This window comes from Callithrix jacchus, chromosome 16 (genome assembly GCF_049354715.1).
Source record: "Callithrix jacchus isolate 240 chromosome 16, calJac240_pri, whole genome shotgun sequence".
Lineage (NCBI taxonomy): Eukaryota > Metazoa > Chordata > Mammalia > Primates > Cebidae > Callithrix > Callithrix jacchus.
Window position 1 is genome coordinate 73961142 of NC_133517.1, and position 137172 is coordinate 74098313.

Genomic DNA, 137172 nt, shown 5'->3' on the forward strand with positions numbered 1-137172 from the left:
GAACATTTTCTCTATCCACACACATTCTCTCAATGCTATCAAGAGTCCTGTACCTTTAAATACCATCTATTAAAGGATGTCTCCCAATTTGATACTCCCATCCTACACCTCTCCACTGACTCTCGGACCCCTTTATCCAACTCATATGTCTGTCTATCATCTATCTATCTATCTATCTATCTATCTATCTATCTATCATCTATCTATCATCTATCTATCTATCTATCTATCTATCATCTATCTATCTATCTATCTATCTATCTATCTATCATCTATCTATCTATCGAGATGGACTCTCGTCCTGTCACCCAGGCTGGAGTGCAGTGACATGATCTCAGGCTCACTACAACCTCCGCCTCCCGAGTTCAAGCAATTCTCGTGCCTCGGCCTCCTGAGTAGCTGGGATCATAGACTCATACCACCACACCCAGCTACCAACTCCTATTTGACAGCTCCTCTTAGACACCCAACTGGCACCTCAAATTTAACATGCCCCCAGTAAAACTCCTGATCTTCCTCCCCAAAATTACTCTACCCACAATCTTCCCCAAATCAGTAAACAGCAACCAATCTTCCACACACTGTAGAAATTCATTGTCTGTCTTCTCCACAAGAATGTAACATCCGTGAGTGCAGGATTCACTGCTGAATCACCAGGGCAGTAATACAGCAACAGTCGAGGTCTTGAACTCCTGGCCTCAAGTGATCTGCCTGCCTCAGCCTCCGAAGTGCTGGGATTATGGGCATAAGCCACCACACCTGGCCCTCCAGCTCTTTTAAATAAGCATCCTCCATGAAGAATTTCTGCAAATCGTCAAAGTGTTCATTGCTACATGCTGAATGTACCCAAGCCCCTACCAGTTTGAGAGTCCTACATAAGTCATTCTCTCTTTCAAAGTCCTGATGAAAAGGGGACTCACAGAGAATCCAAACCACAGCCTGCAGGCAGCACGCTTCTATTTCACTGCTGAGCCAGTCTCTGGTCATGGCCTGTACCGCTGTCAACCACCAAAATACCAGACTGAGTCAGACCATTGCTGCCCACTTTTTCTATGGAAAATCAGAAGCAACTTACAAAGTTCCCACAGAGCCATGTGGGGTCCCTAGTGACATAGTTCTTTCTTTCATTCCCAGGAGATAGGGCTTTCGAGAGAGTAAGAGAGTAGGGGTAAGGGTGCACCACGGCACATCTCTCATTGCACCTGCCAGCAAGAAATCCTTAATGTCTAATCATCTAGTCTGGTCCTCTCAGCCAGAGTTCATCTTCACTTACATTGATTTTCTCTCAGGAACCCGTTCAAGTTTTTCTCTCCTCTAGCAAAGAGATCTTTGAGGACCTCTAGCCCACGGGACAAGCCTATTCACATCTGAACCCTAAATGGGATCACAGACCATTTGGCTTCTTTCCCACAAGTTTCCTGAAGCTCATGCAAAACAACAGGACTGGATAGAGACATCTGTGTTCAAGGTTGTGACAGGCATCGCGTCGGGGTCACTACCTGAGATGCTGATCACCACCTGTGGAGGTCTGTCTCGCAGACCTTGACTTAGTGACGTATGAATGAATGCACTCACACACACAGAATAGTGTGGAGTGGGCTAGGGATGGTCATCAACTGCTTTCCGAGGGTGATTGCGGCTAACTGACCATGACTCCTTGTTCCTCTTAGCATTTATTCAGTATAGATTTAATAACAGAGGTTCTAAGTCAACACACTTGTGGATAATTAACATGGTTAAAGAGTGGTTTTATGAATAAAGCTTTTGGTTCTGGGGCCTAGAATAAACACCATTAATGACCTCCTCCTGAGAGGACCCTCCAGCACAAAGTTTACATGAGTAAACAGCTAGAGTAGAGACAAAGGGATGTGGGGTAAACAGACTTAATTGGGGAAGCTTCTATTATCTTAATCTTTACACCTTATGACTTAATATTCTAACATAAGAACTGGCTTTCTTCAGCCCATCTCATTAAAACCTTTTGGCCTTCCAAAAGGTTAGAGACTATATATTATAACTGTTCCCTAGTATTTCCCTTAATATTTTGCCAGCCACCCTGAGTGAATCCCAACATCAGGTTTGTGAACATTCTGGAAGGGGCAATAATTCCACAAAAACTGTGGGACACTTAGTGGGCAGTCTGTGCAAGGACACAGAGGCTCTAACCTCATATGGAACACCACAAATTCTTTTTTTTTTTTGAGACGGAGTCTTGTCACCCAGGCAGGAGTGCAGTGTTGCAATCTTGGCTCACTGCAACCTCTGCCTCCCGGGTTCAAGCGATTCTCCTGCCTTGGCCTCCCGAGTAGCTGGGATTACAGTTGCCCACCACCACACCCAGCTAATTTTTGTATTTTTAGACAGTGTTTCACCATGTTGGCCAGGCTGGTCTCGAACTCCTGACCTCATGATCCACCTGTGTCTTGGCCACCCAAAGTGCTGGGATTACAGGCATGAGCCACCATGCCCAGCCAACAGTCTCTTAATAAATAGAAATCTAAGAACAAAAGGTCAGATAATCTTGCTGTAAGAAGTTGTTCATTTTTAAAGCAGAATCATGAAAACATGAGAGTTGGTACTATACACCAGTTTAATGCCAAATATCTTTTATCTGGAATATGATTAAAGCCAAATGACCAAGATGTCTTCCGGAAGGTACATGTGATAAATATGTTTTAAAGCCCTGGTTCTCACCTACAATTGAGGCATTTTTAGGTATTTCAAATCATCAAGGGTGACACAAAAACCTTCAAAACAAAACCAGTGTTAAATCAATTTTATTTAAAGCCATAAATAAATAAGCTAAATAACACTCAAGTCTGAGAGGGCTGCCCTCTTTTTAACAATATCATAGTCCAAAAAGACTAATACTTCTTGCTGATTCAGCTCACAATATCACCCCTTTCCTAACAGCACATTCAAATGTTCAAGAAAACATTTTTAGTCTGTGAGTCTCCCTAAAAAAAAAAAAAAAAAGGAAAAAAGAAAACATTTTATGGGCACCTTTTATGGGCATTTGAGATTCACAGAACAATGGACCATGGGTCTGCCCTCAAGGAGCTTACAATGTAGTTGGAGAGACACAAAACATCCAGACAGATATGAGGGGCTGGCTCAACCTCCATACCTCTATCTGAACAAAAACGATCACTGGCTTAAGTCCACATGTTTTAACAAATAAGCCACAGGAATATCTTAGCAAGTACACACTAGATATCAAGTTTCAATTTAACATGTCAAAACAAAAGTTTTTATGTTGTTCATTTATATTCGTATTCACTCAGGTTTCCACTCAATCGAACTGAAAGAGAAAGACATAATTCCAAGCCAACTCTACCCTAGTGTTTGCTGTCCTCAGTGGAGGAATAGCATGTTCGTGTCCTAGAATTTTTCCACAGTTCCATATCTTGAGGCCAACTTCAGCAGTTTTTACTGCCAAACCAATGTGTAAATTCAGAAAGTGTGTAGACAGTGCCCCACCCTACCTCGGGATCCATACTGATGAAATCATTCAGGTTCATTTTGGAATCTAGAAAAATACATGAAAAAAGACATCCACTGAAAACACAATTTTTAGTTTAACAGCAATAAAACAACACAGAAGACCAACAGTAGGTAAAATTATCCAAACGGATAAGGGCTCAATGTCACTTCTGTGGTTTTCTTGCCTCAAATGTATAACTTCAATCCAATCATGACAAAACAGACACACCCAAATTGAGAGAAACCATATATCAGAGAAGAGGGAACTATACAGAAAGTGAGAGCTCCAGAGATCAGCAGAGGGGTCCCCCTGAGTCTCTGGCTAAGTACTGATCTTCTCTTCTATGGAATGAAACTTCAAGAGGCCAGGGAAAAAAATCACTAAGAAGGAGTAGATCTAATAATACCCAGAACTTCCAGAGGGCTAGAAATAATTCATGTCACTACCAGCCAGAGTGGAGAGAACTTGTAACATTGAGCATTCAGTAGCATCTTCAGAAGGGTCATGTCAGAGTAGGGGGGTTACGTCAGCCCTCAATGAAAGGCTGCTCTGATCCAGGCATGGTGGCTCACACTGTACCTCAGCCTGGGCAAGAGAGTGAGACTCCATCTCAAAAAAAAAAAAAAGTTAATCCTGGCCAGCATGGTGGCTCATGCCTATAATCTCAGTATTTTGGGAGGCAAAGGTAGGAGGACTGCTTGAGGCCAGGAGTTCAAGACCAACCTATGCAATATACTGAGTCCCTATCTTGAAAAAAAAAAAAAAAAAAAAAAAGACTGAGTCAATTCCATAACTAAACCCAAAGGCTGCTATATTAATGCATGTATCTAAAACATGTCTTAATTTAAATTCTGTCTTCTTTTTTTTGAGACAGCTCACTGCAATCTCCACCTCCCAGATTCAAGCGATTCTCCTGCCTCAGTCGCCTGGGTAGTTGGGATTACAGGCATGCGCCACCACACCTGGCTAATTTGTGTTTGTTGTTGTTGTTGTTTGAGACGGAATCTTGCTCTGTTGCCCAGGCTGGAGTGCAGTGGCACAATCTTGGTTCACTGCAACCTCTGCCTCCCGAGTTCAAGTGATTCTCCTGCCTTAGCCTCCCAAGTAGCTGGGACTAACAGGTGCATGCTACCACGCCCAGCTATTTTTTTTTGTATTTTTTCTAGAGACGGGGTTTCACCATGTTGGTCAGTCTGGTCTTAAACTGTCCTCAGTTGATCACCCACCTCAGCCTCCCAAAATGCTGGGATTATAGGTGTGAGCCACCGCGCCCAGCCTAAAGTCTGTTTTCTTGTGTCATTTTTTTGTTTGTTTTTTAAATTCCTTATTTTTTTAATAAAACACTACTCATTCACCACAAGTAATTCACACTTACCTAACTTCTAAATACATTCCTTCAATAAATATAGCGTTTGAAGTAACGAATTTACCATATAAGAGAACATTACAATTTGATTAAATTATTACATGAGAAACCAATATGTTTACCCCATACTTCAGAGTAGAGTCTCTCTAGGTTCAATTTCATGTGCAAGAGGCTCCTGATTAACTACAGGTGAGGCCAAAAAGACTCCTCCTGTAAGAAATCCCTCCTCGAGGCTGGGCATGGTGGCTCATGCCTGTAATCTCAGCACTTTGGAGGCTGAGGCAGGCAGATCACGAGGTCAGGAGATCGAGACCAGCCTGGCCAACATGGTGAAACCTCGTCTCTACTAAAAATACAAAAATTAGCTGGGTGTGGTGGCAACTGCCTATAATCCCAGCTACTCGGTAGGCTGAGGCAGGAAAATTACTTGAACCAGAGAGTGGGAGGTTGCAGTGAGTCAAGATCGTGCCACTGCACTCCAGCCTGGCGACAGAGCAAGACTCCATCTCAAAAAAAAGACAAACCCCTCAGGGTGCCAACTGAGCTGGCAGCTTCCTAGCTGTGCACCCTTAGGCAAACATCTTAACCTTCCTGTGTTTCATTTTATTCATCTATCACATGAGAAAAATACAACTGGCCTCACTGAGTTGTGGTAAAAATTAAACTAAGATGGGCCTGGCACAGTGGCCCACCCCTGTAATCCCAGCACTTTGGGAGGCCAAGGCGGAAGGATCACCTGAGGCCAGGAGTCCAAGACCAGCCTGGCCCACATGGAAAAACCTCATCTCTACTAAAAATATAAAAAATAGCCAGGTGTGGTGGTACATGCCTGTAATCCCAGCTACTCGGGAGGCTGAGGCACAAAAATCACTTGAACTGGGGAGGTGGAGGCTGCAGTGAGCTGAAATCATGCCACTGCACTCCAGCCTGAGCAACAGAGTTTCAAAAAAAAGAAAGAAAAGTAATTGGGCCGGCAATGCTCGCTTCGACAGCACATATAGTAATTGGGCTGGCAAAAGTCCAGCACAAAATAGCATCCAATGAGTAGTAGTCATCAAAACCAAAGGAATTGCCCCAGTTGGACAAGGGCTGACAAGGGATTCACTACATGTCTACTATGCACTAGGATCTGCCTTAGGTGCTCACATCCCGAGGGTAAATGGGTAGCTGCTAAAGGCACACGGTGCCCAGACCAGGCCCTGTATAGCAGGTTGCCGGAGACGCTAAGGTAGACCCCTCAAGCCCTCTCCTAACCAGGGAGCTTCCCAAGTTCTCACACTGAGGCCGGAAAGCAGCTTTGTGTACCGAGAAGCAATTCCAATATAAATTTTTTAAATTACGAGAGTTTTTCATAGGGAGCCTCAAAAATCAGAGTTTGAACCCTCACTTAGTGTTCAGTCCCCTCAAATATGTCAAATGTATTTTTTACTTTCTTCCTTGTTAAAGTTTTTTTTTTTTTTTGAGACAAAATCCTACTCTTGTCACTCAGGCTGGAGTGCAGTGGTGCAATCTCAGCTCACTGCAACCTCCACTTCCCAGATTCAAGTGAGTCTCCTTCTCAGCCTCCCAAGTAGCTGGGACTACAGGCACAAATCACCACACCTGGCTAATTTTTGTATTTATAGTAGAGATGGGGTTTCACTATGTTGGTCAGGCCGGTCTCAAACTCCTGGCCTCAGGTGATCCACTTGCCTCAGCCTCCCAAAGTGCTGGGATTACAGGCATTAGCCACCGCACCCAGACTCTTGTTGAAATATGAACACTACTGCCTATTTTTCTGACGTGCTGCAGAGCTCACAGAGCACTTTCACACAGACTGTATTATCCATGTGTTGGGATGATCTCACCCCTAAGTGGGAATGTTGTGAATTACTTACAAATGTAAATAATGCTTCAAACTCATATGAATGCCAAACAATAGTAATAGGGTAGAGAACCCTTTATCTTCTTAAACGTCAGGAAAATGAGACAAGTGGTACAATAAAACCAGCTACGCTCACCTCTGTCTAATGCAGATTTGATTACATAGCCAAAGAAATGACATTTCACACATCATAATGATGTAATGGGGATTTCTTTGACCAGAGCATGAAACCCTACCATGGCAAGGTGCTACTATTCCTACTGTTAAATGACACAAGCATGCGAGTCTCCTGATGTCCAGCGCCCCCAGCAGTAGCTACATCCAGCAGTTTCCAGGTGCCCTGGTTCTGATCCTTAACACCCTGCCTGGTCAGGTGCGGTGGCTCCCTCCTGTAGGAGGCTGAGGTGGGTGGATCACCTGAGGTCAGGAATTCAAGACCAGCCTGACCAACATGGAGAAACTCTGTCTCTACTAAAAATACAAAATTAGCCAGGAGTGATGGTGCATGCCTGTAATCCCAGCTACTCGGGAAGCTGAGGCAGAAGAATCACTTGAACCTGGGAGGCAGAGATTGCAGTGAGCCAAGATTGTGCCCCAGCCTGGGCAACAAGAGGAAAACTCCGTTTCCAAAAAAAAAACCCTTCCTCTTCCATGAATTCTTAAGTCTTCTAGTCCTATTCTCTGTATCTCAATTTCTGTTTTTTTTTCTTAGAGACAGGGTTTCACCATATTGGTCAGACTGGTCTCGAACTCCTGACCTCAGGTGATCCACCCGCCTCAGCCTCCCAAAGTGCTGGGATTACAGGCATGAGCCACCATGCCTGGCCTATTTCTGAATTGAATACACACAAAGAAGCAGTATTCCCTATTACCTCCTTATTATTCATGAAGTTTTATTCAAAGAATGACATGACTTTTGTTCTCCATTAAGGAAAAATGCTTATGTGTACATGATCAATCAGAACCCCCCTCTGAGAAGGCATCCTGGCTCACCTCCAGTTTCAATGCAGGGATATGGTGGAGGAGGCTCTCTCCAATTCCCACTGGAGTCTTTCATGTGAGATCGGTCAGAAGCAAAGTTCTTCAAATATGAATCTGCACGGATCACTCTAAATTTCCTGCAGACAAATTAATATACACTCACATTAGGAAGGTGCATGTTTTAAACTCTAACTCAATTTTTATATGGACTCATTTCCTATGACATGCACAAAACTACTCATGCATTTCTGTATGGTTAATAACGTAGGCCACTTTACCACCTACTAGAGAAGCACAGAAAATGATACACTAAAACCGAAAACAGAAAGGCAAAGGCACAAAAATATATCTGCTTGCCTTGATTTACTTGATTTGTGTATCAAGGGCAAGGGGCATGATTTTCTGTTGCTGCCATCACAGCCCTCTCAATGGTGACAGCATGAGTATCCCCCCAAACCCCAAACAAAAAGAATATAAGAAAAATCCCCGACCTGCTTGAAATTAAATGTTTGAGATCTCATCACACAAACTTTTAAAAGAATGTCAACCTTTTATATGACGGATAACTTCTAAAGCTTTAAAACATTTTGAATCTTCTGTGTTGCAAGCACATCATTCTTAAATACCAACTCAATGGTGATGCCAGACAAGTGATTGCCAAAAAAAAAGAACCTCTGTGGAATTGTCAAGGTCTTACTTCAGAAAATAAGTAAATCCATCCTGAATGTCCTCACCTCCTAAACTGTGGATGAATGTCTTCATCAGACTTAAAGGCATCTTCTACATAAGTGTCAAAGGGGCAGGGAAATGGCAAGACACTATCAAGGTCATAAATGAAGCTCTGTCCTCCACTTGAAACATGAAGCAAAACAACATGGTAATCCTAGAAGTAAAAGTTGCTGAAGTTAACCAGGTTACTTCATGATGATGAAATCCCAGTATTCATGCACATACATTATCACTGAAATGGATACAAGACTGCTACAGCCCTCCTTATGATAGCAAAATAAAATAAAGCAAACACAGTACCTTGAAAACAGACTAAACGTCCACAGACAAGGAAATGGTTAAATAAATAATGGAAATGTTCACAGACATTAAATGCACATCCTCTGACCCCGCAATTTTACCTCTAGAAACCTATATATATTTTTTTTTGAGACAGTCTCACTCTGTCGCCCAGGCTGGAGTGCAATGACGTGATCTTGGCTCACTGCAACCTCTGCTTGCTGGGTTCAAGCAATTCTCCTGCCTCAGCCTCCCAAGTAGCTGGGACTACAGGCACGTGCCACCATGCCCAGCTAACTGTTTGTATTTTTAGTAGAGATGGGGTTTTACCATGTTGGCCAGGCTGGTCTTTGAACTCCTGACTTCAGGTGATCGACCTGCCTCAGCCTTCCAAAGTGCTAAGATTACAGGAGTGAGCCACCACGCCCGGCCCCACCTGCTATTTTTTTTTTTATTGAGACAGAGTTTTGCTTTACTGCCCAGGCTGGAGTGCAGTGGCACCACCTCAGCTCACTGTAACCTCCACCTCCCAGGTTCAAGCAATTCTCCTGCCTCAGCCTCTTGAGTAGCTGGGAGTACAGACATCCGCCATCACACCCAGCTAATATTTGTATTTTTAGTAGAGACAGGGTTTCACCATGTTGGCCAGGCTGGTCTCCAACTTCTGGCCTATGGTGATCCGCCCGCCACAGCCTCCCAACGTACTGGAATTACAGGTGTGAGCCACCATGCCCAGCACCCCCTATTATTTGTTAAAAGCTATGTGTATATAAAGACACACCTATATGTATATAAAGACACATGTGCCCATTCAGAAGTACATTTGCATGCATATGAATGCAGAGGAAAACATCTACCAGGATCTCTTCCAAACTAATAACAAAGGAGGCTTCTGGAGTCAGCCTGGAGAGGAGAAGGCGGACTTTAATTTCTAGTTTGGAACCACTTTTGCAATTAAAAGAAAAGAAAAAATATTTTTTTAAAAAAGAAGTTAGCCAAGCCTTCATCTAGCCACTAAGGGATAAGGAAAAAGACAGCCTCTCTCACATAGCTTTGTCATAGTTAGGATGTTTGTACTGGCGAAGGGCTGAAAGGACATGATGAAGGGACACGAGCACATGTGGTACTCTGAGTTCTTCCAAAGAAAAACACTCTCACAGAGAACAGCACTGTGAAATAAAAGCCATCTAGCAACATTAGTAATACCATCTTATATTTCTACAATATTTCAGAGTTTAAAAGGCACTTTCTCAAATATCATTCTACTTGAGCCCTATACAAACACTATGAGGTAGGAACAATACTTAAGACTAGGGATGTTGTGCCTTTAAGAGCCTGAGTGCTGCCTTTGGCTCTAAGTCTATCTTAGCAAAACAGAAAGAGCATCAAAAATGAATGTCTAGTCTCTGGACTTCCCCAGATGCATCCCACCCTTCATGCCCCCAAAACAGCCCACCAGTCCTCCCATTGGGTCTGCTCATGTCATTCCCCTCCATCTGCAGCAACCTTCTCTACCTCTTTCTACCACATAAGCTCCAGCTGAAGGCATTCTTCCCATGAATCAATTTTTTATCTTCTCTCACCTCTTGCCAGAATCTCTGCCCTATCCAAATTCGTTTTCTCTCTTAACATCTTCCAATTCATATTACAGGTTTGTTATTGTTGATTTGAGACAGAGTCTCTCTCTGTCTCCCAGGCCGGAGTGCAGTGGCACAATCCTGACCCACTGCAACCTTCCCTTCCTAGGTCCAGCGATTTTCCCACCTTAGCCTACCGAGTAGTTGGGATTATAGGCGCGCGCCACCACATCTAGCTAATGTTTGTATTTTTAGTAGAGATGGGGTTTCACCATGTTGACCAGGCTGGTCTTCAACTCCTGGCCTCAAGTGATCTGCCTGTCTCTGCCTCCCAAAGTGCTGGGATTACGGGCATGAGCCACCGAGCCTAGCCTCCTACCAAAGTTTTTTTAAGCTACTGGGAAAATACTGACTGGGCTAGGCACATGCTTGTGACCTACAGATGCCACCATCATCTGCTCCATGTTATTTGGTCTAAGACAGATGCACTATAGGCATATTTTCTTAATTTTTTTTTTTTTGAGACGGAGTTTTGCTCTTGTTACCCAGGCTAGAGTACAATGGCACGATCTCAGCTCACCGCAACCTCCTCCTCCCAGGTTCAAGCAATTCTCCTGCCTCAGCCTCCCAGGTAGCTGGGACTACTGGCATGCACCACCATGCCCAGCTAATTTTTGTATTTTTAGTAGAGACAAGGTTTCACTATGTTGACCAGGATGGTCTCGACCTTGTGATCCAACCGCATTCGCCTCACAAAGTGCTGAAATTATAGGCGTGAGCCACTGCACCCGGCCTATTGGCATATTTTCTTTTAACTTTTTGTTTTGAAAGTATTATAAGAGGACAGGCGCAGTGGCTCACACCTGTCATCGCAGGACTTTGGGAGGCCAAGGCGGATGGATCACTTGAGGTCAGGAGTTTGAGATCAGCCTGGCCAACATGGCAAAACCCCATCTCTACTAAAAATACAAAAATTAGCTGTGCGTGGTGGCACATGCCTGTAATCCCAGCTACTTGGGAGGCTGAGGCAGGAGAATTGCTTGAACCCAGGAGGTGGAGGTTACAGCACCACTGCACTCCATCCTAGATGATACAGCGAGACTCCATCTCAAAAACAAAAAATAATTCCTATAATAATTTCTTTTTAAATTTTATTTATTTATTTTTTGAGTACCGAAGTAGCTGGGACTACAAGTGCCTACCACCATGCCTGGCTAATTTTTGTATTTTTAATAGAGATGAGGTTTCACCATGTTGATCAGGCTGGTCTCGAACTCCTGACCTCAGGCGATCCACCTGCCTGCCTCAGCCTCCCAAAGTGCTGGGATTACAGGCATGAGCCACCGTGCCCGGCCTGAAATTATTGTAGGAATGATTTTAAATGACTAATGTGGTAGATATATTTGTGATGTCCTAGACTCTTATCCATTTAGAACATGAAGGGATGTCAGCAATATGTAGTCTGGCTACATATTAGAATTATTCAGAGACTGTGTTTAAAATATAGTTTTCTGATTTAGTATATCTAGAAAGTGGTTCAGGATTTAGTGTTCTTGAATTTTACTCATTTCTACTCACTAGTGTCTCTACTCACTCAGTGAGGCCTACCTATGCCCTACAACAGGACAGCAGTGAGGCAAAGTGAGTCTCCCATGCCAGAGGGAGTGGGGAGACTGCTTGCAACAGGATTCCCCACCTTGTGCTGCCATGAGATATGTAAGGGGGACATGGCTACAGGTCCTTCCCCTCCAAGTTTCCCTAGGACAGGGAGTAAGACCATGACTCAGAATCAGTTGAGGTACTCAGCAACGGGGATGCCTTCTCATGCACACAGACCATCTGTAACAGGGGTTAGGTACCACTGCTAACAGTAACTGCCAACGCTTCCTGAGCACCAGTAGCAGACAGCAGGAAAAGGCTTCTGGTGCATTATCTCATTTAAGCCTTACAACTCCAGTGACCAGAGGGAGACATTGAAGAGAGGGTCAATAACCTGTCCAGATCCCACAGCTGACCAATGAGAGGCCTGGGACTTAAACCTAGTACACCAGACTCCAGAGCCCATGCTCCTAACCCCAGAGCTGAGGGGCTTGGGCTTTCATGTGAGAGCAGCAGATCACCTGCTGGCAACAGAACTGAGAATGTCAGCTCTATGAGGCCAGGGTTTTTCATCTGTTCTTTGCCTGGCATATAAAACACACTCAATAAATACATTAAATAAATGAGTGAAGCCAATCAAATGATACATGTCACCCAGCTGGAGTGTAATGGCTACAGTCTTGGCTCACTGCAACCTCCGCCTCTAGGGCTCAAGTGATTCTCCTGCCTCAGCCTCCCAAGCAGCTGGGATTACAGGCACGTGCCACTGCACCCAGCTAATATTTGTGTTTTTAGTAGAGATGGGGTTTCACCATGTTGCCCAAGCTGGTCTCAAACTCCTGACCTCAGATGATCCACCTGCCTCGGCCTCCCAAAGTGCTGAGATTACAGGTGTGAGCCACCACACCCAGACAAATGATACATAATTTTAAATAAATATCCAGAGACTAGGAGTTTGTTACATTTAATCAGTGTTGTTTTTCCCTTTGTTTTCATGTTTATTAGCATAAACACTCCTTTTTTTTTGAGATGGAGTTTTGCTCTTTTTGCCCAGGCTGTACTGCAATGGCTCTATCTCAGCTCACTGCAACCTCCACCTCCCAGGTTCAACCAATTCTCCTGACTCAGCCTCCCAAGTTTTTAGTAGAGACAGGGTTTTACCATGTTGACCAGGCTGGTCTCGAACTCCTGACTTCAGGTGATCTGCCCACCTCAGCCTCTCAAAGTTCTGCGATTATAGGTGTGAGCCACCGTGCCCAACCCTGGCCTCCATTCTTAAGGGGAATGGGTTAAGGTGACATGTAGATTTGTACTGGAAAGGATCCAGGTCTGAGACCTAGTTCTGCTACTGACCAACTAAGTGACTCTGAGCTACTCACTTTGTTTTTCTGTGTTTATTTCTTCCCTGAAACATAAAGGGTGGGAGTAGATCTGTATTTTTCAAATGCCAGTCATGTTCATCTGGCAGTTCATCAAGAACACTAACTCCTGAACCCCTCTCTAGATTTACTAAACCAGAAAACTACATTATTTGTTCATTTATTTATTGAAACTGGGTCTCTCTCTGTCACCCAGGTTGAAGTGCAGTGGCACAATCTCAGCTCATTGTAGCCTCCTCCGCCTAGGTTCAAGCAATTCTCCTCCCTCAGCCTCCCGAGTAACTGAACTACAGGTGCATGCCAACACGCTCAGCTAATCTTTGTATTTTTTTAGTAGAGATGGGGTTTTGCCATGTTGGCCAGACTGGTCTCGAACTCCTGGCCTCAAATGATCCACCTGCCTCGGCCTCCCAAAGTGCTGTGATTACAAGCATGAGCCACTGCATCTGGCCTAATTTTTGTATTTTTATTAGAGATGGGGTTTCACCACGGTGGTCAGGTTGGTCTGAAACTCCTAGCCTCAAGTGATCCATTCACCTTGGCCCCCCAAAGTTTTGGGATTACAGGCGTGAGCCACCGCACCCAGCCAAAAACTACATTTTTAACAGTCTCCGGATAATTCTAATGCGTAGCCAGACTACATGTCGCCAAAATTCCTTCCTCTGCTAAATGGATAAGAGTCTAGGAGATTACAAACATATCTACCATTTAAAATCATTCCTATAATTTCAAAACAAAAAGTTAAAAGAAAATATGCCTATATATTTCCACCTTAGACCAAATAACACCTATTCTCAAAAGATCAATGTATTAATAATGACCATAGCCTTTCTCTACTGCATAGGCCACTTCTGCTTTACCAAAACATACAAAACACCAAGAGGTTACAAGTCATAATGCCTCAGTACCCTCTGTATTAATTTAACTGCCTTACCCAGATCACAGGTCCATCTCCAGGTCTCGCCTGTTGTTTCCATATAGGTATCTACAAAATACAATACATTTTATAAGCCATACCCTCAGTTAAACCACTACTAAATTCTTTAACCATTTTTTTTTTGAGATGGGATTTTTTTTTTTTTTTTGAGAAAGAGTCTCACTCTGTCGCCCATGCTGGAGTGCAGTGGCATGATCTTGGCTGACTACAACCTCCACCTCCCAGGTTCAAGCAATTCTCCTGCCACAGCTTCCCAAGTAGCTGAGATTACAGGCATGTGCCACCACACCTGGCTAATTTTTTGTTTTTATTTTTTGGTAGACACAGCGTTTCACCATATCGGCCAGGCTGGTCTCAAACTCCTAATCTCAAGTGATCTGCCCACCTCAGCCTCCCAAAGTGTTGGGATTACAGGCGTGAGGGGGTTTCACTATATTGGCCAGGCTGGTCTCGAACTCCTGATCTGAAGTGATTCACCCACCTTGGCCTCCCAAAGTGCTAGGATTACAGGTGCGAGCCACTGCACCTGGCCAAGATGGGATCTTGGTATGTTGCCCTGGCTGGAGTGCAGTGGCTACTCACAGGTGCAATCATAGTATACTGCAGTCTTGAACTCTTGGCTTCAAGTGATCTGCCCACCTCAGCTGCCTCACAAGTAGCTGGGACTACAAGCATGTATCACTGTACCTGACAACTACTAAATTCTTTAAAGCAATACATGCATGAGAAATAAAATACTTTTAAGCATGCAAAAAATCAAGGTGAAAGAATGAATGAAGAGGAAGAAATCTAAATTTTTCTAAGTGTCCCCAACAATTAAAGCTCTCTAGAGCACAAGCTATTGAATGATGTTCTTTGGAGAGTGAAAAGGGATCTGAACTAGGAATCAGAAGTCCTGGCAGGTATCAAATGTTGCTTTTCCATTTAATTATTCAGAGGTCCACCCTAAGTCTTTATTTCCTCATCTATAAAATGAAGAAAGTTATCCAAACCTTGCCTATTTCACAGGGCTTCCATTGGGATCAAATGAGATGATGCTTGCAAATGTGTTTTACAAAATATGAAGGGCTTACTTTTTCTAATTCTTCATATAAGTTGACTGCAGTTCTATTGAAACTCCAGAGACAAATCCTTACTTTAATACTGAGAGTATGTGCCTCTAAGCCATTTTAAAAAGTCTACTTCTTCCATCTTGAATTTTAAAAAAGAAAAAAAATGGTCAGGCACAGTGGCTCATGCCTATAATCTCAGCACTTTCGGAGGCTGAGGCAGGCAGATCACCTGAGGTCAGGAGTTCGAGACCAGACTAGCTAACATGGAGAAATCCCGTCTCTACTAAAAATACAAAAATTAGCCGGGCATGGTGGTGGGCGCCTATAATCCCAGCTACTTGGGAGCCTGAGGCACAAGAATCACTTGAACCTGGGAGGCAGAGGTTGCAGTAAGCCGAGATCGCACCATTGCACTCCAGCCTGGGTGATAGAGTGAGACTCCATATCAAAAAAAGTAAAGAAAAAAACACAGGCCTACATTAATACCTAAAGAAAAGGGACTTAAATCTGTGTAGATCATCACATATTTCCTTATCTAAAGTAAGAGACTAGGCTGGGCATGGTGGCTCATGCCTATACTCCCAGCACTTTGGGAGGCTGAGGTGGGAGGATCACTTGAGGCCAGGACTTCAAGACCAGCCTGGCCAACATAGCGAAACCCCATCTCTATTAAAAATTACAAAAATTAGCTGGGCATGGTGGTGCATGTCTGTAGTCCCAGCTACTCAGGAGGCTGAAGCAGAAGAATCACTTGAACCTGGGAGATGGAGATTGCAATGAGCTGAGAATTGCACCACTGCACTCCAGCCTGGGCAACAGAAGGGACTCAACTCTTCTAACTCAATCATGCCTTGTATGGAAAAAAAATCTCGGTCAAAAGCAAACTTTTAACTGTTGCTGTATTTTATAAAGCACACTCCAGAAGAATACTACACCCATGCTATATTTAACTTCTTTCTTTTTTTATTTAGCTTCTAATGTCATCCTAAATCTCTTATTTTCTTTCTGCAATCACTCACCAACTTACCATCTTCCTCTCATTAGATATGAAGACAGCATAACATTCTTCTAAAGGATACTGGTCATGGTTTTTGATGTATTCACAGAGCTTCCAAATATTTTCTTCACTGAAATAAAATAATTGCTTAATCAAGATGAGGGAGAACACTCTATGTGTTTTTTAGATTTGAATAAAATACTGATGATGACATCAAAAAGTTGGAAAAGACCTTACATACCATGTCATCCAACAACGCTAATGTTTGAATCTCCTCTAAAACAACCCGACAAGCTGTTATTCAACCTAGACTGTGTGTAAACACCTCTCCACACAGAGCTCATTACCTCCCCAGCAATGCTTGTACCTGGAGGCATTTTTTTAACTAATAAAATATGTCAATATTCTACAAGTTTTGGGCCCAGCAACTTGAGATACAGCTGAAATTCCAACTCAACCACTTACAAGGTAAGAAGCTTTGACCATCTTGACCTCTACAAGAATCTGCTTTTCTCATCTGTAAAATGGGCATAATCATATCATACTGTAAACACACAAAAATTTTAGTTAACACTGGTTCTCTGCTCTCTTTAGAAACAGGGCAGGATGGGTGTTTTGGGTAGGAAGCCTCCTGGCTGGAAAGAATCAAGAGTAATTATGTGATATGTCCAGGAACTCATTTAGGGGGAATTCCTGTGAATGAGATTCCCCAAGCGCCTCTAGTAAGGAAGAGATATAACTTTTATTTTTTTATTTATTTTAATTTTTTTTTTTATTTTTGGAGACAGTCTCACTTCATCTCCCAGGATGGAGTGCAGTGGTACAATCTCAGTTCACTGCAACCTCCACTTCTTAGGTTCAAGTGATTGTCATGCCTCAGCCTCCTGAGTAGCTGGAATTACAGGCACACAGCACCATATCTAGGTAACTTCTGTATTTTTAGTAGAAATAGGGTTTTACCATGTTAGCCAGGCTGGTCTCAAACTCTTGACCTCAAGTGATCTGCCCACCTCAGCCTCTGCCTCCCAAAGTGCTAGGATTACAGATGTGAGCCACCACACCCAGCTTATTTTTATTTTTAGAGAGAGGGTCTTGCTATGTGGCCCAGGTTGAAGTGCAGTGGCACAATCACAGCTCACTGTAGCCTCAAACTCCCAGGCTCAAGCAATCCTCCTGCCTCAGCCTCCCGAGTCGCTAAGACCACAGATGCACACCACCACACCCAGCTAATTTTAAAAATTCTTTTTCTGTGTGTGGAGACAAGGTCTTGCCACACTGCCCAGGCTGGTCTTGAACTGCTGGGCTCAAGCAGTCTTCCTACCTTGACTTTCCTAAGTACTGGGATTACAGGCATGAGCCACTGTGCCTGGCCTTCTGGAGAGGCCTGACTTTTAGAAAGTTCTTTCTCATACTGAACTGAAATCAGTCTTCCTGTACCTCTGCCCCAGATGAATCTCTCTTCTACAAGACAGGTCTCTGGCCCTGTGAAGCAGTGGTCAGAACCCACCTAGGTAAAGCGATGCCCAGTGCATCAAAATAGAGCAGTAACTGAGCTGCACCCCCATCTACAGGAAACCAGTCACTGCGGGCAGTACTCACAGCTCAGCTGCTGGCTTCCTATTTTTCTTTAATAAGACACACAGGACTTTTGCTCAAAATGAGCTACACCAACACTGTTCACAGAACATGACTCAGTCTGTCAAAGACTAATTTCTTTTTCTTGCGGGGGGAGGGGGGACGGCATCTCGCTCTGTCGCCCAGGCTAAAGTACAGTGGCGCAATCTTGGCTCATTACAACCTCCCCCTCCCGGGTTTAAGCAATTCTCCTGCCTCAGCCTGCCAAGCAGCTGGGACTTCAGATGGATGCCACCACTCCTGGCTAATTTTTGTATTTGTAGTAGAGATGGGGTTTCACCATGTTCGCCATGGCTGGTCTCAAACTCCTGACCTCAGGTGATCTGCCTGCCTCAGCCACCCAAAATGCTGGGATTACAGGCGTGAGCCACCGTGTCCAGCCCAAAGCCTAATTTCATCTATATCATGCTACCTAAAAATGAAGCAAGGCATGTAACAACCCTGAAGATGGTCACCATCAAATGGAAGTAGACACTCTTTCAGTTCATAAATCTTTGGCTTGCCTGTCTCAATGCTCCATAAAACTAAGGCTTAAAACACAGAAGTTGGACATATTTTTCTCCCATGGTTTTCCTTTTCCCTAAAATAACTAGGAAACCAAAAGGAAAAAGTGGTGGTCACAGTAAAAAAAAAAAACATTCCAGGGGTATATTGCTACTCATACTGACTACTCCATACCATATGTGATATAGAGTAATAAAAATTGTAATCTCAGCACTTTGGGAGACCGAGGCGGGCAGATCACGAGGTCAGGAGATCAAGACCATCCTGGCCAACATTGTGAAAACCTATCTCTACTAAAAATACAAAAATGAGCTGGGCATGGTGCATGTGCCTGTAAACCCAGCTACTGAGGAGGCTGAGGCAGGAGAATCGCTTGAATCAGAAAGTCGGAGGTTGCAGTGAGCCAACATCATGCCACTGCACTCCAGCCTGGTGGTAGACTGAGACTCTGTCTCAAAAAATAAAAATAGGGGTGAGAGATCCAAGATGGCTGATCACTAACAGCTCAGGATTGTAGCTCCCAGTGAAAGCTCAGAGAACGAGAGGACGCCACACTTTCAGACGAATTTTTGTCGCTCAGGGACCAGCAGATTTCTAGTGGAGGAGCCCCACGGGTCGCCAGTGTGACTCTTGTGGCCAGCGCAGCGGTTCTGCCGGCGCCTTGGTGCAGCAGCTCTTCATGCAGAGTAAACGGGACTGGTTCCCTTACTGACCAGTGTTTGGAGCTCCGGGAAGGCAGAGCCGCTCGTTGCGGACTCAAGAAGGAAGCCAGACCAGAGATTCCCGGACAGAAGAGCACCATCAGTCTCATTGCTGCTATTGTGGCCGGCACAGTGGGTTGCTTGAATCCTAGCACTGGGAATCAATAAATTGGACGTCGACTCAGAAACCTAATTAGAAAGGCGGTAATTGTAAAGACGATAGATGGATAAATTTATAATAAAAGAAAAAACCGGCCTAAGAAGGCCAAGCATACCCAAAATCAGAACCCCTCTCCCTCTACAGGGGATTGCAGTTCCTCATCAGCAACGGAACAAGCCCTGATGGAAAAGGACTGTGTTCCATTATCTGAAGTAGGCTTCAGAAGGTGGATGATAAGAAACTTCTGGGAATTAAAAGAACTTGTTCTAACCCAATGTAAAGAAACTAAGAACTTTCGAAAAAAGGTTTGACGAAATGCTGAAAAGAATAGACAATATAGAGAGGAATATAAATGAACTAACAGAGTTGAAAAATACAACACGAGAACTTAGTGAAATATGCACAAGTTTAAATACCAGAATGGATCAAGTAGAAGAAAGGATATCAGAGTCAATGAAGACCAACTTAATGAAATAAAACGGCAAGACAAGAATGGAGAAAAAAGGATGAAAAGGAATGAGCAAAGTCTCCAAGAAATGTGGGACTAGGTGAAAAGACCCAATCTACGTTTGATTGGTGTACCTGAATGTGATGGAGAGAATGAATCCAAGCTGGAAAATACTTTTCAGGATATTATCCAGGAAAATGTTCCCAATCTAGCAAAGCAGGACACTATTCAACCCCAGGTAATACAGAGAACACCACAAAGATATTCCTCAAGAAGAGCAACCCCAAGGCACATAATCGTTAGATTCACCAGGACTGAAACAAAGGAGAAAATACTAAGGGCAGCCAGAGAGAAAGGCCAGGTTACCCATAAAGGGAAGCCTATTAGACTTAAAGCAGATCTCTCAATGGAAACCCTACAAGCCAGAAGAGAGTGGGGGCCAATATTCAATATACTTAAAGAACAGAACTTTCAGCCTAGAATCTCATATCCTGCCAAACTAAGCTTCACAATTGAAGGAAAAATAAAATCTTTTATGAACAGGCAAGTACTCAGAGATTTTATTACCACCGGGCCTGCTTTACAAAAACTTCTGAAAGAAGCATTATACATAGAAAGGAACAACCAGTATGAGCCTTTCTAAAAATATACCAAAAAGTAAAGAGCATCAACATAAAGAAGAATTTACATCAACGAATGGATAAAATAGCCAGTTAACATCAAATGGCAGTAACCCTAAATTTAAATCGACTAAATCCCCCAATCAAAAGATACAGCCAAAACCTAACGGTATATCCAAAGATACACAAAGACTCAAAACAAAGGGTTGGAGAAAAATTTACCAACCAAATGGAGAGCAAAAATAAATAAATAAACAAAAAGCAGGAGTTGCAATTCTCACATTTGATAAAACAGATTTCAAAGTAACAAAGATACAGTGGTAAAAGGATCAATGCAACAATAAGAGATCTTAATACCCAGATACATAAGACCCATAATGAGATTTAGACTCAACGAGACAGAAAATTAATAAGGATATCCAGGACTTCAACTCAGATTCGTAACAAGTAAACTCAATAAATATTTATAGAGTTCTCCATTTTAAATACACAAAATATTGATCGGCCATTATTAATACCCATTTTTAGAATGAAGCAATATTCCTGTTCTCCCTCCCTCTTTTTCTTCCTCTTTCTTCCTCTCCTTCTCTCCTTTTTTCACTTTTCAACATCCTAGTTCCTCACTTCTACTCAATTAAAAAAAAAAGAAAAAAAAAAAAACCCAATTGAGTTTTCTCAGTGCACCCAGTACAGATTCCAAAGTCCCTGACTTGGCTACCAGGCCACAAGGGATCCGCTCCAGCAGACTCTGACACCATCCCTTCCACTGCTCCCTCCTCACTCTCATTCAGCCTCGCTGGGCTCCTAAAATAAATAAATAAAAATAAATTTACTGACTGGGCCGGGTGCAGTGGCTCATGCCTGGAATCCCAGCACTTTGGGAGGCCAAGGTAGGTGGATCACCTGAGGTCAGGAGTTCAATACCAGTAGGGCCAACATGGTGAAACCCTGTCTCTACTAAAAACACAAAAATTAGGCCGGGCGCGGTGGCTCAAGCCTGTAATCCCAGCACTTTGGGAGGCCAAGGCGGGTGGATCACAAGGTCAAGAGATCAAGACCATCCTGGTCAACATGGTGAAACCCCGTCTCTACTAAAAATACAAAAATTAGCTGGGCATGGTGGTGCGTGCCTGTAATCCCAGCTACTCAGGAGGCTGAGGCAGGAGAATTGCCTGAACCCAGGAGGCGGAGGTTGCAGTGAGCCGAGATCACGCCATTGCACTCCAGCCTGGGTAATAAGAGCGAAACTCCATCTCAAAAAAAAAAAAAAATACAAAAATTAGCTGGACGTGGTGGCACATGCCTATAATCCCAGCTACTTGGGAGGCTGAGGCAGGAGAATCACTTGAACCCAGGAGATAGAGGTTGCAGTGAGCCGATTGTGCCACTACACTCCAGCCTGTGACAGAGCAAGACTCTCTCTTAAAAAAAAAAAAATTACCAACTGTTTCAACATGACATATGTATATATACAGTAGATAAATTTTTCTTAATCTAAATGTTCTAAGGCCAGGTTTGAAGAAGACATTTATCTGTCTGGCCTATAGAAGTTTTTCGAGAGTTTACCGTAAATATCTTCAAGAGCCTATAACGTACAAAATACTGTGCTAAGTGCTTGGAGGACATGATAAATTAGAGCTTACAGACCATAAGCAGAGACATACAAATCCATAAATGGCGAGCATCATAGAAGGCCATAAAAGATGCATGCAGAAAGGAAGAGGGAGTCATTAATTCTGAGGGATATGGGAAGAGGCATAGGTTTTAGTTTCTCTTTGTTCATTCCCCTCTAAGGGTGGGCTTCAAGTTGATACAAAGAGGCTGGGTGAGGTGGTCACACCTGTAATCCAGGCACTTTGGGAGGCCAAGGCAGGCAGATCACCTGAGATCAAGAGTTCAAGACCTCAGATCACCTGAGGTCGGGATTTCAAGACCAGCCTGGCCAACATGACGAAACTCTGTCTCTATTAAAGAAAAAAAATAGCTAGGTATGGTGGCACAAGTCTGTAATCCCAGCTACTTGGGAGGCTGAGGCAAGAGAATCACTTGAACCCAGGAGGCAGAGGTTGCAATGAGCCGAGATCGCACCACTACACTCCAGCCGGGGTGACAGAGTGAGACTTTATCTCAAAAAAGAAAAAAAACAAAACATATATAGGGACGGGCGCGGTGGCTCACGCCTATAATCCCAGCACTTTGGGAGGCCAAGGCAGGTGGATCACAAGGTCAAGAGATCAAGACCATCCTGGTCAACATGGTGAAACCCTGTCTCTACTAAAAATACAAAAATTAGCTTGGCATGGTGGCGCATGCCTGTAGTCCCAGCTACTCGGGAGGCTGAGGCAGGAGAATTGCTTGAACCCAGGAGGCGGAGGTTGCGGTGAACCGAGATCACGCCATTGCACTCCAGCCCTTCAGCCTGGGTAACAAGAGCAAAACTCAGTCTCAAAAAAAGAAAAAACATATATATATATATAAAATTAGCTGGGTGTAAGAGCACATGCCTATAATCCCAGTTACTCAGGAGGCTAAGACACAAGAATCACTTGAACCCGAGAGGTGGAGGTTGTAATGAACCAAGATCACACCGCTGTACTCTAGCTGGGGGCAACAGAGCAAGACTCTGTCTCAGAAAAAAAAAAAAACAATTCATGAATCCATAGACACCACAAGCACAAATGGTAAACTGAATACATAATGTGGCTTGAACACATATTCTCTGTTATTTTTTAAATATATGTAAATGTTACACGGAAAAAAAAAGTAAACTTCCTAAGACTCACTGAATTTTTAGTCCCTTTTAGTCAGTAATTGTTTTTCAAGAGCACAACAAATATTGTATAGGAGAATTCCATGAAAGTTTTGATGTTAAAAAAAGGGGGAAGCGGTCTTACACTTGGAAATGCAAGGAGTCACAGCTGAAACAGAAATATCTGTAGGTACGGTAGCTCACACCCATAATCCCAATGCTTCAGTTGAGATAAGAGGATCGCTTGAGCTCAGGAGTTTGAAAGCAGCCTGGGCAATGTAGTGAGACCCTGTCCCGGAAAGAGAAAGAGAAGGAAAAGGAGGGAAAGGAAGGAAAACAAAGAAAGAGAAAGAGGAAGAGGGAGGGAGGGAGGGAGGGAGGGAAGAAGGAAGGAAGGAAGGAAGGAAGGAAGGAAGGAAGGAAGGAAGGAAGGAAGGAAGGAAGGAAGGAAGGAAGGAAGGGTGAGCTATGGAAGAATTAGAAGAAACTATTCTAGGCTGGGCGCGGTGGCTCACGCCTATAATCCCATCACTTTGGGAGGCCGAGGCAGGTGGATCACAAGGTCAAGAGATCGAGACCATCCTGGTCAAAAAGGTGAAACCCCGTCTCTACTAAAAATACAGCTACTTGGGAGGCTGAGGCAGGAGAATTGCTTGAACTCAGAAGGCGGAGGTTGCGGTGAGCCGAGATCGTGCCACTGCACTCCAGTCTGGGTAACAAGAGTGAAACTCCGTCTCAAAAAAAGAAGAAACTATTCTAAAATTAATATGCAACCAAAAAAGAGCCCAAACAGCCAAAGCAATCCTAAGCAAAAAGGACAAAACCAGAGGCATCACACTACCCAACTTCAAATTATACTGGAAGGCTACAATAACCAAAACAGCATGACACTGGTACAAAAACAGACACACAGACCAATGGAACAGGTTAGAGAACCCAGAAGTAAAGCCGCACATTTACAACCATCTGATCTTCAACAAAGTCAACGATAACAAGCAATGGGAAAAGATTCCCTATTCAACAAGTGATGCTGGGATAACTGGCTAACCATATGCAGAAGATTGAAACTCGACCCCTTCCTTTCACCATTTACAAAAATCAACTCAAGATGGATTAAAGACCTAAATGTAATACCTAAACCTATAAAAACCCCAGAAGAAAACCTAGGAAATACTACTCTCCAGACATAGGCCCTGGCAAAGATTTCATGACGAAGACTCCAAAAGCAATTGCAACAAAAACAAAAATTGAAGAGTGAGACCTAATTAAAATAAAGAGCTCTGCACAGCAGAGTAACTATCAACAGATAACCTACAGCCAGGCACTGTGAGACCCACGCTTGTAATGCTAGTACTTTGGGAAGCAGAGGCAGGAAGACTACTTGAGCGCAAGAGTTCAAGATGAGCCTGGGCAACATAGTGAGACCCTGTCTCTACAAAAATTTTAAAAATTAACCAGGCATGGTGGTGCACACCTCTAGTGTCAGTTATTTGGGAGGCTGAAGTGAGAGGATTACTTGAGCCTGGGAGGTCAAGGCTGCAATCAGCTGTAATCGTGCCACTGCGCTCCAGCCTGGGTGACAGCATGAGACCCTGAAAAACAAAAACAAAAACAGACTACCTAGAGAATGCAAGAAAATATTTGCAAATTATGCATCTGATAAAGTCTATCCAGAATCTGTAAGGAACTTAAGTTGAAAAGCAAAAAAAAAAAACCCTACTAAAAATAGGCAAAGAACACGAACCAGATACTTCTGAAAAGCAGACATACAGACGAGCGCAGGGGCTTATGCCTATAATCGCACTTTGGGAGGCCAAGGCACACGGATCACTTGAGGTAAGGAGTTCAAGACCAGCCTGGCCAACATGGTGAAACATCATCTCTACTCAAAATACAAAACTTAGCTGGGCATGATGGCACATGCCTATAATCCCAGCTACTCCAGAGGCTCAGCTGGGAGAATCAATTGAACCCGAGAGGCAGAGATTGCAGTGAGCTGAGATTGAGCCACTGCACTCCAGCCTGGGCAACAGAGTGAGACTCCGTCTAAAAAAAAACAAGTAAAAACTGACATACACAGTCAACAAGAAGCATATGAAGAAATGCTCAAATCAGTAGTCATTATTAAAGAAATGCAAATGAAAACCACAGTGAGATACCATCTCACTCCAGTCAGAATGGCAATTTAATAAAGTCAGGCCAGGCACAGTAGCTTACACCTATAATCCCAACAGTTCAGGAGGCCAATGCAGGAAGATTGCTTGAGCCCAAGAGTTCAAGACCAGCCTGGGCAACATGGCACAACTCCATCTCTACAAAAAAATATAAAAATTAGCTGGGCATGGTGGTGCATACCTATAGTCCCAGTTACTCAGGAAACTGAGGTGGGAGGATTTATTAAGACCAGGCTGCAGTGAGCCATGATCGCACCACTGCCCTCCAACCTGGGCAACAAAGTGAGATTCTGTCTCAAAAAAAAATTAATTAAAATGAACAAAAAAATAAAAATAATTTAAGAAGTCAAAAAAATGGTGGTGCACACCTGTCCTCCCAGCTACTCAGGAAGCTTAGGTGAGAGGATCACTTAAGCCAAGGAAGTTGAGGTTGCAGTGACCTATGAGTAAGCCCAGTAAGTTGAGGCTGCAGTGAGCTATGATCATGCCACTGCATTGCATGCCTACGTGACAGAGTGAGACACTGCCTCAAAAAAAAAAAAAAAAAGTAAAAAAATAACAGATGTGGGCAAGGTGGTAGAGAAAAGGGAATGCTTAAATGCTGGTGGGAATGGAAATTAGTTCAGCCACTGTGGAAAGTAGTTCAGAGATTTTTCAAAGAACTTGAAACAGAACTACCATGCAACCTAGCAATCCCATTATTGGGTATATACCCAAAGGGATATAAATCCTTCTACCATAAAGACACATGCACACATATGTTCATCACAGTACTATTCACTATAGCAAAGATACAGAATCTAGGTGCCTATCAATGGTGAACTGCATCCAGAAAATGTGGTATAGATCATCACCATGGAATACTACACAGCAATGACAAAGAGTAAAATCATGTCATTTGCAGCAACATGGATGGAGCTGGAGGCCAAAATCCCAAGTGAATTAACACAAGAACACAAAACCAAACACTAAATGTTCTTGCCCATATGTGTGAGCTAAACATTGAGTACACATAGACACAAAGAATAAAACAGTAGACACGGGGCCTACTTGAAGGTGGAGGGTGATAGGAGGATGAGGGTCGAGAAATGATCTGGTAGCATGCTCACTACCTGGGTGACAAAATAATTTCTACACCAAACCTCCAAGACATATACTTTACCCATGTAACAAACCTGCCCATGTAACCCCAAATCTAAAATAAAAGTTGAAAAGGAAAAACAGATTTTCATTACATCAAAACTCAAACAAAATATGTGATTGGATAACATTGGAAATGTTCTTTAGACTCTAAACAAAAGCATAAGCGACTCAAAAAAAAAAAAAGAAAGAAAGAAAGAGCTGTGGATTTGCCCTAAGCTGTCAACTGATCATCTTGGCAGCAGAAAGACTGGGACTCTGCAGGGGTTCCCCGTGATAGGCTGAGGTCAGAGATGCATGCAGACGGGGAGGATCCCTGGCACAAAGCAGGCACTCCACAATTGTTTGAAAAACACAAAACAATTAAGTCAGAATCAGAATTGCTCTGCCAACCACAGAGTCCCACACAAATACCAGCTGCCACTATCATCATTAAGCAGGGTCTTGAAGTGTAAGTAACATCTGAGATGCTCAGTGATTTATGTTACCCAAAGTACCCAGAACAACGCGTGGCCTATTGCAAGTGCTGTGTAAACATAACCATTATTATAAGGACAACACGGTTAAGAGCATGGTTTCTGACGAAGAGAGCCTGAACTGGATTTCTGGCTGCTATTAGCTGGGTGACCTTGGCAAGTTACACAAAACTCTCTGTGTCTCCATTCTCTTCCAAAATAAAATAACCTTCACCTCAGTCTGAAACCCCACAAGCTTCAGCAGAATAATTTCCAAAGGTTTTCAGAGCTCCACCCTTCCTCACTCCCAAGCAGAGACCTGCAGAGCAAATCCAACCAACAGTCACCAAGCACAGGAAAGGCACTACTGACCCAGAAGTAAACAGGAGGCATTCATTTCAAGTTAAAAAACCTGCAGGATGGCCGGGCACCGTGGCTCACACCTGTAAACCCAGCACTTTGGATGGGTGGATCACCTGAGATTGGGAGTTCAAGACCAGCCCAGCCAACGTGGTGGAACCCCGTCTCTACTAAAAATACAAAAATTATCTGGGCGTGGTGGTGGGCACCTGTAGTCCCAGCTACTGGGGAGGCTAAGGCAGAAAAATGGCTTGAGCTGGAGAGGCGGAGGTTGCAGTGAGCCAAGGTTGCGCCACTGCACTGCAGCATGGGTGATAGACTGAGACTGTCTTAAAACACACACACACAGCTGCAGGAAGTAGTGTGGTGTCCTACCTGATGTGTTCAGACAGGGTAGAGAACTGGTTCTCAGCAAGAGGTGATTTTGCCCCCCAACCCCTACAGGACACTTAGCAATGTCTGGAGACATCTTCAGTTGTCACATCTAGGGCTGGGGTGGTAACAGCATCTAGTGGGTAGGGGCCAGGGATGTTGCTACACATCCTGCAATACACAGGACAGCCCCCACAGCAAAGAATTTTCATGCTCAAAATGTCACTAGAGCCAAGGCTGAGAAACCCTGTGGTAGAGTGGTCATCTCTTACCATTCTTCTACAAGACTGCTTTACTTCAGTACTCCAATTGTACCAGCCTCTGAGCTGTTCCTATCATACTCACAGCAGGATTCCTTCTCAGAGCCTTTGTACCTGCTATCCTCCCTGCTTAAATAACCATTCTTCAAAAGTTGCAAAGCTCTCACCCTCTTTCTTCAGATCTCTGTTCAAGTTATCACCTGATAACAATGTCTTCTCAAAATATCGTAATAGAAAATAAGTCACCATGCTTTATCTTATTTTTCTCACAGCACTTACCACCACCCAAGCATTGCTTACTCATTTTTGTCGTTTTTTGTTTAGTTTCGAGATGGAGTCTCACTCTGCTGCCCTGGATAGAAGGCAGTGGCACTGGCTCACTGGAACCTCCACCTCCTGGATTCAAGCAATTCTCCTGCCTCAGCCTCCCAAGTAGCTGGGATTACCAGCACCCACCACCCTGCCCAGCTAATTTTTGTATTTTTAGTAGAGGCAGGGTTTTTGCTTGTTGGCCAGGCTGGTCTCAAACTCCTGGCCTCAAGTGATCCACCCACCTCTGCCTCCCAAAGTGCTGGGATTACAAGCCTAAGCAACCACACCTGGCCTTGTCTGCTTTTCTCTCATCAAAATATAACAAGAACTTCATGAGGGAATTTGTCGATTTTGTTCACTGCTATAGTCCCAGTGCCCAGAAGTGTACCACATATTACCAACTGCCTAACAAACATTTATTGAAAGAACGAATAAAACAATGAATGGACATTAGGGAGGAGAACTAAAAGGATTTAGAAGAGAGGCAGGGCAGAAAAACAGTGCAACAGTTAAGACACATGAACTTCAGAATCACAAAGAGGTTCCAGTTTCAGCACCACCACTTGCTAGATGTATGATCTGGGGGCACACAACAGCCTCTCTGTGACTCAGGCTTTTTATTAGTAAAATGAAGATAATGATAATAAAAGAATTTACCTCCTGCACATCGATGGAAGCACCTGGCACTGAGCCTGACATGCAATCAGGGCCAAACAAATGCTAAGCTCTTGGTGGCATTGGTTTAGTGACCAGCAGAAAGGGGAGGAGTAATTTTAGAGAGCCCTGAGGTTTCCTGTGCAAGGACTGGAAGCTGGGGAAGAAGCCATTACTCAGGCAAGAGCAGGTATCGGAATCAAAAAGTACCAAGGCAGGGGTGGTGCTTCAGCTGCAGAGGTGGCCTAGGACAGAAATGCAATGCGTGGACTCCAGGGCCAGACTCTGCCTGTAAATTCCCACTCCTTCATTCACAAGCTACGTGGCCCTGCGCAAATTACTTGTAGCCCTCTGTGCTTCAGTGCTCTCATCTTTTAAAATGAGGATAACAATACCTACCTCTTAGGGTGACTGTGATGCTCAGTGATTTATGTTACCCAAACTACCCAGAATAATGCGTGGCCTAAAGCAAGCGCTGTGTAAATGTAACCATTATTATAATGACAACACGGTTAAGATCATGGTTTCTGACGTCAGGGAGCCTGAACTGGATTCAGGGTTATTAGCTGGGTGACCTTGGCAAGTTACACCAAACTCTCTGTGCCTCCATTCTCTTCCAAAATTAAAATAGCCTTCACCTAAGTCCTAAACCCCACAAGCTTCAGCAGAGTAACTTCCAAAGGTTTTCAGAGCTCCACCCCTGCCTTGCCCCCAAGCAGAGATCTGCAGAGCAAATCCAACCCACAAGCACCAAGCACAGGAAATGCACTAACGACCCTATGATTCCGGAGAATTCCCAACCCCATCCAATAGCCCACGCTCTACTCAAGAGACGAGAGCTGCCATTCCTGCTCCCTCCTCCCGCAGAAACTGTAGAACCCGCCGGTCGAGGCCTGGAGCGCCCGCGAGAAGGGGCCGGGAAGAGGAAAGCCACGGTTGCGACTCGCGGCCCAGGAGCCGGGGAAACCCGGAGGCTGCGCCCGCGTCTCCTCACCAGTAGCAGCTGCTGTAGACACAGGCGTCCCGCGGGGGGCTGGCCGGCTGGTACTGGGCGGCAGCGGGGCCATTACCCTCCATGGCCGGCTAGCTCAGCCAGGGCCCCAGCCGCAGGAAGACCGACTGGACCTGACGTAGCAAAGGAAGGGGCTGGCGTGCAGCGGCCCGCACGCGCACCCAGGGCGGGATGAGCGGAGCGCGGGGCAGCCGGGGCAGTTTCTGGGTGGCGGGGCCAGGAGCGCGGTGGGGCGTGGCCAGCAGCCTGAGTTCCCGGCGCGGGAATCCCGGGACGAAGTGGGCGGAGCTCGGGGCGAGCGGCGCAGGTTCCTGGGAGGGTGGAGCCCGAGCTAAATGGGCGGGTCGGGGGTGGGGTGAGTGGCGCGAGCTCCCAGTGGACGGAGCCCCGAACAAGGACGACATCGTGGTTCCGGGTAGGCGGAGCCCGGATGGTGGGTGGAGCCTGGGGTGGGGAGGGGCGGGGCCGCGTGTTGTGGTGGGCGGAGTCAGGGGCGGGGTACCGGTGAGGTTCGGGAGAAGTGGGGTCTCTGGCGACGACCTGAGGAGGAGCTAGGCTTGGGCTTGAGTTGGGCCCTGAATAGCGCTTCGCTGAGTCTCCCCGGAGAGGCTCTTCCAACCTGGGATGCGCTTCTGCGCTGTGGAGGAACCAGGTGAGATACTGAAATAACAGAGGTTTGGGTATGAAAATCCACAATTCAGCACTCAGCCTGGAGTCCGCGGGAGCCCAGAGAAGACGTGGGGCGTGAAGGGTAATTCCAAATATGACCTCATCGAGGACGCTTTCCGAAAAGGATAGCACCCCAAATCTCACTCTATTGTAACTTAATTTTTTTAATTGGAAGACCTATATCTACTGGCTCGAAAAGGTATATTAATTCCCTGATACAGTAAATTTTAGAAGTTTAAAGAGTTCATATGGTATCCTTTATGTGTTAATCATATATTTGTTCAATTACTGGCAGTCTGGAAGAAAAGACATCATATTGTTAAAATAGTGTTTATCTCTGGTGAATGAATGGTATTAATATCAGGGACTTTAAGTTTCAAGGACTTTCACTTTACACTTTAGTCTTCTGAATTGTTCATATTTGCAATGAGCATAGATAGCTAATGGGGGTACACTTCTCATTATAAAAACTGAGATGTTACATTGATTTTAGCTATCCACAGTCGGATTCTCCAGTCTCAGGAGTCTCAAAGCTGATAAATCCTAAAGACCGAGCATAGTTCCTGTCAGTTACCAATTTTATTGCCTCTCAGCTCTTAATACAAACTTCCACATAGCCTCTATGCTAAATAACAACTCTGGTAAACGTTTCTCCTTTAAAATGAGTGGGAAACCCTGCAAGCTAGAAGGGATTGGGGCCCTATCTTTAGTCTCTTCAAACAAAATAATTAGCCAAGAATTTTGTATCCAGCAAAACTAAGCATCATATATGATGGAAAGATACAGTCTTTTCCAGACAAATGCTGAGATAATTTGCCACTACCAAGCCACCACTACAAGAACTGCTAAAAGAAGCTCTAAATCTTGAAAAAAAAGTCCTGGAAACACATCTAAACAGAACCCCTTTAAAGCATAAATCACAAAGGACCTATAAAACAAAAATACAATTTAAAAAGCAAAAACAAACCAAACTACACAGGCAACAAATAGCACCAATGGAATGGGACCTCACAACTCAATACTAACATTGAATGTAAATGGCCTAACTGCATCATTTAAAGTCAGCAGGACGCATGTGGTGGTGAGAACATCCTTGAGCCTGCCCCAGCCCCAGACTCAGAACGTGGTCCCTCCCTAACCTTGCAGCTTTAGACTGGCAATAACCTTTCTTCAACCTCTTGACACAGAAACCAGGATCCTTTCTAACCCTACCCTTTATGCAGTAAGGTACTGTATAGAGTTTCCTTATATGTTGTAGTTATGCCTTTATCATAGTTAATAAGTTGGGGGCGGGGGACAGAGTGTCCTCTGTCACCCAGGCTGGAGTGCCGTGGCATAATCATAGCTAACTGCAGCCTCGACTCCGGGGCTCAAGTGATCTTCCTGCCTCAGCCTCCTGAGTACCTGGGACTGCAGGCACATGCCCTGTGCTCAGCTAACATAGTTAATAGTTCTTTACATTTAACTTCCCTTACTTGACCTACTGTGTGGTTTCTTACCCTGATTGGGCACAGATTACTTACTATAGGACTTTGAAGCCAGGCTGGGTAGGTTCTACAAATTGCCAGTTGGGTGACCTTGGACAAAGTTACTTCACTCCTCTGTGTCTCAGTTTCCTCATCTGTAAAATGAAGTTAATGATAATGCTACTACCTCATAGAGTCATTATGAGGATTAGTTGAGTTTATGTATATAAAGCCCTTAGAATAGTTGCTGGCATATAATAATAAATGTTAGCAACCATGATTTTTGATTTAAAAAAAACTGATTTCATTATTTCCCACATACCCTATACTTTTTTTCTTTTTTGAGATGGCGTCTCTGTTGCTCAGGCTGGAGTGCAGTGGTGCGATCTCAGCTCACTACAACCTCCACTCACACTAACCCAGCTAATTTTTTGTATTTCTTGTAGAGGTGGAGTTTCACCATGTTGGCCAGGCTGGTCTCAAATTCCTGACCTCAAGTGATCCGCCCGCCTCAGCCTCCCTGCTATACTCTTGTCGCTGAGTGTCTTATTGTTCCTTTGATACACCAAGCCTTTGCACAAGATGTATGTACACTCTGTCTGATGCTCTCTTTCACATGCCTTATTTACAGCTTTTCCCAGAAAGAGTGTATTGTTGGCTTCCATCTTCCTGCAGCTTTTTTTTCCTGTTCCGTCACAACTTTTTATTCATATGTCTTTAAAAGCAGTAGCATATTCAGCAACTCACTCTGTCTCTACCTCTGCCATGAGCTCTTCCAGGGCATGGGTCTCGCCCTGAGAGAGCATAGTGTAAATAGTGCTGGAGTCAGAAACACACTCAAATCGTATTTTGGCTACTTACTATCCTGAGTGGCCTTGGATAAGTAACACTAGGATTTTTGAGTGTCGGTTTCTTTCTAAAATGAGGATAATAATAGTAGAGTGCTTATATAATGGGTGCTGCAGAGAAAATCAAATAAACTAATCTCTGCAAAACACTTAGCATAGTGCCTGGCACAGCATAGGTACTGTCAGAAATACAGCCGTTGAACATGAGTCAAAGTGATGAAAACAGATTTTATTCAGCAATTATCGACAGTAGGGGAAAGAGCTGAGCTCGATTCCAATTGTGCACAGGTGATTTGGGCATTTCAAACCGAGAATGAGGAAAGAAGGAGGAAGGGGACTGTGACGGGGTTGCTCAGTAGAGCCAGGGAAGTAAAAATTACAAAGGGTTGGTCAGTAGAAATACAGTTAGGCCAGCTGTGTCTGCTAGCTGGGAGTTATCTAAGTTAGGATTCTATCCTCCCACAGAGACTGGGAGTCAGAGGCCCTGTCCTTCCTGATGGTTACATTTCAAAAGAATGGCTCTCTAACTCCTTGAGAAGGACTTCTGAGTTGCAAGTAATATATATTTATAATTCTACACCTGTTTTAGTAAATGCTCTAAGAAAGGGAGGTCGGGGCCTATCCTCAGGTACTGGCGATAACAAATAGTAAATTTTCCTGGCAGCTTTGAGCTTTTTTAGGCAGGCATTTTAATGGGGGGTTTGGGGGAGAAGGCTGACATAGCCTTATACTGCTAGAAGCCATCCTCGAGTTTGGTCAGTTCTGTTAGTGCAGGGATTTGGAATGGAGTTGTACTGAGAGGTCTGCAGTTCTCAGTACCCTATGTCATAAACAACTACATAGGCCAGGTGTAGTGACTCACCCCTGTAATCCCAGAACTTTGGGAGGCCAAGGCAGGAGGATAACTTGAGGTCAGAAGTTTGAGGCCAACCTAGGCAACACAGCAAGACCCTGTCTCTACAAAAAAAATTTCAGAAATTAGCCAGGCATGGTGGTGCTTGTGGTCCTAGGTACCCAGGATTCTGAAGTGAAAGAATTGCTTGAGCCCAGGAGTTTGAGGCTGCAGTGAACTATGATTGCACCACTGCACTCCAGCCTGGGCAACAATGTGAGACCCTCATCCCTTAAAAAACAAATAAAATAATTTTAAAAAACAACTACATAATTTTGCAGTTAGGATTATTATCCTCAGATAGCTCTGAGCAGGGTATAAGCATTGTAGCTGGCATAAATCCTTGTTGAATTCATGATATTTTTATTCATTAAAATACAGGTGGCATTGCTGTAACAAAGAAACCCCAAAAGTAATAGTGACTTAAATGAGGTACAAATGCATTTCTGATGCAACAGCCTGAGCATATACATTCCAGAGCTAATATGGTGTCTCCACAATATCTGTTACCCAGGCTCCTGATGTTTTATTGGGGGCCATATCTAGAGTGACGCCCTAGTCTGCGTGGCTGAAGATGGCTTGCCACCCTACCTGCTGATTGCATTCTGACTGGTAAGACCAGGGAAAAGGAGTAGTGGGAGGTTCAAGGACAAAATCTGCAAGTTGTACACATCACTCTGCTCATATTCCACTGACCAAAAGATACTCACATGATCACTTCCAGGTGCAAAGGAGATCAGGAAACAGAGTTTATTCTGAGCAGCACAGGTAACATTTGAGTGTCTCAGGGAAGAAGGGGAGAATGCATACTGAGAAACAGCCAGTGTGCCAGGCTGGAACAACAGGCAGGGACCACAGAACCCGGCCTGTAAATGTATCTTATCAGACTTAAAAGAGTCTGTTCTATCAGTCTTAAGTTCTGTGTTGATGTCAGCTGGGCCTGAATTCTAAAAGAGAGGAGGGTATGATGAGGCTTGCCAGACTCCCCCTTCCTATCATGGCTGGAACCAGTTCTTCAGGTTAGCTTTGGAATCCCCTTAGCTGAGAAGAGGAGTCCATTTGGATGGCTGGGGGGCTTAGAGTTTTATTTTTCATTTATATTTTGTTTATATTGCTTGGGATCATATGATATGATGTGATCAGACAACCAAAAGAAAAGACAAATATCTAATGCCTATATTGCTTGCATATTTTAATCAAAGAAAAATGGTCCTCAAGGTGTAAAGAATAAGGAAAATAGTAAGAGGAAATTAAAGACCAAGACAGGTGCAGGGTTAGACATCACTTTGTCTTAAATGTGTTAAAAATCTTCAGACCCAGGATGGGCATGGTGGCTCATGCCTGTAATCCCAACACTTTGGGAGTCCAAGATGGGCAGATCACCTGAGGTATGGAGTTCGAGACCAGCCTAAGCAACATGGAGAAACCCCTTCTCTACTAAAAATACAAAATTAGCCAGTTGCGGTGGTGCATGCCTGTAATCCCAGCTACTCGGGAGGCTTAGGCAGGAGAATCACTCGAACCCAGGATGCAGAGGTTGCCGTGAGCTGAAATCGTGCCATTGCACTCCATCCTGGGCAACTAGAGCGAATCTCCATCTAAAAAAAAAAAAAAAATATTCAGACCCAGAGTTATATCCCAGAATACTGAAAGAGCATTAGACTATGAGCCCAAAGTCCCTCTTATGGATCTTTAAGAAAATATGTTATAGTAGATGACAGAGATTAAATATGAATACTTCCTTTCTTGAGTTTAAAAGAAAAACAATGGAAAAGTATAGATTGGAAAAAAAAAAGGGAAAATAAATATGTATTCCGGCCAGGTGTCGTGGCTCACCCCTATAATCCCAGCACTTTAAGAGGCTGAGGCAGGTGGTCAGGAGTTTGAGACCAGCATGGCCAAGATAGTGAAACCCCGTCTCTACTAAAAATACAAAAATTAGCCATGTGCAGTGGCAGGCACCTGTCATCCCACTACTTGGGAGGCTGAGGCAGGAGAATTACTTGAACCCCGGAGGCAGAGGTTGCAGTGAGCCAAGATTGCGCCACTGCACTCTAGCCTGAGCGACAGGGCGAGCCTCCATCTCAAATATATATATATATATTCTAGAAACTATGCCCTGATGAGCCTGATGTTTATTCCCAGGATGGGTTATTCCCGGGGGGGGGCGGGGGGGGGAAGGGCAGGTTTCAGTTGCTTACACCTGTAATCCCAACACTTTGGGAGGCCAAGGCAAATAGGCCACTTGAGTGCAGAAGCATAAGACCAGCTTCAGCAACACAGTGAGATCCCATCTCTACCAAAAATTTAAAAATAAAAATTAGCAAAGCATGATGGTGGCACACCTGTAGTTCCAGCTACTTAAGAGGCTGAGCTGGAAGGATTACTTGATCCTGGGAACTCAAGGCTACAGTGAACTATGATCTCACTATTGCACTCCAGCCTGGGCAACAGAGTGAGACCCTGACCCAAAAATAAATCACTAGGCTGGATGTGATGGCTCATGCCTGTAATCCTGAGCATGGAGGGAGGCTGACACAAGTGGATCACCTGAGGTCAGGATCTCCAGACCAACCTAGCCAACATGGTGAAACTCCATCTCTACTAAAAATACAAAAAATTAGCCAGGCGTTGTGGTGGGTGCCTGTAATCTCAGCTACCAGGAGGCCGAGGTAGCAGAATCACTTGAACCTGGGAGGCAGAGGTTGCACCATTGCACTCCAGCCTAGACGACAAGAGCAAAACTCCACCTCAAAAACAAAACAAAAAGACCAGGCTCTGTGGCTCACACCTGTACTTTAGGAGGCTGAGGCAGGCAGATCACCTGAGGTCGGAAGCCCGGCCAACATGGAGAAACCCTGCCTCTACTGAAAAAAAAAAAAGAATATATCTTCCCTTCTCTCTTCCTGTTCCCTTTTTCTTTCTCTCCATCTTCCAACCCCCAAATCTGAAAAGGATATTTGCCTCATGTGGCCTTCCACCATTAGTTTTATAGGTGACCATTCTAGAAAACACTGGTAAAATTCCTCTTGCAGACTGAAGTCTCACACCAGTCAGGGTTCCTTTCTTTTTTCCTTTTTTTGAGATGGAGTCTTGCTCTGTTGCCCAGGCTGGAGTGCAGTGAGGCAATCTTGGCTTACTGCAACCTCCATCTCCCGGGTTCAAGCGATTCTCCTGCCTCAGCCTCCTGAGTAGCTGGGATTACAGGTGCCTGCCACTATGTCTGGATAATTTTTTTGTATTTTTATTAGAGACAGGGTTTTGTCATGTTGGTCAGGCTGGTCTCGAACTCCTAACCTTAGATCCACCTGCCTCGGCCTCCCAAAGTTCTGGGATTACAGGTGTGAGCCACCATGCCCAGTCACTGATCTTGGTTGCAAACAACAGAAAGCATTTCTGGCTAACTTAAGCAGAAAAAAAGTTTTCTGGGAGGTTGAGGATGGGAGAAGTTGGGTGTTGCTTAGAGGAAGGGAAGCACAGCCCAGGTTACAGTGAGAGAATACTCCAAACATCTAAGGAACAGTTGGTTAAGATGCCACCATTTGGCATGTGCCTGTAGTCCTCGCCACTTGGGAGGCTGAGGCAGGAGGATCTCTTGAGCCCAGGAGTTTGAAAGTTACAGTGAGTTATGATTGTACCACTGGACTCCAGTGTGGGCAAGAGCACAACACTTTGTCTCTTAAAAAAAAAAGGAGGCCGGCCATGGTGGCTCTCACATCTGTAATCCCAGCACTTTGGGAGGCCAAGGCGAGTGGATCACCTGAGGTCAGGAGTTTGAGACCAGTCTGGCCAACATGGTGAAACTCTGTTTCTACTAAAAATACAAAAATTAGCTGGGTGTGGTGGCAGGCGCCTGTAATCATAGCTACTCAGGAGGCTGAGGCAGGAGAATTGCTTGAACCCGAGAGGCAGAGGTTGTGGTGAGCCAGGAATGTGCCATTGCATTCTAGCCTGGGTGACAGAGTGAGACTCCGTCTCAAAAAATAAATAAATAAGCAAATAAATTTTAAAAGGCACCATTAATGCTATGCCTCTGAATCTTTTTCTCTGCCACCATGAATAATCTCTGTCCCAGCATCTTTGTGTCATTACTCCAAGAGGCAATAAATGCCTCAAATAGGAGCAGCCCATTAGCTGAGCCAAGGTCGCATGCCTGAATCCTCATTGCCAGGTGTTCAGGGAAATAAGGTGTATATACCTATAGAATTTCCACAGAAATAGAGGCTAGGCCCTGCCTAAACCAAACCCACACAAAGAGAAAAAATCCCAGATAGAAGGGGAATCTGGGATAAAGGGCTAAAAAATGGAACAGAACAGCTAAAATATGGCAAATGTCAATAATGCCTCCCCATTTCCATTCAATTAATGTTTCTTCCTCTTTTGTGGGAAATCAGTAAGATTAGGTATACAATTTCAGTAAGCTCATATTTGCAACATTCCTGAAAGAAATCCCAGTCCAAATTAATGTTTACTTTCTAATTTTGCTACCAAAGAACAGAAATGGACCCACCTATGACCTCATCCTAAATGAGATAATGTAATCATGATTAGCTCTGACCTCAGCCTCTTTTCTGAAGCACATGAAGTAAGAACACTTGAGTCTTTTTGAAGCAGTAAGGGGTTGCCAACAAGAACCTCCATTTCTTCTTTTTTTTTTTTTTCTTTTTTGAGATGCAGTCTTGCTCTGTCACCCAGGCTGAAATGCAGTGGCACAATCTTGGCTCACTGCAACCTCCACCTCCCAGGTTCAAGCGATTCTCCTGCCTCAGCCTCCAGAGTAGCTGAGTTACAGGCGCATGCCACTATGCCCAGCTAATTTTTGTATTTCTAGTAGAAACGGGGTTTTGCCATGTTGGCCAGGTTGGTCTTGAACTTGCCTATGATCCATCCACCTCAGCCTCCCAAAGTGCTGGGATCACAAGTGTGAGCCACCGCACCCAACCTCTGCTGCCTTTTCTTTTCCTAAATCAAGTCACTCCTATCTAGAATAGTTAAGAATAGAAAAGATAAAATTGATCACCAACAGAGGACCAATCCCAGACCAACTGTACTGTACATATTTCCCAGGGGTGCTATATGTAACAAATTACCACAAACTTGGTAACCTTTAAAAACGAGGAATTTATTCTCCCACAGTTCAGGAGTCCAGAAGTCTGAAATCAAAGTATCAGCCAGGATGATTATTTCTGGAGATTTGAAGGAAGAATCTGTTCCATGCTTCTCTCCTGACTTCTTGTGGTTGCTGGCAAACCTTGGCATTTCTTGGCTTATAGACACATCACTACAGTCTCTGCCTGTCTTGACATCACTGCCTTCCATGTGTCTGTATGCACCAATCTCTCTATCCTTTCCCTTGTAAGAACACTAGTCACTGGATTTAGGGTTCACCACAAACCAGGATAATCTCATGTCGAGATTTTAATTATATCTGCAAAGACCTATTTCCAGATCAGATCACATTCACAAGCTGAGGTTTAGTACATGGATATATCCTTTATGGGAGCACAGTTCAAATCACTAATCCAACCAAAAGCTAAAGCCACCGTGGTAATTGTGTTTGTTTTTACAGGCTAAAAAGTGCAGTGGCACAGTCTCAGCTCACTGCAACCTCCATTTCCCAGGCTCAAGTGATTCTCCTGAATCAGTCCACCAAGCAGCTGAGAGTACAGGTGTACACCACCATGCCTCACTAATTTTTGTATTTTGGGTAGAGATGGGGCTTCACCATGTTGCCCAGGCTGGTCTTGAACCTCTGGGCTCAAAGGATCCTCCTGCCTTGGCCTCCCAAAATGTTGGGATTCAGGCTTTACCCACAACACCCAGCCCCAGTGTGGTAATTCCTTAATGTTTAATAGTATAAAGAGAGAATAAAGGAATAGAGAAAAGCTTTTGGCTGACTGGCTGTTAGTGTTCTGGAATTTCTATTACTTTGCTTTGCTTAGTTTTTTTTTTTTAATTTCATTACAACTTTTTTTTTTTTTTTTTTTACAGAGTCTTGCTCCATCCCCCAGGCTGGAGTGCAGTGGCACCGGGATCTTCTTGGCCCACTGCAACCTCTGCCTTCCGGGTTCAAGCAATTTTCCTGCCTTAGCCTCCCAAGTAGCTGGGATTATAGGTGTGCACCACCACACTTAGCTAATTTTTGTATTTTGTATTTTTTTTTTTTTTTTTTGAGACGAAGTTTCCCTCTTGTTACCCAGGCTGGAGTGCAGTGTCGCAATCTCGGCTCCCTGCAACCTCTGCCTCCTGGGTTCAAGCAATTCTCCTGCCTCAGCCTCCTGAGTAGCTGGGATTACAGGCACACGCCACCATGCCCAGCTAATTTTTTGTATTTTTAGTAGAGACGAGGTTTCACCATGTTGACCAGGATGGTCTCGATCTCTTGACCTCGTGATCCACCCACCTCGGCCTCCCAAAGTGCTGGGATTACAGGCGTAAGCCACCGCACCTGGCCCAGTATTTTGTATTTTTAATAGAGACAGGGTTTCACTATGTTGGCCAGGCTGATCTCGAACTCCTGGTGTCAAGTGGTCCACCCGCCTCAGCCTTCCAAAGTACTGGGATTACAGGTATGAGCTACTGTGCCCAGCCTGCCTTCATGTTTTACAACCCCAAAAATAATCAATATTCTGACTTCTAACAGCAGAAGTTATTGTTTTTGTTTGTTTTCATTTTTGTTTTGAGAGGAAGTCTCACTCTGTTACCCAGGTTGGAGGGCAGTGGCATCATCTCAGTTCACTGCAACCTCCACCTCCCAGGTTCAAATGATTCTCCTGCCTCAGCCTCCCAAGTAGCTGGGATTACAGGCACCCACCATCATGCCTCGCTAATTTTTGTATTTTTTGTAGAGACGGGGCTTTGCCATATTGGCCAGGATGGTCTCGATCTCTTGACCTTGTGATCTGCCCACCTCAGCCTCCCAAAGTGCTGGGATCATAGGCTTGAGCCACCACGCCCGGCCAGCAAAAGTTAGTTTTGTCTATATTTCTACTTAATATAAAAGGAATTATACATTTAAAACATCAGGCTCCTTTTGCTTAATATTCTGTTTGTAAGATTTATCCATATTATTGCATTTAGTTGTTGACCTACTTTTTGATTTAGCCATTGCACTTCTAGAAATGTATTCTACAGATATGGTGTAGAAGTAACATTTGAACCGATTTATTCATAGCAGTTATGCAATAGCAAGAGAACAGAAACAAATGTTCAGCAAAAAAAGTTTACTTAAAGTACAGAGTGTCCACAAAGTAGGCTACTACGTTGCTGAACAAAGGAAGGAAGTTCTTTCTGTACTCACAAGGAAAGAGTGCTAAGACTTAGATAAAGAAGCACAGTACAGAACAGCGTGTACAGTATGCTGCGTTTGTATAAACAAGGTGGAAATGAATACCCATGCAAACACATGCTTGCATTTACTTGTATGGTATAGATCAGAGGCTAGATATAGTATAGATCAGAAGTTAGAAAATTAGCCAGGTGCACTGGTTCACACCTGTAATCCCAGCACTTTGGGAGACCAAGGTGGGCAGGTTACCTGAGCTCAGGAGTTGGAGACTAGGTTGGCCAATATGGCGAAACCCTATCTCTACTAAAAATACAAAAAAATAAAAAAGGCAGGCTGTGGTGGGGGTCCCCTGTAATTCCATCTATTCAGGAGGCTAAGGCAGGAGAATCACTTGAACCTGGGAGGCAGAGGTTGCAGTGAGCCGAGCTTATGCCATTGCACTCCAGCCTGGACAACAAGAGTGAAAATGCACCTTAAAAGGAAAAAGGAAAGAAAGAAAAAGAAAACTATGACCCCTTTGGGCCAAATAGAGCCTGCCACCCGTTGTTGTAAATAAGTGTTATTGGAACACAATCATGCCCATTCGTGTCTAGATTGTATGTGGCCACTTTTTCACTACTATGGGATTCAGTGATTGCTACAAACATCATACCATCCACAAAAGCTAGAATATTTACAATCTGGCCCTTTACAGAAAAAGTTTGCCACCCCCTAGAGTAATGGGTTAAATAGTGGCTCCAAAAAAGATATATTCAAGTCCTAATGGCCTGGTATCTGTGAATGTCATCTGATCTGGAAACAGGGTCTTTGCAGATATAACTAAGATCTCAAAATGAGATCATCCTGGTTTAGGGTGTGCTCTAAATAGTTCAATGGCTGATGTCCTTATAAGAGAAAGCGGGGAGAGATTTGAGTATGAGCACAAAAGACAGGAAAGAACATGTGATGATGAAAGCAGAGAGTGGCCTTACACTCCTGCAAGCCAAGGAACTCCGAAGGTTGTCAGCAGACATCAGCGGCTGGGAGACAGGCATGGAACAGATTCTCACTCAGAGCCCCCAGAAGGAAGCAATGTGGCCAACACCTTGATTTTGGATGTCTGGCCTCCTGAACCATCAGAGAATAAATTTCTGAGTGTTTGTTTGTTTGTTTTTGAGACAGTCTCACTCTGTCGCCCAGGCTGGAGTGCAGTGGTGCAATCTCAGCTCACTGCAACCTCTGCCGCCTGGGTTCAAGCAATTCTTCTGCCTCAGCCTCTCGAGTAGCTGGGACTACAGGTGACTGCCACCACACCTGGCTAATTTATATATATTTTTTTAGTAGAGATGGGGTTTCACCATCTTGGCCAGGCTAGTCTTGAACTTCTGACCTAGTGATCCACCTGCCTCAGCCTCCTAAAGTGCTGGGATTCCAGGTGTGAGCCACCACGTCCGACCAAATTTCTGTTTTTTTAAGCCACCAAATTTATGATAAGTTGTTGGCAGCAGCCTTAGGACATGAACATACTTGGTATAGATGATCTCTGGAAGGATATCCAAGAAATGAATAACTTTGGTTGCTGATGGGAAGGGGACAAGATGGCTAGCAAACGGGTGTATGAAGGAGACTTCTAATCCATATGCTCCTTTGTAACTTTTAAAATTAAACTGTATGACTACATTACGTCTTGAAAAGTAAATAAAATATAAGTAGAAAAGTTAATCACTCCTAATTGGTTTAGCCCAGGGAAAAGCGTCACCTCTGGTTGTAGCAGGTGTCTAAAATAATCACGGTAAAGTATTTTGCCTTTTTAGTCAGCTCAGCTCTGACCAGCTAAAATAGCCTCCCTCCTGCTGGTGTGGCTTCCTGTGGATGGCCTCACAAGGTCACTTTATGTCAACAGCACACCTACAGAAAGACCTTCTGCTGAAGGCAGACAGGATCTTCTGTAGGCTGTGATGCAAAATAGATCCCCCATCTGTGTCCGTTTCACTTCTGCTCACTGCTACTAGTCCAGGCCACCATCTTCTCTCACCAGGACAGTGCAGTAACCTCCTAGTTTTTCATTCTACATCCATTCTTGCTATTTCCAATTATTCTCACCAAAGAGCCCATGATGTGACTTCTTTCCTTTGCCATCATTTCACAGCTTCTCTTTGCAAATGGATCAAAACCAAACTCCCATCCTGGTGTGGTAGCACATGCCAATAGTTCCCAGCTACTCAGGAGGCTGAGGTGGGAGGATCGGTTGAACCCAGGAGTTCGAGGTTGTAGCAAGCCATGATTGCACCTGTGAATAACCACTGCACTGCAGCCTGGGCAATACAGGGAGACCCTGTCCCTAAAATAAATAAATAAATGTTAAAAAAAAAAATTCTCCTGGCTGGAGGATTACAGTTGCTCACGCCTGTAATCTCACCACTTTCTGAGGCCTAAGTGGGCAGATCACCTGAGCTCAGGAGTTCGAGACTAGCCTGCGCAACATGGCAAAACCCCATCTCCACAAAAAATACAAATAATTAGCTGGGAGCAGATGTGTGCCCTTGTAGTCCCAGCTACTCCTAGCTACATGGAGGCTGAGGTGAGAGGATCACTTGAGCCCGGGAGGATTGCTTGAGTCTAGGAGGTGGAGGTTGCAGTGAGCCAAAATCCTACCACTGCACTCCAGCCTGGGAGACAGAGTGAAACCCTTCTCCAAACAACAACAACAAAAACTCCCTCTATTGTGCTCTTGAAGCACACCGTCTGGCCCATGTATACCCTTCTATTCTCAACAGCTACTTCTCTAGCAATCAACTCTTTCCTCACCACATTCCAGAACAGTGTGACAAAAATCACTCTGTGGGTGAGAATCACCAGGAGACTTCCTGAAAAAATCCAAGTTTCCAGGCCTTACCTCAGACCTATGAAATCAGGTTCTTCAGAGGAGGCACCTGAAGCTGTGTGTAGTGTTTATTTTTAGTTTTTGAGGCTGGGTCTCTCTATGTTCCTCCAACTGATATGAAATTGCTGGGCTCAAGCAATCCTCCCACCTCAGCCCCCCAAGTAGCTGGTACTATAGGCTTGCACCACCACACTTGGCTTTGTGTAGTGTGTTTAATAAACTCCCTGGAGATTTCTATCTTTGAAGTTCTGGAAGCATTTTCAACTATTTTGGACTTCCTACCTCAGGGCCTTTGCACTTGTTCTTCCCATTCCCTGGAAAACTCTGCCAGTTTTTTGAAGGGCTGATTCCTGGACAACATGGCTAATATTTTATGTGTCATCTAAAATCAGACCTCAGACTGACCTTTCTTTTTGTTATAAGTAAAATACTTGTTCCTCAGTACTGTAAGAAAAAAAAAATTAACATTGAGACAAAAAGTTATCTCAGCAAGGTAATTTTACTTTCTGCAGAAAGGGTACTCCTCGCCAGCAGTCTTGCCACAAGAGTATAATGAATAAAAGAAAGGCAGGTATATTTATTCCTTACACATTGAGTTCTTACTATTTTGTTCAATCTCTGTTGCTTGGAGCCAGATCTCACAATCTAAAACTGAACCTGATTGGCTAACAACTTATAACTTTTCTAAATAGGCAAAGGCAGTGGAGAACAAAGAAAAAGGGGAAGTTGCTTGTGAAATGATTTAGAAAAGTAATAACATTTCCAAATGAAGAAGGGGCATAGGCTGTGAGCACATCCAGCATAAGTATCTTGGTTAAAGTACAAGGGCATAGAATGTACTATGTGCCTGTGAGCATGTCTAGCACAAATATCTTGGTTAAAGTACAAGGATATAGAATGTACTTATTCCCTTATGTCTGACAGCTACATAGGATAGGGCTTAACAAAGGGTTATTAGAAAAAACAAGGTTTGAAGAAAGTTAGTCTTTGAAAGAAATATTATTTCTAACATTATTATTATTATTCTTTAACACAAGGGAAACTTTGAAGAGGATCTCTTTATTTTCCACACTTTTTAATTTATTTTTGAGACAGTCTCACTCTGTCACAAAGGCTGGAGTGCAGTGGTGTGATCTCAGCTCACTGCAACCTCCACCTAAGTGATTCTTCTGCCTCAGCATCCCAAGTAGCTGGGATTATAGATGTGTGCCACCACACCAGCTAATTTTTGTATTTTTAGTAGGGATAGGTTTTTGCCATGTTGGCCAGGCTAGTCTCGAACTCCTGACCTCAAGCAATCTGCCTGCCTCAGCCTCCCAAAGTGCTGAGATTACAGGTGTGAGCCATGCCTGGCCTCACACTGACCTTTCAAGTCCACTGTATGTTTTCCTCCTTGTCCTTCAACTGCTCCCTATCACATAACCCTGTTTCATTTTCTCTATACCACTTGGTACGATGAAGTTACCTTGTTTATTTATTTCCTTGTTTATCCACTGACTACCTCTTAGAAGGTAAACTCCCTGGAGAGTTCTATCTTTGAACTCCCAGGTAATTTTTTGTATTTTTCATGGAGACAGGGTTTTATGTTGTTCATGGCTTTACTCCCTGCACCCAGCCTGGCCAACATTGTGAAACCCCATCTCTACTAAAATACAAAAATTAGCTGGGCATAGTGGTGCATGCCTGTAATCCCAGCTACTTGGCAGGCTGAGGCAAGAGAATTGCTTGAATCTGGGAGACAGAGGTTGCAGTGAGCGAAGATTGCACCACTGCACTTCAGCCTGGGCGACAGAGCAAGACTCTGTCTCAAAAAAAAAGCAGGACTGCCAATTAAATGTGAAGTTCAGACAAAAAACGATAACTTTTTATGTGTCCCCAAACATTGCATTCATCATTCAGCAGCCACACAGTTTATTTTAAAAATTGGCATAAGGCCGAGTGCACAGGGGCTCACACCTGTAATTCCAGCACTTTGGGAGGCCAATGCAGGTGGGAGACCTGAGGTTGGGAGTTTGAGATCAACTTGACCAACATGGATAAACCCTGTCTCGACTAAAAATACAAAATTAGCCAGGTATGGTAGTGCATGCCTGTAATTCCAGCTACTCAGGAGGCTGAGGCAGGAGAATCACTTGAACTTGGGAGGTGAAGGTTGGGGTGAGCCAAGATTGCCATTGCACTCCAGCCTGGGCAACGAGAGTTAAACTCCATCTTTTTTTCTTTTTTTTTTGTTTTTGGTTTTTTTTTTTGAGACAGAGTCTTGCTGTCGCCAGGCACCAGGCTGGAGTGCAATGGCACGATCTCGGCTCACCGCAACCTCTGCCTTCTGGATTCAAGCAATTCTCCTGCCTCAGCTTCCCAGGTAGCTGGGACTACAGGCGCACGCCACCATGCCCAGCTAATTTTTTTGTATTTATAGTGGAGACGGGGTTTCACCATGTTGGCCAAGATGGTCTCGATCTCTTGACCTAATGATCCGCCCGGCCTCCCAAAGTGCTAGGATTACAGGTTTGAGCCACCGCGCCCGGCTTAAACTCCATCTTTAAAAAAAAATAAATAAGTCAAACCTCTGTTCAAAACCCTATAATGTCTTTTCATCTCAGAGTTTTGAGCAGGTGAATTTGGGGCCTATAATAAAAGCCCCCAAAAGTTTCAAACAAAGACCCAGAATCTTGCAGGATCTGCTCTCAGTGGCTCTGTTCTCATTAACCTCGCTGCTCTCCCCTTCCTGCTTCCCACTTTTCTCTTCTCCCAGAACCATCTAACCTTTAGGCCTTTGTCAGTTTTCTCAGCCAGACCTTCCCCAGTCACCCTGTTTAAAATTGCACTCTTCCCTCCCCCTTCCCTACTTTATATTTCTCTGTAATGCATGCCACTTTAAAACTTTTACATTTAGTTTATTATCTTTCTCCTTCCACTAGAGTTTAAGTTCCATGAGGGTATTTTTGTTCTTTTTATTCACTGCTGCCTCCCCAGTGCTTAGAATAACGCCTGGCACATAATAGAGGCTCAATATATATTTAACAAATATTAAATTAGCCCCTTTTTTCTTCAGGTTTTTACAGGCCCGCATGGGGGAAATTTCCAGGGTGGCCGTAAACCAGATGCTGCTTCACCCCTATGTCCTACTTCCAACCGAGGCACCAGCCAACTAGCCAACTGACCCTTCTCCCACACTCCGCCCCTATTCAGCAGGAAGTAGCCAGAAAGAAACCGCGTCCTACTATCATCGAAAGGGTCGGAATATAAGGCCGGTTGCCTCTCCACCCGGCACCAGGCTCTGCACTCGGCACCTAGCTTTGCTGCATGGCTCATCGGAAGGCTCCAGCCCTGTCTTAACTCCTTGCCCCAATCCCCTATCCCTCCTGACGTAGTTAATCCCCTGGTATGGGATATCTAACCTTAACTAAGGTTATTAATGCCTCCTTCCTGTTGCTTTGGTCCCACAGTTAGAAGTGTCCTATCCCTCCTTCCATCCTCCCCTGATCACCGGGACAAACGAGCAGGCTGGGCACGGTGGCTCAGGCCTGTAATCCCAGAACTTTGGGAGGCTGAGGCAGATGGATCCCTTGAAGTCAGGAGTTCGAGACCAGCCTGGCCAACGTGGTGAAACCCCATCTCTACTAAAAATTAAAAAAAAAAAAAAAAATTAGCCAGGAATAGTGGCGTGCACCTATAATTCCAGTTACTCAGAGGCTAAGGCAGGAGAATTGCTTGAACCCGGGAGGGGGAGGTTGCAGTGAGCCAAGATCACATCACTGCACGCCAGCCTGGGCAACAGAGCAAGACCATCTCTCAAAAACAATTTTTTAAATTAAATTAATGAACTGTAGTTATCCAAATTAATAAATAGCTTTTGTTTGTTTCACTAGGATCCCGCGCACATTCTGATCATTCAGCTGGTTACCGAGCTGAAGTCAGGAGCTGGTCTCGAACTCCTGACTTCAGTTGATCCACAGGCCTTGGCCTCCCAAAGTTCTAGGATTACAGGCATGAGGCACCCTGCCTACAGTTTCAAAGTAGTCAAATAATTGCCATTTTAGAGAAGGCATTTTCTGTATTCTGTGGTAACAGAATTTATTGAGCATTTATTATGTGCAAGCAGGGCTCCAAGGTATAATAACAATACTTTAGGGCCTTAGGTATTATAATCGGAGTTACTTTCCAGTTAAGGAAATTAGGACCCGGAGAGGTGAATAATTGGTTTAAGATCTTCTACGTGAGATGATCAATGGGGAAGATGGGTACAGAACCTGCGTCCTAACTAAACGATCACATTCAGCTGGCTCGCTTTTAGCTCCTTGCGTTTTGTTTTTGGTAGTTAACTTGTTTTCGTTAAGCCCTCAATTTAAAAATAGAAAGAAAGAAAAATCTCTTAAGGCTCAAAGTCAAAACCTGTCAAAGGCCAAGTTCTTTATTTCCCTCCAGTCTAGGACTGGCCATTTTGCATTTGAATTCAGGACGGCGGGAAGCAGCAAGCAGGTGTCAACAGAAGCGGGGAGGAGACGCCAGGCCCCGCCAGCCAATCAGAGCGCGCGGAGGCTTCCCTTCCCCCTCCGCCGTCCCCGCGCCAAAATTCCAAACTGTCTACGCACCGCTCCCGCCGTCTCCCTCCGCCGAGCTCAGTGAGATGGAACTATGTGAAGAAAAAGAAGTCAGCGTTGTCCCCTTACTCTCCGCTCAGGTCCTAGATACTGTCGGCCGGTGTTCCTCTCCACGTCGACCCGGCCTCCTTCGCTCTACAAGTGGGAGGAGAGTTTCGAGCCGGCTGCTCTGTGGCGGCGGCGTGGGCGGGACAGACGGCGGAGGGATTCCGGGCGCGCGCGCTGCGGTCGCTGGCGCGGAGCTTGTGGCGCCAGAATTCGGAGCGCGGAAGAGACCCAGCCGCGGCCGCTCGGAGCCGGAGCTCTCTTTGGCCGAGCTCACCGAGGCAGTCAGGGAGAGAAGATGGTGGTTCTCCGCAGCAGCTTGGAGCTGCACAACCACTCCGCCGCCTCGGCCACGGATTCCTTGGACCTGTCCAATGAGTTCCTCAGCCTGGAGCAGATCGGCCGGAGGCGGCTCCGCTCGGCCGGCGCGGCGCAGAAGCAGCCTGCGGTGACCGCAGCCAAGGCGGGTGTGAGTACCGGCCTGAGGCGGGTTCCCTGGGCGTTGCCGGGGGGACTGCCCGCAGCCCGGAGCCCGGAGGGGTTTGAGGGTGGGCGGCGCCAGTCGGGGTGACAGTTGTCGGGGGAGGAGTGTGGTCGTGGACGAGTAAAATGGAAGCTCTTGGGATCGGAGCCCGACGGGGTGCGGGTCGGGTCGCAGAGCTGAGGCTGGCCGGGAGAGGACTAAGCATTTGGTCACCACCTACTTTGACGCAAGAGGAAATCGAAGCCGGCCGGAGTGGAGTGCGGTCTGGGGCCAAGCCGCGGCTGTTCGGCCGCCCCCACGATCCCCCTCCCTGACCGATCGATCGCCCAGGCTCCTGCGCTAGGTTCGCATCTACCTGGAGGCAGCACGCATCCCCTGACTGCTTTCGGTCTGCGCCATAAACATTTGGGGGGGGGGGGACACAGGGACGGACAGCTTGTAATTAATTCGGGTTCTCTGACCTCCATTTACGATCCAGAGGGGTTCCATGATAAGAGCGCAGTGAATAATACCAGGTTGCATAATGTGGAGGGATGAGAACCCACATTTCCTGAACCCCTCCTCCCCGAGGCCTCATCACGACCCTTTGAGAATGCATAGTTGTGAGATCAGTTTGACAGATGAGGAAACGGACTCAAAAAGGTAACCAGTAAGGAAGGGGTAGGTCTAAAATTGGAACTCAGATTGCTAGCCTCCCAAATCGTCCCCTTTCTATTCCGTCATGCTGCAGTTACAAACAGTGTCTATAGGGGAAGTTTGGAAGGGAGGAGGGTCCTCGTGAAAGAAGTGCCGCTTCTAGGTCTGAAGTACAGTTAGGGTTTTTGCAGGGCAGAGTTAGAGCTGAGCAGAGTTACTCCCCTCTCATCCACCTCCCCACCCCAGCTGCTGAAAGAGGCCTAGGTGGAGGGATTTCAGCATTCAGAGAAGGTTGAAGAAGTCGAGGAAGCATCGCTAGTGAAGTTAAGGCAGCAAGTAATATAGTTGGATTGAAGGTGCTGGAGTCAATGAGGGTAGGCATGGAGTAGGAAAGACAGGGTCTGAGAGAAGGCTGTGAACTTCAGAGTGAGAATGAGAGGCTCGGGGAACTGTGTGGTGAAAGCGACAATGTCATCCTCTTCTGTTGAGCAGACTGCTTTCAGGGTCTTGTTTTAAGTCTTCTCTTAAAATCTTGTATTTAGATTAGGCATCCCATTCTGGTTGCTCCTCTGCTGAGGGGAGTGGGTTAAAAACTATAGTCCTTCAGTCTCTGAAATTGTGATTCTGAATTGAAAAGACAAGTAATTTCCTGACTCAAGATTAGTTTCTCAGTCATGTGCCAGGAATTGGCAGAGATCTGAAGAGACCAAACACTTCTGCACTGAAATTGGTTGCTTGATTCACTAACCTGTGTTCAGAAAAGCTGTTTCAGTACTGACTGATTATTTATGTCCGGGATAACACTAGATCCCATGAACATAATGATACTTAGTGATATATTGAATACTGGCTAAATACATAGTCTCTTTTATTTCTTCTTCAAGATAGAGTCTTGCTTTCTCTCTCACCCAGGCTGGAGTGCATTGGCATGATCTCTGCTCACCGCAGCCTCCACCTCCAGGGTTCAAGCAGTTCTTCTGCCTCAGCCTCCCAAAGTGCTGGGATTTCAGATGTGAGCCATCCCATCTAGCCGAATACATAGACTCTTAAGAATATTGTTAATTTCGAATTTCAATTTCAGCTTCTCAGGTTTACCAGTAATCAGCAGGTTTCTGTACTTGTTAAATGGGGTGATACCCACCTGGTGTGAGGATTAAATGTGATCATACATGTAAGGAGATTAATTGAACAGTTAGCATATAGTTAGGACTCAGTCATTGTCAGCTATTGACACCATTGTCAATTTTAGTTAACAGCCACTTTTTTTTTTTTTTTTTCAGTTCCTCAGGGGAAAAAACCTTAAGTTATTCTTGACTCCTCTCACATCCGGTGTATAGCAAATTCTGTTGGCTTTATTTTCAAAATACATTCCAAATCTGACTACTTCATATGTTCTCCAGTGTTTTCATGCTGGTTCAAGCTGTAATCTCTTTCTGGATTATTATTTATTTATTATTAGTTTGAGACAGTCTTGCTCTGTCACCTAGGCTGGAGGGCAGTGGTGTGATCTCAGCTTGCTGCAATTTCCGCCTTCTGGGTTCCAGCAGTTCTCCTGCCTCAGCCTCCTGAGTAGCTGAGATGACAGGCATGCACAACCATGCCTGGCTAATTTTTGTATTTTTTGTAGAAACAGTGTTTCACTGTGTTGGCCAGGCTGGTCTCAAACTCCCAGTCTCAATCAGCCCACCTTGACCTCCCAAAGTGCTGGGATTACAGGCGTAAGCCACTGAGCCTGGCTGTCTTTCCTGGATTATTAAAATAGATTCTTGATTGGCCTCCTTCCTGTTTTCCACTATTTTATATATATATATATGATACTCCACCCTCCCTCAACAGTCAGTTCTATTTATTTATTTATTTTTGAGACAGAGTCTTGCTCTGTCACCCAGGTTGGAATGCAGTGGCACCATCACAGCTCACTGTAGCCTGAATCTCCCCGGATCAAGTGATCCTCCCACCTCAGCCTCCTAAGTAGCTAGGACTAGAGGTACACACCACCACACCCAGTTTATGTTGTTTTTTCTTTTAGATGGAGTCTCCCTCTCACCCAGGCTGGAGTGCAGTGGCTCGATCTTGTCTCACTGCAACCTCCGCCTCCCGGGTTCAAGCGATTCTCCTGCCTCAGCCTCTCGAGTAGTTGGGGCTACAGTCACATGCCACCATGCCCAGCTAATTTTTGTAATTTTAGTAGAGATAAGGTTTCATCATATTGGTCAGGAGGCTGGTCTCGAACTCTTGACTTCAGGTTATCCACCCGCCTCGGCCTCCCAAAGTGCTGGGGTTATAGGCATAAGCCACTGCTCCTGGCCTCATTTTTAATTTTTCTGTAGAGATGGAGTCTCTCTGTGTTGCTCAGGCTGGTCTCGAACTCCTGGACTCAAGCAATCCTTCAGTTTCAGCCTCCCAAAGTGCTGGGATTAGAGGTGTGAACCCCCACACCCACCAATAGTCAGTTCTTAATGCAGTGAATCTTTTAAAAAGTCAAAACAGTTGATCACTCAAAATCCTCTTGACCTCCCTATCTAAAGTAAAAGTCTATAAATTTGGGAGCAGCCCTAAGCATTCCTGCCTCCTTTATCTCTGTAATGACATCTTCTCCCAGCCCTTTATAAAACCTACTCTATTCCAGCCACACTAGCATAGCTATTCCTTTAATAACAGGGCCTTTCCATCTGCCATACCTCTGCTGGGAATACTCATCTGGATATCTACATGACCCAATCTTTTATTTATTTATTTATATCTTACATTATTTTAAATGGAAAAAAGAAAACCTCAGGAGCTATAGTACTTTAGTGTGGTCCAGAAATTGTATAAATAACTCAGTCCTTATAACCTTATGTGGTAGGTAAAATTATCTTTTTTTAAATATATATGAGAAAACCGAGACACTTAAATAACTTGCCAAATTCACCTTATAGTAAGCTGTGACTATGATTCAAAATTAGAAGTCTTCTTCAAGTCTTTGCTAAAATTTCACCTTTGCAATGATGCTTACTATAAGCCCCATGTTTAACATTACATACCAGTTACCTGACATGCCCCTTTATTCTGTTTTGCATTTTCCTAGCACTTATACCGTCCGACATTTTTTTTTTTTTTTTTTTTTAATTTTTTTTGAGACAAAGTCCCACTTTGTCCCCAGGCTAGGGTGCAGTGGCACAATCTCAGCTTACTGCGACCTCTGCCTCCCAGGTTCAAGCAATTCTCCTGCCTCAGCCTCCTAAGTAGCTAAGATTACAGGTGGCCACCACCACACACAGCTAATTTTTGTATTTTTAGTAAATACGGGGTTTCACCATGTTGGCCAGGCTGGTCTTGAACTCCTGACCTCAGGTGATCCACCCGCCTCAGCCTCCCAAAGTGCTGGGATTACAGGTGTGAGCTACCACGCCTGGTACCAACATATTCTATAATTTTCTGTTTTTAAGTATTTTTATGTGTCCCCAAATCAGAATGTAACTGCACAGGGATTTGGGTTTTGACTTTTTGTTTGGCAATGTTATCCCAGCACCTAGAACAGAACCTAGCAGGTAGAAAGTGTGTATTAAGTATTTGTTGTTGATTGTCCTTACTCTAAAGAGACCTAGCAGAGGAGACCTAATAGCAATATACAGAGACTATTTGCCATAGATCCCATATTGTGGTATATGGTGGTTGAGCAATTAGAATGCACTCTGCTGGGTGTCAGGGTAGAACCCCCACCAGCGTTCCCCGCAGGCTTTGTACCTTTTTGAGACAAAGTACTCCTCCCTTCTATACATCAAGGTGTCTGTGTAGGCCAAATTATAATCACAGTGTTATTTAGTCAGCATGCAATTGGATTCAAATAAATAGGTGGCCTTTAGGGGTAATATATTCATACTGACGAGCCCATCAGTTCTGAAAATGAAACATGCCTCTGTGATTGGAATATTTTTTGATTTGGGGGCTTTACATTCAATACATTTTTTTTTTTTTTTTTTGAGATGGAGTTTCTCTGTTGCCTAGGCTAGACTGCAATGGCGCAATCTCAGCTCACCACAACCTCCCCCTCACAGGTTCAAGCGATTCTCCTGCCTCAGCCTCCCAAGTAGCTGGGATTACGGCAAACACCACCACACCTGGCAAATTTTGTATTTTCAGTAGAGATGGGTTTCTCCATGTTGGTCAGGCTGGTCTCAAACTCCTGACCTCAGGTGATCCACCCACCTTGGCCTCTCAGAGTGCTGGGATTACAGGCCTATATTCAATACGTTTGATTGGATTACACCTTGCTGTTTATATCAATCATGAATTTTAGAGACTTTACTCCCTGATTACCCTGATTATATTTGGATATTTTCTAGCCTCCCCAGCCACATATTTATTGACAGAGCATTTCTTAGGGCAGGTTACTTTCTTTTATGGGTGGTTACATTTATTCATATTAATTCATTGACTTGAATTTTTTGTAGTCTAATTTCAGGTTGACCTGTTTTTTCCTTCTCCTTCCATTGTCTCTGATAAGGCTGACCTTATCTTCAAGTTCTGAAGTTACCTATAGTCATCTATTTATTAACTACATTATATTTTTACATTTGGAATATGCTCTCATTCAGCTGGGCTTATGGATTTGTGTTTTTGTTTTTTCCTGACTTGTATATGTTCCCTGAATAATGTGGTGGTGGCGTTCTAAGTTTGTTTTTTTAAAACTTTTATCCTACCAACTTTATGACTTTGGATACCTTTTCTGTAGTTTCTTTTTCTTCCAGAATTAGAGTAGCCATTGTCTGTTCCTGTACTTTCAGAGGTCTGAGGTTCTTTGGTTTCTGTAAAATAGGGTTGTTTCTCATGCTGAAGAGTCACTTAAGGATGGAGAATAGGGTGGTGGTGTTGTTTTTAATTGATGATGATCATATATTACTTTTGCTTCTTTTTGTTTTATTTTTTTTTTCTCTTGAGACAAGTTTTGCTCTTGTTGCCCAGGCTGGAATGCAATGCGTGATCTCGGCTTTCTGCAGCCTCTGCCTCATGGGTTCAAGCGATTGTCCTGCCTCAGCCTCCCGAGTAACTGTAAACGTCTCCTGATTACAGGCGCCCACCACCACACCCAGCTAATTTTGTATTTTTAGTAGAGATGGGGTTTCGCCATGTTGGCCAGGCTGGTCTCAAACTCCTGACCTCAAGTGATCTGCCCACCTTGAACTCCCAAAGTGCTGGGATTACAGGCATGAGCCACCATGCCTGGCCCTGCCTTTGTTTTTTGTTTGTTTGCTTGTTTTCTTTTGTTTGTGTTTTAGGTGCCTTTGACTTTTAATGTGAAAATACACTATATGATTTCAGAGGAGTGTACGAACTTTGGAATACTTTCTGACAGAACTTCTAGCTCATAAAGCAGCCCATTAACTTAGCCTCTAGTCTATTTATTTTACTAAAATGAAGTTACATAAAGCTGTATGGTTTTTACAACAGATTAACATACCTAAACAATTTTGTTTTGTTTTGAGGCAGGGTCTCACTCTGTTGCCCAGGCTGTAGTGCAGTGGCGTGATAACGGATCCCTGCAACGTCCACCTCCCAGGCTCAAATTATCCTCCCACCTCAGCTTCCCAAGTAGCTGGGACCACAGGTGTGCTCCACCATGCCTGGCTAATTTTTTTGCAATTTTAGTAGAGATGGTTTTGCCGTGTTGCCCATGTTGGTCTTGAACTTGGTCTCAAACTTATGAGCTCAAAGGGATCTGCCCACCTAGGTCTACCAAAGTTCTGGGATTAAGGCATGAGCCACCACGCCCGGCCCCTAAACAGTTTTTTAATTCATTGCATTATCTGGGTTAAACTGGGCAAAATATATAGTAATAACTCTTTTTCATTTTCCAAGCCAAAATTATAATTCTGATTGTTTAGTTATTTTGAGGTTGCTGCTGGTGGTTAGGTGACAGTATTTTGGTGTGTCTGTATCTTTCTTAGGTCTTTCTAATTTCTATAGCCTTAAAATAAATGAGTACTAGTCTATTATAAACTATTACAACTTTTTGTAGGTGATGGAAAACTTCACTGTCTAGACTACTTTTTACAAAGTGGTTATGAACTACTTGTTATGAACTTTAGTAAATCTTATTTAACTGCTTCATAGACATTGCTGATACTTGTTTATCATGAAATGGTTATTCTAGATACTAACTTGTTGTTTCTTGGGGAGATGCACAATTCTACACGAAAAGCAATTGTTACTTGTAATCAGAGAAAACTCTGAAATAATTTAAATTGGGAGTTTTGTAAAGAAAAACTTAGAACTTAGATGGCTTTCTTAATTTTTCTTAAAGGATGGGTCATCAGTTAAGGAAGTTGAAACCTACCACCGAACACGTGCTTTAAGATCTTTGAGAAAAGATGCACAAAATTCTTCAGATTCTAGTTTTGAGAAGAAGGTGAAAATAACGGAGAAACTTGCTAACGGCAGGCATTTTACAAGGTAATACAAGATGGTTGAACACTAATTCAGAATAGTTTTAAAGTAGTAATTTAGGATTTGCATTTAATTTTGAAGTGTATTTTTGACTGGTTATCAAGATTCCAGGGCTATAAGATATAATTTATTTGAAAAGAAATTATCACAAGTGATATTACTGAATTAAAAATTAATATGTACAATTCAAGTTGTTATTCAAAGATGGTATCTGATATGTATAAGTACAGCTGACAAGGTTGGCTGATGTAGGATCAGTTCTCAGGTATTTGAGAATCTCAAGAGACTGTGACTGTAACTCTTCTGTGATGTGTGGCTCTGCTTCATAGTCTATACAGAGCCTTCATTCATAATTGTAGTTCTATTTCTGATTGCTTGCTTTAAGATTTTCCATTAATTCTGAGTCATTTAGTCTATGAATTTCTATGTGTTGGTGTATTTCTAAAGCAGTCTGTAACAAGGAAGCAGAACATATAGTTTTTTGGTTTTGTTTTTAGTGTAATGGAGGTGGCATGAAACCCATTTTAAACTCATGGAATCAATTTTAATGGATTACGTAGTTTGGCTAAATTCATGGAACTAGAATATCTTTGGTTCAGGGCGAAAAGCCCCAATTAGAATAAAACTTGTTTGATGAAATAATTATTTTGGCCTGGCACTGTGGCTCAGGACTGAGTACTTTGGGAGGCCAAGGCAGAAGGATCACTTCAATCCAGGAGTTCGAGACCAGCCTGAGCAACATAATGAGATCCTGTCTCTACAAAAAATAAAAAAATTATCTGGGCATGACGGTACACACCTATAGTCCCAGCTACTGTGGAGGCTGAGGCAGGAGGATCACTTGAGCTGGGGAGGTCCAGGCTGCAGTGAGCTGTAATCATGCCACTGAGAGTGAGACCCTGTTTCAAAACAAGAGAAAGAATCATTTTTACATTAATTCTTCTCATAAATAAATAATTTGCAATGACTTAGAAGACTGGAATTTTCCTGCTCTTAAATAGAATTTTGATTCTTTTATTTTGTATGGCATAGTTTCTAGATAAGCAAGGTTATGCCCTTTTGAGTTTTTTATTGTTTTTTTCTCAGCTACTTAATCATTTTTTATTATATATTTTTTAATTTGTATCTTATCTATTATTTATGGAGTGTTTTAGACTGTATTTTATGAAATCCATGTATCAGTAGTTAAAACATGATGACAATGTTTATTATGAGACACTAAAAAAGAAAAAACACAGTAAACTGTGAGTTTCCATCAGTTAAAACACATTTCAATTTCAGAGTTGTTAAAATGGGGAAAAAATACAACTTTTAGAATCAGTGAAGTACAATATAAGCCACCCCAGTATTTCTGAAATTTGAAGTCTTAAGGTTTATTCTTCTGAAATGAGGAAGTGGTTTACTGTCTTTGAGAATTTAAAATTGTTTTTCACTATCTGAAGAAAAAATAAACATTTTAGGCCCCTAAATTGTTGCCTTATAGAGAATTGCCGTAAAATTTGAGGCCATATATCATGTTTACAGTTGAATTGGCATCAAGTAGTACTACTTCAGTTATCTTAGGTTAATGAGATAACAACAGAATCAGACCTTAATACATAAACGATTCATCTGCTTCTGTATGAAAGGCGATATGATGTGATATCATGATGTACTATTTAAATGAATGTTTGGAACCTTTCCAATAAAGAGAAGTGGATGAGTTGACTCATCATGATACACAGCAGTAAATAGTACATATGATACACAACATGCCAAACTCGAGAGAAACTGATAGCAGTCAATACCACATTCATACACCAAATGGTTATTTCATTTTAGCAAAACCCCTTATTATATTAATAATTTTGGTTGATGATTGGTTTTTTAGTTTTATTTGTATAAAGCTTATAAGTGAACTCGTATGTGGTTTGGTTTACATAGTCATACAAAAAAATTAATGTTAGAAGTTCTGTTTTTACCTTTAAAAGGATCTCTACAGTATTCAAGTTTATAAAACATTGAGCTTGGCTTATGTTAGAAAGGTATTAAGGGAACATAATAAAATAAAAGCTTTTCTATCTGTATTTAAAGAGGAATGACTTGGTGTGTTTTGTTTTGTTTTGTTTTGTTTTTGAGACAGAGTCTTGCTCTGTTGCCCAGACTGGAATGCAGTAGCCCGATCTCAGCTCACCTCAACCTCTGTCTCCTGGGTTCAATCAATTCTTCTGCCTCAGTCTCCTGAGTATGTGGGGGTTACAGGAGCGCACCACCACACCGTGTTAATTTTTGTATTTTTAGTAGAGACAGGATTTCAGCATGTTGGTCAGGCTGGTCTTAAACTCCTGACCTTGTGATCTACCTGCCTCAGCCTCCCAAAGTGCTAGGATTATAGGTGTGAGACACTGTGCCCGGCCAACTTGGTATATTTAATTAGATTACTTCTAAAATATATTGAATTTCTATCCTTTTTAGTCATTCTTTTTTTTCCTTTTGAGAAAATTGCCTTGCTTTGTCCCCCAGGCTGGAGTGCAGTGGCATGATCATGGCTCACTGTGGCCTCAACCTTCCAAGCTCAAGTGATCCAGTGATCCTCCCATCTCAGCTTCCCAAGTAGTGAGGACTACAAGTTTGCACCACAGCTGGCTTTTTTTTTTTTTTTTTTTTTTTAATGGAATCTCACTCTTTTTGCCCAGGCTGGAGTTCAGTGGTACAATCTCGGTTCACTGCAACTTCTGTCCTCCGGGTTCAAATGATTCTCCTGCCTCAGCCTGTGAGTAGCTGGGATTACAGGCATGCACTACCATGCCTGGATAATTTTTGTTTGTTTGTTTTTTGGAGACGGAGTCTCGCTCTGTCACCCAGGCTAGAGTACAACGATGCAATCTTGGCTCATTGCAACCTCTGCCTACTGGGCTCAAGTGACTCTCCTACCTCAGCCTCCCAAGTAGCTGGGATTATAGACACATGCCACTGTGCCCAGCTAATTTTTTAGTTTTAGTAGAGACAGGGTTTAATCATGTTGCCCAGGCTGGTCTTGAACTCCTGACCCCATATCTGGGCCTCAGTCTCCCAGAGTTCTGATATTACAGGTGTGAGCCAACACGCCCAGCCTAATTTTTGTATTTTTAGAAGAGACGGGTTTTACCATGTTGGCCAGGCTGGTCTGGAACTCCTGACCTCAAGTGATCTGCCTGCCTTGGCCTCCTAAAGTGCTGGGGTTACAAGTGTGAGCCACCATGCCCTGCCTCTTTTTTAAATTTTTTGTGGAGATGGAATCTCACTGTTACCCAGGCTTGTTTTTGGACTCAGGCAACCCCCCACCCCACCCTCCCGCTTCAGTCTACCAAAGTGCTAGGATTATAGGTGATAGCCACCGTGCCTGGCCATATTATTTCTTAACAGCCTCATTGAGATATATTCATATACCATAAAATTCAGAATTCTAAAATGTACAATTCCATGGGTTTTAGTATATACATTTATATGTGTATTCTTTTGAGATGGAGTCTTGCTGTGTTATCCAGACTGGGGTGCAGGGGTGCAGTCTTGGCTCGCTGCAACCTCTGCTTCCCAGGTTCAAGCGATTCTCCTGCCTCAGCCTCCTGAGTAGCTGGGATTACAGATACACGCCACCATGCCCAGCTAATTTTGTGTGTGTGTGTGTGTGAGATAGAGTTTCACTTTTGTCACTCAGGCTGGAGTGCAATGGCATGATCTCGGCTGACTACAACCTCTGCCTCCTGGGTTCAAGTGATTCTCCTGCCCCAGCCTTCCGAGTAGCTGGGATTACAGGTGCCTGCCACCATGCCCAGCTAATTTTTGTATTTTTAGTAGAGACTAGGTTTCACTATGTTGGCCGGGCTGGTCTTGAACCCCTGACCTCAGGCAATTCACTCATCTCGGCCTCCCAAAGTGCTGGGATTACAGGCATGAGCCAACACCCCTTTCCCAGTACTTATTGCTGAATAAGAGTCAATTGTATGGATATAACATATTTTGTTTATTCATTCATTAGTTGGTGAGCATTTGGATTGTCTTCACTTTTTGGCTATTATGAATAATGATATGAATATAGGTATACACATTTGTGTGTGGAGGTAGGTATCAGTTCTTTTGGGTATACACGTGGGAGTGGAATTGCTGAGTCAAATAGTAACACTACCATTTTGAGGAAGTAGCAAACTTTTGCAAAGCAGTTGCACCATTTTCTATTCCCACCACCAACCAGGATATAGGGTCTCTATATCCTCACCAACACTTGTCTTGGTCTGCCTCTTTTGTGTTAGCCATTTTAATGGGTGTGAAGTATCTCATCGTGGTTCCAATTTACCTTTGCCCGATGGCTAATCATGTTGAGTATCATTTTATGTGCTTATTGGCCATTTGTATGTCTTCTGTGAGGATTTCCTGTACAAAAATCCTCTCCTCGCATTCAGGTCATTATTACAAATAGTGATTATTATTTTGTGTAATGGTAACATCAGGATCTGTTTGCATAAGGCTTATATAAAAGAGCCTACAGTATTTTTGAGTCCTTGTTTTTTATATACTTTTCTTGTTTCTTACCTTTGTCACTGTTGTGTCAGCATGCCTCACTATAGAAATCTCTTTCCTTCCTATTTACCCTTTGTTTTCCATCTATTTGAGGTTCAATGACCGGAAGATCAAGATTGTTAGAAAAAGATAGAAAGATATGAGTAACTGTCATGAGCGCAGGATCTACATACTTACTTGATCTTGGGGTTCTTAACTAGGGTCCAGTGATTGTATATAGTCTTCACAGAGGGTACACAAAGCCTCTGAAGTAATGTTTAAGTTTGTGTATACGCATAGCTTTCATTAGATTTGCAGCGGTTGACAAAGTCCAGCTGCCTATTTTTGTGGATAGTTTCTTTGGAATGCTGCCATGCCCTTTCATTTTGTGTGTAGCTCTTTTCACCCTATAATGTTAGGTAACTGTGACAGAGGAGACTGTATGGCTCACAAGCTTAAAATATTTACTGCCTAGCAGTTGCCTTGGAAGGTTGCTTTCCTCCTGCAGGCAAAAAGAAGGCAGTGGGGGTGGGTGGTTTGAGAAAAATAATGCTTTAGTCATTCTGTGTGTGAAAGCGGGTCTCCTTTATGAGAAAAGGCTATGAGCCTATGAAGAAACTAAGTCTTTACTTGTAGATGGAATACTCAAGTTTGTTTGTTTGTTTGTTTGTTTGTTTGTTTGTTTTTGAGATGGAGCCATGTTCTGTCGCCCAGACTGGAATGTAGTGGTGCAGTCTCGGCTCACTGCAGCCTCTGCCTCCCAGGTTCAAGTGATTCTCCTGCCTCAGCCTCCTGAGTAGTTGGGACTACAGGCACCTGGCTGGCTAATTTCTTTCTTTCTTTCTTTTTTGTCTGGCTATTTTTTTTTTATAATGAACGTGATTGCTAAATTGTTTTTATTTTTATTTTTAGTAGAGATGGTTTCACCACGTTGGCCAGGATGGTCTTGAATTCCTGACTTTAGGTGATCAGCCTGTCTTGGCCTTCCAGAGTGCTGGGATTACAGGCATGAGCTACTGTGCCCAGCCAAACATTTTATTTTCTTCTTAATTCTTAACCTGTCTTCCAAGAGAGATGAAGAATTAATGATAACTTACTTTGTTATGAGAATATATGAGTTAACTCATCTGGGGAAGATGGTTTTGTTTTACTTTATTTTATTTTATTAATATTTTTTTTATTTGAGACGGAGTTTCACTTGTTACCCAGGCTGGAGTGCAATAGCGCGATCTCGGCTCACCGCAACCTCCGCCTGGGTTCAAGAGATTCTCCTGCCTCAGCCTCCCGAGTAGCTGGGACTACAGGTGTGTGCCACCATGCTAAGCTAATTTTTTTTTTTTTGCATTTTTAGTAAAGACAGGGTTTCACCTTGTTGACCGGGATGGTCTGATCTCTTGACCTCGTGATCCACCCGCCTCAGCCTCCCAAAGTGCTGGGATTATAGGCGTGAGCCACCACTCCTGGCCTTGTTTTAGTTTAAATTGTAATATTTGAAATTCCACGTATAAGCCAGCCCACTTGCAAATAGCTTGATATATAGGTTGATTAACAGATGCAACCTAAGTATGGAAAATTGAGTCACTAAAAATAAATTAATGGCACATTACTGTTTTTCTCAGTGAATTTTTAGAAAAAAGATGAGGAAGATACTTTTTTGGGGCTTAAAAGATGTTTCCAATTCACAAGATTATGATAGCCAGTTTGTAGATGGAATAGATCATTCACAAATGGGGCTATTTCTACATGTGAATGAAAATCATGTCATGTAAAGATTGTAGCCAGCAGATGTTTTTAAAAGACATAAAAACAAATGAATAATGCTTGCAAAAATGCTGACAGGAGATTTAAGAAAAAACAAATTTAAAAAAATTAACATATCACTAAGAGGGATTATTTCTGTTTATAGTAATAACATTCCTCAAGGATATGGGACCACTATATCCTTGTGTCATAAAACATGTCTTGATTTTGCCCAGTTTAGCCTGATTATACTTTAATAGTTAAGCTAAGAATTTCATTTCTTGTTTCAAGATGCTTTTGATATATTCTGTTTAGCTAAGAGTTAATACATATATCATTGAACTTCAAATCAGAGTTCTTAGACTTTGTTTAACCATAACCCATAACTTATATATGTATTCCCAAGCTGTTTGTTTGTTTGTTTGTTTTTGAAACAGTCTCTTTCTTTCGCCCAGGCTGGAGTGCAATGGCGTGATCTTGGCTCACTGCCTCAACTTCTGCCTCCTGGGTTCAAGCAGTTCTCCTGCTTCAGTCTCCCGAGTAGCTGGGATTGCAGGCACCGGTCACCATGACCAGCTAATTTTTGTATTTTAGTAGAGACAGAGTTTCACCATGTTGGCCATGCTGGTCTCGAGCTCTTGACCTCAGGTGACCACCTGCCTTGGCCTCCCAAAGTGCTGGGATTACAGGCATGAACCACCATACCTGGCCTGGTTTTTTCAGTATATTTTAGGTTTTTTAGGTATCTCAGTACTTGCTCTCCAGGCTGATTTAACTTTTTGTCTTGGTTGTAGTATTAGGGAATATAAAAATTAAAGTTATGTCAGTTATAGCCAGCTATGGTGGCTCATGCCTATAATCCCAGCAGTTTGGGAGGCTAAGCTGGGAGAATTGCTTGAGGCCAGGAGTTCAAGACTAACTTGGACCAAAAAGCAAAACCTCCTAGCTCTACAAAAAATGTTAAAAAATTAGCTGGTGTAGTGAGACATGCCTGTAGTCCTACCTACTAGGCAGGCTGAGGTGGGAGCATTGCTTGAGCCCAGTAGTTTAAGGCTGCAGTAAGTCGTGATTAGGCAACTGCGGTCCTGTTGGGCGACAGAGTGAGATCCCATCTAAATAAAATTTTTAAAAATACAGTTATGTCAATTGTTTTGAATTATCTAATTTTCTTAAAAATATAGGCAGTTGGCCAGACAGCAAGCTGATAAAAAAAAGGAAGAGCGCAAAGAAGGTAAGTAATGTTCAAGGCATTTCAGATTTTAAAATGTGTAATTAATATTCTGTTTACATGTTTCTTGAGGTACATACAATAAATTTTACATGTTTAAAGTGTATAATTTGTGAGGTTTTAACAGAAGTATATGCCATGAAGCTACCCACAATAAGATAGTGAAGGTATTTATTACCCCCAAAAACTTCCCCAGACCGCTTTATAATTCATTCTGGCTTTTCTAGCTTCTCTCCTCATTCTTTGTTATTACCCACCTCCCAGGTTCCTGAGCAAGTAGTTTCATTGGAACATAGCTGTGACCATTCATTTCGGAACCCGTGTGTTGTTATAGCTTAGTTTGTATTATCTAGAGTTTTATATAAATGGAATTATCCAGTATTTATTCTTTGTTGCCTTCTCTCTCAACATAATTACTTTGAGAATCTGTGCGGTCGCTTTTTGCTGAGTAGTATTCTGTTGTATGGATATACAACAATTTTTTCTCTTCATCTTTTGATGGACTTAGGTTGTTTCTGGTTTGGGACTATCGCAAAGCTGCTTTGAACATTCACATAGGAGTCTTTGTATTACATATCTTTCCTCTTCTCTTGGGATTAGAAGGTCTAGATTGTATGGTAGGTGTGTGTTTTAACTTTAGTTTTGTTTTCTAATGTTTTTAAGAAAGATAAGTTTAAGATACTGTAATTTTTTTACATGCAAGGGTAGCTTTTCAATTGTTCATTTTTAGAATTGTTTTATAAATACTGTTCAAATGTTTCTATTTATTTTTATGTATGCATTTGTGAAGACAAAGTGATTCCAGTTACTAGGTCATTGAGGACTAGAAACATCGTTCAGAGTACAAAAGAACACTTACATGAAGAGAATGGCGATGTTGAAGTGCGTCGAAGTTGTAGGATTAGAAGTCGTTATAGTGGTGTAAACCAGTCCATGCTGTTTGACAAACTTATAACAAAGTAAGTAAAAATTCCTCAGATCAAAAGGAATTATCTGTCGGAAACCTTGTGTTGGGGAAGGATCATGGATTTCAACATTTAATCATTCCACTTATGTAAAGCATAGAGGAGAATGATTATTAGAGGTCTTTGTGACAATTCTATATATGTCTCTATTCTTGGAAATAAATTTTAAAATATTTCTATACAAGTAAATCAGTGCTTCTTATAAAACATTTAAAACCTTAGTGCCAAAAGATTGCAATGGAAGGAAAATAAAGTTTATGTCTTCTTTTTTAAGCACTGCTGAAGCTGTACTTCAAAAAATGGATGACATGAAAAAGATGCGTAGACAGCGAATGAGAGAACTTGAAGACTTGGGAGTGTTTAATGAAACAGAAGAAGTAAATATATTCTTCCATTAAGGGAATTATTTAATAATATCCAGTTTAATTTTTTTTGTACCTAATCCATTTTTGGTTAAACATCACTTTTCCAGCATTTATTTAATCAGTCATTAGTTACTGCTGGAATTGTAATAGTTTATGGCTGTAAATATCTTCATTTTAAACAAGATTGGAGGATCCAATGTATTTTTTTTTAATAAATAGATTCCCCATATTAACGGCTTTTATTTAAACATTTTTAGAACAATCTTAATATGTACACAAGAGGAAAACAGAAAGCTATTCAAAGAACTGATGAAGAAACAACTGATAATCAAGAAGGCAGTGTGGGTTAGTCTCTTCTCTTGTTCTGTCTTCTGGGATTTAATTTAAGAACCTTTTATTAAGTAAAAAATAGCCTTTTTATTTAGAAGATGTGACAGTTTGTGAGAGATCAGAGAATTGGTAACTTTAAAAAATGGGGACAGGAGAGCTTAAAAGGATAGTATATTTTGTTTAGAAAAGTAACTGAAATCAACAATCTAAAGCTAATAATATTGGTTTGCCTATATAACACATCTGGTATAGAAAACATGCTATATATCTCTTTTAGTTAAAAGATGACTCGAATTATGTTTTGCTATTGCATTTAGGACTCATTACCATAATCTATTAGAACTTATCTTGAGTGAAAATCCGTTTTCTGAAATGCATTTTAAATGTTTGATAAGCATGTTTTACCATTATCATAAGTAGATTGAGTTTTGCAACATGTAACTCCATGACATCCAGATGGGCTGGATGAAATGTCAAACTTAAGTTTAGAAAGCAAAAGCTTAATGAGGAGATTTGAAAACTTGTCAGAAAGGTATGTTAACTCAGAAGCTTAAGTTTAGTCACTTACGTTAATGAAATTCACAGAAGAACTATAAACTTTAGTTTGTTACTTGCTTAACAGTCGTAGCCTTCAGACTTCTTACTTTTTTTTTTCATCCTCTTGTTTTTAATTCTACAGTTTTTTAATGTTGGAAAATAATTACAAGTTCTTCCTATGAACAATCTAGGAGTAGATAAGTGTTTAAAGGGTGGGTCTTTCTCTTCCAACTCATCTATGTTAAAAATTGTTAACATTTTGCTGAGTATCCTTCTGGAAGTAAGTATCTCTTAATTGTAGAATCATCTGAAGAGGGTGAAGACCAAGAAGATGAAGATGATGGTGAAGATGAAGATGAAGATGATGGTGAAGATGAAGAAGATGATGATGATGATGATGAAGAAGATGATGAAGAAGATGGAGAAGAAGATAATCAGAAACGATATTATCTTAGACAGAGAAAAGCTACTGTTTACTATCAGGCTCCATTGGAAAGTAAGTGCTATATATACTCTTTCCAGGAAATGTAATTATATTAGCTTTGTATTTACTGTTTCTCCTCTGTTATTCTTGTTTTTTTTTTTTTTTTTTTTTTTTTCATATTTTCATTTTGTTGAATACTGATGACTATTGTCTTTACCTATCCTAAATTTGCAACAAATAATTTCTCTGAAGAAAGTTAAATGTTAGCCTTGACCAAAGCAAATAATAGTAAAATAAAGCAAATAATTGGGCTGTTGTTGAATTTTATATCTGTCTTTATTTTAGATTGCACAGCTTTTTACTTAATTTGTCAGTTTGTATAGATAGGACTTATTTTGATTTATATTAATATTATACCTCAATACTTGTGTGAGCATTAACATACAAGGCTAATAATCACCTGTTATACATCTGTACAGTCACAATGGTTGTTTATGGCCAATGTGTGTTTTGGTTGGTTGGTATCTGTGCTGTACATGTTATCAGCTGCAACCCTCTAGACATAAATGATTTAAAACGTGAACAGCAAGATATTCCATAGTAGATATTTACTAGTACTTCATGGAAGGCAGTGAGCACCTTTGTAAGTATTTAGAGGAAGAGCAAAATTATTTTCATATATATTTATGTGCCATATATTTATTTCTTTTTTTAGAACCTCGTCACCAGAGAAAGCCCAACATATTTTATAGTGGCCCAGCTTCTCCTGCAAGACCAAGATACCGATTATCTTCTGCAGGACCAAGAAGTCCTTACTGTAAACGAATGAACAGGTTTGGTTTGGTTCTGAAATACTGATTAATTTATGACAACATAATTGTAGTTATGTTAGGGCTGAACTCTGGACTTTTAGGATTGGGTGTATGAGGATAAAATTCTAGAATTGTGTATTTGGGAGAGCTTAGTTTCTATGCCTTTAGTAGTCTAATCCCAGTACCACTGACTAGTTTTTGTTTTTGCTTCCACTAATAGGAAGTGTTAGTAATTACCTTAGTAAGGTAGTTTATTCCATCGTTCCACACTTAGATAGTAGAGCTACCATTGACTCAAGGTTTACTATAGTCCTGGCTCTGTGTTAAGCATTTTACATAGATTGTTTTATTTAATCTTCACATTAAGTTAGAGTATAGGTTTAGTCTTTGCATACCATCACAGATGATTTTCCTACTATGTTAGATGTTCTAAGCTACATTGCCTCTAGACCTCTCATGACTCCTGGTTATCTTTTTCTGCATCTGTTTTATAATTTGTTCCTCTTCTATTGTAGGAACTATTCATTTTCTTTGACTGTTTAGTATGTGTTGATTTCTTTTCCTTCTATATCCCAACAGTTGTTGGTCAGATTTAAGTCCAAAGAGATAATTCTTTTACTTTTATTTTGCTTTATTTTATTTATTTTGGGATGGAATCTTGCTCTGTTGCCCAGGCTGGAGTGCAGTGGCACGATCTTGGCTCACTGCAACCTCTGCCTCCTGGGTTCAAGCGATTTTCCTGCCTCAGCCTCCCAAGCAGCTGGGACTAAAGGTACCCACCACTATGCCTGGCTAATTGTTTTGTATTTTAGTGGAGACAGGGTTTCACCGTGTTGGCCAGGCTAGTCTCGAACTCTTGACCTCAAGTGATCCACCTGCCTCAGCCTCCCAAAGTGCTGAGATTACAGGCATGAGCCACCACACCCATTCAAAGGGATAGTTTTGATACTTCCTCATCAATGCATTAGGGCAATCAGGGTAATAGTAGCATTCTAGTAGTTCACGAATGAGAGAGTTCCTCATCAATGCATTGGGGCAATCAGGGTAATAGTAGCATTTTAGTAGTTCACGAATGAGAGGGAAGACTAAAAAAGCAAGAAAAAAATTATATTTGTATGGGTAATGGTACTTTTTCCCCTTAATATTAGAATTTTCTCAGAAGTGAGAACAAAGCCTCAGGATATTTCAATTATTTGAACAGTTTTTGGAAGTTTTCTTTTAGAAACAAACCATTTAATCATGTTTTGATCATGGAAGGCAGCACCTTTATAAGTGCTGAAGGTTAATTTCTTTTAGGAAAAATAAGAAATGCTATTTATTTCTCTAGATCTTTTCATTTCATTGTAAGAATCACAAGTGTACATCTAGATTTCATATTTCATCATCCTATTTCACAAGACCAGGGTCCAGAAGGATGGAGAATCAGGAAGGCAAACTCAACCTCTCAGGGCTTCTCAAGATTAACTGCACTTAAAAGGAAGCTGCATGTCAGTATTCTCATGGGCCTTTTAGTGTAAAGACCTCTATTTTGATGGTGAACTGTAATGATCTTCAGGAAAGGAAAGGGAGATATAGTGTTCCCTAGAATAGAATCCCTGCCACCACCAGGCACAAGACCAAGGCACTGTTATGGTTACCTAACCCAAGGGGTAGATGTCTGTTTGATCTAGCAGAACTAAGAGGTGGCTGCTATTCTGGGATTTTATTTATTTTCACATCCACCCCCACCCCCCCGCCACATTCCCCTGCCACCCCGACAAAGTCTCACTCTGCTGCCCAGGCTGGAGTGCAGTGGCACAATCTCAGCTCACTGCAACCCCCACCTTCTGGGTTCAAGAGATTCTCCTGCCTCAGCCTCCTGAGTAGTTAGGATTGCAAGTGCCCGGCTAACTTTTTTGTATTTTTAGTAGAGTTGGGGTTTCACCATGTTGGCCAGACTGGTCTCAAATTCCCAACCTCAGGTGATCCATCTGCATCGACCTCCCAAAGTGCTGAGATTTCAGGCATGAGCCACTGCGCCTGGCCTCTTCTCACATCTTTAATGAATGTATGCTTCTGGAAGTAACATAGTTGTTTGTTGACTAACTCTACAGTTAAACCTCCAGTGTATGTATCTTGCAGAGGATGGTTTTTTTTTTTTATCCCTTTGATGTTCATGAGTTTCCATATTTGGTTTACAGTATCTAGTCTTCCCCTGTGGAAAATGCCTCACATCGTTGAGTAGCTCCTTGTTACAGGATTTTTTTTCTCCTCTAATGATTTGTGGGGTTTTTTTTTTTTTTTTTTTTTTTTTTTTCCAATGTTAATTCACTTTATTTTTCTTGTATAAAAACCCTATGTTGTAGCCACAGCTGGAGCTTGGGTCCTCTGCACGGAGACTCTGGTGTGGGTCTTGACAAGGTGGTCAGTGAATTCCTGATAGGGAGACTTGGTGAACACTGTCTCCTTCCAGAGATCAGGGGTCAGGTAGCTGTAAGTCTTAGAGATGGCATCAAAGGTGGCCTTGGCAAAGTTGCCCAAGGTGGCAGTGCAGCCCCTAGCTGAGGTGTAGCAGTCTTCGATACCAGCCATCATAAGCAGCTTCTTAGGCACAGGTGCTGAGACGATGCCAGTACCCCTGGGCGCGGGGATGAGACGCACCAGCACAGAACCACAGCGGCCTGTCACCTTGCAAGGGACGGTGTGGGGCTTGCCGATCTTGTTCCCCCAGTAGCCTCTGCGCACGGGGACAATGGAGAGCTTGGCCAGGATGATGGCCCCACGGATGGCAGTGGCCATCTCCTTGGAACACTTAACACCCAGACCGACGTGACCATTGTAGTCCCCAATAGCAACAAACGCCTTGAACCTGGTGCGCTGGCCAGCACGGGTCTGCTTCTGCACCGGCATAATCTTCAAAACCTCATCCTTGAGAGAGGCACCCAGGAAAAAGTCAATGAGTTCAGATTCCTTGATGGGCAGAGAAAAAAGATAGATCTCCTCCAGAGATTTAATCTTCATGTCTTTGACCAGGCGGCCCAACTTGGTGACAGGCATCCATTCCTTATCCTTGGCTTTGCCTCCGCGAGCTCCACGGCCGCGACCCCGGCCCCGGATGACACTGCCGAAACCAACCTCCGCGGAAGCCACCGCGGTTCCCCATCCCGGGGCCTCCGGCCCCCCCCCCCCCCCCCCCCCCCGCTGCACCGGCGTCATCCGCCATTTGGTGTTTTATTGGAGAAGAAGCGGTTTTTTGTTTGTTTTTTGAGATGGAGTCTCGCCTGTCACCCGGCCGGAGTGCAGTGGCACAGTCTCAGCTCACTGCAACTATCTCCTGCGTTCAAGTGATTCTCCTGAATAACTGGGATTATAGGCCTGTGCCTTCATGCCTGGCTAATTTTTTTTAAAGGTAACGTTACCTCTGAATAAGGTAACATAATAGTACAATTGCATCACCAGTATTTCAGTATATTCTTCATCTGTTGTGAAAGAAGTTGAAGTTGTTGGTTAGATTCAAAGTGCTGATCCAGTGTTTGTGGGTGTCAGATTTTTCATTGGCTTTCAGTAAAATGTGAGTTGGGGGATGAGCACATGTGGACAGATACGTGTGTTTAAAATGTTTTTTGTTTTTTTGTTTTTTTGTTTTTTTTCATTTTGTTTGAGACAGAATCTCACTCTGTCGCCTAGGCTGGAGTGCAGTGGTGCAGTCTCCGCCCACTGCAACCTCTGCCTCCTGGGTTCAAGCTATTCTTCTGCCTCAGCCTTCCGAGTGTCTGTCACTACAGGCACGTCCCACCATGCCCAGCTAATTGTTGTATTTTTAGTAGAGGCAGGGTGTCACCATATTGGCCAGGCTGGTCTTGAACTTCTGACCTTGTGATCCGTCCACCTCAGCCTCAGAGTGCTGGGATTACAGACGTGAGCCACCACGCCTGGCCTAAAATGTTTTTTATTTTTTATTTATTTTATTTTTTGTTTTTGCTTTTCAAATTAAGGAAACATTTTTCTATGAAGGTGGATTATACTGACTTGCCTCAGCCCCTCTTTCCCTTCTTTCAAAAAAAATTTTTATTTCCATAGGTTTTTGGGGAACAGGTGGTATTTGGTTACATGAATAAGTTCTCTCTTTTATTTTATTTTATTTTTTTTTGAGATGGACTCTCGCTCTGTCACCCAGGCCGGAGTGTAGTGGCACGATCTTGGCTCACTGTAACTTCTGCCTGCTGGGTTCAAGCGATTCTTATGCCTCAGCCTCCCAAGTAGCTAGGATTACAGGCATGTGCCACCACACCTATCTAATTTTTGTATTTTTAATAGAGACGGTATTTCACCCTGCGCTTTCTTTCTTTCTCTTGTCTGATTGCTCTTGCTAGGACTTCCAGTACTAGGTTGAATAGAAGTGGTGAGAGCCGCCATCCTTGTCTAGTTGCAGTTCTCAGAGGGGTCAATTTAGGCTTTTCTCCATTCAGCATTATGTTGGCTGTGGTTTTGTCATAGATGGCTTTTATTACATTGAAGTATGTTTCTTGTATGCCGATTTTGCAGAGAGCTTTAATCATAAAGGGATGCTAGATTTTGTTGAATGCTTCTTCTGCATCTATTGAGATGATCATGTGATTTTTGTTTTTAATGTGGGGTATCACATTTATTGACTTGAGTATGTTAAACTATCCGTGCATCCCTAGTATGAAACCCACTTGATCATAGTGGATTATATTTTTGATATCTTGTTGGATTCGGTTAGCTAGTATTTTGTTAAGGATTTTTGCATTTGTGTTCACAGGGGATGTTGGTCTGTAGTTTTCTTTTTCAGTTATGTCCTTTCCTGGTTTTGGTAGTGTGATACTGGCTTCATAGAATGATTTAGGGAGGATTCCCTCTTTCTCTACCATCTGCAATAGTGTTTACGACGTTTTTAAACTGAAGTAATGACCTTTCTACAGTATAGAGTAACTGCTAAGAACCTGGAGCCATGACTAGAGGTGTCTAGGTTTGGAGCTCAGCTCTACCACTTATTAGTGGCAAAAATTTGTCAAATTGCTTAACTCTCTGTTTCAGTTTTTTTTAATTATCTGTAAAGTGATGATAGTAGCACTGTCTCATAGTATTGTGAGAATTGCATGAGTTAATACATGTAAAGCATTTAAAATAGCGTCTGCCGTACATTAAGTGCTATATGTATTTGCTATTATAACTGTACTTTGGTGTTTAAAAATAATCTCCATTTTGCAAATCAGAAATTTTATGTTGGTCCACAGGTTGTGTTATTGTTTGCTTTTAATTTTACAGGTTTGTGAAATAAAAAACTGGAAATCATCAGTATAGTAGTGTATAAAAATGCAGATTTTTTTGAATAAACATAGGTTTGAATTCTGACATCGTCAGTGAATAATACTGATTTTTAGTAAATTATTTAACCTGGGAGCCTCACTGGTCCTAACTGCAAATTGAGCCTACTAATAATATACTTTTCCAAAATTTTGATTCTTATTAAATAATATATCAAGCACCTGGTACAAAAAGCAGTCAGTTAATGTTAGTCTTTTTTATTAATTGGGAGGTTAGTCTGAATTCTGTGACTACATACTGAGTTCACATAAAATTACATAATCGTGAATTCATTAAAGTCTATAATATTAATGGTAATAATGAATAAGTTAGTCTTTCACATAAAATTACAGACTTAGGCTGGATATAATCATTTTAGTTTCAGGCTGGTCACAAAAATGGTCTTGTGTGTATATGGGTAGGTGGATAGGTGAAATATTATTTTCTCATTTATTTCTGTGTTTCCACAGCCCCTTATACAAAACCCTTGGAACCATTTCAGAATTCAGGCTTTTTGACTGGATTTACAGATAACACACAACATATGTAGTATGGCAACATTAACATCTCCAGGATCTCTAAGCTAGCACTGTGTAGTCAAATATGTTAATAATTCTGTAGTAAAACATATGAATAACCATAGTAAGTGGAACAAAATAGAAACTAAAAATTGCCTTGTACTATTTTAGGTTATGTTTTGCTGCTAAGTGAATAATAGAAAAACTTCTTTTGAGAATTTTTTAGATACATATTTCTGGAACTATGTTATACAGATCATAGATTACGAACCTTTTAAATTTTTGGAAATACCTACTTATCATTGCATTCTGACTCAGAAAAGTTCTAGACCCTGAGCAAGTAGAATAATTACAGTTCTTCCCAGCCAGACTCTGTTTTTTTCTGTGAGTCTTTTGCAGCATGCAAAGATAGAAGTGATTTAAAATTTTCTTATACAGTTGTAACACCTGGCATCTTATTTGATATTACCAACCGACTAAGTATTTGATAGTATTTTTTTCTTTTTTGTGAGTAAGAAAACTTGTAGGTTGAGTAACTCATCCACATTTACACAGCTGTTAAGAGACAGTTGTGAATTTACAGTGGATGGTATACTGTTGATAAAAAGCCATCTTATTCTTCACTGATTCACAGCATTTAAAAAGTCGTTCTTGATACCCTTTTGTTTGCATAAAATCTCATGTCTTCCTTTTAAAGTTATTAGATATTTTAAAATAGGTGACTTCCTCCCAAATGTGAAATTATGTATAGTATAATATTGAAAATAGTTGCAAACTATATCCCAATTTTTTTTTTTAATAGAGGCAGGGGCTCACTTTGTTACCCAGTAGGCTGCAGTGCTTTGGTGCAGTCATGGTTCACTACAGCCTCATCCTCCCAGGTTCAGGCAAATCTCCCACCTCAGCCTCTTGAGTATCTGGGACCACAGATGTGCACAACCATACCTGGCTAAGCTTTTTGATTTTTAGTAGAGACAGGGTCTGGCTACCTTGTTCTTGAACTGCTGTCAAATGATTCTTCCCCCTTGGTCTCCCAAAGTGTTGGGATTACAGGTGTGAGCCACCACACCCAGCCCCTAATATTCTAATACCCTCTTAACCTACCTTTCTCTTTGAGAATAACTGATTTATATCAAGACTAAGAAGTCACTCTGCCTTCTTCTCCTGTCTTCATGAACATTTGATGTTCAGCTCTGCCACAGCCTTTAGTCTTTTTTCCTTTCCTCTCAGTTGTTTAAGTCTTTTATTCCCTTTGAAAAATTCAACCAACAAAATTTATGTCAGTGGGTCATCAGGTGTATTAATTTTGCGATAAACCTTTTTGGATCTTTAGTTATTTCTGATGCTTTTCTTATGCCTTTTCTTTTTCCGGTTCTCCCTTATCATGATTTCAATTTTCTTTTTTACTTTAGACGACGGCATGCAATCCACAGTAGTGACTCGACTTCATCTTCCTCTTCTGAAGATGAACAGCACTTTGAGAGGCGGAGAAAAAGGAGTCGTAATAGGGCTATCAATAGGTAAGTGCCATATTGATGCCTTTTAAAACTAGCAGATACCTTTTTAAAAGAATAATTTGGGTATAAGTATAGGCTGGTTGATTTAAAAGTTACACAACATGTTAATGTATAAACTAGAAGGCTGTCTTGTTAGAAATATCTATAGTTGAAACGGAATAATGGGTCAGAATATATGACTATGATTTATTGCCAGATTTTTTTTTTTTTTTTTTTTGAGACAGGGTCTGGTTCTATTGCCCAAGTTGGAGTACAGTGGCATGAGCTGGGCTCACTGCAACCACCACCTCATGGGTTCACATGACTCTCCTGCCTCAGCCTTCCAAGTAGCTGGGACTGTAGGCATGCATCACCACACCTGGCTCATTTTTGTAGTTTTAGTAGAGACAGGGATTCGCCATATTGGCCAGGCTGGTCTCAAACTACTGGCCTTAAATTATCAACCCGCCTCATCCTCCCAAAGCTCTGGAATTAGAGGCATAAGCCACCATGCCCAGCCCACTTGCCAAATCACTGTATACAGCCCACAGTAGTTCTTGGCAAACAGTGACTTGAGGAAATAATCATTTGTTTTATCATTTCATGCATGTTTATTTGCTTATAATAATAAATTCTGAGGAACTCTTTTTTTTTTTTTTTTTTTTTTTTAATTAAAGCAAATTATTCAAGAATTCCGAGGAACTCCTAAGGAAAAGGGAAAGCTTTGCTCATTCATTTTATAAGTCCTTGTAGTATAAGTCCACATATACTAACTAACTTATTTATTTGATTTTTTCAGTAATTACATAAGGGAGATAGAGTGAGTGTTATTCTCATTTTACAGATGTGATTGAGTGAATGAAAATTCAGTGCTTAGGTGCTTGGCTTGGTTTTTGTTTTTTTTGTTGTTGTTGTTTCTTTTTTGTGTTTTATAGGTTTTCTTTCTATCACTCAGACTAGAGTGGAGGCTAGGCTGGTCTCAAACTCCTGACCTCAAGTGACCTGCCCACCTCGGCCTCCCAAAGTGCTGAGATTATAGGTGTGAGCTACCACGCCAGGCCATAACTATTTTTGAAAGTAGGTAGGGAAATTCCAACCTGTCCAGCATGGTGAAATCCCATCCCGACTAAAAATACAAAGATTAGCTGGGTGTTGGTAGTGGGTACCTGTAATCCCAGCTACTCAGGCTGAAGCAGGAGAATTGCCTGAACCCAGGAGGCGGAGGTTGCAGTGAGTCAAGATCACCCTGCTGCATTCTAGCCTGGGTGATAGAATGAGACTCCGTCTTTAAAAAAAAAAAAGACAAAACAAAAAAAAGGAAGTAGTTAAGGAAGTTGCTTGAGAGGATTGATGTTGGATTCAAATGCTGATAGACTACAGACATTTTTTCTGAGAGGTATTATAGCAGAGTTGTTACAGGTCTAGAGACAGACCACTTGTTTTTGATTCTTGGCCCTGCCCTTTACTAGTTGGGTGATCTTGGACAAATTAGTTAATCTTGCTATGTCTTGGTTTTGTTTTAAAATAGGGGAAATAATAATACCTTCCTCATAAGACTGTAGGTGAGGATTTATTGACTTAATTTGTAGAAAGAGCCTAAAACTAAAACAGTGTCTGGCAAATGGTAAATACCCTATGTTAGACACTTCCATTAAAATGAAGGTTGGTCCTGTCTGATTTCACCACCATGAATCACTTTATGGAACCTGTGGCATCTTGATAATTTTATTTGATTATATATCTTTAATTTCATAACAAAGCTTCAGATATAAATATTTCTAACACTTAAGTTCTGGACCTATTAAAACGAAGAAATAAAAATACATTTCTTAAGATTGCTCCAGTTGAAATTTAGATTATTTTTAAACTTAAATGTTTATATTCATACATGGGATTTGGAAAGGCATGTGAGTTGATGGGTTTGTGTGGTTTTAAAAAAATGTTTTTAAATAGGTGTCTGCCACTAAATTTTCGGAAAGATGAATTAAAAGGCATTTATAAAGATCGAATGAAAATTGGAGCAAGCCTTGCCGATGTTGATCCAATGCAACTAGATTCTTCAGTGAGTACTGTTTTGAAACATATGCTTGAATTATAGTGTGCTTTGTTTTAGTTTTAAAGTTAAAAAAGGAACCAATGATTTTTCTTTTTAGTCAAAACTCTAATCTTTACAGATGTTTTTTGTTAATCTTCAGGTCACAGTTAAGATATTATTAGTTGACCATGTGTGGGTTAGGTATAGTTAAGGTGTGGGTGACACTTTAATCTGGACTCCAAATCTGAAAATGTCAATGTTCACTTCCATTACCAGGTACGATTTGATAGCATTGGTGGCCTGTCTAATCATATAGCAGCTCTAAAAGAGATGGTGGTGTTTCCATTACTTTATCCAGAAGTCTTTGAAAAATTTAAAATTCAACCCCCAAGGTAATTTAATTATATTTTTAATTTTAGCTGAAAATCTGTGCTATTCTTTTTTTTTCTCTTTTTCCTTTTCTTGAATTTCTCCTCAGAAACCTGTGCTATTCTTGCTTCTTTTAGTTCTTATACCTTATTAACCCATTTTTAAGCCATAGTCCCTTTTTCCCTTTTCATTATACAACTTTTCGCTCTGTATCACCTTTATAAAAGCAGTAATTTAAATAAACTTTCAAAAATTGGTAAGCTTCCCCTGATCATAAAAACAGTATACCAGGCCGGGCACAGTGGATTAAGCCTGTAATCTCAGCACATTGGAAGGCTGAGAAGGGTGAATTGCCTGAGCTCAGGAGTTCAAGACCTGCCTGGGCAACATGGGGAAACCCCATCTCTACTAAAATACAAAAAAGTAGCCCGGCATGGCGGCATGCGCCTGTAGTCCCAGCTACTGGTAGGCTGAGGCAGGAGAATTGCTTGAAGCCGGGAGGTGGAGGTTGCAGTGAGCCAATATCGAGCCATTGCACTCCAGCTTTGGCAACAGAGCAAGACTACATCTCCAAAAAAATAAAAATAAAAGTAATATACTGTATGTCAATCACAGATAAACATTGGTGGGTTTTAAATTAAATTTTTTAATTTAAAAAATTGGCGTCAGGCATGGTGGCTCACACCTATGATTCCAGTGACTTGGGAGACTAAGGCAAGAAGGTTGCTTGAGCTCAGGAGTTTGAGGTTGCAGTGAGCTATGATTGTGCTACTGTACTCCAGCCTAGGTGACTGCAAGACCCCCATTTCTAAAAATAAGTCAGGAGGTTATTAATATTAAATAACATTTACTTTTTTTTTTTCTTTTTTAATAGAGATGGGGTTTCATCATGTTGGCCAGGCTGGTCTTGAACTCCTGACCTCAGGTGATCCTCCCAACTCGTCCTCCCAAAGTGCTGGGATTATAGGTGTGAGCCCAGCCCACCATTTACTTCTTACAAGAAATGCTGGAATTGCCTAATTAATTTAATGAATTAAAAGAACAAATTTCTTGAATTTTCTTTCACATTTCTTATATCTTACAATGTATATTTTTCTCCCGCAAAAATTGAATTATATGATTGTGATATATGATTACATATGCAGGGTAAGGTAATATGATGAACATGATAAATGAATTTTTTATTTTGTCTCAGTTTTATTTACAGTTTCAGTATTAATTTTACAGTACTAGTATTAACTCCCAGCTTTTACGTTGTGCTTTGTGGCATGAAACTATACAGTAATTCAGTTGTCTTACACATTTTAATTTTCTAATTAAATGAATCATGAAAGTGGTTTCTAATTTTTGTTTTAAAAGTCTGCTTTTTATATGTAATACTGAAATGTTAATGTATTATTTTACAGAGGTTGTTTGTTTTATGGGCCACCTGGAACTGGAAAGACTCTGGTTGCCAGAGCACTTGCCAATGAGTGCAGTCAAGGGGATAAAAGAGTAGCGTTTTTCATGAGGAAGGGTGCTGATTGTCTAAGTAAATGGGTAGGAGAATCTGAAAGACAGCTCCGATTGCTATTTGATCAGGTATGATATTAAGATTTTATATATGTGGATAGTTCTGTATTCTATGCAGATGTGTGAGAGGATTAATCTTATATTTAATCAGTGTTCTGAATAAATCCAGAAGAATTAGACTAAATATATAATCTTTCTTGATTATTTTCTTTTATATGTCAAGATGACACTGACCTACAGTGAACAGTTTTATAGTAAGAAGAGAAAGAAATAATTGGATCTTAGTTCTTGGAGTCTTACGCCTCATACCTAGACTGGTAATCTCATATTTGGAGAGATAGTGGTAGTGAATTATGTCTCATTGTGGGAGTTGAAGACTAGTTCTACCCTAGAGAGGCTTTCATTTTCAAATCCCAGATTGTATTGACAGCCCATTGTGAGATAATACATTCTTATCTACTGAGGCATATTGCTGCCAGTGCTTTTAAATCTCTTTTTGGAACTCTCCTGAGGTTCTTTTTAATTTTATGTTTACAGAAATGGATAAAAACTGTGGCAGCTTGATAAATAATGTTTTCCCATCCTGATACGAAGGAAGACTATGTCACTATCTTCTATTCTTTGTCTTATTTCTATAGCCTTCAGCAGATGTTTTTGTGTGTGTTCAGAAACAATGGCTATATGAAATCTAAAGTGTATAACCAGTGGAGTCTTTTAAATACTTCTAGTTAAAAATGAAAATGAAACTATATGTCATTATAATTTACTTTGAATTCTTAAAACATGGTTATTGGAACTTAGATTCAAATTTATAAATCATAAATAAATTGAGGCTGAGGCAGGAGAATTGCTTGAACCCAGGAGGCAGAGGTTTCAGTGAGCCGAGATCATGCCAGAATTTATATATATATATATAAATTCTGGCAAGCAAGTTTGAGAAAAGTTGATCGAAATAGTATGTATTCAGATTTATAAATTCTGGTAAGCATGTTTGAATGAAAATTGGTTAAAATGGTTTATATTAAGTCTGTGTTTGAAACTTTTTATACTAATAAATGACCACACAACCTACTTTCTAGGCCTATCAGATGCGCCCATCAATTATTTTTTTTGATGAAATCGATGGTCTGGCTCCAGTACGGTCAAGCAGGCAGGATCAAATTCACAGGTAAAACTTGCTTGATGACACTTCAACATTTCTTCCTATTTCTTGAGTGGTATTGACGTGTGAGAGATAGAATGTTAAGTGGTGAAAGAAACTTTATAAGCTAGTAGTTCTTTTTCTTGGTAGTAGAACCCCAGTATATAGTACAAAAATTAAAAGTGTGGACGGGCGCAGTGGCTCATGGCTGTAATCTCAGCACTTTGAGAGGCCAAAGTGGGTGGCTCACTTGAGGTCAAGAGTTGAGACCAGCCTGGCCAACATGGTGAAACTCCTGTCTCTACTAAAAAAAAAAAAAAAAATTAGCTGAATGTGGTGGTGCACACCTATAATCTCAGCTCTTTGGGAGGCTGAGGCAAGAGAATCACTTGAATCCAGGAGGCGAAGGCTGCAGCGAGCTGAGAGCATTCCACTGTACTCGTCCTGGGCAACAGAGCAAGGCTCCCTCTCAAGAAAAAAAAAAAGAAAACCTGTTCCAAGTGACAGAGTGTTGTAAAGCATGGTTTAAAAATTTTGGTTATAGAAGATTTAACTTAGGATACAAACAAACATCTGCAGGCCGGTGATGTTAAGCCAACAGCAAGAGTAGGGCCATGGTGGGGAATGTGGCTAAATTTACTATCGCAAGAGCATATCTAGTTGTCTTTATCTCTGACCTGTTTACTGATGTGCAGAAGCTGATTCAGGCTTGAAAAATCGATTTTTTTTCCTCAGATTTTATGTTTAAATTGTTAAGTATCAAATTTTGCCAGCTAATTTGGATGCTTTTAAGAAATTGCCTGGGCCAAAAAAATCTATCTTAGGGCATTACTACTAGTTTAGGATTCTAATACTAGACCAATCTCCTTATTTTAAAGATGGGTAAATTGAACCCCCAACCTCCATGATTAGTTGCTTATCCATGGGAGCACTTTTACTAGTGCTGCTGTCTCAGTTACTTAGTAATTGCTAAATTACTTTTAGTCCCAATTCATTTCAGTTTTTCAGTGTGTCTTTTTAAATGATTTCATTAATTATGTATAATTGCTTAATTATTTAGAATATCCAAAAGGAAATATTTGCATGTTGCCCTCATATATGCTAGTAGTATTGTTTTATATTATAGATAATGTCGATATGTGTGATTGAGAGGTAGGTTTTGGCTTTTCTAACATCTAGCAAGATTTACTATATTCTAATAGCCTTTTAAACTTGATAATGAACAATGTTCTTTGTTGCTGTAAATTAAAATAAATGTTAAGTACCATGGTAAAAGTAGTTTTGTCTCTGCATATCCTGTTGATAATCAAATAAACTTTTTATTTGTGACGCATTTCATTGTTGGTCATACTATATATTCATTATGCTAACAAGGAGAAACATATTAACAATACTTCTGTCACTTTGTAATCAAGGAAGTTGAGTATTTACTGTATTTTGGGACAGTTCCAAAGGTACTGGAGGAATTTTGGCAAAAAAATTGCAGAGTAATTATAGCAAAACTATGCCATCTCAAATACATATACATACATATGTATTTTTATTTATTTATTTATTTTGAAACAGAGTCTCACTCTCTCACTCAGGCTGGAATGCAGTTGTGCCGTCTTGGCTCACTGCAACCACCACCTCCCAGGTTTGAGCGATTCTCCTGCCTCAGCCTGCCAAGTATTTGGGGCTACAGGTATGACCTATCATGCCTGGCTGAATTTTTGTATTTTAGTTGAGATGGGGTTTCACCATATTGTTCAGGCTGGTCTCAAACTTCTGACCTCAGATGATTAGCCTGCCTCAGCCTCCCAAAGTGCTGGGATTACAGACATGAGCCACTGCACCTAGTCAAATATAAAATATATATCTCTAATTACATATTATAATATATGTAATATATATTTTATATATAAATATTTGGTTGGGAGGACAGAGTTTCTCTCTGTTGCCCAGGCTGGAGTGCAGCAGCGTAATCTTGACTCACTGCAGCTTCTGCCTCCCAGGTTCAAGCAATTTTGCCTTAGCCTCCCAAGTAGCTGGGATTATTACAGGTGCCTGCCACCACACCCAACTAGTTTTTTGTGTTTTTTGTTGTTGTTGTTTGTTCTTTTTTTTAGACAGAGTCTTACTCTGTCACGCAGGCTGGAGTACAGTGGCATGATTTCAGCTCACTGCAACCTCTGCCTCCTGGGTTCAAGCAATTCTCCTGCTTTAGCCTTCTCAGCAGCTGGGATTACAGGCAAACACCAACAGGCCTGGCTAACTTTTTGTATTTTTAGTAGAGATGGGATTTCACCATGTATTTTTAGTAGAGACTGGGTTTCGCCATGTTGGCAAGGCTGGTCTAGAACTCCTGACTGTAGGTGGTCCACTAGCTTCGGCCTTCCAACGTGTTGGGATTAAGGGCAGGAGCCATCGCGCCCAGCCAAATATAGCTATATTTTTAAGAGAAATTTAGTATTCAAGTTTTTTTTGTTTTTTTGGTTCTTTTTGAGAAGCAGTCTTGCTCTGTCGCCAGGCTGGAGCACGTTGGTGCAGTCTCAGCGCACTGCAGTATCCCCCTCCTGGCTTCAAGCAATTCTTCCGCCTCAGACTCCCAAGTAGCTGGGACTACAGGCGCGTGCCAAACGCCTGGCTAATTTTTGTATTTTTAGTAGAGATGGGGTTTCATCATGTTGGCCAGGATAGTCTCAACCTCTTGACCTCGTGAGCCACCGCGCCCGGCCGTATTCAAGTTTTTTTAACAAAAAACTTAAAAATTCTGACAGTAAACATATAAGTTAAATTAAGCTTTTTTAGAATTTAGCACACTGAAAATTAAACTATATTCTGTATCTTAATTTTAGTAATAACACTGTAGAATAATGCAAATAAGTAATTAGGTGAATGTCATTAGCCTAAGAGCTAATGAGAGCCTACCTCTCAGTCACACACATCTACGTTATCTATAATATAAAACAATACTACTAGCATATATGAGGGCAATATGCAAATATTTCCTTTTGGATATTCTAAATAATTAAGCAATTATACATAATTAATATTTTCGGCCTAAGAGAAAGAAGATACAAATGTAAAATAAAGAAGTCAAATTAAAACCCTGAAAGTCTTTTTTTTTTTTTTTTTTTTTTTTTTTTCCGAGACAATGTCTCGCTGGGTCACCCAGGCTAGAGTGCACAATCTTGGCTCACTGCAACCTCTGTCTCCTGAGTTCAAGCGGTTCTCCTGCTTCAGCCTCGCTAGCATCTCTGATTATAGGTGTGCACCAACACAGTCTGCTAATTTTTTGTATTTTTAGTAGAGACAGGGTTTCACCATGTTGGCCAGGCTGATCTCAAACTCCTCACCGCAGGTGATCCGCCCTCCTTGACCTTCAAAAGTACTGGGATTACAGGCATGAGTCCCTGCACTCAGCCTAAAACTCTGAAGGCCTTTACTTTGAATTGTAAATAGCAATAGAAACTTATGATGAAGTTTTTTGTTTTTGTTTTTTTAAGAAAAAAATTCTTAACTCTGGACAATATAAAAAGGCCTAAAAGCAATCACAATCCGGTAGCGATTAATACCCATCCCTGAGTGTGGTCTCTAAATATTAGGACTCAGGAGATATGGTGGATTGTAACATTGAAGTAGAAATGAGCAAAACAAGCCTGGAACACCTTGTAATGCCTGAAAGCAAAGAAGGAATAAAAAAAAAAATACTGGAATTATACTTGAATGACATAGAAGCCAATTTTGACAGATCTCTCAATGACCAAAGAGTAAACAATTTGAGCATCAAAAAATAATGACTATAATAGATAGAAATGTGTTAAATACCTAAAAACCATCAGGTTTTTTATGTTGTTGATTTTTTGTTGTTGTTGGTTTTAGTTTTTTGAGACAGAGTCTCTGTCACCCAGACTGTAGTGCAGTGGCATGAGCTCAGCTTACTGCAACCTCCATCTCCCAGGTTCAAGCGACTGTCGTGCCTCAGCCTCGGTAGTAGCTGGGATTGCAGGTGTGTGCCACCACTCCTGGCTAATTTTTGTACTTTTAGTAGGGATGAGGTTTTGCCATGTTGTCCAGGCTGGTCTTGAACTTCTGACCTCAAGAGATCTGCCTACCTTGGCCTCCCAAAGTGATGGGATTACAGGCGTGATCCACTGCGAAAGGCCTTGTTTTTGTTTTTGAGACAGAATCTTCCTCTGTTACCCAGGCTGAAGTGCAGTAGCCATGATCACAACTCCTCACTGCAGCCCTGATCTCCTTAGCTCAAGTAATCCTCCCACTTCAACCTCCCAGTAGCTGAAACTGCAGGCATGCACCACCACACCCAGCTGTTTCTCTGGTTTTTTTGTTTTGTTTTGTTTTATGTGTTTTTTTGTTTGTTTGTTTGTTTGTTTTGTTTTGGTGGTGGTGGTGGCGTTGTTTTTATTTTTATTTTTGGAGGCAGAGTCTCACTTTGTCACCAGACGCCAGGCTGGAGTGCAGTGGGGCGATCTTGGCTCACTGCAACCTCCGCCTCCCTGGTTCAAACAATTCCCCTGCCTCAGCCTCCTGAGTAGCTGGGACTACAGGCAAATGCCAGCACACCCAGCTAATTTTTGTATTTTTAGTAGAGACGGGGTTTCACCATGTTGGCCAGGATGGTCTTGATCTCTTGACCTTGTGATCTGCCTGCCTAGGTTCTGGGGTGCATGTGCAGATCATGCAGGATTGTTGCATAGGTACAACAGGGCATGGGAGAGCAAGGAGCTGATGGAAGGAGATAACCAGGGGAACCAGAAAGTTCAGGATGAGCCTTCTCCCCATCCCCACCAACCCCCTCCACTGCCCCCCACTGCTGGCAGGGAACACACCAAGATCTTAAAAATTACCAGTTTTTAATAATGGTTTTTTAAAAATTCAACTGGTTACTCACAGTTGCTGAGTTATGTCCTACTATGAAAATTGCTAACAGAAAGAATCAAACATTTCTTTTTCATGTCTTATACAGGCCATGATTGAGGGTATTTCAGCAGTTGATGAAGTAATATAGTTCTTCATAGGAAAATCACAGCTAACAAATTCATAAGCAATGATTGAATTAGAAAGTCATCATTTTGCGGCCTCTTATGAAACAGTGGATCTAGACCTGTCGTTTTTTAACCAGGGATGATCCCGTCCCCCTCCCCCAGGGACAGCTATCTAGAGACAGTTTTAGTTGTCACAACTGGTAGGGGAAGCCACTTAGCATCTGGTAGATGAAGGCCAGACATGCTGTTAAATGTCCTACACATACGGGTCAGCTCTCCACAACAAATAATTATCTGGCCCAAATTGTCAGTAGTGCTAATTTGGGAAACCTTGATCTAAACAATAATTATCAGTGGCCACTCAAGCAGTAAGATAAAAAAGAAGGTTGATGGGGATATTTATGATGGGCGGAAAAAGCTGATAACACCTGACCTAAACTTAACTCGCTGATTGACCTTAAATGGGAAACTGGTATTAGGTGCCTCCTGTGGGGATCTAATAGGAAGTGCATGATATCTTTCTTTGAAATATGCCACCCCAAATGGTTTAGCCAGCATCCATTAAGCTTCTAGATCTAGCTACCAGTTTCCAGAAAACATGAAAGATAAGAGGGGCAACTTAAATGACCCTATCAGGAAGCAGTCAGCCCAGTCTGGAATGTGGGAAGGGAACTTATACAAGTCAAATGACCCAGTTTCTTTAACAAATAAATGGCATGGAGGGGGGAAAAAAGTGAGATGGACAATGGGAACTATCGAGAAATTGAGTAACAGATGATCAAGTGTAGTGTGTGGATCCTGGAATGACTAAGTCAAATGTAAACAGATATTGTGAGACAATCAAGGAAAATTGAGTATTAGATGTTAATGAATTAGTCATTTACTTTAGGGTGATGATACTGTTGGGTTTGTTATAAGTCCTTATATCTTAGAAATACATACATGAAGTACTTACATGAAATATTTATGAATTAAAGTATGTGTCCCAGGTTTTATTTTGTTTTTCTTTTTAAAAGTGGTCAGGTAAAGACATTAAAAAAGGCATACTGATAATTGTTGAAGCTGAGTGATAGGGATTTAGAGATCATTTTACTGTTCTTTGTACTAAAATGTTTAAAATGTAATTAAAATTCTTTTATGATTTATGTACATTCTGTTTTATTTTGGTGTCTTTTGATAATATATATACAATGGAAATTTTATTATTTTTAGATATTGTATGTCCTACCTGGTACTGCCAGCACTTTTTTTCTTTATATATTTATTTTTCTTTTCTTTTGTATTTTTTTAAGAGACAAGGTCTTGCTCTGTCTGTTACTCAGGCTGTAGTGCAGTGGTGCAGTCTTGTCTGACTGCATATAACCTCAGCTTCCCCAATAGTAGGACTACAGGCAAATGGCATGTCACCATGCTGGCTAATTTTTTTTCTTTTTTTTTTTTTTTTTTTTTAATAGAGATGTTTCCCTATGTTGCCCAGGCTGGTCTCAATCTCCTGGCCTCAAGTACTCGTCCTACCTCAGCCCCCAAGTTCTGGGGTTAGAGACATGAGCTACCATGCATTGCCCTTTTTTTTCTTTTTGATGTTATATATTGTTTGGGAACTCTTTAACTTCCTTTGTGAAATTAGGCTTTATGAAATGTCTTCTAGGATTCATTTGTGGCGCTCTAATGACCATCTGTTTTCCGATTTCCATTTCTGTGTGCCATTTAGTATGTTACAGACTTTTAAAAATCCATTGGAAATAGGTGCCGTGAGAAAATTTATTCACATGTGTAATGCATTAAATCTTACCAAAAGAAGCCGGGCACGGTGGCTCAAGCCTATAATCCCAGCACTTTGGGAGGCTGAGGCGGGTGGATCACGAGATCAAGAGATAGAGACCATCCTGGTCAACATGGTGAAACCCCGTCTCTACTAAAAATACAAAAAATTAGCTGGGCATGGTGGCGCGTGCCTGTAATCCCAGCTACTCCAGAGGCTGAGGCAGGAGAATTGCCTGAACCCAGGAGGCGGAGGTTGCAGTGAGCCGAGATCGTGCCATTGCACTCCAGCCTGGGTAACAAGAGCAAAACTCCATCTCAAAGAAAAAAAATCTTACCAAAAGAAGAAATATTAATGATATAGACTGTGTTCATAATATTAATCTCTTCTCTCTTATTTTTAAAATTTAGTTCTATCGTTTCCACCCTGCTAGCTCTTATGGATGGATTGGACAGCAGAGGGGAAATTGTGGTCATTGGTGCTACCAACAGACTAGATTCTATAGACCCTGCTTTACGAAGGCCTGGTCGCTTTGACAGAGAATTCCTTTTTAGCCTACCTGATAAAGAGGTAAGAATTTAATGTCACTCAAATTTTGACAAAGTATGTTCCTGTTTATTAGTAATAAGTGTTGGTATAGTAAAAATTTGGAAATTCTTGGGTTTTGTATCATGGTTTTGTCAAGTGATAGTTATTAGTGAACAACTCAAATGGGGACACATTTTTGCTCTTTTCTTTAAATACAATAATGCCTTCCCAAAATTACTCTTAAAATGTTTTCAATATGAGCATAGCCTTTGGATGTTGTAAGTTTTGCTTCAGAACATGTGACTTAATGCATAATCAATCCTTAGCCAGTTTGTTAGCCTTGGCTTTTTTATGAATACCATCCTATACTCCTACTCAGTTTTTTTAAGTCTACTTAATCTTCTGAGAACCAAAGAGGAAAATGTGTGTAGAGCTGTCTGTACTCTTAAAAGCAGCTCTAAATATGTGCTAGAATGAATAGCTACTTACTTAATTTCTCTTATGTTGATTTATGACAAATACAACTTTAGTGCTATAAATGCAAATATGTTTAATAATGAGACTAAGTTAATTAAACTCTTGAAAGTACATCCTTTTTCTTATCTTCACTTTCATATTTCTATTCATATTAAGTTGTTTTTTCAGTTTTTTTGTTTTGAGATGGAGTCTTGCTCTGTCACCCAGGCTGGAGTGCAGTGGTGCAGTCTCAGCTCACTGCAACTTCCTCCCCTGGGATTGAAGTGATTCTTGTGCCTCAGACTCCTGAGTAGCTGGAATTACATGCACATGCCACCATACCCACCTAATTTTTGTATTTTTATTAGAGAAGGGGTTTCACCATGTTGGCCAGGCTGGTCTCGAACTCCTGACCTCAAGTGATCCAGCCTCGGCCTCCCAGAGTGCTGGGATTACAGTCATGAGCCACTGCACCGGCCACTATTAAGTACTAGTCACTTCAAAATTTTAGATAATCAGAACTATTTTTAATTGAAATTAATGTAATCTGAATAGCGCTTATTAATAGTTGTAAAAAATAAATTGTTTTTATTCATAGGCCCGAAAAGAAATTCTAAAGATTCACACCAGGGATTGGAATCCCAAACCATTGGACACATTTTTAGAAGAGCTAGCAGAAAACTGTGTTGGTAAACATTGTTTTAAGCAATTAAAAGAAATATTACATTTATTTCAAATATGAAACAAGTTGTATTAGGTTGTTGCAAAAGTAATGGCAGTTTTTGCCTATGAAAGTAATGGCAAAACCCGCCATTACTTTTGTACTGAATTAATAAAGAAATACAAGGTTAAATATGTGTTTCTTATCATCTTGTTTATGGCATTTTTTTCTCACAAAGTCTTAATACTAAATAGAGATATTTGACAAATTGGCCATCAGGAGCAGAGCATTTAATTGTATAAAATACAATAGATTTTTATATCATCAGTATATTAATAGTATCCATTATAATAGCTATTCTTTACTGACCATTTTCTACTAACTCTGTTAAGCATTCTACATATATTATTTCATGTAATTCTCACATGGTTCCTGTGATGTACGTAGCAATATCTCTACAGATGAAGAAATGGCTGGAGAGCATTATGTGAATTTTCTAAGGTCACACAGCTAGTAAATGACAAACTAGAATTTGAACCTAGTCTATGTGACTTTAAAACTCTTGCTCTTGACCTCTGTGCTATACTTAGTGCTTGTATAGTGCACTCATAGAAATGGATTGATTGTTAATGGCTATTACTACCCTATAAGTTTACTGGGTAAAAGAGATTTTGGTCTTATTACTCTTAAACATTTGCTAACTATATTGATAGGCTGATATTTAACTTTCTTTTAACCATGGTCATGCTAATAGAGTTTTGTGTTTCTTTGTTTGGTTGGCTGGTTCTTTTTTTCCCCCTGGTTGCTTTGGATAGGATACTGTGGAGCAGATATTAAATCAATATGCGCTGAAGCTGCTTTATGTGCTCTACGACGACGCTACCCACAGATCTATACCACTAGTGAGAAACTGCAGTTGGATCTCTCTTCAATTAATATCTCAGCTAAGGATTTCGAGATAGCTATGCAAAAGATGATACCAGCCTCCCAAAGAGCTGTGACGTCACCTGGGCAGGCACTGTCCACCATTGTGAAACCACTCTTGCAAAGCACAGTTGACAAGATCTTAGAAGCCCTACAGAGAGTATTTCCACATGCAGAAATCAGAACAAATAAAACATTAGACTCAGGTATAAAACTTGGTTGACCATTTAGTTTTTATAATCAGTAAAGTGAAATGTTTTATACATACCAGAAATATTTCTTTGTAAAAGAATCTCTGAAAAGAATTTGGTAATGCTTTACCTGGGATATTTGAAGGAAATTTACTCCATGGATTGCCTTTAACTTAATTTGTTATAAGTTTGGGATATATTTTTACATTTACTTAATTCATATCTACACAAATATTTTTGATTCTTTGAAAAAATTTCATTGAAGCATGCTGACTTGAACTGAAGCAGTAAAGATTTGCTTTGCAATCCAAAAGTTACTAATGTACAATTTTTTGGTTTTATAGATATTTCTTGTCCTCTGCTAGAAAGTGACTTAGCTTACAGTGATGATGATGTTCCATCAGTTCATGAAAATGGACTTTCTCAGAAATCTTCTAATAAGGCAAAAGACAATTTTAACTTTCTTCATTTGAATAGGTATATTTTTCTTGCAAATCAAATTTTTTGCATGTGTAAATTTTCTAAAAATAAATGAGATTGTGGTTGAAAAAATAAAAAATGCTAACCAATCTGTTTTTTATTTAAATTAAAGTACCAGAAATTTTTTGTTGTTACAGTTGTCACAATAGTAGAAATTACAGTCTATAAAAATATCCCTAAATGTCTATGGGAATCAGTTGTTTCTAGAAACTATGTGAACCATGTTGTTATAATTGGTTGGCCTGATTGGTGAGACTTTTTACTTACCAGAGTTTATAAGTGACAATTTAGGGATTGAATTTAAACTTTGTTTTTTCCTAAAACATAGCTTATTAATCATTTATCTTTCAGAAATGCTTGTTACCAACCTATGTCTTTTCGACCAAGAATGTTGATAGTAGGAGAACCAGGATTTGGACAGGGTTCTCACTTGGCACCAGCTGTCATTCATGCTTTGGAAAAATTTACTGTACATACATTAGACATTCCTGTTCTTTTTGGAGTTAGCGCTACATCCCCTGAAGAAACATGTGCCCAGGTAATTTGTTGGTTCCCAAACAAAATAGAAGACAAAACAGCCTTCCAGAGACAAAGGCTAAAATTGCCTAATTTTTTTTGTGTTATGTTTTTTTGTCTTTCTGATTTTTAACTTCAGGTTTACAAAATAGAATTATGCATGATTGCTTAGTCATTAAAGAGAATGAGTTTCAGTCCCAACCTTAATATCTTTGTGACCTTAGTAAAGTTGTTAGATCTCTCTAATTTCCCCATTTGGAAAATGGAGATGATAGTACTTGCCTCATATGGCTGTTGTGAGAATTAAATGAGTAAAGTACTTCAGACGGTGACTGCTCCTTAGTAAGTACTCAGATATACTGCAGTTTCTGTTTTGGTATTTTTATATTAACATTTTTTAATATAAAAATATTTTATGTTTGTACTTTTGTTTACTTTTGATTACCACACAGAAAAATCTTCTGGATTTCTCCAACTGTTTTCTAGTTGCTTGAAGAAATTGTTTTCCAAAAAAAATGGAACTTTTAAACAACATTTAAAAATAAGGTTGTGGAATTTTGGAGAAGCACTTTAAAAACTTGAGGACTTTATATGATACTTTTGGGAGGTTAAATGTTGTTTCAGACTAATAGAACTAGCATTATTAACATGCTGAGTCTAACTGAATTTGTTTTGTTCCCTACCTACTAGATGATTCGTGAAGCTAAGAGAACAGCACCAAGTATAGTGTATGTTCCTCATATCCACTTGTGGTGGGAAATAGTTGGACCGACACTTAAAGCCACATTTACCACATTATTACAGAATATTCCTTCATTTGCTCCAGTTTTACTACTTGCAACTTCTGACAAACCCCATTCTGCCTTGCCAGAAGAGGTAATTTATGTGGGGGGGAGTCATTATACTAAGAGAGCTGTTTGTACCAAAATAATAGTAACTTACTGTAAAAATTTAAATGCTGCAGAAGTGAATTAAAGGGTAAGTTTTCTTATCGAAGATACCATTGTTAACTATTTGGTATATGTGCTCGTTGGGTAAGACTGTATATGTATATATTAAGGATACGTAAATTTTTTCTCTTAAAAAAATGGGGTTGTATGATACATACTATTCTGCAATTTGCTTTATTCACTTAACAATAAATATATCTTGTGTATTTGCTAGTGCTAAAGTCTCCTGAAGAGCTTCATGGCTATTCAAAGCCCTGTTGATAGGTTTTTTGGTTGTTTTTCAGTTTTTTTCCTGCTGAACAGTTATAGTGAGTATATTTGTATTTTATTTAGTATGAGCACTAGTATATGGATTTTTCTAGTATTGATTCCTAGAAGTGGAATAGTTGTAGCTGAATCAAAGAGTATTTTATATTTACAAGTTTTAACAAACGAAATTACTCATTCAAGTTTGTGCCAATTTAGACAACTGCCAATAGTGAACAAAAGGCCATGCTGCTTCTTCCTGGAATACTCTTCTCTTACATACTTCCCTGGCATTATTTTTTACTTTTCTTTCTTCCTTTTTTTTTTTTTCATTTCATTTTTTACTTTTCTCAGATATCACCTTAGAGAAGTCTTCTTCGATCAGCATTTCTCAATAATAGCAATAGCTCTTCTGCCCGTCACACTCTTTTCCCTTTTTTCTGCTTTATTTTTATTGCCCCCTGCCATTAAATATTGATTTGCTTGACTCTCTTTCCACTATCAAAATGTAAAGTACATGAAATTAAGGACTTTTTTTCACCTCTGTGTCCATAGAGCGCATAACAAGCATATTGTAGGCCTCTGTGTATTTTTCTTTTTTTTTTTTAGACGGAGTTTTGCTCTTGTTACCCAGACTGGAGTGCAATGGCACAATCTCAGCTCACCGCAACCTCTGTCTCCTGGGTTCAAGCAATTCTCCTGCCTCAGCCTCCCGAGTAGCTGGGATTACAGGCGCGCACCACCATGCCCAGCTAATTTTTGTATTTTTAGTAGAGACAGGGTTTCACCATGTTGACCAGGATGGTCTCGATCTCTTGACCTCGTGATCCACCCGCCTCGGCCTCCCAAAGTGCTGGGATTATAGGTGTGAGCCACCGCGTCCGGCCTTTGTATTTTCTTTTAATGAATGAATTTGATGTTTTTTTTCCATACCTTTGACAGAATGGTTTGTAGTTTTTAGAACACTAATAGGAAGGTAAGTAAGCTCAAATACTTATTAAAGGAATATTTATTGAGTGCTTATTTTCTACCAGGCATGGTTCTAGGCACCAGGGATATATCAGTGAATAAGGACATACAAAATGTATGTCCTTACACATATAGGGCTAACATTTTAGTTGAGTGGGGGAGAAAAGTTTTTAAAAATTTATAAAACTATAGTGGAGAAAAGTTTAGCTAAGGGGTATCAAAAGAGTATGGGTAGGTCACAGTGTCAAACAGGCTAAATAAGACCTCAGTAAAAAGATATTTGGCCAGGCACAGTGGCTCATGCCTGTAATTCCAACACTTCCGGAGGCCGAGGTGGGTGAATCACCTGAGGTTAGGAGCTCAGGAGCAGTCTAGCCAATATGGTGAAACCCCATCTATACAAAAATTTGCCAGGCTTGGTGGTGTGTACCTATAATCCCAGCTACTCGGGAGGCTGAGGCAGGAGAATCACTTGAACCCAGGAGGCAGAGATTGCAGTGAGCAGAGATTGTACCATTGCACTCCAGCCTGGGTGACAGAGTGAGACTCCATCTCAAAAAAAGAGAGAGAGAGATGATATTTGAGGAAAAACGTGGAATAGGTAAGATAGGGAACCATTGGAGTAGCTAAGGGACAAAAGGTCCTAGCAGAGGAAAAAGCAACTGCAGAGGCTCTGAGGCAGATCTGTTTCTGGCATGTTGGAAAAATAGCAAAAAGGCCAGGGTGATAGAGCAGAGTGAGTAAGGGGCAATCTAGGAGGAAAGGAGGCCAGGGTTATCAAGGGATCAGATTGTGTCCCTGAGTGCTCTGTATAGTAATAATAATTGACTATGAAACCTGCATAAGGAAATGAATTCATAGGAAATGAATATTAAGTATATATTATAAACTCTTTGAGTGGGGAACGTCCTTAAAGGTTTTCAGTTTAGTTAACTATCTAGTTTTATACTCTGCACTGTCTCCTTAATGTGGATATTGCACTGTTGTTGAAACACTTTGTACACTCTTGTTAGCTCTGACTTCTGAAAATCAACTTACTAGTGGAGGCTTTCATTTTTTATTTTAACTTAGAAAGGGGTCATGCTAATCTTCTATATCGTTCCAATTTTAGTATATTTGCTGCTGAACTAAGCACAGACCTTCTACTTCTTAATCTCCATTTCCCAGATTGCATATAGAACTTGTCTAATACATGTTCATCATGACAAGTCTTTGTATATTTAAACACTCTTTTATGTCTTGCTGATCTAGGCCTTTTCACATTAAACAGGATATGGTATATTCATTAGAACTATTAATAAAGTAGAAGTTTATTTTTTACTCCCTTTAACAATACTAGACAGGTTGATTACATTGGCAGGTTTGTCTTCTGCTGTGCAGTCATTCAGACACTCAGGCTGAAAGATACTGTCTTATTTTCTTTTTTGGAGAGGGAGTCTCACTCTGTTGCCCAGGCTGGCAGTTCAGGGGTGCAGTCTTGGCTCACTGCAGCCTTTAAATCTCCCAGGTTCAAGCAGTTCTCCTGCCTCAGTTTCCTGAGTAGCCAGGATTATAGGCGCCCATCACCACGCCCAGCTAATTTTGTATTTTTAGTAGAGATGTGATTTTACTGTGTTGGCCAGGCTGGTCTTGAACTCCTGACCTCAGGTGATCCTCCTGTCTTGTCTTCCTAAAGTGCTGTGATTACAGGTATGAGCCACCACACCTGTCTTGTTATTTTCATCATGTAGCCTTCCAGATCACTTTAATTCCAATCAACTGAAAGCACTGGCTCTTGTTTGTGCCTGACATAAAAGTGGTGTAAATCATTTTCGCTCATATTCCATTGGCTAAAGCTCAGTCACATAGCCATACTTCATTGCAAGAGGGACTGGGAAATGTGAAGAGCCATGTGCCCAAGAACAAGAATACAGATTGTGATAATGGCAGGCTTTGTTACACAGCACACCAGGTTGTAGTTTCTTCATAATTCTAGTCACTCTCCTGATCTCCTGAATGTCATTTCTTTTTTCTAGTTCTTTTGGAAGGCCAGAGCCAGAATGAATGAAGTACTCTAGCAGTGTTCTGATTAGTACAGTGTAAAGAAGGATTGTTAGCCATAATATTACTGATTTATTATTCTGTCAACTAAAACTATTAATCATTTTCAGATTTGAAATAAAGATAATGAATTTATGATCTGAGTAACAAACAAGACAAACTAGGTGAACTTTGTTTATATGGATGTGGAGAGTTTGAAAAAAATGTTAATCAGTTTAATCCGGGGAAACTGTCAAGGACGTGGAAATTCTATACTAAAAGATCTTTTCTTAAAGGATAGCCTTTTTCTTTTTTCCTTAGGATAATGTTTTCTAAGCATATAATTGTAAACTGAGTAAAATATTTTAATACCACATTCTGTAAGTAGGGAAGAATGGACCTGGGACTAGGAATTGCTGCCCATTTTCATAAAATGAATAGTCCATATGCATGCAAATAAGCAAGCCTTGTATAGCTTTCAGTGATTTAATGATACAATACTATATGAGAAATACTGTATAGTCCATTAGGCACATTAAAATTTGTCCATCTCAAAACTGCAGTCAGAAAATAGCTCTCTATATGCAAGAGCACAACTGGACTCAGGCCAGTATGGAAAGATGAAAAAGAATGCTGTTAGCAGATTAGGAGTTTTAATGAATCCATGAAAGACAAAGTAGTGAGGATTAGATTGATAAAGATGACCACACTTCACAGCATGTGCATTGAAAGGACTGCTTTGAAAGGCAAAAGCGGTTTCTAGCTGAGCAAAGAGCCTTTGGGCTGGGTGTGGTGGCTCACACCTGTAATCCCAGCGCTTTGGGAGGCCAAGGCAGCAGATTACTTGAGGTCAGGAGTTTGAGACCAGCCTGGCCAACATCACAAACCCCCATCTCTACTAAAAATACAAAAATTAGCTGGGCATGGTGGCACACGTTTGTAGTCCCAGCTACTTGGGAGGTATGAGAAACGCTCGAACCCAGGAGGTGGAGGTTGCAGTGAGCCAAGATCATGCCACTGCACTCCAGCCTGGGTGACAGAGCGAGACCCTGTTGCAAAAAAAGAGCCTTTGGACAGCCCTGGAGTAATTGGTTTTCTTCCACTTCCAGTCTTTTTTTTTTTTTTGAGACAGAGTTTCGCTCTTGTTACCCAGGCTGAAGTGCAATGGCGCGATCTCAGTTCACCGCAACCTCCGCCTCCTGGGTTCAGGCAATTCTCCTGCCTCAGCCTCCTGAGTAGCTGGGATTACAGGCACATGCCACCATGCCCAGCTAATTTTTTGTATTTTTAGTAGAGACAGGGTTTCACCATGTTGACCAGGATCGTCTCGATCTCTTGACCTTGTGATCCACCCGCCTCGGCCTCCCAAAGTGCTGGGATTACAGGCTTGAGCCACCGCGCCCGGCCAACTTCCAGTCTTTATACCAAGCAGTAGTCAGCAGGGTGGTTGTGCCCCAGGACTAGTATAACAGAGCTTATATATGACTGCTGATATCAGGAGAAATGGGGAGCCCTTGTGCCCACAAGGCAAATTATAGGCACATTTCTACTTCTAGTATAGAGTAGCTTTCATAGTCACTGGAGGTAGAAGCTAGAATAAACAGAAATAGCACCTATGGACAACAAATTTTAAAAGCAAAGATGTGGTTATGAATAAACATTTGAGGAAGGACAACCTCATGAATAATGTCCATGTATCACCAACAAACTGTGACAGAGAACCAATTGGAGACAAATGAAATAACCCCTGTAAAAAGGAAATAAAATTCTTTATAGGCTGAGAAGGGAGCAAACACAGATAAAGAGCAAATTAGCAAAGTGGAAGATCATGAGACCAATAATTCTTACAGCATGTGATACAAAAGTACAAAGACTTGAAAAGCATGAAGAAATAATTAAAAGAAATGGAGGAGGTAGGTTAAGGTCTCATGGAATTTATGGGAGGTAAAAACAAGAAGTGTAGGAGAGAAAATATTCACATGATAGAACAATTTGTTCAGTGAAAGAATACCATAAGTCTTCTTGAGATTTAAAAGTATTCTTAAGATGTAATATGTTCCAAGTACTGAGTACTGTAAGATGACTATAGTTAACAAAATTATATAGATCTAGGCCATGCGCAGTGGCTCATGCCTGTAATCACAGCACTTTCAGAGGCCGAGGCAGGCGGATCGCCTGAGGTCCGGGAATTCGAGACCAGCCTGACCAACATGGAAATACTCTGTCTCTACTAAAAATACAAAACTGGCTGGTCATGGTGGCGCATGCCTGTAATCCCAGCTACTTGGGAAGCTGAGGCAGGAGAACTGATTGAACCCAGGAGGAGGAGTTTTTAGTGAGCCAAGATAGCACCATGCACTCCAGCCTGGGCAACAAGAGCAAAACTCCATCTCGAAAAGAAGAAAAAGATTATATAGTTCTGAGTAGCTAGAATAGGGATGTTGAATGTTTCCAATACAAAGAAATGATAAACATTTGAGAAGACAGATATGCTAATTACCTTGATCTAATCACTATACATTATATGTATCAAAACATAAGTATGTACCCCAGGTACAGTTAGTATGTCATTTTTAAAAACTAATTTTAAGCCCATGAATTTGAGATCAGCCTGGGCAGTATAAGGAGACCCTGTCTCTACAAAAAGTTTAAAAATTAGCTGGGTGTGGTGGTGCGTGCCTATAGTCCCAGCTACTCAGGAGGCTAAGGCCAGAGGATTGCTTGAGCCCAGTTTGAGGTTACAATGATCTATGATTGTGCCACTGCAATCCAGCCTGAGTGACAGAGGGAGACCCTGTGTTTTTTAAAGAAGAAAGAAAAAAGTAAAATATCCAGTTTCTTTATTAATTATAGCGTGGATTCTTGAGTTCTCATGATTTTTAGTTCATAATCTATTGTAAACATGGTTTATATATAAATCCAACATTCTTTAAAACCTTGTCTAAAAAATAATTTATTATACAATTTAGATTGTCATTTAAAATATGTATAATAACCTACTATTGTATTAAATGACTGACACATGCATTTCCTATGCATGTGTGTATATATACTGCATATATATATATATATGTTTATATACTGTACAGAACTCCTTGACATATGATGAGTTTATCTGGGCATAACCCGATTGTAAGTGGAGGGTCATCTGAATACATATCACTTTCAAGCTGTTGCGAAGTTTAAAAATCATAAATTGAACCATTGTAAGTTGGGAATCATCTGTATATATGATATAAATTGCATTTATTTTCCTTTTTAAGGTGCAAGAATTGTTTATCCAAGATTATGGAGAGATTTTTAAGGTGCAGTTACCAGGTAAAGAAGAACGGACAAAATTTTTTGAAGATTTAATTCTAAAACAAGCTGCTAAGTCTCCTATATCAAAAAAGAAAGCAGGTTAGTTTCTATATCAAAGTTAATACTTAATAATTCTGAGAAAGTGGTAATGAAATTGTTAATGGCATTGACATGTGTCTGATAACACAAGCTCAAAACCTCACTTATGAGGTTGATGCCTTTACTGCTTAAAAATTTTTGTCCTTGACTTAAGCATATCCTTAAAAAATAAAAAAATTCTCTATGCTTCCCATTAAAATGGACTAAAGTTCTTGAGGTACACAAGGTCTTTGATAGTATAGCCCCAATCTGTCTTTCTAAGCTCATTTTGGGCACTTGTGTTCTGCTCAGCCCTCTACGCCCCACCTTTTTTCTTATAAAATGCTGTTTTATTTTTTGAGACAGAGTCTCACTCTGTCACCCAGACTGGAGTGAAGTGGCATGATCACAGCTTACTGTAGCCTCAACCTCCTGGGCTCAAGCAATCCTCCCACCTCAGCCTCCCAAGTAGCTGGGACTGCAGTCTCATGCCACCAGGCCTGACTAAATATTTATTTTTTTAGTATACCTCATTTATTCTGTATTATGAAGATTTTCCTTACTTATATGGGCAAAATGAATGGCTTCTGCCTTTATGACCCATCATACATTTAAAATACTACTAATATGACTTACAGGGATATCATTATGTCTCTTACTCTCTTAATAGTTTGTCAGCTCATAATGGCAGAACTCTAATATTCCTTTCTTATCCTGAGTACTCACTGTATATCTATTTAAACAAAATAAGCTTTTGTTATATTTGAAATATATTACACATTTTTCTTAGTTCAAATCTGGTAAAGAAGGCATTTTATAGTTAGAATAGTTTTGTCCTGGACATAATGCATTTTCAAAGTTTAATCGCCTCTTAAATTAGCTTAAAATGGAACACAGGTGATGACTTTTAGGAATTAGCATTCCAAATTACAAGTTACTAAGGATTTCTGGAGGGGCTATAGAGTTAGAGATTATGGTAGCACTTTTGTATTCCAAATCTTTGGATTCCTGGAATATTTATAGAAGATAATCCCTCAAATCCTGGCTCTATTTTCACTAAATCACTTGTCACCCTCAATATTATGGAGGAATAGTAACTAAATTTTTCCATTCATGTGAAGTTTTGCAGGCTTTGGAGGTATTACCGGTAGCACCACCACCGGAGCCAAGATTACTGACAGCAGAAGAAGTGAAACGACTAGAAGAACAAGAAGAAGATACATTTAGGGAACTGAGGATTTTCTTAAGAAATGTTACACATCGGCTGGCTATTGACAAGCGGTTCCGAGTGTTTACTAAGCCTGTTGACCCTGATGAGGTATTAATATATCTTTGAATCAAATGTGTTCTAGGCCATAATACTTCACAATCAGAGGATATTTGAAGAGTTTATGTGGCTCTGCCCACACTCTGAACTAGTTTTCTCTATTTGGAAACATGTACCCGGTTAGTGTCCTAAGCACATGGAGACTTTAAGAGCAGGATGACACATTTTCCTTTCCTGCAGACAACTACCTCTGTCTGCCCAACCTAAACATTCTAGAAGTAATTGGGAATGTCTTATTTTATTTATTTTAGAGATAGAGTTTCGCTCTTGTTGCCCAGGCTGGAGTGCCATGGCGTAATCTCATCTCACTGCCGCCTCCACCTCCTGGATTCAAGCGATTCTCCTGCCTCAGCCTCCCAAGCAGCTGGGACTACAGGCATGTACCACCACGCTCAGCTAATTTTTGTATTTATAGTAGAAATGAGATTTCTCCATGTTGGCCAGGCTGGTCTTGAACTCCTGACCTCAGGTGGTCCACCCGCCTCAGCCTCCCAAAGTGCTGAAATTACAGGCGTGAGCACCACACGCAGCTTTTTTTTTTTTCTTTTTTAGTGTTGGGGCTTCACTGTTGTCGAGGCTGGAGTGCAGTGACACAATCTCATCCTTCACTGCAATCTTTTAGAGCTATGTTTGTCCAGCCTAGTCTCAAACTCTTGGCCTCAAGCAGTCTTCCTGCCTCAGCCTCCCGAAGTGCTGGGGATTATAGGAATGAGCTGACCAAGAATGTCACTGCCACATGATATTATTATGACCTCCACAATTGGAAGAGAGCTGGAGAGCCAGATCTTAAGTTGCTCTGAAGGACTGGTGGCAATTGGATGAGGAAAGAATATAGGATGTTACCAGAGAATACAGCTGCCCAAGGATAAGAAACAAATACAAAACACAAATAGTCTTAGATGAAGCAAAGGTTTTATGTTAAATATATTATCATAATCTCTTACATATTTATTCTCTATCCCCTCTATTGCCTGTCAGAGAAACTTGACTCACATACTATATTTAGAGTTAATTTCGTGATCTGGTCATTTGCTTGAATTTTAGGTTCCTGATTATGTCACGGTAATAAAGCAACCAATGGACCTTTCATCTGTGATCAGTAAAATTGATCTACACAAGTATCTGACTGTGAAAGACTATTTGAGAGATATTGATTTAATCTGTAGTAATGCCTTAGAATACAATCCAGATCGAGATCCTGGAGGTGAGCATTAGTGAATTTTTTTTCAGCGGGTGGAGTTGGGGGGCAGCTAACACTTAGGGTTGATTTTTGTGTCAGGTGCCATATTATAAACATAACAAAAATACTGTTTAATCCTCACAACAGCCTTATCCCCATTTTACAAATGGTAAAAATGAAGTTTAGAAAGGTTAAAAACATTGCCTAAGGTCACACTTCTAGGAAGGGGCAGAGTGAGAATTTGAATGCAGGTTTCTCTCGTTCCTAAATCCCGTTTTTAACAATTACATGATATGTCCTCTAATGTCTCATATAGGATAAGGTGGCTTGTTTTCTTTGTATTTCAGTGCTCTTCCTCAAAGTGGATAAGTAGACGTTCTCTAATACAATAGGTTTAAAACTATTTTATTAGTTATTACAAAAGCAGTATAATATAGTGCTTACTAATAGTAATATTTAAAAAATCTAGTCCCCCATTTCCTTTCTCCAAAGGTGGACTCTCTTAATTTTGATGATATCTTTTTGGACTTTTTCTATGCATATACCCCTTCTGCTCTCACCTATCCCCTCTGTTAATATAAAATTTAATGGATATAATGTGTGTTATTTGGGTGGTGGATACCCCAAAAGCCCTGATTTCATGTGCAGTCTGTGCATATAACAAAACTACACTTGCACCCCATAAATGTGTACAAATTTTAAAAAATAAAATGTATAAAGTAAATCATTTTTAATGTTATGTATGTTCTGTATCTTATCCATTTCCAAGAAATGTTCTTTCTTAGGTGCTTATTTAATTAATTTTCTGATAGCTTCCTGTTCTTATGGATGTAGCACTCTTTAACCCTTACCAATGGATAAAAAAATACATTTTAAAAATAATTCTGTTTTTTGTATTAATTTCTCCTCTAGTACATTGGCTTTTTGTTTTTATTTTTTTTTTAATTTTTTTTTTTTTTTTAATTTTTTATTGGATTATAGGTTTTGGGGTACATGAGCAGAGCATGCAAGACAGTTGCGTAGGTACACACATGGCAGTGTGCTTTGCTTTTCTTCTCCCCTTCACCCACATTTGGCATTTCTCCCCAGGCTATCCCTCCCCACCTCCCCCTCCCACTGGCCCTCCCCTTTTCCCCCCAATAGACCCCACTGTTTAGTACTCCCCTTTCTGTGTCCATGTGTTCTCATTTTTCATCACCCACCTATGAGTGAGAATATGCGGTGTTTCATTTTCTGTTCTTGTGTCAGTTTGCTGAGGATGATGTTTTCCAGATTCATCCATGTCCCTACAAACGACACGAACTCATCATTTCTGATTGCTGCATAATATTCCATGGTGTATATGTGCCACATTTTTCCAATCCAGCTTTTTGTTTTTAAATTGGTGGTGCTTATAAGTTAGACTGATTAGCATAGGGATCTACCGAAACTTTCTTTAACAATTGAAAACCTTACTATTCTTTTCCGCCCAGTCCTCTAGCTCGCTTTCCCTAAGCATTTCCCTGTAGTTCAGAGTTCTGGAGTTAAGCAGTGGGAAACAGACTAGGAAGCCGAGAACACTCCTTCATTGTATGTAGGAAGAAGGAACCAGGTATTCTGAAGGCAGAGGGCTTTCTCTGTCACATTGCAGTCATGCTGCTGCTCCCTTTCTGTCTGTTACGGCAATCTAAAATTATCTCAGGCTAGTGGTGTCAAATGTTAGTGGACATCAGAATCTCCTAAAGGACTTCATAAAATATAGATCACTGGACCCCATCTCTAGGGTTTCTGATTCTGTAGGTGTGGGCCCTGAGAATTTGCATTTCTAATGAGTTTCCCAGTGTCACTGATGCTGCTGGGTTTAGGAAGCACTACTTAGAGCTTGCCCTGACTTTCTTCAAGCCCAAATGCCATGTTAGAAAGCCCACTTCAACATTCCTAATGTAACGTGGCTATTCCTATATTTCCTATATAACCTGAGAGTGAATTTTGCAGTCACCTGGCCTTTGAGGAATATCGATCTGGTAGTTCAAGCAATCCTGCATTCGCTTATTCCGTCTGCTGCCTCAAATAATATTTTCTGTTGATTCATTCTTTTTTTTGATATTTCAAAGGGATCTTAACACGACAAGAGCAGTAAAATTGTTTGGGTTTAGTCTGCCAGGTTGAATCAGATGTTCAGCACATTAAGATTAGCACCAGAAACAGAATAGGACAATTCGAGTAACTTATTATTCGTGGTAAAAGTCAAAAGGAATTGTAAGAGCTATATCTTAGCCCAATATGCTGTTTATTTTTGGTGTATTAAAGGGGGGAAATTAATTACATTTTTTACTCATTTCATAGATCGTCTTATTAGGCATAGAGCCTGTGCTTTAAGAGATACTGCCTATGCCATAATTAAAGAAGAACTTGATGAAGACTTTGAGCAGCTCTGTGAAGAAATTCAGGAATCTAGAAAGAAAAGAGGTAGGAAAGTGATTTGGTGTCAGAAAAGGATGCTTCAGATGTATTGAGTATTTTCAGTTAATCCTTCATATACTTTTGAAATCTGGAAATCCCTTTTGACATCCCACATATCTATTTATAAGGTTGTAGCTCCTCCAAATATGCCCCATCTTACTACCATGTGATGCCAAAGCAAAATTCCACTCTTGCTGGTGATAAAAGATCAGATCCAGAGCAGAATGAAAAGCTAAAGACACTGAGTATTCCCGTGGCTTGCAGCACTCCTGGTAAGTACTCGAGTAGTTTTCGTTTATGAAATTATAACCTTTATTCTTTTCTACTGTCATTACCTTTCTCCCTCATTTTCCTTCATTTGTGTTAATGCAGTGAATTACATTGATTTTGTTACTATTAAGACAACTTTACATTCTTGAAATAAATCCAAGTTTATAATGTACTACTTGCAATCCAAAAGTTCACCATCTAATTGTGGACTGACTTGATTTGAAACTGATATCTGTAAATTCTGGTCTATTCTTTACTCCCCCTTATTCTTAGGATGTAACTCCACAGGTTAGCAATTCAAAGCCTGTAGGGTTTTCTAAGGCCCGCCTTCCTTGGCAGACATTTAATTCCAATTTTTGTTCTTTAAGCCCCATCATTGTCAGACTTTGCTCAGCTTTTCAGGCTCTGTTATTCATTTGTTTTCCCAGATTTTTGCATCATAACTTCTCACCACTTTATTAGATCTCTGTGTGTGTGTTAAGGTTAGGGTTAGCTGTCTTTTTGCTGGGGTTAGAACCTTCACTTATTATATTGCAAGTTTATCTATCCTCAGGTAATTGATTTGAGATAGATAAAGAATAAGCCCTTCTTTTGAAAAATTGGGAGGAGGCAGCTGGGAAAGGAAAGATAAGAGAAAATTAGCAAGAGGGCTTCACTACCAGAATGCTCACAGTCAAATCAACTTAAAGCAAGAATATATATGTATGGAAATTAGCTCCCTTAAAACAATCAATTATTTAATATGTACCCAACAGGATTACATATTTTATATCCACCAAAAGGCATATCCAAGAATATACAAAGAAGCAATATTCATATTAGGTTGGTATAAAAGTAGTTGCAGTTTTGCCATAAGAAGTCATGGTTTAACACTGTGAGTAGCTCAAATGCCCATCACCAGTAGAATGGAAAGATAGGAATTATTATACACTGAGAATTCTTAAATGTCAACTACATAAACAGCATAGATGAACCTCCCAAACAATGTTGAGTAAATCCTAGACACGTTCACATGTGACAATTTTAAAATACATATTTAAGATTTATATAAATATGAAGTCAAAAATGGGCAAAACTAATCCATGGTGTTATAAATCAGGATATTGTTTACTTTTTAGGATATTATGACTAGAATTAGAATAAGGGTAACTTTGGAATGTTAGTATATGTTCTGTTTCTCAATCTGGGTGCTGATGATGTGAGTTTCTTCTGTTTGCGGATATTCATTTCATGTTTATATTCTGAGTACAATTGACCCTTGAATAGTATGAGTTTGAAGTGTACAGGTCTACTTATGTGTGGATTTTTCTCAATAAATATCTTAGAAAATATTTTGGAGATTTGCAACAGTTTGAAAAAACTTGCAGATGAATCGCATAGCCTAGATAGTGAAAAAATTAGGTATGTCATAGATGCATAGAATATGTATAGACAGTAGTCTATTTTATCACTTACTACCATAAAATATACACAAATCTATTTCTAAAAGTTAAGATTTATCAAAATTTAACACACAAACAGATTGTACATAGCACCATTTGCAGTCAAGAGAAATGTAAACAAATGTAAAGATTCAGTAGTAAATCACAACTACATAAAATTAACTGTAGTACATGACTGTACTACTGTAATTTCAGAGCCACCTCCTGCTGCTGTTATGGTGAGCTCAAGTTACGTGAGTATCTGTTTAAAACGATGTGTGATGCTCATCATCTCCAAGTGAGCAGTTGGCCAAGGGAAAAGTGATCTTGTAGTTCTCAAGTATTTTTTATTGCGTTTAGTACAGTATCGGAAACCTTGAATAACACCATGGGACACACAGGAATTGCCACTAGTAATGATGGAAGTACTCCCAAGAAGCAGAGAAACTTTTTAAGATAAAGTCGAATTGTTTAATATGTACCATAGATTGAGGTCTGCAGCTGCAGTATCTTGCTTTTTCAAGACAAATGAATTCAGTGTAAGGACCGCTGTAAAAAATAATAATAAAGGGGCCAGGCATGGTGACTCACACCCATAAACCCAGCACTTGGAGAAGCCAAGGTGGATTGATCACTTGAGGTCAAGAGTTTGAGACAAGACTGGCCAACATGGTAAAACCCCATCTCTACTAAAAATACAAAAATTATCTGGGTGTGGTGCCAGGTGCCTGTAATCGCAGCCACTGGGGAAGCTGAGGCACAAAAATCACTTGAACCCAGGAGGTGGAGGTTGCAGTGAGCCAGACTGTGTCATTGTACTGCAGCCTGGCCAACAAAGCAAGACTCTCGTCTCAAAAGAAAGAAAAGAAGGCCGGGCACAGTGGCTCACGCCTATAATCCCAACACTTTGGGAGGCCGAGGTGGGCAGATTGTCTGAGGTCAGGAGCTCAAGACCAGCCTGGCCAACGTGGTGAAACCCTGTCTCTACTAAAAATACAAAAATTAGCTGGGCGTGGCTGTGCGCACCTGTAAACTACTCGAGGGGCTGAAGCAGGAGAACAGCTTGAACGCGGGGTGCAGAGGTTGCAGTGAGCTGAGATCGCACCACTGCCCACCAGCCTGGGCAATAGAGCAAGACTGACTCAAAAAAAACAGAAAGAAAAGAAGGAAATTTGTCAAGCCATTGTTGCAGCTACACCAGCAGATGCAAAAACTTTGTACTTTCTGTGAAATACCTTTTGTCTCATATTGAAAATGCAGCTTTTATCTGGATGCAAGATTGCTATAAGAAAGGTGTACCTGTAGATTGTTAACACGATTCAAGAAAAAATTAATTGTCCATATGACAAAGCAGAAGGAATTTAATGGCAGTAAAACATGGTTTGATAATTTTAGAAAGAGGTTTGGCTTAAAAATACCAAGATAACAAGATAAGCAGCTTCTGACAACCAAGAGGCAGCAGACAAGTTCCCAGACACCATTAATGAAATCACTGGACAGAAGCCAGGCACCGTGGCTCATGTCTGTAATTCCAGCACTTTGGGAGAAGCCAAGGTGGTAGGATTGCTTGAGGCCAGCAGTTTAAGACCAGCCTGGGCAACAAAGTAAGACCCCATCTCTAAAAAAAACCAGATAACTGGCCAGGCATTTGTAGCCCTAGCTTCTTGAGATACTGAGGCAGGAGGATCACTTGAGCCCAGGAGTTCAAGGCTGCAGTGCTATGATTGTGCCACAGCACTCTAGCCTGGGTGACAGAGCAAAACTCTGTCTCAAAAAAAATAAAAATAAAAAATAAATCACTGGGGAATCTTTCATTCTCCTTTGTCATTTCTACTACGTAAAAGTTACACCACTTCTTTACAGGATTACTGCTGTCTGGTTATACTACATCTAGTCTAGACAGAATATTTCACCTCTCTCTGTACCTTAGTTTCTTCTGTAAAATGGCAATGATAATGGTAGCAAACTTCATTGGGTTAAAGAGAAATGTTAATGAATAAGAATACATAAAGGGCTTAGAAGAATTCCTAGCGTATGCTTCATGCAGTGGCATGTGCCTATAGTTGTAGCTATTCAGAAGGCTGAGGTAGGAGGATTTCTTGAATCCAGGAGTTTGGGGCTGTGGTGCGCCATGACTGTGCTTGTGTATAGCCATTGCACTCCAGCCTAGGCAACACAGTAAGAGAGTTTCTAGTATATGATAAATGCTCAATAAGTGTAGCCTATTTCAATTTTTGCCCTTCTTCCAGTCCATTTCTCATACTGCTGCCAAAGTGATCTTTGCAAAATATGCATCAGACAGATTATGTCAGTACCCTCCTTAAAAGTATTCAAGATAAAAATCAATTTTTTTTTTTTTACCATTTTTATCATCTGGGCCTTACCCACTTCTCTACCTTCTCACAGTATATTCTATTCTGGTTTCTGTATTTTAACCATACAAAATTAGTGTGGTTTCTCACTATTTTTTCTTTCATATATCAGGGTTTTTTTCAGTCTTCAAATTTTAGAAAATTGTTGAATGTTCTTTCATCTTTTTTTTTTAATTTATTGAAGCTCAGTTGAAGAGAAAAATTCGCAAAAAGTCAAGATGGTACTTAGGCAACATAAAAAAGCGAAGGAAGATTTCACAGGCAAAGGATAATAGCCAGAATACCACAGATCACAAAATTGAGAGTGATACAGAGGAAACTCAAGACACAAGTGTAGACCATAATGAGACCGGAAATACAGGAGAGTCTTCAGTGGAAGAAAACGAGAAGCAGCAAAATGTCTCTGAAAGCAAACTGGAATTGAGAAATAATTCAAATACTTGTAATATCGAGAATGAGCTTGAAGACTCTAGAAAGACTACAGCATGTACAGAATTAAGAACAGATAAGATTGCTTGCAATGGAGATGCTTCTAGCTCTCAGATAATACACATTTCTTATGAAAATGAAGGAAAAGGTAAGTCTTTTCAAATTAAAATAATTTACTAATTTTAAAAGATACTGCAAAGTTTCTAAACAACTAATTGCATCTCAGCTTATTGCTTTTTGCTTGCCTTTCAGAGCACAGGTGTTAGTTAATTAGAAAACAATAGCATTCTAAAACCTAAAATGCAATAAAATATATATATTAAAAAAAGAAAGAAAACAATAACATTATCTTTACTATTGAGTGAGTAACGATGTTACCAGCTGTGGCATCAAACAGACCTGAATTTGAGCCTCCAGTTCACTACTTAGTAGCTTGTAACCTTGGGCAAGATACTTAACTTTTTAGCCCATTTGCTTATCTACAAAATTGGGGTGGATAGATAATTGCTTGGTAATGAGCTATTTTGAAGATGAAATGTAACAAACTAAAGCATAAGATACACTTTCATTTTTAAGCAAGATAAGAGTGCTTTGATTTTTGCTGAGTGGTATGGACAGCTCTTATCCACCCCTTTCATTTTTCTATTCCTTATTGTAGGTTAAGTCCAAGATTATTTATATTTACTCCACTGATCCTGCTCCCCAGATTTTCTGTTTAGAATTGCCCTCATTTGGATCTTCTGGAGCCCTTGACAGTAAATCTGTTTGGATTTTAGAAAAGCCAAATATTATTTTAGTCATACAAAGCAAAATAGTGGATAATGGGGCCAAAAATTTATTTTGGTCAATAATAAGTATTGACTAAGTTAATGGACTTTTTTTTTTCCAGTGGATGATACACTGAATGCAAGCCTTTTGCCAGGACTTCTTTGACATGAGTTCTGATTGTATTTGAGTAATTAACAATAATAGACTAGGAAATACTTTCTAGTGTGAATATTTAAGATTAATCTTCTGGCTTTATAATATGTTTTGGTTTGAATCAGAGTTTTATTTTCCTTTTATCATAATCTTTTTTAAAAAGAACACTATTTAGTGGGACAGGTTCTTGCTTAGATACCAAGAAATCTGGGTTCTTGTCCTGGTTCTCACAACAATTAGGTGTATATCCTTAGAAAAGTCTCTAACTCTCTTGGCCTTATTTTTCTCATTTTTCAGTGAGTAAATTGTTCTAAAGCAAGGATCAGCAGACTTATTTAAAGGACCAAATACCAGATAGTTAAATACTTTAGCCTACACAGGGGCCCATACAATCTCAGTCTCTGTGGCAAGTACTCAACCCTGCTGGGAAAACTGCATTGACAGTAGGTAATATTGATGTGGCTGGGTTGGTTGGTTTGTTTTTTTATTTGTTTGTTTGTTTTGAGACAGAGTCTTGCTCTGTCGCCCAGGCTGGAGTTCAGTGGCCTGATCTCAGCTTACTGCAGCTTCTGCCTCCTGGGCTCAAACGATCTAACCTCAGCCTCCCAAGTAGCTGAGACTATAGGTATGCACAACCATGCACAGCTAATTTTTTTTTTTTTAAGAGACAGGGTTTTGCCATGTTGCCAAGGCTAATCTCCAGCTTCTGGACTCAAGGGATCCACTTGCCTTGGCCTCCAAAAGTGCTGGGATTACAGTAGGCTGTGTTCTAATAAAACTCAGTTTACAGTGGTAGGCCAGATTTTGAGCATGTGTGGCATTTTACAACCCTGTTCTAGATTATCGAGGTCCTTTCTAGCTTTTCAGTTCTGCGTGTCTTGTGCCCAAGTAAAAGACATTCTAACCTGTTGAGAATCCCCTTGAAACACTCAGTATATGACATACTTCTCAAACTGTCCTTAGTTTTCCAGTGTGTGTGAGCGGTGGTATCTCAGTCTTACAACAGAACAAGTTAATAAGCCAAAATTGCTGTTTATGTTCTTAGTAAACATGCTCTATTTAATCTGCCTAATGTCATTTATTTTAGGCATCATAATATCAATGGTGGACCAAATAAGAGTTATTTAATTTTTAATTCTAGAAATGTGTGTTCTGCGAATGACTCGAGCTAGACGTTCCCAGGTAGAACAGCAGCAGCTCATCAGTGTTGAAAAGGCTTTGGAAATTCTTTCTCAGCCTACACCCTCGCTTGTTGTGGATCATGAGCGATTAAAAGTATGTATATTGAAATCATAATGTTTTTATTCTGCAGATTAGTAATCCCTAAACACTGGCCTGTGACTAGTATCATTCTGGCTAAATGGGATTTACATGAAAAAGTAAAACTTTTTCTTCCTCCAAGCTTCCTTTTATTGTTCTTCTTCTCTGTTCCAAATTAAGAATTAAGCAAGGCACGGTGTCTCACACTGGTAATCCTAGCACTTTGGGAGGCCCAGGTGGGTGGATCACCTGAGGCCAGGAGTTCGAGACCAGCTTGGCCAACAGTGTGAAACCCCATCTCTACTAAAATGAAAAAAATTAGTTGGGCATGGTAGTGGGCACCTGTAATCCCAGCTACTTGGGAGGCTGAGACAGGATAATCTCTTGAACCCCAGGGTGGAGGTTATAGTGAGCCAAGGTCATGCCGCTGCCCTGGGTGACAGAGCAAGACTCCATCTCAAGGGGGGAGGGGAAGAATTATTACTATTTTTTTTTTTAATATAAAATAGATTTTTAATTCTTAAAAAATAGGTTAAGTCTCACTATGTTGCCCAGTCTGGTCTCAAACTCCTGAGCTCAGACTTGAGCTCCTCCTGCCTCAGCCTCCAAAATGCTAGGATTATAGGCATGAGTCACCATGCCTGGCCCCAAATTAAGAATTATATCTAAGGATCTGCAGTAGGAATCAGAGGAAAAATAGCTAAGTGATTCTGATAGCTGCCAGGTTATCTGTTGCTCATCATTCTTTTCTCCGGCCTCTTCCCCTAAATTCAGCTTTCGTCGAACCACTGTAATAAAATGACATCCTAATAGCTAATAATACTTGATTTTGCTAAACTGAATTCTTTTTGCTATATCTTTAACACTTGACACTATGGATAACTCTTCTTCCTTGACTGTTGTGTCCTTAAATCATCCTTGTCTTCAACTACTTTTGTAAGCTCCCCAGGAATTTTCTGACCATTTGCTCTATTTTTCTGTACTTTTGGAATAGCCATCACCTCTGTAAGTGTGATCTTACATTTGGAACTCCACACCCTGACACACCTAAACAACAGTCTTATCTCCTCAACCAACAACTTCGATGTGTTACAGTCACCTTAACATATATTTGAAATAAGATTGATTTCTTGCCCTTTTCCTTCAAAAATAAAAACACTTTGCATCCCAATTCCAATTTACCTGTTTTATTTTGGCCACATTTCAAGGCTGAGAACATTATATGTTTATCAAAGATACATTATTTGTAATACAGATAAGGGTTTTGGCATTTTAGAGGGAAATCTTCCTTGTTTAAGTACAAAATGAACCTGATAGTTCTAATGAACTTAGGAAAGCCTGTCTCTTGAATGTAGCAGAGCTAATAAACACTTGATGTCTACACTTATTAGAGAAGGAAGCAGCAGTATTCCTGGAGCAGTTTCTCTCAAAAAACTGTAGTCTTTCTGAAAAAAAAGTATTAAAAAATATGTGTGAAACTAAAAGCCCATATAAATCTCATGACAGTGAAATGGTATTCCTAGGGCTGGAGTAAAAATTGTGTATAAGTTCACTATGTTATGTTTAGGGTTAAGAGTAGCAATTATTATTCTTAATTTTCATAAATTTTACAACTTTGTTCTGTTCAATATACATATATATCATTCAGAGTAAATTAAAGAAATTCGTTACTGAGATTTTCAATTTTTACTTTTTCCCATGATATGACCCATCAAAATGGACTATGTACAGTATATCTATTAGGCATGCAATAAACAATGGCCTTTTATGAGAGGATATACTTGCTATAGAATAATACGCATAAAGGTTGTAGTTAGAAGTGACTATGTATTAAATTGCAGTTTTTAACATGCTGATCTAAATTATTGGACCCATACGTTGTTTTGAAGACCATTAATGGCCATTTTAGTTGGCTTTTACTTACTATAATGGTGTGTTTTTGTTAATTATGAGATAATGATCCTACAACAAAGCCACAGGGAAAAAAAAAATTATAAGGTAATGGCAGCATATCCTGGTACGACCAGACCTGAAGAATTAGAGAAATCTAGTAAGTCTACCATTTTAGTCATGAGAAAAAAAACACTTAGCAGATGGAAAATCCTTTTTATATAAGAACCCTGAAGTGGTAAGATAGTTCACCATTTATGTAGTATCTTTTATAGTTTCACATAAGAAGATTAGTTAAAATACTATTATAAAATATGCAAAAAACTTTGCTTTTCTCTTATTAATCTAAATTGAGGTTAGTTTTTAATTTGTTTAGCGATGCTTATGGCTAGAATTAAAATTGGCAGTCCCCTCAGCTGTAGTTTTTAGAATAGGGTTACTCAAAGTCAAAGCCAGGATTATAGATAGAGTTAACTACCTTGAAATGTCAGAGGCTTCCCTGTGTCATCAGATGGCTTGGTCTACCCTCCGTCAGGCTTATAACAATTCCCAAAACCTCCTAAATTAAATATCTTGTCTGAGGAAGTTTCTCTCTCACACATATTGACACTCATATTTTCTTCTAGAATCTTTTGAAGACTGTTGTTAAAAAAAGTCAAAACTACAATGTATTTCAGTTGGAAAATTTGTATGCAGTAATCAGCCAGTGTATTTATCAACATCGCAAGGACTATGATAAAACAACACTTATTCAGGTAAACTATTGAGTGAAAACGTTTTACAAATGCTCTTATGGTCACATTAATGAATCACTTATGTAGGATTGTTGAGACTTTATCTGTATAAGAAACTGATTATAAGACCATTTTTCTATTTCCAAAACTGATGTCCCATTCCATAAAGACCATTTCAATACATGGATTATGAATTATTTCTAAGTGCAAGTGAGTTTAGTATTTTTTCCCATCTAGAACTTCGTTTGTGTCTGTCTATCTGCCTGCCTGCCTGTCTGTCTGTATTTATTTATTTTGAGACAAGGTCTCTGTCAGCCAGTCTGGAGTGCAGTGGTGTGATCTTAGCTCACTACAACCTCTGCCTCCCAGGTGCAAGTGATCCTCCTGCCTCAGCATCCCAAGTAGCTGGGACCACAGATGCATGCCACCATACCCAGCTAATTTTTGTAGAGATGCTGTGTTACCCAGGCTGATCTTTAGCTCCTAGGCTCAAGCCATCTACCCACCTCAGCCTCCCAAAGTACTGCAATTACAAACATGAGCCATTGTACCCAGCCAGTAGTTTGTGTCTTTAATAAATAGTGGAACATAAACTATGAATACTTTATTTGTTTCTGAGTATTAATGAAGAATAATAGCTTCTTTTAAGACTTGTTAGCCAGGTACAGTGGCTCATGCCTGTAATCCCAGCATTTTGGGAGGCCAAGGCGGGTGGATTGCTTGAGCCCAGGAGTTCAAGACTAGCCTGGCCAACATGGTGAAACCCTGTCTCTACTAAAACTACAAAAACTAGCCAGATGCACCTGTAGTTCCAGCTACTTGGGTGGCTGAGGCATGAGAATCACTTGAATCTGGGAGGTGAATGTTGCAGAGAGCCAGGATCAAGCCACTGTACTCCAGCCTGGACAACAGAGTGAGACTCTGTCTCAAAAAAAAAAAAAAAAAAAAAAAAGATTTGTCTACTTAATCTTCCTTTACAGTAGGTATTTGGGTGTTAATTGGAGCATTAATATCTATTTTTGAGACAGGATCTTGCTCTGTCACCCAGGCTGGAGTGCCCTGGCAAGAACATAGCTCACTGTAAACTGGAACTCCTGAGCTCAGGCAATCCTGCCTCAGTTTTCCAAGTAGCTGAGATTACAGGCAAGCGCTACCACACTGGGTTAATTTTTAAATTTTTTGTAGAGATGGAGGTCTTGCCATATTGCCTAGGATGGTCCCAGACTCCTAGCCTCAAGCAGTCCTCCCACCTCAGCCTCCCAAAGTGCTGGCATTATCAGGCAGGAGCCACCATGCCTGGCCTTATTATTATTTTTAATAACAGATCATTTGATTAGATAGAGTGCTAAATTTAAAAAAAAATAGATATTACTTACATAAGCATATTATTTGTAACTACAGAATATAAAAATGTTACCCATTAGTGTATATATATATACGTAATAGTATTTAGTTTACCGACTAAGGTATACTACGTAGTAATAATATATTTAATATTGATGCCTACAAAGGGTAAAACTTTTTAAATACATCAGTACCTTGATTAATACTATTTGAATTTAATGTAAGAGGAATGTACCCCATACTCATTTCAAAGTTATTTAAATAATGAAGTCCTACAGGGAAAATCAGTTTATGTTTATGTGGTAGTTTTAAATATTGAACTAAATGTTTATTTTCACTATCAAATATATACACGAATATTAATATTCTTAAGGTTGTTTACTGAAAAGCAAAACAGTAATGAAATGTTTCTTTAGCTTATTCCATATTGAAACGTACTATTTTCTCTTCCTCCCCCTTATCTAGAAAATGGAGCAAGAAGTAGAAAAATTCAGTTGTTCCAGATCATGATGTCATAGTATCAAGTATTCTTTATATTCAGTTTCCGTTTAATTCATTTTTGTTATGTCCGCCTAATTGATGTAGTATGAAACCCTGCATCTTTAAGGAAAAGATCAAAATAGTAAAATAAAAGTATTTAAACTTTCCTGATATTTATGTACATATTAAGATAAATTTCACATGTAAGATAACTGTTAAATATTGGAACTTTGCTAGAACAAGGCCCTGAAGTAATAGCTGAAGTTTGGCCAACTCTTAATAAAGTTATTTTGGCAACTAATGTTATACGGCACTTAAGAGTAATTAGCAGCATTATATTTTTTTGTATTAAGCACTTTTAATTTTATCCTTTCTAAAAATAGTTTATTGTATCAGACAAGAAACTTACCTAACCATTGTGCCCTTCCCATCTTTTTTGTCATCTTTGTTTTCTTTAATGCCCGCCTCCTGCCTTTAGATTCTCTTTTCTTCACTTAAAAGCCAGAATGCAAGTCATGATTTGTGGGAGGGCTCTTGAACAACTTCTGGCTGCACCACAATTCTGTACTTAAGTATCACAAATATTGTTTTTGAGATAAACATTTTTATAATTCTAATTTGGGTTAATAAAGATTTAAAATATTTTTTGGTTTACTTTTGTAATTATATACACAACAAATGTATTAATAACTACCTTGTTGAACATCTTTGAATAGCACAAAGTTATATTTGCAAGCTGTTTATATCTTTCTAAAATTGTGTTTAGGTTATATTCTATTGATACTTTTTATATACAATTTTATAAATATAAATATTATAAATTTTATATTAATGATACCAAAAATACATTTCTTAAGGTTAAAAGCATGCACTTCCATGCATACTTACTTTTGGGGAGAGTGGGGAGAAGATATATTATAAATTTGTAAAATAGCTTCTGTTGGAAATCTTTTGAGAGGAATAAGGAATGGTCATCTGAAATGAGAGATTCTGGATTCTAAAGCAGTTCAAATTTTAGCTCTATTTTTGTTGTTGATTTATCTGGATGTTGTTTTTAAAGCCTCTAAAACCCAGCAAATTCGATACCTTAATTAGTAGATACTCTCTTATGTAATGCATAAAGCAATGGCAGTCACTGAGAACATTTAAATATGTCTATATTCCTGGAGATACACATACATATTCTCATTTTTGTTGGTTTATTATAAATTATTCTTCTAGATGCATCTTTCATTCCTAGGATTTCATTTTGTGTTTATAGCTTACCTAATAAATTTTAAAGGTGAAAACTGTCTCTTAAACTTGTTTCTATTTCTTAAGTATTTTAAAACATACCAAAGATAATTTAATGCAAAAGAAGTGTAAAGTCCATTCTTTCATATATTACTGTGCATAAAGTGCTGTTGACATTAGAATGTTTATATAGTACATGTACTTTGGTTACAAAGACTAAAATGCTTCCTGAAATGTCATCTACAGATTTTAAAAGTGTAAATGTCTACATTCCTAAGTAGAGTTTGAAAATCATGCTGAAATTGCAGTATTAAATGCCATCTCTCATTTGTTTTTCAAAAGTGCAGTTTAAGAAAAAAAAAAAAAACAAAAGCACCCAGAATAGAAAGGAAGAAGTGAAACTCTATTTACAAATGACATGATTTTATATGTAGGAAATTCTTTTTTTTTTTTTTTTTGAGACAGACTCTTGCTCTGTCACCCAGGCTGGAGTGCAGTAGCACAGTCTCGGCTCACTGCAACCTCTGCATCCCAGACTCAGCAATTCTCCTGCCTCAGCCTCCCAAGTAGTTAGGATCACAGGCACACACCACCATGCCTGGTTAATTGTTGTATTATATAGGAAATCCTAAAGAATCCACCAAAAATCTGTTAGAGCTAATAAAAGAATTCAGCAGGCTGGGTGTGGTGGCACATGCCTGTAATCCTAGAACTTTGTGAGGTCAATACAGATAGATCGCTTAAGCTCAGGAGTTCAAGACGAGCCTGGACAACATGGTGAAACTGTCTCTACAAAAAAAAAAAAATACAATAATTAGCTGGGTGTGGTGGCACATACCTATAGTACCAGCTACTTTCTGGGAGGCTGAGGCAGGAGGATTGCTTGAGCCTAGGAGGTCAAAGTTGCAGTGAGCCAAGATTGCACTACTGTACTCTACTGTACTTCAGCCAGAGCAACAGAGTGAGACTCTGTCTCTCTTTTTTTAAAGACAGGGTTTCACCATGTTGGTCAGGCTGGTCTTGAACTCCCAACCTCAGGTGATCGCCCGCCTTGGCCTCCAAAGTGCTTGGATTACAGGTGTGAGCCACCACGCCTGGCCGAGACTCTGTCTAAAAAAAAAAAAAATAGCAGAGTTACAAGATGGAAAACATACAAAAATCAGTTATATTTCTATACACTAGCAATCAACAGTCCAAAAGGAAAATTATGAAAACAGTTTTATTTACAATAACATCTAAAACCGTAAAACACCTAGGAATAAATTTAACCAAGGATATGAAAGAACTTACACACTGATAACTACAAACTGTTGCCAACAGAAATTAAATAAGCCCTAAATAAACGGCCTGTATTAACGGTTTGGAAGACGGTGTTGGTAAGATGGCAGTAATCCCCAAAGCAGTCTACAGATTCAGTGCAATTTCTATCAGAATCCCAGTGGCCTTTTTTTGAAAAATAGGAAAGTCAGTCCTAAAAATCACATGGTATTGCAAGTTACCCTGAATAGCCAAAAAATCTTGAAAAAGGAGAAAATTCAACTTCCTGGCTTTGAAACTTACTACAAAGCTACATAAAGCAGTGTAATACAGGCATAAGGTTAGACATATAGGTCAATGGAATAGAATTCAAAGTCCAGAAATAAACCAATATATCTATGGTCACTTGATTTTCAACAAGAGTGCCCACATCTCTTCAATGGGGAAAGAGCTATTTCAACAGATGGTACTGGGACAACTGGATATTCACAAGCAAAAGAATGAAGTTAGATCCCTACCTTAGAATAGCTAATGCATGCTGAGCTTAATACCTAGGTAAGGAATGGGTTCATCTGTGTAGCAAACCGCCATGGCACACAATTACCAGTGTAATAAACCTGCATACCTTGCATATTTACCCTGAAACTTCAAAGTTGTTTTTTTGTTTTTGAGACAGAGTTTCGCTCTTGTTGCCCAGGCTGGAGTGCAATGGCACTATCTTGGCTCACTGCAACCTCCGCCTCCCGGGTTCAAGTGATTCTCCTGCCTCAGCCTACTGACTAGCTAGGATTACAGTCATGCACCACCACACACAGCTAATTTCATATTTTTAGTGGATATAGGATTTCTGTATGTTGGTCAGGCTGGTCTTGAACTCCTGACCTCAGGTGATCTGCCCGCCTTGGCCTACCAAAATGCTGGAATTACAGGAGTGAGCCACCATGCTAGGCCAAAAATTGATATTTACAACACACACAACAAAATGGATTAAAGACATGTTGAATAACTAAAAGTAAAATTTTTAGAAGAAAACAAGGACATTTTCATGACCTTGAATTTGGGAATTAGATAAATTAGACCATCAAAATTTTAAAACTGTGCTTCAACAAATTATATATATAACTCCTAAAACCAACAAAAAGACAACCCAGTGGATGTGGATTTTTTTAATGACATTAACAATATTTAGGATGCCAGGCAAATACGTTAGAAGATAACCTATTTTGGAATAATTTGTTTTTCTCATGACGAGACCAGGATTATGGGTTTGGGGAAGGGAGATCACAGAGGCAAAGTGGTCATATCAAGGTTGCCTACTAGTGATGTGATTTTTGACGATTGGTTGACTTTAGTTGCCAACTGAAGTTGTAGGTCTCAGGTTTCTCCACTGAAAAATTAACCTTTTCTGAACTGTACTTCTCTCTTTTGAACTGTACTCTAAAAAGAAGTCACACGATGGACAGCCCACTCTTCAGGAGTGGGGAGTTATATTCTGCTTTGCCATTTATTTTTAAGCCATTCTATCAGTGATCCCTAAAAGTATGCATTGTAGAGTTCATTGAGCTTATTTTAGATTCATGTGTCCCTACTACTCCCTCTTATATAGAGTATTTTAGTGTTCAAAGTAATATAATTAAGAGATTGGTCCCTGAAATTGAGGAAAAGATTGCCAGCTTGCCTCCTAATATTTGTTCTTTCATTATTTGTAACAAAGTCCCATTTAGAAATTACGTTTCATCCATTGCAGCAAAATATGGCCACGTGACTAAATTCTAGCCAATGAGATAGAAAAGGAAGTTGCAGTTTCTAGAAAAGCTCTGAAAGGGCAAAGATGAGAGTACTTTCTGCCCTTCTGCCTTCTGAGCTTCACACACACACACACACACACACACAAAAATACATATATAGAGTTAAGAAGCATCTCCCTGTGTGTGTTGATAATTTTAGGGAATTGCTGTTCAGTATTCTTGGGTGGATCTCTTATTGATAGTGGACTATAATTCTTAACCAGTAAAAGCATATAAGATAAATATGTATTTTTTCAACTTTCATTTTCTATAAGTAGCAGACCCTGAGCAAGGCCTTTAGAGACCCTTAAGCATAAAAAAATTGTCTCCAATTCTTACATGTATTTTTTTTATTAACAGCTTTATCAAGGTATAGTTTATATATCATAAAATACACTGATCTTAATAATACAGTTTAATGATATCAGCATGAATCATTTGAACATTTCCATCTCCACAAAAGAGATTTCCAGTCTCTTCCTCATGCCCATCTGTAGTCAGTCCTACTAACCCCAACCCCAGGCATTCCCTAGCCAACTTTCTGTCTCTGTAGATTTGCATTTTCTGGACGTTTCATGTAAATGAAAGCATATATAGTCTTTTACATCTGGATTCTTTCACTTAGCATAATGTTTTTGAAATTCACTATGTTGACCAGCCTGGCCAACATAATGAAACCTCGTCTCTACTAAAAAATACAAAAATTAACCAGGCATGATGGTGCATGCCTGTAATCTCATCTACTCAGGAGGCTGAGGCAGGGAGAACTGCTTGAACCCATGAGATGAAGGTCTAAATAAGACTTCCTCTTTTAACCTCTTATTTAATCCACAATATTCTTACATGACATACTTCATGATTTTTACATGTATTTTTTATTTTTTAAAGGCACCAAAGTGGCCTTTATTCATTTAATTTTCAACTTTTATAAATGTCACAAATTCTAAAGAATTAGACGAGTGAAAATTTTTTATTATGAAGATATGGATCTAAGAACAGAAGGATAACTACATGCTAGCTTACATATATATAGTTCCTTGTAAAAATGATACATGAAAAAAACTAAAAAAAATCTGAAAAGTTATCTGACATCTGAAAATGGCAAGCAGTTTCCTCTACATCTTAGTTCTGATTACTTCTGCAAAATAATCAAGCATATTTGGGTGAAGAGAGTAATTTTTTTTTTTTTTTTTTTTTTTTTTTGTGAGACAAGGTGTTGCTCTTGTCGCCCAGGCTGGAGTGCAGTGGCATGATCTCGGCTCACTGCAACCTCCACCTCTTGGGTTCAAGCGATTCTCTTGCCTTACCCTCCCCAGTAGCTGGGATTACAGGCGACTGCCACCAGACCAGGCTAATTTTTGTATTTTTAGTAAAGACAGGGTTTCACCATGTTGATCAGGCCGGTCTCGAACTCGTGACCTCAGGTGATCCACCCACCTCAGCCTCCCAAAGTGCTGGGATTACAAGCATGAGCCACAGCACCTAGCCACGTTTATTTTCTTTACCATCTCACACCAACATCCTTAAGGCAGTGACCCGTTTCCTCAAATACAAGGGTATTCTGAAGTTCCTCACATTCAGAGGCTGTCTTAGCCGAAATATCAGATGTTGGTATAAGATTCACATATGCATTTGAACTGACAGTGTCTTAGTTCCTTGGACTTTGGTTTGAAAGTGAATTCTGTTTCCTTCCTTCCACATCTCAGTTTGTAGAGTTTGCCCTGGATACACTGGTTTTGCAAAACAAGACTTGATCACCTTGAATCTTGACACATTATCTGCAAACTGCTATAAAACATGCCTGGGAAAAAATCCAAATGTACTTAATCCATATACACATAATCTATGTACACATGTCAAAATGTGCTAGGCTAGCAAAATTAGGATCAAAGTGTAACAGATTCCAGTCTCTGCTGAGGCAGTACAAAGAAGAAGCCTGATTAATTAAGAGAGGTGGTACCGGGTGGGCGCAGTGGCTCACTCCTGTAATCCCAGCACTTTGGGAGCCTGAGGTGGGCAGATCACAAGGTCAAGAGATCAAGACCATTCTGGCTAACATAGTGAAACCCCATCCCTTCTAAAAATACAAAAATTAGCCGGGCATGGTGGTATGCACCTGTAGTCCCAGCTACTTGGGAGGCCGAGGCAGGAGAAACGCTCAAACCAGAGAGGCAGAGGTTGCAGTTAGACAAGATTGTGCCACTGCAGTCCAGCCTGGTGATACAGCGAGACTATCTCAAAAAAGAAAAGAAAGAGGTGGTATCTGTAAGTACAGCCTCAGGTGGTCTATTAGATATGGCTACAGCTACCTTGACTTTCAGGTTTATTTTCCACCAAAGCCTCCAGAGCCAACAAGAGAGAGAACTGATTATAGCACAGAAGTTTCTTCTCAGAATAAGAATAGACATCCATAAGAATTACTATACCAGATTCTTTATCTAGGACATCAGCAACAACTGTTTTACATTTTCATTTTTCTGCTCTGGGAAGTGGTTTATATAACTCCAAGCATTGCTCCCCGTAAACGACCTTTGCAAAGTTCATTGAAAGCCCAGGAACTGCTGCTCATTCTCCATCCATTATAGATCTCTGACTTATGACAACTCCAAAGGTAGACAAACAGGAGAAATCAGAGCTTTCTTCATGAACAAATTTTTTTTCTTTTTTTTTTTTTTTTGAGATGGAGTCTAGCTCTGTCACCAGGCTAGAGTGCAGTGTGCAATCTGTCTCTCTGCCTCCTGGGTTTGAGCCATTCCCCTGCCTCAGCCCCCAAGTAGCTGGGACTACAGGCGCGTACCATCACACCTGGCTAATTTTTTGTATTTTAGTAGAGCCAGGGTTTCACCCTGTTGGCCAGGATGGTCTCGATCTCCTGACCTCGTGATCTGCCCACCGTGGCCTCCCAAAGTGCTGGGATTACAGGTGTGAGCCACCGCGCCTGCCATGAACAAATTTCAAATCTTTTTTTTTTTCTTCTGAAGTGAATGAATTGAAACAAATTGCAAATCTTTTGGATCCTTGATTGATTCTACCACTCCAAAGGCATACATATAAGAGCTTCCAGTTTTATGTAAGCAGAAGAAAATGGAGGGAGTTTACGGCCAATAGCTCCAGCACATCCTCATGTTGCATGACCGATAGGATTTGTTGAAACTCCTCCTTCTGAATCTATTTTACTTAGAACTGCAATTATACTGCCAGTTGATTTTTGGATACTCTGAGGCTTACTGGCATTCTCGAAGTCACACATCTTCTTCCAGTTAGCCTTCTCTGCTTGAGGAGTTATTGGCTGATTCTGTCTTACAACGACTCCAAGGGGCTGCTCCCAGAATAATTTTCCAGTCCATCTTAATCCAACCTCAAACAAGCCACCATTCTCCTCACAACTCTCAGGCAAAGCCAAAGGACCAGTGATGTGACGTAATCTGGCTTTAGGGCTTCCACGAGATCTTCAGGCATAACCGAGTCATCCCTAATTCAACATTAGGAGAAACAGTATTACAATGAATGTTGCTTTTCCTGCCTTCAACTGCAATAGAATTTGCAAGGACCAGACCAGACTTCACAGCACTATAATTTGCCTGGCCAAAGCTGCCATATATTCCTGAAGCTGATGAAGTCATAATGATCCTAACGTATTTCTGCTTCTTCATGTGATCACTTCATGCTTTCCAGGGTCACTTGGAATGAGCCCCACAAGTGAACTCTGTAGATGATATTTCAGTCTTCATCATTTATCCTAGCAAAAGAATGGTCCCTCAGAATTCCAGAATTGTTGACCACATCTATTCTAAGAGCACTTACAACCTTCTCCCGTTTCCACTGAATCATAGTTGGCCACTTTTCTACCTTTGTTTTTCATTTCTACAACAACTTTATCAGTGATTAAGGAGCCTTCACTGGCCGGTCGCAGTGGCTCACGCCTATAATCCCAGCACTTTGGAAGGCCAAGGCGGGTGGATCATGAGGTCAAGAGATCGAGACCATCCTGGTCAACAAAGTGAAACCCTGTCTTTACTAAAAATACAAAAAAAATTAGCTGGGTATGGTGGTGCGTGCCTGTAGTCCCAGCTACTCGGGAGGCTGAAGCAGGAGAATTGCTTGAACCCAGAAGGCGGAGGTTGTGGTGAGCCAAGATCGTGCCATTGCACTCCAGTCTGGGTAACAATAGTGAAACTCCATCTCAAAAAAAAAAAAAAAAGGGAAGCTTCACCAACGCCCTTGAAGTCCTCCCTTATATAATTCACAACAATTAATGCTCCTTATTCTACAAAAGCCGGGGCATAGACTGGGCGCAGTCCTCCCCTCCACCAGTCACCAGTATCACCAGGTGTTGAAACTGAGTGGTCGCACCATGAGTCCAGCCTGCAGTGACACATACTTTGCCTAGGTATTTTTTAATGCTTATTTGTTTGTCTCACTATGAGATCATAGGTTCTTTAAGGAACTTTTTGTTTTGTTTTATGATTATATCTAGCTCCTACCACAATCAGTTCACAGTTGGCACTAAATAAGTATCAGTTGACTTAATTGCTGGATAAAGAGGATTAAGGGCCAGGTTTGGTGGCTCATGCCTGTAATCCCAACACACTGAAAGGCTGAGGTGGGTAGATAGGTCAAGAATTCAAGACCAGCCTGGCCAATGCGGTGAAAACCCATCTCTACTAAAAATACAAAAATTAGCCAGACATGGTGTCGGGTGCCTGTAGTCCCAGCTACTCAGGAGGCTGAGGCAGAGAATTGCTTGAACACAGAAGGCAAAAGTTGCAGTGAAAGTTTTGCACCACTGCACTCCAGCCTGGGCAATAGGGCAAGACTCCATCTCAAAAAAAAAAAAGAAAAAGAAGAGGATTAAGAAAGCAGAATAGAAAGATAAGAGTTTAATAAGACATGGAGGCACATATGGCTATAGTGAAGGGAAGCCCATACTTCAGGAAAGGAGAGAAGGATCTTGCTATTAGTGACTTGTTTTTAAAAAGATACAAGATCATATTGATTATATTTTTAGAAGCTGCTTCTGTTAGATTTATCTCGTTCCAAGGCCATGAAAGAACAGATTTTCCATTTGATTTGCTTACAGTTAATTGTTTACATATTGGGCACCTTCATGATATTGAAATCCATTTAGTCATGATTCTCTATTCTAAGCTTTACATAGTCAGCAAAATAATTGCAGAAAGGACTGAAAGGTTGTGGGAGTTTTATTTTGTTTCTTTTACTAGTTCTGGGAACAAGTATAAAATACCAAGAAATACTATATTTATATATAACTATTGATAAAAGAAGAGTGCATCCAGCAGTTAGATTATTAGGTTAAAAACAGATGGGGCTGGGGACGGTGGCTCACACTTGTAATCCCAGCAGTTTGGGAGGCCAAGGCAGGCCGATTACCTGAAGTCAGGAGTTCAAGACCAGCCTGGTCAACATGGTGAAATCCTGTCTCTACTAAAAATACAAAAATTAGCTAGGGAGAGAGATCCAAGATGGCTGATCACTAGCAGCTTGGGATTGTGGCTCCCAGTGAAAGCACGGAGAACGACAGGATGCCACACCTTCAGACGAATTTTTGTTGCTCATGGACCAGGAGATTTCCAGCGACTCTTGTGGCCAGTGCAGGGGTTCTTGGTGCAGAGTTAACAGGACTGGGTCCCCTTTTGGTCGACGTTGGAGCTCCAGGAAGGCAGAGTCACCTATTCAGCTGACTGAAGGACGGACTCAAGAGGGAAGCCAGACTGGAGATTCCCGGGCAGAAAAGCACCATCAATCTTAACGCTGCTGTTTTAGCCGGCACAGTGATATTCCGGCGCTGGGAATCAACAAGTTGGATGTCCACTCAGAGACCTAATTAGAAAGTCGGTAATTACAAAGACGACAGATGAATAAACTTATAATGATGGGAAGAAACCAGCCTAAAAAGGCCGAGAATACCCAAAATCAGAATGCCTCTCCCTCTACAGGGGATCACAGTTCCTCATCAGCAACAGAACAAGGCCTTATGGAGAACAAGTGCATTCCATTAACAGAAGTAGGCTTCAGAAGGTGGATGATAAGAAACTTCTGTGAGTTAAAAGAACATGGTCTAACCCAATGCAAAGAAACTAAGAACTTTGAAAAAAGGTTTGACAAAATCCTAACGAGAATAGACAATCTAGAGAGGAATATAAGTGAATTAATGGAACTGAAGAATACAATGCGAGAACTCCGCGAAGTATGCACAGGTTTTAACAGTCGAATTGATGAAACAGAAGAAAGGATATCGGAGGTTGAAGACCAACTTATGAAATGAAACGAGAAGACAAGACTAGAGAAGAAAGAGTAAAAAGGAATGAGCTAAGTCTCCCAAGAAATATAGGACTGTGAAAAGACCTAATTTACGTTTGATAGGTGTACCTGAATGTTATGAAGAGAATGAATCCAAGCTGGAAAATATTCTTCAGGATATTATTCAGGAAAACTTTCCTAACCTAGTAAGGCAGGACAATACTCAACTCCAGGTAATACAGAGAACACCACAAAGATATTCCTCAAGTAGAGCAACCCAAGACACATAACTGTTAGATTCACCAGGGTTGAAATAAAGGAGAAAATTCTAAGGGCAGCTAGAAGGAAGGGTTAGGTTACCCATAAAGGGAAGCCTATCAGACTCACAGCAGATCTCTCAGCAGAAACCCTACAAACTAGAAGAGAGTTGGGGTCAATATTCAATATCCTCAAAGAAAAGAATTTTCAATCCAGAATCTCATATCCAGCCAAACTGAGCTTTATAAATGAAGGAAAAATAAAATTTTTCACAAACAAGCAAGCACTCAGAGATTTCACCACCACCAGGCCTGCTTTACAAGAGCTTCTGAAAGAAGTGCTATACACAGAACGGAACAACCAGTATCAGTCATCCCAAAAACCAAAAGGTAAAGAGTATCTTCATAATGAAGAATCTATATCAACTAATGGGCAAAATAGCCAGCTAGCATTAAATGACAATATTAAACTCATAAATATCAATATTAATCCTAAATTTAAATGGATTAAATGCCCCAATCAAAGACACAGAAAGGAAAATTGAATAAAAAGTCAAAACCCATCTCATAAGCAAGGACACACAAAGACTCAAAACAAAGCTTTGGTGGAAGACTTACCAATCAAATGGAGAGCAAAAAAAAAAAACAAAAAGCAGGAGTTTTAACTTTTGTCTCTAACAAAATAGACTTTAATAGTAACAAAGACTAAGAGAAACAAAGAACATTATATAATGGTAAAAGGATCAATACAACAATAGGAGTCAGTGATCATAAATATACATGCACGCAATATAGGTACACCCAGATACATAAGACAAGTTCTCAATGACTTATGAAGAGACTTGGACTCCCGCAAAATAATAGCGGGAGACTTTGACACCACATTGTTAATATTCAACGGATCAACGAGATAGAAAATTAACAGGGACATCTATGATTTGATCTCAGACCTGCAACAAGTAAACTCAGTGAATATCTATAGAATTCTTCACCCCAGGTCCACACAACATACATTTTTCTCAGTATCACATTACACCTATTTTGAAAGTGACCACATAATTGGAAGTAAATCACTCTTCAGCATTTGCATAGCATTTCACAGACTTAAATGAAATATTGGTTGGCTGTCTGTTATTTTCTTCCCTTACTCCTTCCCGAAAAAAAAAAATTAGCTAGGGTTGGTGGTGCATGCCTGTAATTCCAGTTACTCAGGAGTTTGAACCTGGGAGGTGGAAGTTTCAGTGAGCCGAGATCACACCACTGCACTCCAGCCTGGGTGACAGAGTGAGATTCTGTCTCAAAAAAAAAAAAAAAGAAAGAAGAAAAAAAACAGATGGGTTTTTGCTGGACACAGTGGCTCATGCCTGTAATCCCAGTGGCTGAGGCAGGGGGATCACTTGAGGCCATGATTTTGAGACCAGCTTGGGCAATATAGCAAGACCCCATCTCTATAAAAATAATAATAATAATAATAATTCACCAGGTGTAGTGGCATATGCCTGTAGTCCCAGCTACTCAGGAGGCTGAGGTAGGAGGATCACTTGAGCCCAGGCGTTTGAGACTTCAGTGAGTCATGATCACCCTACCATGCTTCAGCCTAAAATATAGCTCTAAAAAATAATAAAAATAAAAAACAGATGGGTTTTATTGGTTAAGATTCTTTGGTTATAAGTAACAGAAATCCTCTCTTTCTAACTTTAGCAAAAAGGCACATTTTTGAAAGGATGTAAATTACCTCAGAGATATTTAAAACAACCAAAGGTCAATGAGAGGGAACTAGGCCTGCTCCAAGCCCTGGGCTGAAGTTTCTAAAATAGTTGCCATTAATGTGACTTGACAAAGACAAAGCGCCCAGGCTCAGCGATTCTCTGTTCTAGACTTTATAGTCCCCTCCCAGCACCAAGAATTGGATTGGTCCTGATGTCCACCCTACTTCCTGCCAGAGACCAATGTCACATAATTGAGACATTATTAGGGGAATCCCATATTATAAGAAAGTGTGAGCCTGGCAGGCAACCCAGGAGTTGTGTGCCACAAAAGTTTAACAGCCAAAATTTTCTTTCTTACTCTCTCATGTCCATTTGAGCCAATTATTTGATACATACTGTGAACACTCACCTTGTGCACAGTTTAGACACAGTATCTCATTTATGCCTTCAGTGGCCATAAAGGGTCTAGTAGGTAGGTTCTATTATTATTATTATTATTATTATTATTAGAGACTCGCTCCATCTCCGGGCACCAGGCTGGAATGCAGTGGCAAGACCTTGGCTCACTGCAACCTCTGCCTCCTGGGTTCAAGCAATTCTCCTGCCTCAGCCTCCTGAGTAGCTGGGACTACAGGCGCGCACCACCACGCCCGGCTAATTTTTGTATTTTTAGTAGAGACGGAGTTTCACCACGTTGGCCAGGATGGTCTCAGTCTCCTGACCTCGTGATCCACCCGCCTTGGCCTCCCAAAGTGCTGGGATTACAGGCGTGAGCCACCATGCCCTGCTGGTTCTAGTATTATTTTTATTTTACAAACAAAGAAACAGAGGCTTAGACTGATTAAGTCATTTACTTACTCACACATAAGTGGCAGAAACAGGACTTAAATAAGGTCTCTGTGACTCGAAACCAGTGTTCTTGGTTGGGCACGGTGGCTCACGCCTTGTAACGCCAGCACTTTCGGAGGCCAAGGCAGGCAGATCACCTGAGGTCAGGAGTTCAAGACCAGCCTGACCAACATGGAGAAACCCTGTCTCTACTAAAAATACAAAATGAATACAGGTGGTGGTGCTACCTGTAATCCCAGCTACTCTGGAGGCTGAGGCAGGAGAACTGCCTGAACCCGGGAGGCGGAGGTTGTGGTGAGCCAAGATCACGCCATTGCACTCCAGCCCAGGCTACAAGAGTGAAACTCCATCTCAAAACAAGAAAAAAAGAAACCATTGTTCTTAATCATCTTCCTGGAACAGACACTGTAGGTGCCCCACTCATATGGCTTTGGCACTCAGCATTCCAGTATGTGCCAATGCAACTCCTGCAAATGTCTGTGACCCTCCACCTGAGGGTTTTCTTATGACTCAGGCTGGAGGTGGTCTGGAAGTGGCAAAGAGTTAGCACCCCTGTGAATACTTTCTGGCTAGACACAGATGGGAGTTGGTGAATAATATCCCTGCTCCCTTGCCCCTTTGGTGGGGTATATCCGAGGCGTGGTCTACCCTGTATCTATCTCTAGGTTCTCCATTAGAGTTGAGCCCTAGGTCCCAGAGCGGCAACCTGTTTGAAATTGTATTGTTGTTAGCGTCCTTCCCTTCCCTTTCTTACATCCCCACACCCCTACTCATTCTTTTTGGCATCACCTCCCAAACGAACCACTTGCTCTCGTCTCCTTTACTCAGGGTCTGTTTTCAGGGCAGCTAACCTAAGACACCCACTATCTTTAAAAAATAAAAGTAGAAAAAATGAAATGCTCCAACAATAACTTTGTAAAGTTTTCTCAGCTACCGAACCTCACAAACCAGCATCAATATCCCCAGTATTTTATTGTGACAGTATTACAGTTTTATTTTCAAATTTCATCCCATTTTCAAGATTGTTTTATTTGTGTTAAGTTGTGCTTCTAACAGGAAAAATCTGGAAGTTTTGTGTTTAGGCTATGTAATTTTAGTGTGCAAAGGTTGGAAATGAAATCACTACATTTGAGCAATCAACCCTGCCAACATCCAAGCTCTGGCTGGGTGTCAGAGAACAGCACTTAACATGCAGCGAGAGGGCTCCTGAAATACTTCTACCTTCAGAGCACATGCTGAATCAAAATGATTTGAATGCCTGAAGATATGGAACTAAAGCATTTAATAGATCAAAGGGAGCCAGACGTGAGTATCTTGGACATAGAGACACTGTGAGCTACAAGTATTGATTTAAAGGATCATTGTGAAACTTGAACTGGTTTGAAGATTGACTTGTGAGGAAAAAAGGGGGGCTCCATGCAAGAGATAATGTATTCATGAAATAATTTGGAAACTGATTACGTGTGATGAATCCTAATTATAGCTATTTACTGTGGTGAACGTTTAGGAAAATCAGGATCTTAAAAAAAGACACAAGCTTTTGCTTTAATTATTTAGGGAGAAAAATAAGTTGCCCTCAATCTTATGTTCTGTAATTTTTTTTTCATTCAGTTTACATGTTTTATATTTAGGACCACTACATATGTCTCCTTTTTGTTTCTTCCTTAAATTTTTCTTAAGTCTTTCTTTCCCACCCCACTAGGGAGAAAATGTAAATTACCATCAACCAAGCGAATTCCCTGGTTTTTTTCTGAACCTTCACCTCACAGCTGTTGTATGAAATATAATCACTAAAATACTAGCTAAATGAAAATGTCTATCCAAAAAGACATTTAAAAAATACTCTTATACCAAATAACTTGCAGGAGAAGAAGCAGAGACAACTACACATTTTCTTTCATCTAAAAATAGCCAATTTGGAAATACACTGAAATGCTAATAGTGGCTAGGAAGAAACATGGATGAATTCTCATCTCTATTTTTTAATGTTTTTGTAGTGAATGTATTCCTTTGGTAATACAAATGTTTTATAAAAATTTAGGCTGAGTGCGGTGGCTCAAGCCTGTAATCCCAGCACTTTGGGAGGCCGAGACGGGTGGATCACAAGGTCAAGAGATAGAGACCATCCAGGTCAACATGGTGAAACCCCGTCTCCACTAAAAATACAAAAAAATTAGCTGGGCATGGTGGCACGTGCCTGTAATCCCAGCTACTCAGGAGGCTGAGGCAGGAGAATTGCCTGAACCCACGAGGCGGAGGTTGCGGTGAGCCGAGATCGGGCCATTGCACTCCAGCCTGGGTAACAAGAGAGAAACTCCGTCTCAAAATAAATAAATAAATAAAAGTTACTTTTAAGCCAAAATTCTTATTTTGTTATAAAACCTGAAATATCTTAAAGGTGGGCCAAAAAATCTGAAAAAAAATCCTTGCATTTATAAACCGGAAAATTTTAAAATATAAAATCAATTTAAATATAAAATACAAATATGTATAAATAATAAATAAAATTTAAATATAAAAAATTCTTATATTTTTATATTGTCCCTCAACTGTCTCTGGGCAAGTATTTTTCAAGAAAGTTGTTAAAACTCTGCAAATCTATCTGTATGATGAGAAAGGTGTTTAACCTTTAGGTATATGTGTAACATAAGCATAGCAATCTATTATCTTTTTGGCTGTAAATTGCATACTTGCAGTCTCATAGCTGGAAACGAGCTCTGAAACAGGAGGGAAATAAATGTGTGAGCAGACTACAAACTGAGAAATTAACTTAACGAGAAGTCCAAGCTAATCAGTCTATATATTTTTTTAATTTTTTAATATTCCAAAAGCATATGTAGTAACACCTAGGTCTATATTTTCAGTTTTTAACATTCATAACTAAAATGAGGTCAAGGTAGCTAAAACATATGACAAATGACGAAACCCAACACCAATTAAAGTTATGTTTAGTTTTTTTTGTTTTTTTTTCAGACAGGGTCTTGGTCTGTCAACAAGGCTGGAGTGCAGTGGTGTGATCACTGCTCACTGCAGCCTTGACCTCCCAGACCCAAGCGTTCCTCCCACCTCAGCCTCTCTGGGACTACAGGCATGTGCCATGGGGCCTGGCTAGGTTTTTTTTATTTTTAGTGGAGATGAGGTCTCGCTTCAAGACCCAGGCTGGTCTTGAACTCCTGTGAACTCAAGTGACCCTCTAGCCTCAGCCTCCCAAAGTGTTGGGATTATAGGCATGAGCCACCAAGTCCAGCTGGGGTATTTAAATTATAGTCATGAGGGCAGAGACTGTATCTGTTTGCTCCATGAATATGCGCTAAATGTATGTATATATAAATGTATGAGCTCTATTAAAGATCTACTGTGTGGAAAGTAGATCCATGCAGGAAAGATACAAATATGAATACAATATGGTCCCTGCCCCCAAGGAGTTTATAATACAATCAAATACGTCAAGTTGCATCTGAATCTAAATGTAAACATAGCTGTAAACATCCAAACTGCATCATACCTCAGCAAAGAGTTTAGGTTTGCCTTGACTTTTACTTTTTTTTTTTTTTTTGCTAGAGTCTCACTCTGTCTCCCAGGCTGGAGTGCTGCAGCGCGATCTTGGCTCACTGCAACCTCTGCCTCCTGGGTTCCAGAGATTCTCCTGCCTAAGCTTCCCAAATAGCTGGGATTACAGGCGAATGTCACCACGCCCAGCTAATTTTTTGTATTTTTTGTAGAGACGGGGTTTTGCCATGTTGGCCAGGCTGGTCTCGAACTCCTGACCTCAGGTGATCCAACCCACCTTGGGCTCCCAAAGTGCTGGGATTACAGGCATGAGCCACCATGCATGGCCTGCCTTGACTCTTTTAATCACCCAAGGCACAGAAGGATGGACTATAGACTTTACTCTGGTGGAAAAGGAGAGCCTGTGAAGTCAAACATGCATTTCAATCTTCTTGAATATGTTCTCCAAAAAAAGATGCTTTTTGGTAAGGTAACATGGAAGAAACATTTACTGCTCACCAAAATGCCTATTTGCTCTACCACATTTCCTATGACTAACCATATTTCTTGTATATGGCCAAAAAGAGGAAGCAGCCTGAGTCCCTGAGTTACCACTCGGAAGCAAATTGCCCTAGAGAATCACTGAGGGCCCAAAGAAGCCTCAATGACCGAAAAGTGATGTTAAGACTGGGTATTTGGAGTTTGTTTCAGCAGAGTAGCCTGGTCTGTTCTGACAAATAGAGATAATGTGTTCACAATATGGTTGTTGACCTTCTGATGGAAAAATCTCCAGCCCTACCAAGGTCCTGCAACCCAATATTTGAACCTCTGCCTCCACAACTTGTAGAACTTGAGCAAATAAATCTTACGCTCCAATTTTCTTATCTACAACATGGGGGATGTAGTATTAATATTCACAGGATTGCTCTGAACATTACATTAGATTATATAGCAAAGTACTGACCTCAGAGTCCGGCAGGTAGAGGTTCTTGAAAGGAATTGGTTACCTCCCCTCCCCTTGCCTGATGCCAGTAGTTCTCAAAACTGACTGCATTTTAGAATCATTTGGGAGGCTTTTAAAAAACAAAACGGTGCCTATATGTCATCATAAACCAAATAAATCAGAATCTTCAGGGGGTAGAGCTGGGTAATAGATTTTTTTTCTTTCTTTGAATAAACCAATAAAAAATAGATGTTTTTAGAAAACACCAGGTGATTCCATTGTCTAGCTGAAAACTATTGCCTTCAGCAATGTGTAAACAAAGCTCTACTTGATTAAACATAAGATAAACACACCATAATATAAAAAGCCTTCAGAAAGAATCCAGTATGACCACCCTTTTCATAGACTTGGAACTTTTACAAGTCTATTACAAACAATTACAGACCATAGAGAGTCCATAAGTAGTTACTGAATATTCTTAGGTACTGAAAGACATTCCCATATAGAGAACTATAGATAAGCCCAGGAAAGAACAGGCTAAGAGACTACTTGCATTTTGTGGTTTATAGTAATGACTGTTTTCCTCTTGCTTTGGGCTGAATTGTGACTCCCTCAAAATTCCTATGCTAAAGTTCTAACCCCCAGTACCTCAGAACATGACCAAGGCTGGAGATACAAAGTCTCTGCAGAGGTAATTTAAAATGAGGTGAGGGTAGATCCTAATCCTTACAAGGTGTACTTATAAGAAGAGCAAACTGGCCGGGCGCAGTTGCTCATGCCTGTAATCCCAGCACTTTGGGAGGCCGAGGTGGGTGGATCACCTGAAGTCAGGAGTTCAAAACCAGCCTGACCAACAAGGAAAAACCCTGTCTCTACCAAAAATACAAAATTAGCCAGGCGTAGTGGCAGGCACCTGTAATCCCAGCTACTCAGGAGGCTGAGGCAGGTGAATCGCTCGAAACCAGGAGATGGAGGTTGGGGTGAGCTGAGATTACACCACTGCACTCTAGCCTGGGCAACAAGAGCGAAAACTCTGTCTCAACAACAAAAAAAGAGCAAATTTGAACACCAGCATATACAGAGGGAAGATGATGTGGAGACACAGGGAGAAGATGGCCATCTGCAAGTCAAGGAGAGAGGCATGGAAAAGATCCTTCCCTCATGGCCCTCAGAAGGAACCCCAACCGTGGCTGGGCGTAGTGGCTCCTGCCTGTATTCTCAGAACTTTGGGAGGCCAAGCAGGAGGACTGCTTGAGACCAGGAGTTGGAGACCAACCTGGGCAACAGAGCGAGACCTCCGTAAGTACAAAAACTAAAACAAACAAACAAACAAAACAAAACAAAAGGAACCAACCCTACCAACACATTGATTTCAGATATTTAGTGGTCAGAACTGCGAGAAAAATACATTTCTGTTGTCGAAGCCACCCAGTCTCTGGTACTTTTTGACAGCACAGTCCTAGCATAATATGCCAATGTTACAGCTGAAGCGTGACATAGGTATTTGGTGAGTGGGTGGGAGGAGAAATACCCCTCTGCCCTCTTTATTAAGAAATGTACAGGGAGGAGATGGATTTTCTTTTCTTTTCTCTTCTTTTTTCTTTTTCTTTCTTTTTTTTTTTTTGAGATGAAGTTTTGCTCTTGTTGCCCAGGCCGGAGTGCAATGGCATGATCTCGGCTCACCACAACCTCCACCTCCCAGGATCAAGCGATTCTCCTGCCTCAGCCTCCCGAGTAGCTGGGATTATAGGTATGCACCACCATGCCCAGCTAATGTATTTTTAGTAGAGATGGGGTTTTTCCATGTTAGTCAGGCTGGTCTCAAACTCCCCACCTCAGATGATCCAGTGGCCTTGGCCTCCCAAAGTGCTGGGATTACATGAGTGAGCCACTGCACCTGGCCTCCTCACTCCTTTCAAGTCTCCAGGAAAACATGACCTGGCCAAGTAGCCTCAGCCAAGGAGTCCAATAAGACTATTGAGCTCTGTTCATTAGAGCCAATGCTCCAATTCCAAAATCTAAAGAGATAACCTAACTGGTCCAGCACATTTCTTCTTAAAAGCTACTCTACTGGAAGATGCAACATGTCACCCATTCCCCTTGTGATCAACAGCCATCCATCCACAGAAGGTGTGGCTGAGGCTGTCCTGCCATAAGCCAGCCCCAGGACATATGAATGCAGCTGTCCTAGACCAGACAGCCCACCTGCTGACCACAGATACCTGAGCAAATCCAGCTGAGATCAGCCAAACCTGCTCCAGTTCAGAACCATCTAGATGAGCAGACCACCCAGCTGACCCACAGACCTCTGAAGTAAAGAATTGTTTCACTTTTTCAGCCACTAAATTTGGGTGGGTTTATACCTCTTGATACAGTTAGCAAGTGGCAGAGAATCCACAATTTGACAGTGACCATCTGACTTCAATGACAGTGAATGCACTCAAATCCAGTGCACACTGTAGCTTGGCTAATGCAATGCCTTCTTTCCTAGAAGGCGTGTATGTAACATCTTTATTAGGATTTGGGATGGTCAGGATGGATTCAAAACCCAGCTTATTTATTCTGGGTACGTTAATCTCTCCAAACCTTAGCTTCCTCTTATGTTAACTGCAAACAATACCCACTACCTCACAGAGAGACCAGGAGGGTATAATGGGATAACATATCTAATGGTCAGAGTTTAATGAGCTGTGACCTTTCCTAGCCTATGGAAAGTCTGCAATGGGTCTGAGAGTTCTTTTTTTTTTTTTTTTTTTTTTTTGAGACGGAGTTTCACTCTTGTTACCCAGGCTGGAGTGCAATGGCCCGATCTCGGCTCACCGCAACCTCCGCCTCCTGGGTTCAGGCAATTCTCCTGCCTCAGCCTCCTGAGTAGCTGGGATTACAGGCACGCACCACCGTGCCCAGCTAATTTTTTGTATTTTTAGTAGAGATGGGGTTTCACCATGTTGACCTGGATGGTCTCGATCTCTTGACCTTGTGATCCACCCGTCTCGGCCTCCCAAAGTGCTGGGACTACAGGCTTGAACCACTGCACCCAGCAAAGAGTTCTTAAGGACTGAAGGCATTTCCTTCCCAGTGTTGACGTCCATGTAACTGACAATTTTAGGAATGGTACCTCTTCTCAGAGACATTGAGTTTTTGTAGCTTGTAACCCTTAGTTAATTCTACATGAAATTTTTCCTTAATTATAAGCATTTGTTTAAACCAGTATTTCTCAGTCTGCAGCTGCAGGTGAAATGCAGATTCATGGCCTCATATCAGACTCACTGAATTAGACTCTCCCAGGAGTGGGGAAGAATCTTTTTTTTTTTTTTTTTTAAATAGAGACAGGATTTCTCCATGTTGGTCAGGCTCGTCTCAAACTCCTGGCCTCAGGTGATCTGCCTGCCTCGGCCTCCCAAAGTGCTAGGATTACAGGTGTGAGCCACTGCATCCAGCCATAGTATCCTAAGGCTTTACGTCAAAAAATGTATACTGCCACTTTTTCCTCAGAAGTCGTGCTGATATAGCCACTACGTTTGCTGGAAATAGAGTTACACACCAATGAATGAATCTGGTTGAATGAATCAACCCAGATGATACTATGATTAAAATATAAAGTGTATCAATGTGTTACTCTTTGAATGAATACCGGAAAATCAGTTTCCCTCTCTGTTTTCCTTGTTTTGCATCTATAGTCCTGTACTCCTATGCTAGAAGTAGGAAGAGGGAAAGAGGGAATGAGAAGGAATTTTACAAGTACCAAGAAATATTGACTTGTTTTTTACTGTTGTTATTATCAATAACATTATTTTCACAGAGTAAGCACTAAGAGAAATGGGAAATGCCTTGACCCCAAACTGACTCTGAAAGTTTGTTCGGCCTGAACTGGTTTTAGTAGGAACATTTTTGTTCACCTTCTGAAGTAGCCATTAGAGAAACTGTGGGAACACTTCACTAGGGCTAAATTCTTAAGTCCACCTAACTAGAGTCAAAAGTTGAAAGTGTCTTAGTTTGATGTCTTTTTGGCTGGTCTGTTTCATGGTATCATGTTTTTAAAAAGACTTTTTCACAAAAGAGTAGAAAAAGGAAAAATAATAACAGAAGGGAACTACTACAAAAGTGCTGTTGGAAGCCTATTCCTCTTCAGATGCCACCAGCGCTTAGAACTTTTTATCCAAAGCTCTTCATTTCCTACCAATATATATATTTTTACTGTTCCAAAGGTAGAAGAGGCTCTGAATAGCAAAAGTGCTGTGCTTTTTAAAACCTGCTGAACAACTTCTATCTCTAAGAGCACTAAAGTTTTGCCATACCAGTTTGAGTATGACAAACTGCAAAACATATGCATAAAAAAATCTAGACTCTTCTAATTGTGCCAATCCATGGTTTAAAAAAAATTACTTCTGGAGCCACACAGCTGTTAAAATCCATCATATTTACAATTTTTATAAATGAATTTACTTTAATAAAAACAAGTTACTCTGTGAGCTTGATCTCTAAGCAGATTTATGTGGGCTGGCACAATCTGCTCTGCTAAACATATATTCATATTGCTTAAGTCTGCAACCAGGTTTTTTTTCTTTTTTTCTTTTTTTTTTTTTGAGTGGTGATGATAACAGTCTTACTTTGTACAAGGATACCAAGTAATTCGAAGCAATTCAGCAAAGGACATTGTTCTCAGCACTGTGTTTTCTTGGACAGAATTGCCCTGTGAGCATGACTCTAAACTGGGAGAATTCTGGGCTGCTGGCATTGGGCAGCGAACCAGGGAGACAGCTCATAGAGAGGAGGAGGTGACTCTATAAACTAGTGCTAAAGAAGAGGAGGAGGAAGAGGAAGAAAGCAAGGGAGGAAGTGGGGGTAGAATGTGGAGTTACAGTCAACAGCTCCATGTCCCTAAAGGGGTCTCTTCTCACCTTTCACTTTGGGACTTTTTTTATTTTTATTTTTTTGAGATGGAGTCTCACTCTGTCACCTGGGCTGGAGTCCAGTAATTCAATCTCAGCTCACTGCAACCTCTGCCTCTGGGTTTAAGCAATTTTCCTGCCTCAGCCTTCCCAAGGAGCTGGGATTACAGGTGCAGGTGGCTATGCCTGGCTGATTTTTTTTTTTTCATTTTGGTAGAGATGGGGTTTCACTGTGTTGCCCAGGCTGGTCTCGAACTCCTGAGCTCAGGCAATTCGCCCACCTCGACCTCCCAAAGTGCTAGGATTGCAGGCGTGAGCCACCACGCCTGGCCCACTTTGAGACATTTTTATGCTCCTGTTTTTTGCTTGGCTAGTAGACCACATGTTCCTGGAAGACAGGAATGTTGCCTAAGTCAGCTGTACATACCCACAGTGCCTGGTATATACCGGCACACACACAAACTAGTCACTAAATGTGTAGACAAAAGAATGAATCTATCTGAAGCATTTCCTGAAGAGGTTCCCAGTGAGGGCAGTACTGCCCCTTGGGGGCATATTGAAATTTTGCGGGGGCAGTTTTTGTTTTGCAATTCTATTGTCAGAGTATTTGCATTGTGAAAACTGTTATTTTAAATTTTTTCTTGATATTAGTACATACAGTATTTTATTATAAACGACTTTCTCTTTTTTCACCTTTATTAGAACATCACATTAGTTTCTTGAAATTATTTATAGAGGTATTTGCATTAGGAATTTAACTCCACAAGAGTAAAGCAGTGTTATAATTTTTCTTGTCAATACAGGGCATTGAATGTGGCAGGGTTGAACACCTTTACTTATAAGATCATTAAGCTTCATTGTACATACGTTTTAGGATTCTAAGATGAAATATACAAATAAAAAGAACATTATAGAACCCTGATTTCAACAACTGGATCCTATGGCCGGGCGTGGTGGCTCACGCCTGTAATCCCAGCACTTTGGGAGGCTGAGGCCGGTAGATCACTTGAGGTCAGGAGTTCGAGACCAGCCTGGCCAA

General features: G+C 40.8%; 2 protein-coding genes and 2 pseudogenes across 8 annotated transcripts; 1 reads left to right on the top strand and 3 right to left on the bottom strand.

The window, feature by feature from the left end:
* Positions 1–2761: 2761 nt before the first annotated feature.
* Positions 2762–48573, bottom strand: NTAQ1 (N-terminal glutamine amidase 1). Of its 4 annotated transcripts, none has more exons than XM_035277137.3 (6): positions 48422–48573; positions 16275–16374; positions 14193–14243; positions 8430–8578; positions 7708–7832; positions 2762–3529 (listed from the first exon to the last, which is right to left on the bottom strand). In XM_035277137.3, exons 2-6 carry the CDS (start codon positions 16275–16277, stop codon positions 3420–3422), a joined length of 438 nt encoding a protein of 145 aa, XP_035133028.1. In that variant the 5' UTR covers positions 16278–16374; positions 48422–48573; the 3' UTR covers positions 2762–3419. The 4 variants fall into 4 exon arrangements, with proteins under 4 accessions (XP_035133028.1, XP_002759298.1, XP_054102744.1 ...); XM_002759252.7 differs by lacking the exon at positions 48422–48573 and adding an exon at positions 29783–29973; XM_054246769.2 differs by lacking the exon at positions 48422–48573 and adding an exon at positions 24536–24656.
* A 110-nt stretch (positions 48574–48683) lies between these two features.
* Positions 48684–114100, top strand: ATAD2 (ATPase family AAA domain containing 2). 3 transcript variants are annotated; one of them, XM_002759253.6, is made up of 28 exons: positions 48684–48944; positions 55882–56030; positions 63461–63510; positions 64298–64466; positions 64747–64849; positions 65095–65182; positions 66006–66200; positions 66844–66961; positions 74178–74285; positions 76215–76323; positions 76573–76688; positions 78072–78246; positions 79257–79345; positions 86479–86638; positions 87651–87741; positions 88529–88843; positions 89173–89305; positions 89660–89846; positions 90515–90700; positions 97272–97407; positions 98508–98704; positions 99758–99917; positions 102219–102341; positions 102464–102607; positions 106583–106975; positions 108890–109023; positions 111525–111653; positions 113442–114100. In XM_002759253.6, exons 1-28 carry the CDS (start codon positions 48774–48776, stop codon positions 113484–113486), a joined length of 4173 nt encoding a protein of 1390 aa, XP_002759299.4. In that variant the 5' UTR covers positions 48684–48773; the 3' UTR covers positions 113487–114100. The 3 variants fall into 3 exon arrangements, with proteins under 3 accessions (XP_002759299.4, XP_078209357.1, XP_054102743.2); XM_054246768.2 differs by lacking the exon at positions 48684–48944 and adding an exon at positions 49186–49302; XM_078353231.1 differs by lacking the exon at positions 106583–106975.
* On the bottom strand, positions 69208–70166 carry LOC100390455 (small ribosomal subunit protein uS5 pseudogene; annotated as a pseudogene). Its single transcript, XR_614613.5, has one exon. The product of XR_614613.5 is annotated as a small ribosomal subunit protein uS5 pseudogene (transcript).
* Positions 114101–120602: 6502 nt separating the features above from the next.
* LOC144579764 (peroxisomal multifunctional enzyme type 2 pseudogene) lies at positions 120603–121509 on the bottom strand (annotated as a pseudogene).
* Positions 121510–137172: the final 15663 nt, after the last annotated feature.

Bases quoted from the DNA above. Each gene is read 5' to 3' on its own strand.
- NTAQ1 (XM_002759252.7), bottom strand. From the start codon at position 29,865: ATGGAGGGTAATGGCCCCGCTGCCGCCCAGTACCAGCCGGCCAGCCCC. The intron at 16,375-29,782 runs GTGAGGAGACGC...ATTTTATTTCAG, and splicing joins GTCTACAGCAGCTGCTACTG to TGAAGAAAATATTTGGAAGC. The intron at 14,244-16,274 runs GTAAGTTGGTGA...TGTATTTTGTAG, and splicing joins TATCTAATGAGAGGAAGATG to ATACCTATATGGAAACAACA.
- ATAD2 (XM_002759253.6), top strand. From the start codon at position 48,774: ATGGTGGTTCTCCGCAGCAGCTTGGAGCTGCACAACCACTCCGCCGCC. The intron at 63,511-64,297 runs GTAAGTAATGTT...GCATTTGTGAAG, and splicing joins AAAGGAAGAGCGCAAAGAAG to ACAAAGTGATTCCAGTTACT. The intron at 66,201-66,843 runs GTAAGTGCTATA...TTCTTTTTTTAG, and splicing joins CTATCAGGCTCCATTGGAAA to AACCTCGTCACCAGAGAAAG.